The 122,166-nt window shown below is 39.7% G+C and overlaps 4 protein-coding genes across 8 annotated transcripts in view; all 4 read right to left on the bottom strand.

The window, feature by feature from the left end:
* Positions 1–4,179: 4,179 nt before the first annotated feature.
* CUNH5orf24 (chromosome unknown C5orf24 homolog) lies at positions 4,180–14,653 on the bottom strand. 2 transcript variants are annotated; one of them, XM_044454497.1, is made up of 3 exons: positions 14,340–14,653; positions 13,787–13,961; positions 4,180–8,763 (listed from the first exon to the last, which is right to left on the bottom strand). In XM_044454497.1, the coding sequence occupies exon 3, from the start codon at positions 8,758–8,760 to the stop codon at positions 8,194–8,196; it is 567 nt and encodes a 188-aa protein (XP_044310432.1). In that variant the 5' UTR covers positions 8,761–8,763; positions 13,787–13,961; positions 14,340–14,653; the 3' UTR covers positions 4,180–8,193. The 2 variants fall into 2 exon arrangements, with proteins under 2 accessions (XP_044310432.1, XP_044310430.1); XM_044454495.1 differs by lacking the exon at positions 13,787–13,961 and having other exon boundaries at positions 14,340–14,652.
* A 12,304-nt stretch (positions 14,654–26,957) lies between these two features.
* DDX46 (DEAD-box helicase 46) lies at positions 26,958–63,377 on the bottom strand. Its single transcript, XM_044454237.1, has 24 exons — positions 63,233–63,377; positions 61,544–61,576; positions 60,060–60,248; positions 59,483–59,623; positions 53,204–53,300; positions 52,739–52,904; positions 51,783–51,934; positions 51,497–51,610; positions 51,200–51,365; positions 50,239–50,359; positions 49,533–49,708; positions 48,427–48,548; positions 45,843–45,921; positions 43,439–43,521; positions 42,642–42,806; positions 41,539–41,701; positions 41,254–41,447; positions 39,423–39,560; positions 38,585–38,734; positions 37,341–37,541; positions 34,769–34,987; positions 34,043–34,187; positions 30,951–31,024; positions 26,958–28,961 (listed from the first exon to the last, which is right to left on the bottom strand). Exons 1-24 carry the CDS (start codon positions 63,247–63,249, stop codon positions 28,914–28,916), a joined length of 3,153 nt encoding a protein of 1,050 aa, XP_044310172.1. The 5' UTR covers positions 63,250–63,377; the 3' UTR covers positions 26,958–28,913.
* Positions 63,378–66,229: 2,852 nt separating this feature from the next.
* Positions 66,230–79,097, bottom strand: CAMLG (calcium modulating ligand). The gene is made up of 4 exons (XM_044454555.1): positions 78,825–79,097; positions 72,482–72,933; positions 70,671–70,736; positions 66,230–69,339 (listed from the first exon to the last, which is right to left on the bottom strand). The coding sequence occupies exons 1-4, from the start codon at positions 79,012–79,014 to the stop codon at positions 69,148–69,150; spliced, it is 900 nt and encodes a 299-aa protein (XP_044310490.1). The 5' UTR covers positions 79,015–79,097; the 3' UTR covers positions 66,230–69,147.
* Positions 79,098–87,106: 8,009 nt separating this feature from the next.
* Positions 87,107–122,166, bottom strand: part of SEC24A (SEC24 homolog A, COPII coat complex component) — a 50,116-nt gene continuing 15,056 nt past the window's right edge. For 3 of the 4 annotated variants that reach the window (XM_044454227.1, XM_044454229.1, XM_044454226.1), the window contains 22 exons: positions 120,430–120,939; positions 118,553–118,711; positions 116,090–116,170; positions 114,514–114,665; positions 111,100–111,272; positions 110,236–110,338; positions 107,637–107,763; positions 107,256–107,365; positions 106,173–106,285; positions 105,122–105,240; positions 101,583–101,638; positions 100,905–101,111; positions 100,551–100,671; positions 99,252–99,410; positions 97,965–98,138; positions 97,447–97,557; positions 96,960–97,135; positions 95,541–95,678; positions 94,213–94,317; positions 93,992–94,084; positions 92,994–93,097; positions 87,107–90,664 (listed from right to left, as the gene is read on the bottom strand). In XM_044454227.1, coding sequence (XP_044310162.1) covers positions 90,550–90,664; positions 92,994–93,097; positions 93,992–94,084; positions 94,213–94,317; positions 95,541–95,678; positions 96,960–97,135; positions 97,447–97,557; positions 97,965–98,138; positions 99,252–99,410; positions 100,551–100,671; positions 100,905–101,111; positions 101,583–101,638; positions 105,122–105,240; positions 106,173–106,285; positions 107,256–107,365; positions 107,637–107,763; positions 110,236–110,338; positions 111,100–111,272; positions 114,514–114,665; positions 116,090–116,170; positions 118,553–118,711; positions 120,430–120,939 — 3,206 coding nt within the window. In that variant the 3' untranslated portion in view covers positions 87,107–90,549. The remainder of the gene's footprint in view (positions 90,665–92,993; positions 93,098–93,991; positions 94,085–94,212; positions 94,318–95,540; positions 95,679–96,959; positions 97,136–97,446; positions 97,558–97,964; positions 98,139–99,251; positions 99,411–100,550; positions 100,672–100,904; positions 101,112–101,582; positions 101,639–105,121; positions 105,241–106,172; positions 106,286–107,255; positions 107,366–107,636; positions 107,764–110,235; positions 110,339–111,099; positions 111,273–114,513; positions 114,666–116,089; positions 116,171–118,552; positions 118,712–120,429; positions 120,940–122,166) is intronic. The other variant, XM_044454228.1, reaches the window with a different exon arrangement.

The raw sequence follows: 122,166 nt of genomic DNA, 5'->3' as shown, positions 1-122,166 counted from the left end.
ATATAAAATAAGCCGCCCCTTGAGATCAGCGGGAGAGGCCCTTCTCCGGGAACCCTCCGGGAAGGAAATTAGGAGGATGGCTACTCGGAGGAGGGCTTTCTCTGCGGTGGCGCCCAACTTATGGAACACGCTCCCCAGAGAGGTCCGCCTGGCGCCGTCGTTATTTGCTTTTCGGCGCCAGGCGCCAGGCGAAAACCTTTTTATTTAAGCGGTATTTTAACTGTTAGTATTAACTGATTTTATCTGGCCAGGGCGGCTTATTTTATATTGTATTTTTTGGATTTTTAATGTTTATATTAATTTATTGTTGTAAGCCGCCCCGAGGCTTCGGCGAATGGGGCGGCATAAAAATGTTTTAATAAATAAATAAATAAAATAATATGTGACTCTGTATTAAGCAGCAAAGGAGTGCCCTTTTAGTAAAGTCACAAAAATGGTTTTACTATTACAGGTCTCAAAAACATACTGCTTATAAAAATCGTATGTGTTGAGCTAATAACCCAAAGCTTACCATCCATGATCCAACTGATGGAAGATGAGTAAAAAAAGTGTGTAAGAGGGTAAACTGTAAACCATGGGTCCTCAAACTACGGCCCGGGGGCCTGATCCGGCCCACCATGCCCATTTGGACCCACCACACACGTGCTCACGTGCGCGCCCACCGCTGCCCACCTCGACCTGCACGCGGGAGGCAGCGGTTTGCTCGCTTGGAGAAAACGATCTCCAAGTGAGCAAGCCGCTGCCTCGTGCGCCCGCCCTGCAGTGCGTGCCTGCCCCCGCCTCCGCCCACGTGCCCGCACACACCACCCCTGCCCCCGCCCCCTCGCCGACCCGTGCGCACAACCAGGCACCACCTTTCCGGTCCGCGCCCAGCACTGGCAGCTTTCAACTGGCCCCCTGGCCAAAAAGTTTGAGGACCCCTGCTGTAAACCAATACCATTTCTGGCATTTCACAATATCATTGTAAACTGAGGCATCAGCCTTCTACTTCCAATTTCCTTTGTGGAAATCATGGCAACATAATTCCAGCGATATTTTAATAAGTTTTAATATTGTCTTTCCCATGTTTTTAACTGCAGCCAGTGTGGGTAGGGAATTTGTTTATGTTGTATTTTATTTTATGCCGTAAGCCGTCCTGAGGCTTTTTGCGAATAGGACAGCATATAAATATTGTAAATAAATGAATAAACAAACAAACATGAGATAGCCTAAACTCGGCTTTTAAGTTGTCAGGATTTTTAATCATTGAATATTATGTTTTATACTGGTTACATAACTTAAGAAGTACAGGCTGAGTCAGTGCCTTTACTTGCATTTCCATGTGCTTTGTCCAGTTTTCAGTACATGAATAAATCTGGAAGTACCTGGACTTTTCTCCTAAACCAAGGCTGTTTTGATGCTACAATAAAATGTAATGAGGATGACCCATGGGAGCTTGTCCATATTGCAGCAAAATACAAGTAATGCATGGATAATTGTTTGCACTTCTCTAAGGAAGCATATGAAACATACAAATCTGACTGCCCTGGATAATTAGATTGTCTTTTAAAAATGCTTCACATCTAGCCACCAGATATGTAATGGCTCAGTTTCAACGTACTGGTTGCACAATGTATGAAAAGCATGAAATAGAAGTGAGCCACCCACGCACGGTTTGCAGTGCACAAGTGCTGCTCCAAATACACTGAATTATTTTCATCATGGCAAAATGTTTACTAAATAATTCATTAGCCAGCTCTCATGCTATGCTATTGAAGCCAGAATATGGCATAGAAAGAGATCCATTCGCCTAATAGAATACTAATCAGTTGAACTTAATTGATCTTACAGGTTCTATTTTGCTTTTAATCTTGAAACATCTTACAATTAAATAACTTACACATTTAGAAAGTGGATTGTATTTGTGTCATAGAATTCCAGATAAATTACTATAATGCTTAGCATATTGCTAAACAAGGATCTCCTAAATATGGAGAAGAACCTTGAGAAACAAAGCAAAACAATATGACACAGAAAGGGAAAAGACATTTTTAAACACTTAGTGTTTAATCCAAGCAGTTCTGCAAATCATGGCTTTTAGCCAAATTTGTCCAATGGTGTTTTAATATTATAAGTCATCCCTCTGCTATTTAGTTGGGAAAATCACAGAATGGATACAAAACTCCCTGTTGAAAAAATTGTGCGCAAAATATTGTACTGCTTGGGAAAGATTTTTAACACCAAAGAAGCCTATTGAGTCAGCTATTCTATAAATTTAATAAAGTTTGCCTGTCCTACAAGGTGGAAAGGAGAAGGCTGCGGTTGTCTCATCATGTAAGTAGATGTCTCATATATGAGAGAAATAATGACCAAATACCTATCAGTCCCATAGGAATCCCTACATGTTCTTCAACCATCAGACCAATGTTGTCATTAGTACGGGGAAAAAAAGCCGACAATCCTGGAGGTCCTTGCATGAATAAATCATAGGGTGGCTTTACTGCCAGCAATTCTGCACCTGGCAGAGAGCCCTGTCTAGAAATGGAGGGAACACATTTCCTTGCAATTTCTATTGATTCAACATGTGGCACAGGGTAAGAACAACTACGGTAGCAACTCAGCTATTTGTACAGTTGAATTGAACAGAACTGCCTGTTATTTTCTTATTGTGATATTTGTGGGCATTCTGTCGTCATATAGACAAAGCTGTGTCTGTGGGGCCTTTCACAACCCCAATGCTTTAAGGTTGATAAAGAAAAATAAACATCTTGAGGTAACAGAAGTTATTCTGAGTTAAGTATACTGGAAGCTCAGGTGACAGTAGTGGTGAGGAGCGCCTTCCTTCAGCTTCGGCTGATTAATCAGCTGCGCCCCTACCTGGAGAACGACTGCCTGGAGACAGTGACACACGCGTTGGTGACTTCCCGACTTGACTTCTGTAACGCGCTCTACGTGGGGCTGCCCTTGAAGACGGTCCAGATACTTCAGTTGGTTCAAAATAGAGCTGCCAGGCTGCTGACGGGGACTGGGCGTTATGTTCACATGACTCCAGTCCTCCGTCAGCTTCACTGGCTTCCCATTGAAGCCCGGGCCCAATTCAAGGTATTGATTATGACCTATAAAGCCCTGAACGGCTTGGGTCCTGGTTACCTGAACGAGCGCTTACGTCTGTATATGCCTGACCGCCCTTTGAGATCTGCGGGAGAGTCCCTTCTCCGCGAACCCTCCATGAAAGAAATTAGGAGAGTAAGTACTCGGAGGAGGGCTTTCTCTGCGGTGGTGCCCAACCTTTGGAATTCACTCCCCAAAGAGGTCCGCCTGGCACCGTCGTTACTGGTTTTTCGGCCCCAGGTAAAGACCTTTTTATTTAAACATTTTAATTGTTAAAACATATGATCTGGCCAGGGCAACTTCTTCTTCCTTCTCTTTTCTACTCCTATATTATTTACTTATTTTATACTGATAACTTTAATTTTATATTGTTTGTAACTCAGTGTATTTTTTGTATTTTTGTATTTAATGGTAATTAATTATGTTCTATTGTATTTCAATGTATTTATTGTGTTGTAAGCCGCCCCGAGGCTTTGGCAAGGGGCAGCATAGAAATGTAATAATAATAATAATAATAATAATAATAATAATAATAATAATAATAATATGCAAGTATTGCTTCATACAGTGTTGAGTAACCACAAAGCAATGCACACATTCAACAATTAGGGGAAAGTAATGTCAAATTTATGTTAGATCATACTATAAGCCAAGAGTCCCCAACTTGTATGGACCTGTAGTTGCATTTGAGAACATGCTGTAGGCACATGCACAAAATGTCTCCCATGGAGGATGTGGCTGGCTAATCAAGTAACTAGACATGGAAAAGGGAGGATTTCTCCATTACAGCTTTGAGCCTCATTATTTCTGCCCACCACCACCATTTAGTTCACTCTCAACTACCTGTAGCAGTCACTATGTGACAACAACATCCTCCATGGAAGCAATTTTGTGGTGGTGCCAATGACAATTGTTCAACTGTGCCCATCAGCCCAAAAGGTTACAGGATAAAACAATGGAAATATCAGAGAATTAACAGCTGCTTAATTCTGTTTCTTAACAGGCAAACTGAAAGGTTTGGTGGGATCAAGTAACTTATTTCACATGAGAAAAAGAATGATGCTGCAAAAATACAAAACTTGAAACATATTTGGTGTTTAAAGCAATTACTTTATTAATAAATATACATCCATATGATGACGTAAATACAGATCATGAACACTACTCCATTCCCATACAGACAATTGCACACGAGTAGCTGAAGTTCATGGACTTAAGAACATACACAGTATCTAATCAGACTTTTTACAGCAGAAGACAGGGTAATGTTACTTAATGAGTACTTGGTTCCACCAAAAAAAACCTGTCCCATGGAAAAGCAAATTGTGTAATATGAGACTCTTAAAATAGCCCATGTGAGCACAGATTAAATTTTATAACATTATGATAACTTTCAAGATGAAATAGATTACACATTGCAGAACCGAAATTTATTTGAAGAGAAATCAAAAGGAAAGGCCACTCTAGTAATTTCCAATGTGTATATAATGTGTGAACTACATTAAATATATAGTAAAAAGCATAGTGAATATAAGAAGAACCTCAAAACTTTGATTGCAAGCAACAAATTTGTATTAAATAAGCTGCATGGTGCTGCACTGTACATACAGTAATAAAAAGCAGAATGACAACTTAGGAAATAGCAGTAAAGTTATCTCAACTACTTTGCCTTTCAAAGCCCTTCAAAATAAAAATGCTCTGATATTGTCTTTTGCATTTTAGACCGAGGAATATCTCATTCTATATGTATTACTCTGGCCTGGGTGTGTTCCAGGATTTCCAATAAAAACTACGCTGCAAAACAAATGCAAGATGAATCTGATCAATGGTGTTTTATCTTAAAAGTCTGTAAAATATGAAATTCGGAGCATTGAACAAAAAAGTCAGTTTTTTAAAAGAAGGCTATCTTCACAATAATTAGTTTATTTTGTGATTAAACATCTATCAATATGTGTGTCAAGATTTGGAAAATATCCAGTGCAAGACTTCAAAAATAGTAATAAAAGTTATTTGGTTCTACAGTTTAAGTATATTTCATCAGAAAGTGAACAGCAATTTCTATATGTATTTAAAGTAGCAGTGGTAGTACAGATTCCCTATTAATACTTAATTATGCAAAATGCTTTATCAAAAGTTGAGACAAATAAAAATGCTATGTTTAATCAAAAGAAAAGCACAAATTTGACATGTAGTTTTCCAAACAGTGCCAATACACATCAACAATCCTAGCTTATAAAGAGCAGAATTAATGTATATAATATAAAATTATCAATTTGCTTTACAAATCATGTAGTAATACTATGGGGAGAATGGGATATTCTTCCTCCACCTTCCCAATAATATCAAAGTATAGGAATTAACATGCTGTTTCAGTGTTTGTCATGACAAGAGACAGTGTTACAAAAAAAGAACAAAAAAGCACAATGTATTTTGATTATATACAGGAGTAGCAAAAATATTTGAATATACCATTCAAACATCTCAAGTTCTTGACTTCTGTGTATTCCCCCACAGCATGGCACTTGTAAACCGCAGCAGAGGATAAAATGAACTGGAATCAAGGAATGCCCAACAGTGTTTTTCTGGCCTCATTAATTAATCCTGGGCATTAAATTGCCCTTCAGAGCAACTGAAGAGGTGATTTTTATGTTTATTTTTTCACAACTGACAATATTAGTCTTTCAAATGGGTGTGTTTCCCATCTGATATAATAAGCATTATAAACGAGCATGAATTGCTTAAGTTATTTCATTAGTTTTTCAACATGTGAATACAAAATTCATTGTATTGGAGCAATAATGCCTCTGAGTTAACTCCAAGCACACCGTATGGCACCACTGAGTGGATGCACGTGTGAGAAGTAAATGAAGAGTAGCGTGAAAAAAACAGGAGGAGGTAAGAAGTAAAGTTACTCAAAGTACACTGGTGACATGCAACTTGCTCCTTGCCATAAAGGTGTGCCATTCTTGTAGTTATTACATTCAGCTGCTTTCCAAGAGAGTTCAGAAGGTGTCTGAAGCAGCCTTTTGGTTGAAAAATCATCTAACAAAACAGCCCAACACAATATATGTCCTGAGGGTGAATTAGCTCACATTAGCATTATATGTGTCAAAAGTTGCACCACTGTGGGAAAAATTATTAAAAGTTTCATACTTCCAAAGTTTCTTGAGGAAATATATAATGAACTTCATAGCTTCAGCAAAAATTTATTTTACTAGCAGTTTAGCTGCCATTAGTTTACATGACTAAAGAGCCTTCCAGTACTGTTGAGGTTCATGGTTGCCAGTGCATACAAAGTCCCCCCAAAACAAGTCAACACACCTATTATAAAATACAGGATAAAGTCCAGCTCATTATGAGTTAGGCATCACTGGAACACCTGAAGGCTTGCTGCTTTTTTCCTGATAAAAAAGGCATGAAATGACATCCATTTCTTAAGTTGTCATTACTGAAATCAGAGTTGTCATCAAAATGTCAGCAGGCCACAACATTTATCTTACAAAGAAAAGAAGCAATACTGTTCATTTTCATCTTTCTAATTTAACCTGAAAGAGTTCTGTTCCCATAGATTTGCAAATATGTATCTCTAACTTCTGTTTGTGTGTGTGTGTATTGAAGATAAACATTTTGATTTTTAATCTATAACTATATGTAAACTTAGTTTTAGAACAGCTTTAATTCTAAAGCAATATTTGGAATATATTCGATATTGAGAGCTTTGTCAGTTACAATGTCATGTGTGTATTATATATTGTCTCTCTCTCTCTCGCGCGCACACACACATACTTTTAAAAATAACAACACATACCCAATTCAATGTAGAACATTTATTTTAGGTGCACAAAGTGTCAGAAAATGCATTTATAGTTCTGCACCTCCATGCATAGATGTATTCCTATGGTCTGTTATATATTCGGGCTCTATAAACACATCAAATTGCAACTTGCTTGTGCATCAACTGTATTATTTCCAATTATGAACCATGAAATGTCTTCCTTTGGTAGATATACGTTCTCTTAGCTACAGTATGTGTGATAAATAATAAGACTTCTACTGGCAAAATTATTTAAAATGTCAAGATTTTCTATCTGAAAGGTATAATGTTCAGCCAAACCAAATATTTGAAATTGTAAAAAAAAACTGTGGCCACCAATGCAGATATAGCAAAGTCACTTAAAACTCATACATCTATCGACAGATTTTAGAACATAGGCTCAATTCTGTACACGTCTGTGTAAGCTAAGTATCACTAAAATCAGTTGGATTTGTAAGCACACAAATGTGCAGAATCTCGCCATTATCTTCATTATGCCTGTACATTATATCCATATTTGATAGCACTTTTTATAAGTTACTTATAAAACATTTCAGATATTTAATTATTAGTAATTTGGTATGTGTAGTCTTAGGCTTTCATAAACTGTAAATTACTGTCCAATAGTTAACACATCCAGGAGAGCTATCATACTTTAATGGCAAAATAGAACTTTGAATGTGTATCAGGTGCTACATAAGAACTATTTTTTAAATGTTTGAGTTACTTGAAACTGATAGCACTTTAACACGATGACTGCCTGGAATGACCACATTTTTAAAAATATAGTTTTGAAGTTTCGAAATATCTACAAATATCTGAGGTCCGTGTTAAGTTCCAGCAATTGTGGAAAATTTAGTTTCTACTCTCTCCTAGTTAGAAAAGAAAGGAAAAGAAAGGAAAGGAGACATACATTTTAGAGCTATTACTGATAAAACAGTCCTGAATTATTGGCTTCTACTAGTCTATTTGATTTTTCACCCAGTCTTTATTGTGATCTTAAATAACCTAAAAGCCAGAATTCTGCTATTTTGAATTGCTAACTAATCAACTAAGATGGCCAGACAATAACTTTGTCACTTAGAATATTAGAAAATTCTTTCTGCAAATACACAAGAGCATCACTAAGGAGTGCACTTGTAAACAAAACAAACATTGATTATGATATCTCTTTAAAAAAGTAAAATGAAGGAAAGAAAGTTATGGAAAAGTTACAAAACAAGTGAAAAAACATGCCACAACTCAGATAATTTAAAAGAATTACTGAGGATATGTTATCTAATTCCTCTTTATTCAGTGGGTTGCTTGATTTTGCTACTTGTTTCACCAGCAGCATGCACTCCTCTGTTATGCACCACAGAGTAAGGGAAAGCCGCACTGCTACATGTATAACTTAGATTTGCAAGCCGTGATAGAGCTTTAATGCTACCTGGAGGTCTCCCTGGGCTGACTTTGTATCCTGCAGCTTTAGTTGTACCCAAAGGTCTACCTGGACTTGTCTTAAATCCAGCTGCTTTGGTGGTCCCCAGCGGTCTACCTGTGCTTGTTCTGTATCCCGCTGATTTTGTGGTCCCCGAAGGTCTTCCACGTTTACCAGATCTGTTGAGGTTTTTCTTTTTCTTCAGTTCATCTTTTGTCTCTATACTCCTGCCACTTGTGGTCTGCAAATGAGGTTCATTTAATGCATCTTGTCTCTGGCATGGAATTGGCTTGTGGCTGACTGTGTGGCTGTACTTGGTTTGTTGAGAGGAGTATAAATCAAACTGATCAGTGGCCGTCCCGTTGTCATCATTAAGGCAAGAACTCTTTCCAGACCCACAGAAAGGGGAGTTACTACTTGCAACAGGATGCATCATTTTCTATCAAAATAAAAATGAATGATTAAGACAGATGTATAAACCTAGTAGCATTCAACAGTAAATTATTTGATTTATGGCAATGAATGTCCTCCAAAATTAGTGAGATTGGTTCAGGAAACTAATAGCACCTTTGAAGCAAAGGTTACTCTAAATCATTATCAAAGAACACCTGCTATCTGCCTTACTATTAATTTTACATTTTTCACTAATAACTGAATTAACGCAAATAATCTTATACAAAATATGAACATTACAATTATTAGCAGTTAAAATTTATAGTGTATTAAACATTTCTAAATGAACATAAGCTATGCACTTTTCAGGAATTATTAAATGTAAACCAAGAATAAATCATTATGGGGTTATCACAGCCCACTCATCCGGTTTATTATTAAAGGATTCTTCTTATCCCAAGTTATATTAAAAGCAATAGCATCAAGCTATATGGAAGTTTTAAGGAAATTTTGTTTCTAGGTTAAAATAAATAACAACATAGTAATATGGCCCATAAGACTACTACTTTAATGATTGTTCAGCAATTTGTGAATTGCACACAAAGATATTACACTAGTTTAAGCTCTTTTTACAGGAATTACTGGATGCAGTGTATGTGGTTGTTGCTTTCCTTCCCAAAGCTTACATTCGTTTAGTAATTTTCACTACCTGACCTGTCTGACACAGAATACACTGAAAACAGTAACAATTGGGTGTATTAGCCAATACACTTTTCAACAGACCCCAGCTGGTATTCAAGGTGGTGCCGAAAGCTCCCAACACATAGATAGGGTTGTATCCTGTGCTAACCCTCCACTGACAGAAGACTCTTTGATCCAATGGAAACTTCCATCATCGGAATAGGAAAGCAGTCCATTTTTGCCAACTTCTCCTCCCTCCTGCATCACCCCCACCTCCTTTCATGCTGTTCTGAAAGTCCCTTTGCAGCAGATTTTTTGGGGGGTGGGGTGGAGACAGCAGAATAAGAAAAATCACCTCAATCCCTTTATCACTAATGGAAACTTCTGTTGGATCCAAAAGCCTTGATTAGTGCAGGGACATCATTGGATGCAATTATATTATTCTTGGAACAAGTAATCACATTATTGGAGGTGGAGACTACAGTTATCAACCTTCTAAAGGTACAAATCCATTGCTGTAGCCTTCTTAGAGCAGCAGACCAGCTAGGAAAATCTATTCTCAACAGCCTATGCAGCACAATGGAACAATGTCCTCCATCACTGGTCCGCCTGATTCACTGGAAAGCTGAGAGTTATCGTAAAGAACACAGACTAAGAATAACTGGTGCTTGATTCCCACCAAAATTAATGTGCACTACAACACAGAAACAAATTACTTTGTTTCTATTACCACTGTTTCTGTTAAACACCATCCAGCAAAGCTTCTCCTCCAATTAATCAGCCTGGTGAATCCAGGCTGACTCAACCTGGAGATTGTTACATTATTTACCTGCTGAGAAGTGTTAGCCATTTAACTCTGCAGACAAAATAATCTGTATTTATCTTGACTGACAGCACAATTCTATGCCTGTCTACCTAGGTGTAGTTCCCATTGAGTTCCCAGGTGACTGAAGGACTGGAGTCTTAATGATTATCAATTTAGGCATAAAATCGGAGTTCAGATTACTTGAAGGCTCACAGTACAATTCTATACATGCTTATTCAGAAGTAAACACCACTGTGTTGTTGGATTTACTATTTTGTTTAGAACAGCAACCCTAACTTCCCAGTGACTTTTTGCAAGGAAAGGTGATAAATAGTAAAGCCATTTCAAAGAAAGAACATTTTAAAACCTCCCGTTATTTTAAAGTCTTTCACCAAAGCAAAATTAACAATTATGGAATATGCAGCAACCTCTCTTATAAAGCAATAATGCATTAAAGAACATTGAACAATGAGTAAAAATGGGCATTTTTCACAATGGAAGGATGTAAACACTAGAACTATATTGGAACTGGGAGAGTTCATAAATGATCAGCCATTACAGGTAGGCAGCAAGAGCCAAGTTTGTTGGTACAACCAAATTATTTAGGGTATTAAAACCAAAAAGGTCTGCAATGTACTCTGAAAGTATCTGTACAAGCCAGGAGAATAGACATGAAAATAACAAATCCAGTGAAAATAACAAATCCAAATGCAGTTTGATGCCCTGACTCCACTATACTCTGATGAGATCTGAACTGGTAATGACTGATCAGGACAGGAACAGGCCTTAGGTTTGCAGTGGGTGGCTTGATGAAAACACTGACCCAGTGTGCAGCTGCTGTGATGGGCATAATTAGAAAAGATACCAAAAACAAAACTGCCGCTATCATACCAGCCTTATACAAATCATTGGTTCAGCCACACTTGCATTTCTGGTCAACACATCTCAAAAAATATTGCAGAACTGGAAAACATCCAAAATAGGACAACCAGCATAATCAAAGGCTGCAGCAATTCTCCTATGAGAAAAGATTATATTGGAGCCGTTTGTCTTAGGAATAAAAGGGGAGAGAAAAATATGCATAAAATTATGGATAAAGTGGAACAGGATACTGAATCTAAGGCACAGAAGCAACATCTGGCCTGTTGGGGTTCCAAATCTGATCCGCTCCAGCTCCCCAGATCACAGTGCCCCCTTTCCCCTAACCAGACTGACTGGTCTGTTTTTGCAGGTTCCCCTCGCAATCTAAAAGATATACTTTTCATGAGGTTTAAATATATGCAGTATGAGCTTTAAACTAAAACATACTAGTATTATGGCTCAGCCCCTTTGACTTGGCCTGCCTCAACAGTGGAATGCAGCCCCATGAGGGCTCCTGCAAAACTGAATTTGTCAACTCTTGGGCTGAAACAAGGCTCAATATCCCTGATGTGCAGTACATACATGGTGAGAATAGCAGATCCCAGGGTCATCCCCTGAAGATGGATAGTGGGAGATTCAGACGAGAAGAAACTACTTCTCCACAAAACACGCTATGGAATGTGCTACAAGTTATAGCCACCTAACTGAATGGCTTTAAAGGGGGAATTAGACATTCATGAATAATAATGCTTTCAGTGGCTCCTAGCCATACTGGCTATATTTTATCTCTAGCATCACAGGCAATATGCCTCTGTATGGCAATTGCTCGAGACAATGCATGAGAGTGCTGTCAAACTCATGTCCTACTTGTGAGTTTTCTGTGGGCATCTAACAGGACACTTTATGAACAGAATGCTGGACTAGGTATGCTTTGGTTAAATGCAGAATCATGTTTAGCTTTTAATAACCCAACTGAAATAATTAAAGTTATTGAAATCAAGCAAATCCAGAACTTCCCCTCACCGTACCCCAATAAATTCCTATGTTACTCTTTGTGTACTGCAGTTTCTGTGGCACAGAGCAGAGCAAGACTTAAAAAAAACCTTTTATATTCTGTCTTTCTTCCATGATGAAACTAGAGATCAAGTACACAAGGTTTCCAGATGGTTTCCTATTCAGACAATGACCAGACTCCATCAAGGTTGCTGCACAATGTGCCCTCAGGCTATGTTTGCACGTTCACCATCCTCAACTTGGTGCCCTCCGGATCTGTTGGACTATAACATCCATCAACCCTCACAGCAGGCATGCTTGCTGGGAAATGCTGGGAGGTATGGTCCAATACATCCAAAGGGCACCAAGTTGGGCAAAGCAGAAGATGTAGTAGTCTGGTAAGTCTCAAGAAGTAGCCTACAGTGCTTGCTGGTAAGAACTTGCTTGCAAGCAACTATTTTCTGGCCCAGTCAATTTCATTCCTAAGGGAGAAAAAACAGTTGGCATGCTGCAGTTTCTGGATTTTACCATTAAACAAAAGATTGCATCTGCAATTCACATACTTCAGTAATTATAAAAGCAGCTTGATGTATATTCTCTGGAATTCAACAGCTTTTATTGAGATTCTTAGATCAATCAAATGCATAATTATATAACAATAATCTGAAGGTGCAAAATGAAGACAATAGCAAGAGACTATTAAAGCATGCCAAAAACTTTATTATTTTCACAACTATATCCTGAACAGAATTTAGGAGAAAGTTCCCTGCCTTCTATTCCCAGCGTAAGATAAAACATGACCCCAGAATCATACATTATGTCATGGTTGCTGAATGGGCTGAAAAGATTAAGAGTGCAGTATTTGTCAACTTAGAAGCAAGCACCACAAAATTCAATAGGTTTACAAGCATGTGCAGGATTGCAGCATACATTTTTATGAGCATAAACTTAGGCTGCTGCAATAAGCAGTGGGACTGCACATATTTTAATAGCTGTGTAGTCCAATGCAGTAATCCAAACTAGATATACTCAATTAGCAGATTGTCATAAATGTGAATTGCATTTATCAAAATATATAAAGGAAAGGCAAATTATTGGTGTATTAGTACAAGCTTATTGATATATCCAAAATGCAAGAACAGCTAAAGAATATTACATATTAAATATATAGTAGATGGGAAATCAAGGCACAAAATACCCTAACTCTTACCTTCGCCTCCCAAAGAGTGAACAGCTAATATTCAAATCTAATCATCAAATATTCAATATTATTAACATTCAGTACTGGATATTAACTGCACAATCTATACATATCTGCTAAAAAAACAAGCCCTACACTGTTTAGCAGAGCTTATTGTCAGGAAAGTGAGAATAGGACTGTCCCCCAAGCTAATTAAGATGATGGAACAAATTCTAGCTCGGGTTGCAGCTGGGCGGGCAGCAGCAGTTAAGTAACACTGAAGGGACAGAGAATGACAGCAGCTTACCACAGAGCTCTCCACCCACCACTGCCCCACAGAACACTGGAGCATTAGCGACCTTGCCGAAGCTTTTGCAGGGGAAATGGCCTGGTTGTGTATGGGGGGGGGGGGCTTTTCATCACTGGAGAAAATTAAATAGACTGGGCACAGGATTGATGGGTTTTGCCACCACTTCGTTGCAGGTAAACAACTCTCAGGTCCGTGTTTCTACCTTAGTCAAGATAGTTTATCAAACTAATTATCCTTACCCTTCCTTTTGTTTCTATTCATAAGACAATTAGCAACAGAAGGATGGACTTCGCTCAGCGTATTTTTTGTTTGATTGATCCGATAAACCTCTCTGACGGCAGGAACACGGGTGGCTGTTCCAAATCTACTCTTCCAGAGCAACAACAAATTCGTAGCTTGATCCTGCCAGGGATTCTTTGGAGAGCAAATGAAATTAGAGGGGCGGCGAGCCTCCCTTTTGTATTCTCGGGTTCGGTGGCGCAGCTTACCGGATCTCTCTTCCCCGCACCCCGCCGCCCCACGCATCAAGGACGGAGGTCCCAAATCTATTCCAGTCGTGGGCACTGGTGGAGAGAGAGAGATGGAAGAAGGACCCCACCCCACCCCCAAAATGGGGGCATTTCCAGAATTACGCCCGAAGGGACGGGAGGAGGGAACAGCCTCGGCCCTTCTCGCTCTCGCACGTACACACAGAGCCAGCTGGGCGAGGCTCCATCTTGCCCGGCCGCTCGCCTGCCCGACTGCGAAAACAAGGGGGCGGAAAGGCGACGCTAGGCCCGGGGCGGCTCCTACCTGCGGGATTCGGGGTGGGGGCGGCTGGTCCGAGAAGCGCGAGCTCAGCGAGCGTCCGAGCGATGCCTTGCGGGGCGCTGGGGCCCCTCCCCGCGGCCGGCTTCCTTCGCCCCGGGCGAGCGGGCAGAGAGGGCAGGCCGGGAGGGAACGCAGGCGGCGGAGCAAGACGAGCCGAGCCGAGCCGGGACGAGCAGCTGCAGGGAGCCGTGGCGGCAGCGTGCGCGCTCCTGGTCAGGGCCGCTGCGCCGCGGGAGCGAGCGGGAGAGGCCGGGGCCGGTGGCAGGGTGGCGGTTGGTCTGCGACGAGGAAGGGAGCGGCGGCGGCGGCGGGCGGGCGGGCGAGCGAGCGGACGCCTCCGAAAGGGGCCGCTCGAAGGAGAAGCGCAGCCCAGCGGGCCGGGCCGGGCCGGGCCGGGCGTTTTCAGTGGGGATGGGGCGTCACGTGCTCCAGGAGAAGAGAATGACCGAGGGAGAGAGGAAGCAACAAAGAGGCTGGGGCGCAAGTTCTTTTCGTGGACTACCGGCTGCTTCACCAGATGCATGCAGCCTTACCCTCGGTTACTGAAATATAAACGAAGGGCTCAGACTGCAATGCAATGCAAAGCAAAAAGTCTCTGTAGCAATTCAGTGAAGGCCTATGTAAATAAATGCAAGGTGAGACCAGAGCCCGTTCACATCAGCAGTAACCGATGCGAGGAAGTTGCTGAGGTTGCTGCAATCCTAAACCTGGTAACTAAGGAATACGCGCATTAAACTTGATAGGAGTTGCTCACTCTACACATGTTTAGGTAGAAGAACGAAATAATCCAGAAAATACTAAAAAATCCAGTAAATACTAAAACTACAATGTCTTTAGGGCTCACGGAAATGCACAATACAAGCAGAAATAGAATTCAGTACCATATGAATGGAAACAACAACAACAATTAATTAAAGCCACAATCAGTTAAAAGCAGCGGAGGCGAAAACAAACAGGCCTATAACACAAGACCGAAATATCTCAGAGAATAAATCTGCTCAAAATGCAAAAGAAATATGCAGATAGTCAAAAGGCCCTCTGTGGGGTGGGGTTGTTTTGTTCGTTTTTTAATTTTATCCGGCACTGAGATGTGGACAAAGTGCCAGGCGCCTCTCTGAGGAGGGGATTCCGTAAGTGAAACAAACCTGCGGCTGTATCGCCATCCTCCATACCTCATGAGGGCGCTTAGAGCGGATCTCTGATGCTGGTCTCAAGGTTTGTTTGTCTGTTTAATTTCCATAGCGCCCAATAGCTGAAGCCGTCTGAGTTCACAACATTTTAGGGAGAGATACACAGGAAGAAACATTCCCTCAAATACACAGACACAAAGCTATGAATGGCTTTATAGATTAATGTTTTCAACTGGGCCCAAAGTCAAAGTGGGAGCCAGTAAACATGATAAAATGCTCTCATTTTTGATAACACTGTATTCCAGGCAGTAAACCAGCCATTTTCTGGATCATCTTCAAAGGCAGCACAAAATACTGTAGTAATCTAAGTGAAAACTTACCAGGGCATGGATCACTGTAGCCATCCAGTCTCAGGTAGGATTCCAGCTGGTATACTCCCCTAAACTGATAAAAGTTAATCCAGATGGCAGTTATGCCTCTAATAGCAAAGATGGATCTACATCCACTTTACTCAAGCTATGAGCTTAGTCCCCTACACCAGGGGGAGAGAACCTGTGGCCCTCCAGCTGTTTTTGGACAATAGTTCCCATCACCCTTGGCCAGGCTGTCTGTGGATGATGGGACCTGGAGTTGAACCTAATCCAGAGGCCCCCTAGTTCTTCATCTTTGCTTTATAAAGAATGCAACTTCTTCCAGAATATGTTGTGTAACAGTAACCCAGACAGCCACCCATTAATGGTACCCAGGTTTGCCTGGATTGAGTTTCAGTATATGGGTCCTCATCCTGTCTTTTAATAGGGTGATTGAACATTTCCAGTGCCTCACCTGTACCTGATGAAGCTGAGATATACTTTGTTCAGAAATAATGGTAGCAGTTCCTGGGTTGTTTATTCCTAGAATTCCTGTCAGCAAATTAACAGATGCACTGTGCACTGTTCACTTTCATTTTCAGTTACCCATCTAAGAGTGCCCTATTCTTGGGTAGTTTTGTGATGTCTGAACCTGAAAACTGAGGTATTTCTGGATTAAACAACCCATAGTTAACCAACAGATTCTGGGTTTGGGTATCATGAAACAACATAGGAATGGGTGTTCCTGGATTGTTAACTGAACATGGAAGCAATTAGCACCCAGCTTGTCATTTCAGTCACTTGCAACAAGTTCTGGATTAAAAACAAATTGGCATGTCAGCAGTTTGCTGGTAGTATTCGAAGTTTCCACATGACTTCACTTAGAGTTTCATATAGATCAGATCCAGAACCTCCATATGGCAGAACCTCCTTGAGTTCCTTCAGGGGGCAGGTCTTGGCTTCTACCCACTGGAAGAATCTTCACTGTTATCTGAGAAAATGCAGGCAAGTGAAAGGAATTTGGCCAGCACCAGGAGAGAGTGGTGGACAATAGAGACTGGGGAGAAAGTAGATTAGAAAGGGAAATAAGGGGAGGTGATGGGAAAGAAGGAGGGGAGACAGATCAGCAAAACCTAAAAATGCTGAGGAGACAGATGTAAGACAACAAAGTGATTGTGGAGGTAACACATGGATAAAGCAGAGGGGAAACGAGGGAAAAAGCATTAGGGTAGAGAAAATAATATTGGGTAACTGGGAATGTAGGTATGGCTGGAATCTACAACAGAAATACTGGCTGTATGCCTTTATTCTTAATCTTCAATAGAAAGGCAACAATGAGGCCAGCGATGCATTTTTTTTAAACTCAGGGTTGGATCTTAGCATTTTGACTTTTAATCGTTACAATGGCTAAATTGCATCCAATGCAAGGCAAGCAAAATGGAGCTATATCTCTGTCCATTATGTCTTTTAAAGCCCCTCAAATGCTGCTCCTACAGTTCGATGCAATTGCAGACTTGCCCATTGTGTTTAGTTATATTAGTATATTAGTTGCAGTGGAATCAGAGTATGAAAAAAGCATGAGAGGTGGAAGATAAAGGCTTTCTTACCTTGCTATGATCATGATTTTAGAAAGGGAGGTCCCTATACTACAATAGGCAAAATCTCCCATTGGCACCAATAGGCTTTTTCTATCAGCATTTGCAGAGAATTTTTGTATCTCTTTTTATTAGAGATGTATATCTCCGTTTTTTATTGAGAACACACTGAGCACCCAATAAAAATCAGCGGGCCCTCTCTTAGTACAATTTAAACAAACAAAGCCAAAGTCATGATATTGTTGCAAGCGGTATATTTGAAGTACCATGAAATTAGGTCCTAGAGGAGGACTGAAGATGGGTGGTCCTATAACCTTTATGACATGACATTCTGTAAGTTGTCTTGTCTACAATTTACATTCCTCTGAACCTTATTTTTTTTAATGTTTGCAATTGATTTTTATAGTATTACACCCCACCCTGACTTTGAAAATTGGTTTTTGTGCCCAGTTTGCACTTTTCAAATTGTGAGACTTTGTTTCAATCTCTTAAAATGTTTACAGATTTATTTATCTTTCTAGTGTGGTCTCTTCAGGAAAGTAGCAATATTATTTCCACAACAGATTGCATCATATGCCTAACATAGCTTGATTTTTAAGCTCTTGCAGGAAAGCGATAAGAGCCCTTCATTGCAAATGATTTATTATGACATAAGCTTTCATGAACGCTTGATGCTGTGGTCCCTAGCCCACAAAGCTTATGCAACAATAAATGTGTTAGTTTTTAAGGTGCCTACAGGTCTCTCTGATTGTTTTGCATCATGGTGGCTTTTAGTGCAGCAATGGTAGGATTGCAATATCAGTTAACTATTGACAGGTTCTTGACTCTTGAGATGCTATCAGCTACAGACAGGGTTAAAAATTATCTTCTGATGTAGGCATGTGATGGGTTAAAGTCAATGGAAAATCTGCCTTGCAACACCAACAAAAATCTTTTACCGCATTCCCTTCTGAAGGTCCACTTGATTTCCGCCTTGCAATGTAAATAAGCATTAGATTTAATATGAGCTTAAAGGAAGGCATTGCATGGATTTTTTAGAACAAAACAGAGCACCATCTTGCGTTATTTTGAACAAGGAAGACAGCTTCTTCCCTACTACCACACATTCCACATCATGTATCCAGCATCAGGCAGCGGAGTCTTTGCAGCAAATAAACAATTAAATATTAATCTACTGCACTTTTCATGATAAGGCTTGCAAGCAGAATGGAGCCTGACTGCAGTTCCCTCACTGGCTTTCTCCTGAAGAGAAGCTTGTTACAAAATGGACTCCCTGTTTCTGCTCAGCATTTTAAGCTGTCAGAAGGCTGGACTCAGTCAGTATTCTGGAGTCTCAGTCCTGGAAGCAAAATCTTCTTAACAGGTTACAGAAACTTCACACATCTTTGTTTATCGATACATATTTTTCATGGCACCAGCACTAAAATTATTCTCCCTGAAATACAATGCATTCATACTTTCTAAGTTAAAGCAGGAGTGCTTTTTTGTTTTACAAGATCACCAACTCTTCTCCTTACTGCCACCAGTTACTACTGTAAAAAATCATTTTTGTAAATACGTTTTTACATTGATGTAAATTCAAAAGAATTCCATGTGACTTACAAATAAACATGTGTATAATTTTCATATTTGGCTGAAGGCACATTTCATTAAAATCGCAGTAATTTGTTTCTAAATAGGCACACCTAAGACTGGAGTAGAAAACCTCAAAGTAGCTTGCCTAATCACTAGATTCTCTGACCTACCAGATTAGCACAGCAATATTTTTACCTAGAGTCTCAGGAACAGATGAAATACAGCTGCTAGTATGGCTGCTATATTACTTTTCTTAATCTTCCTTGTCACACCTAACAAAAACAAGTTCTGCATGGTGACATCACCTTGCATCTCCTCTCTCTGCCCACCTCCTCCCACACAAGGCAACGATGTGAGGGCAAAGAGAGAGTGTTGCGCACACCAAGCATTGCCAGTGGCTGTCCTCCGCAAGGGAGATGGAATATATATGATGTGGTGGCAGTAACATGTCCCCTAGCAACACCTCCAGTCTTCTCCTTAGTAGCAGCCACAGTGTGAAACTGCATTTGTTGTCCTCATCCTAGAACCGAGAGCCTCAGCTTCAACAATTGGCACAGCAGTCAGTAGTAACATGACTGTAGCGGTGGATGTCACAGTGAAATTGCTATTTTAGCTAAAGCGCACATTGTTCAGTTGTAACTGCCCCAACAAATGCTTAGGATGCAGCTGCCTCCATTTCTGCAGAATTAGATCAGGTTTTGCTGGAATTTCTCGTGCTATTAAGTGTCCCCTCCACCCCCAATTGAGCATATTCTCCCGATTCCCAGCTTTCTTTCCTTCTTCATTAAGCCAAGTCTCTGGCCTTTGAATTTACCTTTCAAGGCCACCCAATAACCAAAACTCCCTCGTGTGTTCACAATTAAACCCTAAAATACACCATGATAAAATATAAACAATAAAGAAAAAAGAAAACCCAAAGATAAGCAAAATAAAATCAACAGAGCCCAACATGTCATTATTCTGTTCATTTGTTTTGTGAGAAACTAGCCTTCTCCTGCTTAGCCTATGGATGATGTCCTTGTGATGCTTAATATACTAATGATTTGGGGGTGTTAAACCCAGGGGGGCAAGAGTCTTACCTCTTAGCTATAGTAATTGCAGCCTCATAGAAAATAGGAATAGAAAATATTAGCATTCTAATTGGCTGTAACTGAATTTGGATGGTAGCATGTCTACCCAAAAACTAAAGGTAGCAGTAAAAGCAAGAGTTAATGATCTTTGTTACTCAAATCTTGTTAATAATCTTTTTCCTGAGTTATAAACATTTAAATATTACCCTGATGATGTGTGCAGATACAGTGCATCATTTATATGCTCCTGTTGCAGGAGACAGAGCTGCGGCTGAGAAACAGTTACAGTAATCCTGAAAAACAGCCCAGTGTTGCTTGATATCACCATTTTGCACGGGAAGTGCTGAGTGATGTCACTTGCCCTGTAGTCCTGCATTATCCCATTTTCGGGTGTGTTTGGCATTTTAGGAAATTAAAATGGAGCTGTGGCGTTGATTCTAGTAGCAGTGAAATGTATTCATGACTAGAGCAGATTCTTTGTGCATATATAGCTTTTATTTATTGCAGTTCTATATTGCCCAATATAAGAAACTTTATGGGAACCTGCAAGCCAGTTTTAGCTCTTGCAGGAGACCTAAGTGGAGCCCCTCCATCTCTGCCTTAGTACAGGCCTTGACACTGAGACAGTGGGCAGGTTCACACGACACAACAAACAATGGTGGGGTTTTGGTTTGTTTGGTTTTTGTGTTGTCCAAACCCCATCATGGTATTTCAGCATGGTACCTTAGGTTTTGAGAAACCACAAACAGAAACAACAGTCTGTGCGATGGTTTCTTCATACCACAATTGCCTGTTGTATCATCCAAATTGGAAAACACAACCCATCATGGTATGGAGGCCAAAACCATGGAGCCTCTTGGCAAGAGCAGCCCATTGTCACTCTTGCCAAGCAGCTAAGCAGAGAGCACAACTGTCAGAAGTGTCCCTGCTCCTCCTGCCTTAAATTGCTTTGGAAGAAGAGAAGGCGGTCATACAATCACAGAACAGTAGAGTGGGAAAGGGCCAGGAAACCCACTGGGTCCAACCCCTTGCTCGGTGCGGGAATCCAGGTTAAGCCATTCCTCTTAGATGGCTGTCCAGTTGCATCTTGAATACCTCTAGTGTTGGAGAGCTCACAATTTCTCTAGCTGATTGTTTCTATTGTCAAATTGCTTTAACGATCAGGATCTTCCTGGTATCTAGCTGGTACCTGGCTTCCTGTAACTTGAGCCTCTTACTCCATGTCCTGCACTCTGGAATGAGCAAACAGAGATCCTGACCTTCCTCTTTGTGACAACCTTTCAAGTACTTGTAGAGTGCATTCATAAATTCCCTTAGTCTTCTGCTGTTAAGGCTAAACATGCCCATTTCTTTCAATCTCTTCCCATGGGGTTTTGCCTCCAATCCCTAGATAATCCTTGTCGCCGTCCTCTGAACCCATTCCAACTTGTCCATGTCCTTCTTGAACTGCAGTGCCCAGAATTGCCTAACTAGTGCCAAGTGAAGGGGAACTAGTACTTCATGTACTTTGGAAGTGATACTTCTGTTAATGCAGGCCAAAATAGCATTTGCCCTTTTTGCAGCCACACCACATTGTTGACTCATATTCTGCTTGTGATCTACAATTCTAAGATCCTTCTCACTTGCAGTATTGTTGAGCCAAGTATCCCCCTCTTGTTAAAAAAATGATTTATTTTCCCTAGGTGCAGAACTTGGCATGTGTCCCTGCTGCTTTTCTGTTGTATCCAGCCCAGCGCTCCCACCTATGAAGAACACTTTGCATGTTGTTTCTGTCTTCCAGGATCAACTGGCCAGTGCTGGGAGCAGAACAGCATTGCTCAGTTGATTCCCCCCACTGCTCTGCATGAGAGGGAGAAGTGAGAATCTGCTGGGTGGCGGGGCTTGACTGGGGGTTGTGTGCTGTGTGTATCCCACTGTGCTGCCCCCTCGCAGGAGCAGCGGGGCGAGAAGCGGCTGGGAGGCGGCAGCAGTGGCGGTGCCCAGTTGGGAACTACGTGCCACAGCAACACCTCATGCTGCCCCATGCTCACTCTGGCTTGCCAGGGAGGTCTCCTCAACCTGCCTTGGGAATACCTCTTTGGCAATCCAGAGTAAGGAAGGGGAGACCAGAGCCATGTGCCCTTCATCACTACCACCCAGCTGCTACAACACACTTCTGCCCTTTCCCTCTGGCTACTTTGCTGTTTAGCATCAGGATTTGACAGAGAGCAGTAGATGATGGTGCTCCTGGCACCTAAACAGTGAGAATGCAGAAGCGTGTTACACTCAAGAAGCATCATGAGCTCCAACAAAGTTTATGTGGGGCAAGGGATTAAATAGAGAAAAAAAACAGCTGCAGCAACAACAACAGATACAACATAGCTGCCTAAAGAATATAATAAATAGTATTTTCTTGTTTCATAACTTATCCTAACATTGGCAACTTCAAATGACTTGCATAGGATGATTTCCTTCACTTTGGCAACACCAGCAATCAATCAAGTTTGGAGTGGGGGGAGTATCTTCAGCAACAGAAGGAAAAGTGAGTATGCTTGATCAGATTTAGGCTTCTTGGTTTAGGGTTTTTGACTTTTTTCTGATTTAGCCTTTTTCACTGGGCAACAGTGGGGTTGCCCATTCACAAAATGGCTGACCTGCTGAGCCTGGCTAGTTACAAAAACCGATAAAGGCAAACAAAATGCGCAGAAAGAAAAGTGATTTTCCCAAGAAGCTACATACAAGACAAGCTTAATCTGCACTCCCAAACACAAAAATTTACTTTTGAACCCAGCTTTCTGTTCCAATGGTCATTTCAGAAGGCAAACAGGTGAGACTTAAGAGTCAGCTGATTTGGCCCTAAAGCTGAGTACAAAGCAGAGGAAGTTTAAGCCCCAAATACCACATATTTGCCCTCCCCCAAAGTACAATAAAATGCCTCTTTGAGAAGAAGCAAAACAGGATACTCAAAGAAACATACCTGTATGGTAGACTAAAAAGCCAGGGCAAAGGACATTATGTAGATTGGGGAGTAGCATTAATGCCTCAAGAGAATCCTTGCTGAATTTGCTCTCTTATTTCCCACTCTTCAGCTGAAGCTGCCTGCAAGTACAGGTTTAATCTTCTCACCACAACAATGCGGTCTAAACTTGTTTGTTTTTCAAACAAAACAAAACTCTCCACATAATTTCCTCAGGAAACCAGATTCTCTAGCAGACCCGAGATGGCTGCAGTCAATCCACCCTGAACAAGAACCTGGCACTTAAGACAACATGGACATGCCTTTCTCCCTCTGCTCTGTGTGGCTTTTGCTCTCTGGGCCAGATAGATCTTTAGTTAAAACACTGCTGCTTGTTGGAATGAAAGTGTCTGTAGAGTGACTCATTTATCTTACAAAAATCTAATCCTCAATTAAATTAGAAAGGGTTGAAGCAAGAGTGGTATGGTTTCCTTGCCAATGTTTGTGATACAGTAAACAGCAGGGAGAAGCAACATAAAAACCTTCTTTTACAATCAAACCTGCTTTCATACACCATAATGATTTTGTTAATTATGTATGAGAATCCTTTCTACCTCGCTGACCTTAATCTCTTTATCTATGCCCTCTCTAGAAGTCTGCAGCAAAAAGGCAGACATTGCACCAAGTCATACTTAAGCAGGACTAGATACAGATATCCCTTTCCTTGAAAGGGTTGCCTCCCTCACTGCCCATAAACAGTATGGTCCTATATAGTAAGAAAGCACCCCCCACACACACCACCACCGGTACTTGGGACAAATGACATAGAATGCAATCCCATATCATGTTTTCTCTTTTTTCCTTCAACAAAATGTAGTGGGTACATCAGTCTGTAAAGACTAATGCAAGGAAGGCTTAAGCCTTTCTCATTCAACAGTAGCCAAAGCAACTGGGTATGTTTTCCTTCTGCAAAGAACAAAGGGTAAATAATCTCTCCACCATCCTGCACATTGTCATTTCTGATACTGCATCTGTAGAAGAGAGGGGTTTTAAAGCTTTATAACTACCCACCTTGAAGACAGTACATGGTTACATAGTTAGTTGAGTGGACTTTTAATCTGGATTTTCCACTTCCGGGAACAATTGCACTCTGATTGCTGTCAATAATATAGCAGTGTACAAAAGGTAATATCATGTTTCCCCGAAAATAAGACCTAGTACTATTTTTGGTACTTGCTAAAATATAAGACCTACCCCAAAAATGACCTAGCTGTGTTTATTCCCAGGGCCAATGGGGAGCATAAAGAGCCTTTTTAAACTTTTATTTTTTAACTTAACTTTAACTTAATGCACTGTGTGGAGGAAACATGCTTATGCAGCTCTGCTCCCTCCGCTCCCTGTGGAGGGAGCAGCGCTGCTTAAGCCGATGCTTCCTCTATAGCACCGGCTCCTGTCACAGGCAGAGTGATAGCAAATGTACCAAATGTACATGTATTCATGCTGTTGTACATGAATAAGTGTGGATTGTTGTACACATAAAAAAAAAGACCTAACCCGAAAATAAGATCTAGTGTGTTTTTGTGAGCCAAAAAAATAAGACAGTGTCTTATTTTTGGGGAAACATGGTAGTGGAAAATGATTGACACTCTTATTCCCAAATGTAAATTGGGCATGGCTGCCAAGGGGATCAGAGTGCCAGTGTAATCAAGAATGTCTTTGGAGGCTTTTAATAATTAAACCATCAATGATTTAGGAGATACCCAAATTTATACAATAGAATTGGCCTCCATGGCATATAAAAGGTTCATACTTGTTAGCCATTACTACCATCATTCTTCTCTGCTTGTTATTTGCATCTTATACTTCTATCAAGGTGTTAAGAGAGAATTTTAAAAAGAATCCTCTACAGCTCCATCAACTACTTCCTGTGATAATATATTTAAAAGCATGCCATTCCCAACAAGTTACCATAACTTCATTTTTATAAAAAGTATTCTAAACCACATTTGATCTACACATTTTACATATTTTAATCAGGAATGCTGAGCAGAAATGCATTCTGTCTGTCCTAACCCAGGGTGAATTAGAAGTCAGAATTTCTTCTGTGAAAATCTAGCCTTTAAGAACATAAACTTGTTTAAGCACAGACCATATTTGGAAGAGAGCTTGGTCAAGAAAAATAAGCATAAGAGCAGCACATTCCTTTTCAGGCATGTGACTAGGAAAAGCAAGCAAGCAAGCTTGCCGTAAAAGGTGGGCAAAAATATATTGAAGTAGTAAGTGTGCATGCATACACCCTGAATATCTATTAGAAGCCAAATACAGTACTACCAACACAGGGCAACAGGCTGCACACTGGTACAAGATTTTCAGAGGATGTCCAGACTAGGTGCTCTGTATAAAATGACAACAGTCCTGCCAGCAGACTTACAATCGCAGACAACACAGAAGAGCATAAAAAGTAAATGAAAGGAAAACATTTATGATCAGTTAGAAATTGCCAGTATAAAAAGGCAAGTTTTTAAAGTTAGGCATTTATTTTGTTTAAAGAAAAACGAACAAAAAATCTCATTCACTCAGAGCAGCTTATAATTAAAACAGCAATGGTGTTACAAAATAAAGCATAGAAATGAAAAGCTCAAGAGAGGCATTCTGAGCAGATCAAGCATTTGAACAGATCATATGAAGGAGCTACCCAGATGTCACAAGATTAAAAGTCTGAATGATAGAAAGCAGGAAGCAATTGATTCAGGCAATAGAGGATGCAGTATTGGGTCTTCAGAGGAAAGGGAATATAGGGGAGGGAAAGATGTGAAAAAACATGGATAGATGAAAAGCAGATAAAGTTTGAATGTCAAGAGTAACTTGCCCATAATGCAACAGATTATGCAAAGAATCCAAACCAGTAGAGAGGCTTGTAAAAATGGGCCTCATAAACCTGTGCCATCAATTAGCAAGGTAATACATAAGATGCATAGATATTGCAATCATGAAAACAAAAAATGTTTAACAGTTGAGTTGGGTACATGGGAAGATAAATGTCTTATACATCAAGTGGTTCATCAATATCTAGAGCCAGAATCCTTAAAGGTGAACAGATTTTATGTACACTTATTACGCAATTTAGCATAAGGTTGTATATAAAATAGTTTAAACAGATGACACCAAAATTATTTAGGTTCATGAAAACAAAGTAAGTTTTGAACTTCTCCACTGGGAAGCAATATACTGGGCCAGATAGATCTTTTCCTTAAACTAGCAGGGCCCTCTTAATGTCCTTAATTTCCAGAGATAGTTTACAAGTGCCAAGCAGGGCTGTCATGGACATTTGCTGGTATTCATTCATAAGGTTGCTGTAAGTCAGAAATGACTTGATGGCACCACCACCACCAATTTCCAGAGTGGTTTTATAGCCATACTGACAAAAGACGATGTATCTTGAGAATTTTCTACCTTACCAATAAACTTGGCTGAGGAAGGAAAGCTTAATATACTTCTTACACTAAACTTGCATGCAGATAAAAAGCTTAGCCTCATGTTTATCTGGGGCTGTATCTTCAACTGTATCCTCTCTGCTGATGGACAGCTCTTTGACTGAGAGAACTGTTTTTATACATTTCTTTCTTTTGCAGCCCCATATCATTTCCCACACTGTTCCCAAGGGTCACTCAACCTTCTGGAACAAATTGGGGGAGGGGGGGGCACAGTGGGCTGCAGAGGGAATGCAAATAAACAAAAATTGCCTTTCTACTTCCAGAAGCCTCCACTGGATCGCAAATAGTTCTAATTAAAGCAGTAGTTCCTGTTACTTAATATGATTATTAAAGGGTTCTTGCATCCCTACTCTCATGAGATGCAGCAGAATTGCTTATTGACAGTGAAAAACTGTCTACAGCCAAGCAAGCAGGACAACATCTTAGTTATTCAATGTTTTCAGGAAAGAAATACACAATGACTTTTTATTTTATTTTGTGAGGGTATAAGAAACCACATATAATGAAAATGCTTTTTACAAAAATCCTTGCATTCACTCTAAAATCCATGATAACGGCTTCTCCAAGTAGTTGCCAATACAAAATGTTTCAAAACAAAATCATGTCCCTGACTCCTGTTCTATCTTTCCTTCTGTGGATCTAGTGAGTGATTTAATTTTTTTAAAATAGAAAAGCAAAACAGTCACAAAGTGTCGAGGGAGCAGTGTTCAAAAGCAAACTATTAGCATAAAATGTGTTGGGTAATCTAGTACATTGTTTTAGAGGGTCCTAACACATTTAAATGCAATTTATGGCTATGGTTTTGAAATTTTGGACTGCTCTCTTATGATCCCTGGAGACTCCCAGGGGCTATAGGATATTATGGATTCCCAGCTGAGGAGAGCTTCCCTTGACTGTGTGCAGAAAAGCTCTGCTGTTGTGGCGCACCATTGGCAGCAAAGGGAAAACCAGAGGTATTCTAGGTATGTGTTAGTGAATCACAGAAGGGCTTGGATATTTATTTCTTATCCTACTGGAACCAATAGGAGGGAAAGAAAATGGGAAAAGAGAGAAACTGGAAAGAAAAAAAAACTGTTACAAGTCTTCTGTTCTGGTCAGCAGTTCCCACACCATGGACTCCCCCCTCCCCCCACTGAGCTCCATAGGATTACTCTGTAAGTTGTATTTACAGCTGTGTTTAATCATGGGCAGTCAACCTGCAGGCTGAAACACCCACCAGACCTAGCTAGCATTGCTAATGATGAGGAATGCTTGGGGGTTGTAGGCCAAAACACTGAGAGGGCTACAAGTTGCCCACCTCTAGATCAACATACATATTACATATCAAACAAGATTTTACCCTATATCACCATTCCTATCATAAGATTACCAAAATTGCGCATTTTTCAGTTTTAATTCTTACTGTCATTGTTTGCATAAAGATACCACCAATGATGGGGCAACATTAAAGCTAAAATTACAAGAAAGTGAGACAAGTTATCCCTTAAATATTCTGCTGGGGATAGGTAGGAAGTAAGACCCAAGCTCAGTTAGGCTGCATTCTGAGATCACGAGACCAACTTCTCAGTCAGTTTACATGCTCCAGGCCGGCAACTGGGCAACCATATTCCAAAGCAGCAGTATCAATGCTAGAAGTGGCCTGCTAACTAATTCTTCTCTTGTATATACACCAAAAGAAAGTCTTGGGAAGAAATAAAAAATATACATATGTTACACACACACGGCTTGACTAAATGTACTTCCCTGATGAAATAACTTTGATGTGGAAGTGCATTCTCTCATAAAATAATGCATTCACATTAGTTGACTAAACCTATTATTCAAACATTTATAGAAAGCGGCTTTAAATTTTCCAAATCTCTCATTTTGCAGAAAAATATACAGACATAACTTTTTTGTATCTATATAATCAAAGTTCAGTTAGAATTTATGTAACCAAGGTTCCAGTCTATCTATATAGTTTTAGGAGATCATAAAGTTCTCAGTGATCTCAAAGGGACTGAAAGAAGGGGAGGGGGAGGGGGAGGAACACTTAGCCTTTATTTTATAGCATTTTTTTTTCAATTACTGCAAAACATGAGCCTTGATATACTATACTTTCCAACCCCTGGATAAGATCTTCAAACTGAGATTATACTACATTCTTTCAGGAAAGTTTCAACTAGTTTAAATTTTATTCAGTACATTTAGCAGAAAAAGCATACAAATTAAAAAGTTTAATCGTGTCCTCCTGAAACGGTTGTCCTATGAGCTGAAAGCAATCTCCTGACAAATGATTTTGATCTTTAAAAAAATTCAGCATGACAATATTAAAAAAGTAATTTACAAATACGCAGTGTAAACAGTAAATATAATCAGAAATGACAAAGTTTCACAAATGAGAAACTGGCAGATTTACTCCAAATATTTATAAAACTTTGTATCTTCCTTTGTTGGTTGGTTGGTATGAATTTTGCTGTAACAAAACAAAAGAGTATGAAGTTAATCAGACATGTAGTCAATCATGAACTACATAAACTAACACAACTCTGAAACAGTTACAGAAGAACCCTGGTTGGATCTGAAGCCACATGAGCCCTTCATAATCTTGAAAATCTATTCTACACAGTTGGAATACCCTCCAAAATCCAGGGGCTGTTTTTTGGATTGTGAGTGCTTTGTTCACAACCACAACAACCCACCCTGTGCCAAGTTCACATGTCATGGTAAGCTACCCTTCGTGGCTTTAATGTTTATAATGCCTGCTGGGATACACTGCAATCCCCCATGGTTTAAATAAGCCACAGTGGGCTGCGGCCATAACATGAGCTGGCCCAGTGTTTGAACTGGTGCTGGGAGACTACAAAACAAATGAGGAATAGATGAAAAGCACCGTCCTGTCCCCCTTTTCAGCAGTGAGGCTCTTTTGGGCCCTGGTTCCCTCCACTAAAATATGAAGTTCTTCTGTTTGAACTCTGAATCCAACCAATTCATATGCAGCTGAAGAGGCGTGTTTTATGGTAAAAGAAATACAATGAAAAGCTGCATATAACATTTGACTCTGTGAACCCAAGTATCAAAAGTCAGTTCATCATGGAATAATTAAGGAACCCAAAAACCAGTACTAGAGAAAAAGAAAATATTGAGTAGAACAACTTGGCTGAAATAGAAAGCCTTATGACACCCAGCAGGGACAGCAAGTTTATTTTCATGGAAAGTAAGCAATACTTTATGCCCTGACCTGGCATTTCTCAGTGTAGATTAATCTTTCTTAATACCCTTTAAAAGGACTCCTAAAACAGAACCTTCTCCATATTCTATCTTTATTTGTTGCTGAAACAGGCCAAACAGAAAGTCTGGATTAAATGCTCCAGTATTTCTGGATCAGCAGTATTAATTAGCTGGGTAGCCTATCCAAGCTGGGGTCCCCCCACACAACTGCTGTGGAAAGATATGAGCTAACTTCATCACTAGAGGCTGGAGTTCCAACTTTGGTAAATGAAGAATAAGCAGTTGTGTGCTAATGTGCAGTAAGGAATGGTTCTGCAGGAGCCCACAGCATAATACCAAATGGCAATCTAGCATGGAATTTCCTGATACTACCTGAAAGGAGGACAGAGTCATGAAAATAGTCTGCCACTCCTCCTGCTTTGCAAACAGTTGTCCAGCAGAGCATGGAATACTTGGAAGGCTCCAGTCTCTAAGGCCTCTACCTCTCCACTTTTTAAAAGGTGGGTCTGTTCTCTTAAGGTAGTATTATGGAATTATCCTTTAATGCAGGCATGGAGAACCTCCAACCTGTAGGCTGATTATGTCAGTAAGGCAGCCTTCCAATCCACAGATACAGTTCCTCCTCGAGAGGCAACTGGGAGTTTGTAAAGGAGGTGAGAAAACTGCTTTGATACCTTACCCTGTGACTGGAAATGCTTAGTATTCTGCCCTTGTCTATGGATAACCAGAAAGTCTTGACTGACTCCAGCAGGGATTCTGCTGCATACCACTCCCCTTCCTAACCGGGAGGATGAACAACACTCAAGGGAACTGCTGCTCTTTTCTCCAATCAGATTGGAGATAAGAGGCCTGCAAGCGTAACACTCACCCTCCCAACTGAGAGGGACAGCACTGCACCAAGAGCTTTGCATATTCCCTATCCTCCCTAATAAGGGAAGGCATGGGGCAGACAATGGCCCTGCCTTTCTCTGCCAAGAGCTTCTCTTGAAGGGAGGGGGTCAGGACCAGTCACTCTTGTCTCTCCCACCTTTCTTGGCATGGAGAAGGGATGATAGCAAGGGGTGAGGCTTCAGGGAGAGTGCTCTGCTTCTGGGATGAAGGGCATTTCCCCTAACATTATGTGACCCCACCCCACCCCAAGGCTGAGCCAAGGTGCAGTCTGGGTCCCAGAGGTTAAACAGTTCTTCATCTTTCCTGTAATACCATTAAATACCTGAAATAGTATTTCACCTACCAATCTGATAAGCTCTTCTTTGATAAGTCTTGTAATTTCTGCTTTTGCTTTTTGCACAGCCAGTTCATTGGCACCTTGGGGCAGGAAGGAAAACACAATATTTAAGTCCAACTACAAAGTACAGTGATGAAGCAAACAATATAAGGGACAACTGCAGTCTACTTGGAGCAATGACAAGATTTCAGAAATTCACAGGACCTATATTTTAAATTCTATAAATAAGAAACATTCTGCATCATGTCACAGAGTTCCAAGCAAATTATTCTGCATGAGGATGAAGTGATGCAAAAATTCAAGGGAATTTAAAGCACAATGTAAAGGGTATAAAGGAATGATTATATTAGGGTTTCTTTTCTTATTGGTATCTTAGATATTATGTCCTAAATGGTTGGTGTAAGCACTAATGTATGCTGATTTGACAATATACTATCCAGGTCAGTAACTGAAACATTTTGCTGTTTGTTGTTTAAAGGTACCAGTAAGGAGATAATGAAATTAATGGTGTAATGAAGTGGAGAATTCCCAGTCCTAGACTAGTCTCAAATGTTCTCAGAGACCTTGGGGACTGGAATAGGAATGAATGCTCCATATCACTGGGAGTTTCCACATGAGAAGGAAATGCTACACAGCTTGGGACAGGAAACTATCACTCATTCTCCTTCAGCTGTAGTACTGCCCTCTTCTCCTTTAACCACACTGATTTCTGTTATCTTAGCAGTCCTTATAACAACCTTTTAAGGTAAATCAGTACGATAGGACCCCTGTATCCCCCAGTAGATATCTAAAACCACAAAAAGTAGCAAATACTATATACTATACATTCCTATAATAAAGTTTAATATATAAATTAGGCACAACAAGATATTAACAATAACTAAAAATAGAACAATTATAATAATAAAAGTTATGTGCATGTGGTGCGTCTCTCTCTCAAATATTTGTTGTACTGTACTCACCCCTCAAACAAGATGGCTGCTAGTGACTAATGGCAGGTAATGTATGCAGCATGGATATGCTGAACAAAGGGATGATTAATGTCCCTGGCAGGACCGCAGAAGATTTCATTTAAGTGAAATGAATGACTGACTGAATTAAGTGAAACTGTGGTAACTCAAACAGTGGATACACACGTTTTACTATATTACCATTTTATTGCAGGTGAGAGACTGAGATAAAGATTTTCTTGTCTACTACCACCTATAGCTTTTCACAGCCTGGTGCCTTCCACATGGTTTGAACTAAAATTCTCAGCATTTCTGACTACTGGCCATGTTGGCAGGTACTGATGGGAGTTGAAGTGGAGGGCACCAGGTGGGGAAAAGCTGACTAAGTAAACTCATGACTGAGGTGAGATTTGAGCCCAGTGACTTCACAAGCCCCATTCTCAGGCTGTAATCCTCTGAAACAACAGGGTAATCAGATCAGGCTGTTACTTGGGTGCAAGTCCTATAGAACATATTTCTAAGGGAAAGCACTTTCTGTTAGCCACCTACATTTTACAGAACTGCAGCAAGGAAAAATAAGGAACACCCCTCTCCCCACAATTTATTCTGAGTCCAGAAGGGTGTATGTCGGGGTGACCAGACTTGCTCAACAGAAGAGCCACATAAGGTAAATGTCAGGTGTTTGAGAGCCACAAGTAGGCGCTTGCAAGCAGTTCCTGTGGGCAGCAAGCCTCAAAATAAACTCAAAGAGTAGCATGTGGCTCCCAAGCCTTGGTTTGACCACCCCTGGGATATGTGAAACAAGGCCGTGACCTTACAAGTCAGGCAACCGGGGAAAAACAATCAAGCCACTGGTTAGCTAAAGGGCTGAGATGGAGTGGCTGCTTGTTGCTGTTGCCTACTAGATAGATGGGCAAGGTGTCTTGTGGTGGACCGACTGGTATATAAATGCTGAAGCTGATTTCATGGGCATAAGACTATGGAATGCGTTCCCTAGAAAGGTCCGCCAGGTGCTGTCATTATATGCTTTTCAGCGCCAGGTTAAGAACTAATTTTAATTGTATATGATTTATTTTATTTATTTTTAACATGTCAGTTTTATGCTCAGTATGTGGAATAGCTAATTTATTTTGTTTAGGATTTAGAATATTCTGTAAACCGATGGGTGACCTATAAATTTCCTAAATAAATAAATTCTTTGAATTCCACGGGACTGCTCAAAAACCACTGTTACTGGACTTTTTCCCTTATCACAATAAGGGGTACAACAGGGAGTTTGGTGTCCGAGTAGCAGCACTTAAACATAGGTAAGAGAGTGACTGCTGCTTCTCTTGCCGAGCTTGTACTTTCTTTCTTCCCGATAGTAATTTTGGAAACTTTGTTTAGCAGTGGGCCTTTGCTGGTGTGGGAGCCCAGGCCCAACACCAACTTTCTCATCACACAAACCAGAAAAGATGTAAACTGGCTCACAATTGCAAGTTTTCCACAGCTTGTTGAAGACATATCCTCCCAAATGTTAGCTTGCCTCAATATTGGAGTTAATCGCAACAAACTGTTTATCCAGGCTTAGTCATTTCTGGTGTAGAACTTCAGAATATGACAAAATCCGGACCCAATTCTACATAGTTAATTCCTACAAGTGATCTGTACATGAAGCGTGTCTCCCAACCCATTGGGGCCTGCAGCACTGTTAGCACTTGTTGCTTCAGCTCCTCTAGAAAAAGGAGGAGCTGTGGAAGCAGCAGCAGATAGGTCTTTACTAATAACCTTTTCTTCCCCACAGGAGTAACATTCATTTAATTTTTGTCACCACAGTATGAAAGTGCCATGCTTACCACTTGTTTTACATGGTTCTAAACAGCTGACATGGGGCAGCATCCAACTTATCAAGCGTGCCACCATAAATGACACTGCACTAGCATAAAGGAACTCTAGCCCAATGCCAATAAGATTAGCCAGCACAGGAAATTTTTCAGGGAATCCCATTGCACCAGCTTGTCTTATTGGTGCTGTGCTAAAGTTCCCTTATACTAGTTGAGGGTAATTTATTTTAACATTTGTATTGACTTAGATGCCTCTCATGGGTTGTTTCCACAGCAAGTCTGTACTCAGGATACTGTTTTAGTGGGAACACTTAGCAATACTCACTCTCAATAGCCAAGTAAATTTTTCGTTCTCCCTCCTTGGGTTCTTTGCCTGGAGGAAAGTATGTTCCTCTGATTGTAATGGCAGCTTCAGAATATTCACTTATTCTGTGTAGTGCCTCCTTTGATGTTACTTTCCACCTAGCAGTCTGCAAAACAAGAGAAGCAGGGGAAAGGAAAATATATTCAGCCCTCTAACTAATGATGCAGGATAAAAAATCAATCAATAAAAATAAATATTAAAAATACTCAATATATATTGCATATTCAATATTACATCTAAAAGGTCAAGAACAATTCTAAGCAAAATGTACATGATTCATTTTTAATTTCTGAAAAGGTTTTTTTTTGTGAATTGTATAAAAATTCTGGTAAGTATAATTTAGATATCCTGATCTTTCTCTCTCCAGAAACACCTTATACGATGCCTTATACTGAGCTGGACCATCAAGGCTAGTAGGGTTGACACAGCCTGGCAGCGGCTCTGCAGGGTTTTTTTCCTAGCCCTACTTGAAGATGCTGGATACTGATCATAGGACTTTCTATAGGCCAAGCAGGTACTCTTCAACTGGATTACATCCTCTCCTCTGAAAAAAAAAACTTGTTACAGAGAAATCCTGTTCTGGGAAGGAAAACTGCATAATGTATATAAAGATTCTGAATTAAGCCCTTTGCTATACAACAGCAATTAATATATGTGAAAACAAACAAACAAAAACCCTATCCTTGCCTGTGGGAAATCATTAATTTCCAGTTCTTCTTCATATCTCTTAAAGGATTCATTTTGTCCTCCTTCCTGTTTCTCCTCTTCTTGTTTCTCTATGGGCACATAATTGAGCTTTGCATTGATCTTCTCAGCCAGTTGTTCTGCAATTGTCTTAGCAGATACTGTCGGAGCCTGAATTGTACCACCTCTCAGGATAGCATTTGTAGCTTGCTGCATAACATCCTGTAGTAAGGTAGTATTTAAAATAAAACAGACTTTAATTTTAGAAACATACCACAGTACAAGACAGTATAAGGATTTGCCTCAGTTTTAGATACTGGTTTATAAAACTATGTACATGCATAAATACATATGCACATTCTACCTACACAAATGAAAAGTGCAAGACTTGATTATTACACATATCAGAATGTAGAGAGGGTTTCTCAAATTTATTTTCAGAAGATGCAAGATGAAAGGGAAAAATCGCAACAATCTCTCCTCCAACATCCCTATTATGCAAATGAGCTATTCCAAAGATCTGCCAAATTTTGGGACTCACCAAAAAAGGGAGCTATGAGGGATCACAGGAGTCTTGATTGGAATATACTCAAAGGCCTGTCTTAGTACAAGGACATCCATTTTCATGCCAAATTCCCAATTTTTAAAGGATCCTGAGGTTTGATAGCTACCTTCAACTTTTGTGTCCCTTTAAAAAAAGGTGGGATCACTTCAACCTTTTCCAATGCCAGTAGAGGCCCTGGTCAAAGGGGAAACTGTGCCCCCTGTTGGGACTATGGGGGCATCCAAAAACACGTGAATCTTACTGAGGTGTAATTGCCTGAAACCATTTCTTATAAGCAAATACTTGTCCCTTTGCTTTCAATGGATGGCTTGCCTTCAGCAAGCTGTCAAGAGGAAAAGGGGGGGGGGGTGCATGGATTGCAGGAATGGATTCATAGCCTCGTGCTTTGCAATGTCCAAGGTTAGCAGCAGACAGCTCCATGCACGTTGCCTCCACTGAGGCTAGAAAACCTGCTAGGGTGAGTCTGTGCATAAGCAAATGGTATGTGCAAAACCATCCCAGAAAAGTCTAAAATTAAAAATAAAAATGTTTGGTGCACATTTGGGTGTACAACATTTTGAAAAATGTTGGGCAGCAACAGAAAGCCCTCCCATGGTTCTGCTAAGACAATCTGAAGGGGCAATTCAAGGCTGTTCACACAAGAATCAGGAAAGATGTCTGTCAAACCAACTTTTGAAATCTTCCCGGAAAAAAAATGAACTGAGCAGCTGTGGTAAACTAAGAAGAGCTCAGCCTCACAATGGGGGGGGGGGGGGAGACTTTCTTCTTTAGTGCTGTCCCCTCAAATAATTCTGAGAGAATGAGAAAGAAGGAGTGAGGGAGGTAGTTAAGTACTCACAATGAGCATGATCATATGTGGGGTTCCTCATGGGTGTTTCAATGAACCCACTGTGACAAATTGTCATAATGGGTTGTCATGTGTGAGCCCACCCAATATATAGATCAATGTGTGGACTAAGCTGTAAGTATCTCTTCTTCAGGTAACAGACATCTCATTTGCTAAGGAATCATCCCTTCTTCAAATCTTAGCAGCGCTTAAAATTTTAACAGTGGACAGTTCACATAACAAGACTCCATTTATCAATTAAATCATCAACCAGGCAGCTGTAACTAAAGGCCAAACTAAATGTGGCTCAGGAAGCCATAGGAAAGAATTATATGAAATTAGATGTATGTCCTATCTTTAATATAAAAAGGGAACCTGAAAGTGAAGGAAGCTAAGCCCCCACTGCATTCCACTGTTTCAAACATATTTAACCTCCCCACTCTTTCCTGATATTGGAGCTAAGATGGGGAGAAAAATGTTAGGAAACCATAAAGCTCATCAAAACAAAGTAATGGAAGGTGCAGCTTCTGCTGTCCATTCACTTCTTTTTATACCCACTCCACTTTAAATGTAGCAGATACATGCATAGACACATATGCTCTCCCACCACATCATTTAGCCTGCACAGAGCTCAAAAAGAACAATCCTTGGACCTTCCCTCTTTGCCATTCCACCAGATCAAATACAGACTGGTATAATACTCTAAACAAGTTAGGTAATTCTGCACAAATTATTCAGAAGAATTACTTTATTCCTGTCATAGTCTCTTGTATAGGACTATATACACTTATTAAGAGGAATAGAAATGTGTAGTCCTTTTCCAAATAGTACATAAATGGGACACCAAAGCCTGGTCTGCATGATGTCAAGCAGCATTTGCCTAATTACCTAGAATTTGCCTAACTCATGTTGCCCCAAATGCAGGCAGCATTGCTTGTTAGAGGGGGAAACAACCCTCAAAATATTCATGAGTTCCTATTTAGCCTGTGATGAACCTGTGAACTAGTTCTATGAATTCATGTCTGTGTGCAAACCAAACTCAGGAGGTATGAAGAGACCTGTATAAATTATGTGTGCATCTCTTGCCTGTTTACATCTCTTGGGGTGTCCAAGATTATATTGCATATTATTAACACGATATTAAATATAAATTTTAAAATGTTTGATTTATAAATGAAACTGACCTTAAATTGAAAAGAGACAGATACTTGTGCCTCAGCTCCAAGATTCTTCTGTGCATTGATTCTCAATGCTAATCTTTTCGCTATTTCTAATTTTTCTGCATTTCCTGCTGTTGGGGCAGGAACATTAGATGTTCCACCAGATGATGCCATGTCCTTCACTCTTTTCTTTGAATTGAACATGCTTTCAATCTGTTCATCAATCTAAAAAAATAAGAAAAACCAGTGTAATTTCAATTAGAGAGACATACACACACACACACACACCCCTTATCTGAACCCCCACTACTTCTTGAAGCTTAGTTCAAAAACCATCCCAACTATCCCAGCCCCCTCTGGTTTAGCATGCCATATGAACCCAGATGACATACTAAGTGACCACCAAGGCAAAAGGCTCAAGAGCCGCTTTGTCAGAGCAGCAAAAAGGGGCTGCTACAGTGGCCAAGGAATTTCAGCTGATGGCAGCCGGCCAAATGCCCAAGTGGCAGTTTGTGACACTATCATCGATATCCCTGTGCTCCTGCTAATGAAGAGGGAAAGTAGGGCACCACCCTGGGCTTAAAGTATCATCTAAACCCAGCCAGTGTATAAAACTATTCTGGTATATATTAGGAATGAATGACTTCCATTTCAAAACTAAATTGTACAGTGACTTGGATAAATGAAATGCCCATCTCATTTGGAACGGTTCTTGAAAAAAATCATCAGAAGTTGAAAAAATACATAGGGTTTCTGTCACTGGAAACAATCGTTTCATTTTCTAGCAGTGTAGTGGTTAACAGTGTGGTTCTGGGACTCAGGATCTAGTCCCCGCTCAACCATGGAGCCAACTGGGTGACTTTAGGCTAGTCACAGACACTCAGCCCAATCTACCTCACAGGGTTACTGCTGTGCGGATAAGACTGAATGAGGGAGAAAGAGGATGATGTAAGCTGCTTTGAGTTCTTTGTAAGAAAAAAGTGGGAAATGAATTGGATAAATAAATTTTCTATGGCCATATCCAACATTAATCTAACTTTAGTCTTTTATTTCAATAGGTCTACTCTATGTAGAACTAACATGGAATACAACCAACCAGAGAACTGTGTAAATGAATGTAAACTGAAAATAACATTTAGCTGACAAGGGATTACATTCATGTCAATAAGAAATTTCTATGAAATTATTCAGATGGGCAAAAACATAAAAGGTCACAGTTCTATATATTATATGAGTACATAACTAAATTATCAATTGTAAGGACTTACATCCACTGCAGTATCTTCATCATCTGAATCCTGCAAACCAAGTGCAGCTTTTTGCAGTTTCTTTCTCTCATTAGCCAAAGCTTCTTCTGTTTCATCAAACTTGAAGCCTTTACCAGAGAACCCACTACTCTTTTTAATTGTCTTCCCTTCCTGAAAAGCAGTTTTTTTCCAAAAATTAGTCTTAATATACCTCTTCTAAAAGCCTTGTTATTACACATCTTATTATGAGATGAGAGTGTAGAATGAACCACACCTGGTTAAGCTACAGTTTAATGCCATTCTGAAGTATTCCCCTATGAACAAAGTATTATCAAAATAAAAAAATAAAACAGCCTATCCTCTAGAAATGTTCTTGCATTTCTACTAGGTTTCTAAAAGTAGGGGATTTGTATTCAAGAAAGTATTAAAAACATGATCCTTCAAACATGCATTCCGAAGAACCAAATTCTGCTGTCTCAGAACTCTTCAACCTCAACTCCATTACTTTCTATTTTCTTTAAAATATCAGGCCTAATTCTAAAGCAAAGCTTCTGACATTTAAAACCATGGCTGGATCTAGAGAAGCAGAACAAAAGGTATAAACCTATAAGTACAAGAGTTCATGCAGCCCTATGACAAAAAAGTTCTACTGCAGTTTTCATGCTTCCATTTGTGTAAATGGATTATTTTCACTTCCCCACCACAAAGCTTTAACATGTTGTATACATGGATCCAACCACATCCAACGAAAATGTGCCCAACTCAAGTTTATTAAATTACTATTTTCTGCTTGCCTAATAGTATCAGAATTTAACTACATATGCTAAAACCAATGACAAAGGAAGGATGGCTTACTTACAGCCTTTTGCTGATCTTTGAAATCAGTCCAAAGCTTTTCTAGCTCAGAAGGAACTGCAGTACCTGATAACTCGAAAGCTTTAATTATATCACCAGCATACCGTGCTTGATCTTCCGTTATAAAAGTATACGCATATCCCTGTTAATAAAGTATTATGCATAGTTTGAATTTAATGTTAATTTTAAGTGTTTCTAATTATTTTCTTGTGTGTGTGTGTTTATAAACTAAACACATAACAGAACATTTTACTTTATACCCCCAAAAAGGATGCATTTATTACATTGCATTTATATCCTGCTTTTCTTCCTCTTGCAAGGAACATTGCAAACTTGCAAGGTTCTTACAAGGTTATTGGTGATTCACTGCATTAATCAAGATTGTATGTTTATGTGACAACAGTCAGCAAGTGAGATTAGTTTTCAGGGAACTTATATTTAAGGACAGCATACTTTGCAAAGCTGTGCAGAACCAGAATCCCTGTTTTGGGACAAGCAAATATATGCCACATGAATATTCTGAGAACTGAAAAAGAGCAGTTCTAAGACATTATCCTGTGTCTTAATCCTGTGTCAAATTCTGGACATGTATCTGAATCAATGGAAACACAACCATAAACTTTCATGACATCACAGTTCTACTTTTGGGACTTCTAAATGAGGTATCAATTATTCCAAGGTGGATGCAAGTCAATTATTTTATTAACCAAAAATGGTATAAAATTGATTTTTATTTCTCTGTTTCTGCTATATTAAGTTGCACTTTGAAAATAAACACCTTGATTTTAAAAGCTTAACTGATCCATATAGGATTGAAACCAGAATTATCATCCAAGCTGACAGCAGGGCTATTTCTATCCACTACTATTTCTCCCAGACAACTACAAAAGTGTTGTAAATTGGCTCTATTTAATTGCAAATTGTAGGGACAAATCATTCTTGCCAGAGATGTTAATGTTAGGTTTAAAGAGGTCTTTTGAAATTAGGCCAAGGACTGCACAAGGCCTGGCCCTTAGCTGGAAACCAGCATATTCCTATTGTTATAGCAATAAGCATGAGGACTTGCTCAGAAAATATACATACTTGAAAGTGGGAAACATTATGTAAACCAATTATTTACATTTTTTCTTGGTGAGCTACATCTGAAGTGCAAAAAATGCACCCATCATGTAGCTCAAAGGTCCTTACAGGCCTGCAGAAAAAACTAGGAAAAATAGAAAAAAACCTCCAGGGATGAGCTATGTGGTTCATGCCCTAGAAGCCTCAGTCCTAGTGCATCCTTAGCAAGCAGCACTTGGGGGCTCCTGTTTGGTTCCTATGACACTCCAGGGATGGAGCTTCTAAAACAGGGAGCATAAATCCTGTACCTGCAACTTTCTTAGGAAAAAGGGAACTGAGAATATTACAGGTACGTGTCATGAACCTTCAGCTCAACATAGATTAGAGGAAGGAGAAGGGCAAGGAGCCAGGATTTCTGGGCAGCTTAAGAACTAATAAGATTTCTAGGAGGAATGTTGATTGTATCAGATCAAAGCAGTGCCAGGCCTCTGAAATGCTCTTGGGCAGGAGCTGGACTTGACTGGGGGTGGGAACAAAGAGAAAGGAAATGTAGAATATCAACCATGTATATGCAAACACCTGCCCAGCCCCCATCACTCCAGCAGACACCCAACACAGCACTCAAGCCCAAAAGGTTATATATTCCTTATTTAAAATCACTTCCATTTAAAAGTCAGTTCACCTGCAGCTTGCAAATATTCCCACCTTTAGCAAGCAATAAACCATCTAAAGCAGAGTAAATTTAACTGTTTTGTTTTTAAAAATCGTTGACATACTTTGTTGCCTGCTCGTCCAGTTCTGCCTGCTCTGTGCACATAATCCTCATAATGATTGGGGCAGCTGTAGTTGATGACAAGCATGAGATGTTTTACATCAAGACCACGGGCTGCTACAGATGTGGCAACAAGTAGTTTACACACTCCACTCTTAAAATCATTGATTATACTATCTCTATCATACTGGTCAATGCCTGCAAATGACAAGATTTAAGAAAGATGTCAGCATTTCATGCTTCATTTTTCTAGTTCAGTATTTAAGGTGGCTCAAAGAGTGTTTACTACCTCCATGAAGTGACAAGCAAGGATAAGAAGCTCTCATTAAGTCTTTCAGCAATCCATCTGCATGTTCTTGTTTATCTACAAATATAATGACAGATCCTTTTTCCTGATAGTGTCCTAGTAATTCAAGTAACTTCAAAAACTTGTTCTCTTCCTCTATGACAACCTGAAAGAACAAGGCAGTTCAGGGAGACAGCATCTCAAACGTTTTTCTTTTAAGTTGTTCAAGTAACAGTAAAAATGCAAACAGTAAATTATATCTGATGCAAGCATTTAACATACATACTTAACATACATAACATACATATGAGTCTTGCTTTAATTTTTACAACACAAACCCCTTTTGTTGGAAAATCTACAGTTGATCTAGCAAATGGTGCAAAGTTCAGCTCTGCTTTTCTTACCCTTGGAAAAAAGTTGTCTTACTACTATGCATGTACAAATCTGTACCACCATTCAAGGACCTGCTCAAACTCAAGAAAGAGTCCAAAGGACTAAGTGGTAGTTCAGTGGACTATTTTAACTTTTTCTCTGAACTGTAAACTCTGGCATATCACCCCACTCTGTTCAAGAAGGCAGGTCTAAAGCCCTGTTCGAGAACTAGTTTCATACTATTTAACCCCTGGTTCTCAATGCCTGACAAGCACTACAGAATGTCATTTAGAAAGTTATTTTCAAGCCCATTCTATCCAATCACAGAGGAATTCTGGTACAAAAATACAGCTTTGGAGATGAGTTTCAATCCCTTTCTCAGTGCAAGGGAATTTTCAGCCAAGGTCTCATACTAGCTTCCTAGCACAAAAGGCTCATAGGCTGGACCCCTATTATTGATGGAAAACTCTCAACAGAAATAACTTCACTGTGGTGTGGGAAAAAGGAAATATTACCAGCTCAAAATGTTTTGATCAGGCTATCCAAAGTCATGCAAGAGAAGGGTAAACATAATTGCTATTTGTTGCTTTGTTATTGTATCTTAGACAGCTATTTCCACAAAATAATCCTGAGGAAAATCTGCCTTGAACAGATTTTGAATCTTGGCTCTAGCATTGTCTTTTGAACACTGCTGCCGCAGCAGCAAATACACAAGGCATAGTTCTGCAACTTACCACATGCTGTTCCACATCAGAACAGACAACACTCCTGCCACCAACTTGGACTTCAATTGGCTTACTTAGTATTCGACGAGCTAAAGCCTCCATGGCTCTAGGGAAGGTAGCAGAGAACATAACTGTCTGCCGGTCAGGTCTCACATTGTCTACAATGCGCATAACCTATTATAAGTGTAAAGTTATAGTGTTAATAGCATGAACTTCCAAGTAAATGTGATTTTTAAAATGAGGCTTTTGTATTCTAAATCTCCAGATGTTTTGAACTTCAATTCAAAGAAGCCCCTGCCAACATGGCCAACAGTCAGAAATGCTGAGAGTTGAAGATCTGAACAACTACCATCTGCCTGCTCATGTTCCATAGGAGAAAACATTTTCTGCAAGTGTCAATGTTTAAACCAGTGCCAGCCAATCTTTCTTGGTAAGTTTGCCATGTATTAGCTAATACCTTTTAGAGCTCCACACAGTACTCTCCACCTGCTTTCTTGCTGGCTATGTGTGATTGTGCATCTAGTCTCTAGATTTGGGAGCAGGTAGCAGCACAAACAGAAGCACATGCTAGTGAGGCTTGTGAACCCACCTAATCCTGGTTCCTTGAAGCTTATGCCACTTTTGGCATCTGTATCACAGATTAACCGCACATGTTCTGTGCTACATACTGGTTACTGGAAAAAAGAGCACCTTCTGCCAAACCAACAACAGCAGTGCCATTGTAAGGCAGAACTGATTCAAAACACCTTTTCAGCCTGAAGGAAAAAAAACCACCTTGCTATATCTTTGTAATTTCCCATTTTTACCTGAGGCTCAAAGCCCATGTCAAACATTCTATCAGCTTCATCAAGGACAACATATGTCACTCTTCGAAGATTTGTCACCCGGCCTATGGAAAGGAGATAGAAAACAAAGGCAAACAAAAATAAATCTAAATGCTATTTTTCCTCAACAGCAAATGTAAATAAAAATGCTACAGATTTTAAAGAAACATTTTAAAATTATGTTTAGATTAGAAAAAACAGTTCACTAAATGCCTTATCTCTTGCTCCAGAGACAAACTTTTTGGCAAATGTGTACTGATGCACAAGGCTCATTATTTTGTCAAACTCTTCTTTTGCATACCAGTACAGGGCCAGAAAACCTGTAAAATTCAGAAAACAGCCCTCACCAAAACACATCATAAAACTAAGACTGAGGTGAAGCAACGAGCCACATCAGCCATTATCTGTGAGCGCCACCTAGAAAAAAACATATTAGAGATTACAGCGCATGTGTGGAAGGCAAAGTTCAAGTGCTAACTGAAGAAGCCTTATAAAAGTCTCCATGTAGATAATTTAAAATAGGTGATCATTTATGATAGGTTTAACCACACTAAAGGCAATGAGAACTTTTATCACCAATTTCATTAGCATAATATCTCACAATGACTGATAGATTCTAGGCAGCAACAAAAGTGGCACAGACATAATTTAGAAGCAGCATGTTCCATATTTACATACATGGCATAAAACTTTTTTTTTAAAAAACCTCTCCATAAAAAACAGCCATCCTAGTCATAGTGCAGCACAAATGGGCAAATTTTCAGGAGCCAGCCTGTTCCCTTTTGAACAGCCCACGGCTTGTCCAACTGTGGGCTGTTATGTCATCCCAACTGGTCCTTTATCTTGGAACAGTAGGTCCCCGTGTGCAAGCAGAAAGCACTTCCCTGCACGCTGGGTTTGTCACTGATCCAGCCCCAAAGCTGTAGCACCACAAGGCCCCTCTGCTATACCTCACGTGGTAAAGGAGCAGTATGCAATGTGGCAGAGGAGTTGACAACTGTGAAGGAATCGGGAATGCAAAGAGAGACAAGTAAGGAAGTGCTTTCTCTTGCAATCTCATTTGGGATAGAAGAAAGCAGTTTGAGAATTTAACCCATGAAGCCCTGAAAGGTCAAATCTATGGATTAATTTTGAAAATATCATACTATCAAACAGGGTTTAAGAGTTCTTTTGAAATGGTAGCATTACTAACATTTCTATCACTGTGGTTCTTAAAGGGACTTGAGGAAATAGTGAAAACTCCCGACTCCAAGGAGAGTAAAACAGGAAGTTCAGAGATACACTCTAGCCTAAGAGAACAGTGGAGTTCCTCTACAACACAGACAAGAAGACGCCTCCCTTCCACATGATGTTCTAATCCTGAATACACTCCCAAAACACAAGTCACTTCCATTCTACTTTGTGTATATACAGGAGATTCTAGTTTCCCCTCAGCTACTGAAAACTATCAGTTGGAAGGTGGATTGGGTTGCACCTGACTGCAACAAAACATTACTGAATTATCTTCAAAGACAGCACTTTTAAAAAAATCTGGAGGAATAATGCGATTTTAATGCAGTTTGTAAATTAACTATTTCAAAGTAAATGTAAGCTTTATTTCCTTCGTCAAACCTAAATTTATATATGCAGCATGTCAATATCTTAATACTCAAATATTTTAAATTGGCCACATTTTAATAATTAAGTCAACTCTCAGAAGTGGGATGTTATGTGGGAACAGCATTGATGCACCTACCTTTGATGGCTTAGTCTTGGAAGCCCAGTTCTATTATTCTTGAAGGGACTTTTTCCACAGAAGTCAAATGTCAACAGTTTAGTAGAGGTTTTGAAGCACAATATTTAAACAAATCATCAAATATTATCTGACAAGCATGCAACACTGCAATAAAAAAATTTAAAGCTGCAATATCTCAAGTTTAGTTCATTCATTTGTTGTAAGTAGGAAACTTGAGTTATTTAAGAAATTTCCTTTTGTTACATAGAAAACAGAGTGTTTACCTCAATTAAAAATGTAGAGCTAAATTTCTTCAGACAAATAATCATTAAGTTGCATCAATTTCAAAAAGCGCCAAACAGGCAGCATGACTTTTAAATAGATAGAATAACAGTTATCTCAAGTAAGCCAATTCTGAAGTGGAGGTTTAAATCCAAAATTCATATATTTATTCTAAGAAACTCTTCAAGGATTACTATCTTTCAAATATCTTTGAGACCTACATCAAGGGATTGAAAAGAACCACTTCTGTAATTATACACCATATTAGATATCACAGCTTCAATATATGCATTCATTCCAGAAGTCAATTTATTTGGGGGTCGGGGGAGAGTAACCCTGTCAAGTTTATTTCATATATAATAATATTATTAATTGAATTAATCTTCTTACCATTATTAGCTGCTAACATATCAATCATACGGCCAGGTGTGCAAACGATAATTTCAGCACCCCTTTTCAGTTCAGCAATCTGGTTATAGAATAAGATGGTACTTAACATTTATGAAATCAATGGCATTAGAAACACTTCATTTAAATCATTAATTAATATCTAGTATGATTATCTAGCATGAAATGACTCAGCTGGGTAGGGAACCCCTAGACTGAAATCCAGCCCACAGGGACTGTTTCTTTTCTTTCCATCCCATCCCCAAGGAATTGCAGAACACCATGTCTTCCCAGACAGCTCACTCCTTTCCATGCTGTGTGCTTAGGAAGCCCCTTCCTAGCACACAACACCGAGAGAGGGACAGAGAGAGACACAGAGAGAGGCATACACGCCTTGGAGAAACTTATCCTGCTGCAAAGGGGCTGATATACTGGCCACCCCCTTTTGCAAGAAAGTATACGTATTTTCATGGCTTTGCTTTTTGCTTCACAGCTTGTCATTTGTCAGCTGTCAATTTGCAGTATTGATTGCTTAATGTCTATGGCTTCTCTCTACTGAACTTTGATAGGAGAAACTTACCACAACATTAAGCAAGCAGCACTTTTAATTTTGTTCACCCTTATGTGTACACCACTGTGCATTATTATTATTACTGCATTACATATATACCCCACTTTTCTTTCTCTTGCAAGGAACCCAAGGCAGCTTACAAGATCTTGCCCCCCACTCCATTAATCACCACTACAAGAATCTTGTGAAGGAGGTTAGGATGGGAGTCTATGACTGGCCCAAAGTCATCCAGTGAGCTTTATAGCTCAGTGGGGACTACAACCAGGATCTCCCGAGTCCCACTCTAGCACACAAAATACACAAAACATACTCTTACCAGTATGCCACCAAAAATTAATTTTCCATTGATTCACATGTCCTTTTAAATTATCTACCTGCTATCTGGAAATGAATGACTCTCTGGTATCTTTTGGAATGTCTCTAGTGTGCTCACTTCCTATGCTCACTTCCTATAATGCACGATAAAGACCTCACAAGGTTTTTGATATTTAAACAACTGACACACACACACACACACACACACACACACATCTTATAGTAGATATGTACTTGATATCTGGTCACCTTTTGTTGAAACTTACATATAATTGCTAGCAAGCTGTATTTTCACATATACACAATTGCTATGTATTCATTGCTATGGATTATACAAATCTATGTATATTAAAAAGATTAATAAAGGACCAATTGTGAAATCAGTTCTGCAGTAAATGTAAATTAAACAACAAAACTGAAGTTTCATTAACATTTAACCAGAAACTTTGGAATGCTCTCCCCAAGAAGATTTTATGATGATGATGATGATGATGATGATAACATTTCTATGCCGCCCCTTGCCGAAGCCTCGGGGCGGCTTACAACACAATAAGATACATTGAAATACAATAGAACATAATAAATTACCAATAAATACAAAAATACAAAAAATACACTGAGATACAATAATATAAAATTAAAATTAACAGTATAAAATAAGTAAATAAAGAATATAGGAGGAGGAAAGAGAAGGGAGAAGAAGTTGCCCTGGTCAGATCATATATTTTAACAATTAAAATGATGTTTAAATAAAAAGGTCTTTACTTGGCACCAAAAAACCAGTAACGACGGTGCCAGGCAGACCTCTTTGGGGAGTGAATTCCATAGGTTGGGCGCCACCGCAGAGAAAGCCCTCCTCCGAGTACTTACTCTCCTAATTTCTTTCATGGAGGGTTCCCGGAGAAGGGACTCTCCCGCAGATCTCAAGGGGCAGTCGGGCATATACAGACGTAAGCGCTCGTTCAGGTAGCCAGGACCCAAGCCATTTAGAGCTTTATAGGTCATAACCAACACCTTGAATTGGGCCCGGGCTTCAATGGGAAGCCAGTGAAGCTGACGGAGGGCTGGAGTCATGTGAGCATAACGCCCCGTCCCCGTCAGCAACCTGGCAGCTCTATTTTGCACCAATTGAAGTGTTCGGACCGTCTTCAGGGGAAGCCCCACGTAAAGCGCATTACAGAAGTCAAGGCGGGACGTCACCAGCGCGTGTGTCACCGTCGCCAGGCAGTCATACTTCAGGTAGGGGCGCAGCTGATTAATCAGCCGAAGCTGAAGGAAGGCGCTCCTCGCCGCCGCTGTCACCTGAGCTTCCAAAGAAAGCTCCGGGTCGAAGAGTATTTGCCCGGCACCTTCCCTACTTTCTTTCTGGCGCCAGGCTAAGGCCTTCCTTTAAAAGTGTGTGTGTGTGTGTGTGTGTGTGTGTGTAATTAATGCCATAAGACCTTTGTTTTGTATTTTTTGCTTGTATTTTATTGTTATTTTAATGTGTTATTGGTTTTTATTGTACTTTTATCTTGTGGTTCTGAACCGCTCAGAGGTGCTGTGGCACAACTGGATGCACAATTTAAAAATTTTCCAAAATTAATAACCATGTTAGAAAGAAACTTCAAATTTGAAACTTAACAAAAAAGAAAGGCCTTCCAAATTTTGTCCTGGCTGCAATGCAGAGACCATGGGCAAGATACACATTTCATTATGTACCTGTTCACTTATTCCTGTTCCTCCATATACACAAACAACTCTAACCCCAAGTGTCTTGGAGAACTTCTTGCACTCCTTTGTAATCTGCAAAGCCAACTCTCGTGTAGGAGTCATAATGACAGCTGAAAAGAATAAAGATTAGAATTATAATCACAAAACTGCTGACCCTAAAATATGTTTACTAATAAGCAAATACCAACAATTTCATTGCAACCTATTCCCAAATAGTTGGGCTTAGGTGTGGCAATATAGTTCAGTGGCAGAGTAGCTTATTGCATGAAAAAGGTCTCGGGTTCAGTCCCTAGCTTCTCCCTGCAGGGTTGGAATGATCCCTGCCTGGAACCTGGGAGAGTCACTCCCAGTCAATGTCAACAATACTGCACTAGAGTGACCACAGATCTGACTCAGTGTAAATCAGCTTCCTATTTTCCTCTCCTGCAGGATCAGTAAGATTTCCTCTACAAATAAACCTAGTATCTATGATGATATGACTCCCCACCTCTTCATACACAAGAATTTTTTGTACAGTATTCAGATAAAATTCTATTCATCTTTAAGTTATTTGCTACAATTTTAAATAGTGTGTAAAAATAAATATACAAATCTGAGACAGTTTCAAGAAAATTGTTCCTTATTAAGTCATATTTAATTTGTAAATATTTTTTTAGATTTTTAATTGAATTAACTTCTTGAAGAAACCACTTAGCTACTGATTACTTTTAGCAGACATAAGCATATATTAGTTTATAATCTAACCGTAAAATGCATGCACACCCCCCCAGATTTCCCCACAATACATCTGATATACTGAAATTGAAGCTGCCCAGCTGCATCATCTGAATTTATTAAAAAGAGAAAACCAGCATGCAGTTCAGAACAGACTACAGCACATATGAGCTGAAATAAAGCTGAAATAAAATACAAGGAATACTAATCTGAATATACCTGCAAATTGGTGAGCCAGAGCTCTAACATTTTTGGAAACAATAATCAGTAACTGATGTACAGTATGAGAAGGCATTTCCTCACACAGTTCCTTTCCACTTTTTCCTACACACTTAAAACACCATTACACCCCAATTTATGTTCCTATGATGTCACTGTACCTATTGGGCCTTCCCCTTCTTCTAATTGTCTCTGATCCATGATGTGTCTGAACATGGGCAACAGAAAAGCAATGGTTTTTCCACTTCCCGTTTTAGCAATGCCAATTAAATCCCGTCCACTCATAATTGCAGGTATAGCTTGGGCTTGGATAGGGGTGGGTTTGTCATAGCCATGCCTTAAATGAAAAAAGAGATTAGGGTTAGGGTTATATTCACATCAAACTGCATCAGTATTTATTTGCATAATCTGAATATTAAATACAAACAAAAACATAGCACAACAGTTGTATGATTAATGAACAAAGGATATAGCATTGTGTGGTGGAGTGTTGGAACAGGGAACTGGGAGATCCAGGTTTTAGTCCCCACTTGGCCATGAAGCTCACTTGGTGAATTTGGGCCAGTTACTCACTCGCACGACCCAACCTACCTCAGAATGTTGCTATTGTGAGGATAAAATGAAGTAAACAAGAGCTGTAAGTTGCCTTGGGTTCTTCAAGAGGAAAAAAAGATGGGATATAAATGCAATGTAATAATAAGAAGAATAAAATCTCTGAAATACAAGGTTTATAAGGTGGTTTCGTATACAAAGACCCACACAGTCACTATATACTGGGAATATGGACTAACCAACAAGGACATTGTCTAGGATACATAATCACATTCCAAGGCATACAACTTGCATTTTCCTATATTGTTCACTTACTTTTTCAGGGAATTCAGAATTTTCATAGAAATACCACACTGCACCCAGGTTTTGATTGGCTTAGGACATCCTTTACCCTTGACTGTAATTCCTTCCATTTCCATCCTAAATGTATTCACCTCTGCAACACACAATCCAAATTAGTATGCAATTAACTTCCACATAAGTTAATGTACCCTTGTAATATGTTTTGTGAAAACTGGATGTTATTGGCTTTTGCAGCAATGTATTCTCAGAACAGCATATTAAGATGTCTGTAAATGTTTCTAGCATATTTTTATATTGCAAGCATGTCCATATAAAACATAATAATGCATTGATATAGATCTAGAGTGGGGAACATGTGTTAGTGAAATCACAAGAGCCAAACAAGGCAAAGGAGGACTTCCAGTATCCAGGAGTTAGGAATTCATTCTTCTGAACAGTTCCTCACCCTTTCCTGTAGGTAACAGCTGAACAATCTAACATTAGGAATACGTATAGACCAAGATCTTAAGCCTGTGCGGGTAACATCTTCACATGGCACTGTGATTTCTAAGACATACCCCATCTTCTGCAGCCCAAAATTCGTATCCTCAAAAATTACTGCTCTCCCAGAGTTAGCAAACTCTTAACCAGCCTCCAAAGCATCATAAAATGTTAAAAAGAAGAAATTGCAAACATTTTAGAAGACACTGGTTTGGATCCACAGTAGACCTTCGCCAAATGAAGTTTCCTTCCATTTGCAGAAGGGTTGACAATCTAGAAAAGGTTGCAGTTTGTGCAAGAGAAAAAGGGGGCAACTGGTGCAGATTGCACAGTCGTGCACACTGTACTGAACCATCCATTAATCCTCCAGAATAGATGTAGGGGGGAAGACAGAACCCCATGCTTCTGACAGGAGGCTCTACAAGCAGAACCCAGCTTATAAAACTCTGTATCCAGGCACTTAATTGAACATGTTGCTTTGTATTTTTGTTACCTTCTTGACTCATTTTAGCCAGCTCTGGAACTTCAACATAGAAATTTTTCCTGTAAGTCTCATATTCAATCTTCCCGTGATCCACTGGTTCTAGTAACTTCCTATGTTTGGTCTGGTAGCCTGTTAATGCAGTCTGGAGATCAACTTCCTCCTCTTCAGAGGAATACTGTTGAGTTACAAAATCACAAAGACAACTGAAAAATGTGAGCTTATTCCCATGATTAAAATGAAATATTTTCTAAAATACATCCTCTTGGAGTGGGAGTTCATCAGCTAACAGTTCAATATGTTAATTACCTCCATTGCATCTTGGTCATTCACCATGAGTTCTCCTTTTTTCTTTTCGGTCTCTGGAGATGCCTTTTTAGTTTTCACCACAGTTACTACTTTAGTAACTGTTGGCCCAGATTTCTTTAGAAAGAAAAGGTCAAAATTTATTAGAAATTTTACAGAATGTAAACATAAACTTATCTAGTCAGTGATAAGAATTACTCCTCCATACAATAGTTTTGATCACATTTCTTTCAGGTGAAAGCTCAAAATCCTTCTTGAAAAGCTGGATATTAATACAAGAGCAGTTTACCTTTTCACTTCCACCACCACCTTTTACGCTCCTCATATTAAATTTCTTGACCTCTTCCTTTACTTCTTCCATATATGCATCTAATGGATCTAGTTCTTCATCTTCAATTTCATTGCCTTCTTTTTCTCCTTCTGCTGTTTCTTCATCATCATCTAATGGAAACAAGAAGTTCTAAGTAGTACATAGAACCATACTGGGGTACAGCTGAGTGTGCATGTACAAAACATTCTTTCATGCACAAGTGAATTCAAATGTTTTGCTAAGAGAACGGTAAAACAAGTTTCTGCATAAGCAGAAAGCTTGTAATTCCTGTATAATTTGGTTAATAAAATTTGAGAATTCTCATAAATAAGGCATTTATACTTGCATGCATCTTCCTTGAAATTGGTTTCTACAGTATTTTGGACAATTTATTTTTAAGTTTATAACTTTATGGTTTAGAATTTTAACAACTTGGTGTTATTCCTCCTTCTCCATATCAACCTCAAAAACAAAAACAAAAACTGCAGTGTGGTTTGCCACACCAAGCTGTATGCCTCTCAAGAAAGCCAACTCCTCGCACTTCCTGGATTTTTTCACATGCCCTGTATTTTTCTATGCCACCTTCTCCAAAACGCTGAATAATGATGATCGTCAACCCAGTGCTGGTACCATTTTGAGTCTCCACTTGCACACAGATGAACCTTTAGCGTCACAGGACAGGCCCTTCTTAACTATCTTCCCGAAATTGTCCCTTGCATTTTAGTCTTTGAAATTCAGAATTTTAATAGATTATAGCCAGAAGATCTCAAAAGTAAAATGTACACACTTCCCAACTTTTCTCCAGAACTTTAATATTGGACAGGCATTGTACATATGAATTAATTTGGCACATGATTTCCCACATCTTCACTGAGCCAGGTACAACAGCAACACAAAGCCTACTTTCCCCAATGAATTTTGTGAGAAATTAATACCATCATCATCTTCTAAGCTCCATTTCTTCCCCTGCTTCATCTCTTCAATTTCTTTTTTCAGTTCTCCTATATTTTCCATAGCTTTCTTGCGCTGTTCTTCTCTCCATTTTTCTACTCTTTCTTTTCGTTTTCTCATTTCTTCTTCTAATTTGTTCTGATCAAAATTCTATGAGAGAAAAAATAATCAAATGAAAAAATGTGGTTCATTGATATGACTTGTCCTTCTATATGCTTACTACTTTTATATCCAACAATGATTAACCCATTTACCCACAAGAGCTGTCTTTAAGTTCTATTCAATTTTCTGAATCCCCCTAATTCCTGTTTTACAAGTTGGTGTTACACTGACCATTCCCCAGTTCTCCTGTTCAGAAATTGATCATAGGAACATGCATTTGTTAGATATTAGTAAAATATTGTGCTTGCTCTTTAACATCTAAGTACAGAGATAATTAGTGTACATACATTTACATCTTTATCCTTTTCTTCTTCTTTGTCCTCTTTCTCCTTTTTCTTTTCTTTGTTAACTTCCACACCTTCTATCTTTTCTTTAGATCGTGATCTGAAAAACAGTATCAAGAGTGTGTCAGCTTCCTTCAAAAGACCACGGATGACATGAACAGAAATGATTATTGTATTATACTTAGGTCTTATTCAAACCCATTAAGTAAGGGAACATTGGACATGACAGCTTCCCCACCACTCCCCTCCTCTAGGACAACTGCAAGATCAGAAACTTCCACTCCCATTTTTAACTAAATAGTGTTTAGTATTATCTCTAAACCCAAATAAACTGTGACATGTTTTAACTATGCTTGAGAAAAACATTGCTCAGTCGCAAAGTCGTGCCCAACCCTTTGCAACATCTATCCTCCACCATCCCCCAGAGTCCACCCAATCCCACACCCACCTCCCTAGTGACCCCATCCAGCCACCTCAACCTCTGCCATCCCTTTCTCCTTTTGTCCTCAATCATTCCCAGCATTAGGGTCTTTTCTAATGAGTCCTTCCTTCTCATTAGGTGGCCAAGTTTTGAGCTTCAGTTTCAGTATCTATCCTTCCAAAGAACAGTCAGGGTTGATTTCCTTTAGGATTGACTGGTTTGATTTTGAGAAAAATGAGACAACATCAAATAGTGGTTTATGAAGGTAGCTTGTTTCTCTAAGCCACAGTTAAGACTAACCATGGTACAGGGTTCAAAAGCAATGTGATTAACTGAAAACAGAAGTGAAGGAGAAGGCAATCAATGGAAGAGGCAGCCATCAGTGACTGCTAGCCACTACATGCTACCATTGTTATTAGAGATAGTATGTCTGCATAGCAGAACTGCTGAGGAGTCTTGGGCAAGTAGAATTCTTGTACCCATCCTGCTTGAGGAATCCTGTGGACAAACGGTTGTCCCATGTAAACAGAGTGCTGGACTAGATGGGCCATTGGTCTGATCCAACATGGTTTTCATATGTTCTTATCACTTCCAATTTCTTCTCTATGGCTGTGCCAAGAAGCTGGAGTTCATGAATCCAGAGGGTCATGTACACAACTCTAAAATATAGCATATAACTATGTTCAAACCAAACCACTTTTTTGTATTCTGGAAGTAATGACCAGTGTAATTCTACATAGTTAGGCATACTTGTCCATTGATTTCAAACAATTTAGGTGCACAGAATTCTACACGGAAAGAGGTTGTAACATATACAGATATCCCTTGTTTTATTTGCAGATATTGTGTTTTTTTATAAATTGAAGGTTTGTGGCAACCCTGTGTTGAGCAAGTGTTTAGGTGCCATTTTCCCAACAGCATTTGCTCACTTTGTGTCACATTTTGGTAATTCTTGCAGTATTTCAAACTTTTTCATTATTAATATATTTCTGATGGTGATCTGTGATCAGTGTTCTTTGATGTTACTATTGTAATTGATTTGGGATGCTATGAACTGCACCCATGTAAGATGGAAAACTTAATACATGTGCCTTGTATTCTGACTACTCCACTGACTGGTAATTCCTCTGTCTCTTCCCTTCTCCTCAGGCCTCCCTATTCCCTGAGACACAACAATACTGAAATTAGGCCAATTAATAACCCTACAATGGCCTCTAAATGTTTGAGTGAAAGGAAGATTCGTATGTCTCTCACCTTAAATTAAAAGCTAGTATTGATTAAGCTTAATAAAGAAGGCATGTCAAAAGCTGAGATAGACCAAAAGCACCAAACAGTTAGCCAAGCTGTGAATGGTTCTTGCAGGAAATTAAAAGTGCTACTCCAGGAAATACACAAATGATAAGAAAGCAAAACAAACTCTTACTGCTGATATGGAGAAAGTTTTAGTGGTTTGGAAAGATCAGACCAGTCATAAAATTCCCTTAAGACAAAGCCTAATCCAGAACAAGGCCCTGATTCGCTTCAATTCTATGAAGGCTGAGAGAGGTGAAGAATCTGTGGAAGAAAAGTTTGAAGCTAGCAGGCATTGGTTCATGAGCTTTAAGGAAAGAAATTGTCTCCTTATTATAAAAGCATAAGGTAAAGCAGCAAGTACTGATGTAGAAGCTGCAGCAATTTATTCAGAAGATCTAGCTAAGGTAGTTAATGAAGGTGGCTGGACTAAACAACAGATTTTCAATGTAAATGAAACAGTATTATACTGGGAGAATATGCCATCTAGGACTTTCATAGCTAGAGAGAAGAAGCCAATGCTTGCCTTCAAAGCTTCAATGACAGGTTAACTCTCGTTAGGAGCTAATGCAGCTACTAACTAAATTGAAGCCAATGCTCATTTACCATTTCAAAAATCCTAGGGCCCTTAAAAATTACGCTAAATCTAATCTGCTTGTGCTCTATAAATGAAAAAAAACAAAGGCTGGATGGCAGCACATCTGTCTACAACACGGTTTACTGAATATTTTAAGCCCACTGCTGAGACCTACTACTCCGAAAAAAATAACCCTTTCAAAATATTACTGCTCATTGACAATGCATTTGGTCCAACTCTCATGGATAACTGTGACAGATTCAAGACTTCAGTGAAAGAACTAACTGCAGATGTGGTGAAAATAGCAATAGAAGTAGAATTAGAAGTGGAGCCTGAAGATGTGAGTGAATTGCTACAATCTCATGATAGAACTTTTGACAGGTGAGGAGTTGCTTCTTATGGATGAGCAAAGAAAGTGGTTTCCTTTGACAGAATCTACCCCTAGTGAAGATGGTTGAAATGACAATGGAGGATATAGAATATTACATAATCTTAGTTAATAAAACAGCAGCTGGGTTTGAGAGGACTGACTCCAATTTTGAAATAAGTTCTACTGTGGTTAAAATGCTATCAAATAGCATCACATGCTACAGAGAAATCTTTCATGAAAGGAAGAGTCAATCAATGTGGCATGTTGCCTTATTTTAAGAAATTGCCACAGCTGCCCCAACCTTCAGCAACTATCATCCTGATCAGTCAGCAGCCATCAACATCAAGGCAAGACTCTCCACAAGCAAAAAGATTATGACTTGTTGAAGGCTCAGGGGATGTTTAGCATTTTTAGCAATCAAGTATTTTCTAATTAAGCTATGTATTCTTTTAGACATAATGCTACTGCACACTTAATAGATTACAGTACAGTGTAAGCAAATTTTATGAGCACTGGAAGACCAAAAATAAATTGTGTATTTATTCTTTGCAATATTCACTTTACTGCAGGAGTCTGGAACTGAGCACACAGGATTGCTGAGGTATGCCTGTACTATCTATCTGTTCGGAAGTATATATCACTAAGTTCAGTGGGACTTTCCTTCAAGTAAGCATGCACAAGATAATTGCTATAAACCAGGATCCAGGGCATACACAAGCACTAGGGTTTTTCAGCCCCCCACAAAGCTGCTCCCAATGCTCAAAAAATATTACAAACTAGTGTTCTGTGGGACCTACAGAGCTTCATAGTAGTAAGAAAAAATGAGCTGCCTCACTCATCAGATGCCTCTTTAGATTCCACACTTAATTTCATGTGTATCTATTTCATAGACATATAATTACATATGTATAGCATCCCTAAGACTCTGTTTTGTGTATGTGTTATCTGAGACAAAGAAACAAATCTGGTTTAAGATCTGGCAAAAATTCCAAGAACAAACCCTGCTACTCTTTGGGGCCTCACTTGTGGCACTGCCAATACTAGTGACACAAGCTAGTGTGGTGTAGTGGCTAAGAGCATGGGTCTGGAACTCAGGTGATTTGGGTTCTAGTCCCCAGCCAACTGGGTGACTTTGGGCCAGTCACAGACTCTCAGCCAAAGTTACCTCACAAGGTTGTTGATGTGGGGATAAGACTGAGAGCAGGAGGAGGAGAATTATGTAAGCCACTTTGAGTTTGTTTTAAGGAGAAAGTAGGGTATAAATTAAATAAATAACAGCTCCTCCACAAGTGACCAAGCACTACTTACAAAGGAAACATTACTGTTTCGCCATCATTTTTTTTTAGCCCCAGAAAATTGCACAAATGTTTTTGTTGATGAACATCTTGATGGGTCTGTGACCAAAGACTGATTGTTGATGAAGATGATGATAATACTGTCTTCTGCAAGTGTGCATTTACGGCTGTCCAATTTGCCTAGTCCTGCCTGCTCAACTTCCTTGTGTGTTTCAGCTAGCAAATGAAACAAGGAGGTAGCATCCGTATCAGAGAAGGAAAATGGCAAGGCAGCACTGCATATAGATAACCCAGCTGCCAACTGAGAAGTACCAGTAAAGGAGGAGAGGCAGCGAAAGTAATTGCATGGTGTGGGAAATATCTCCCCAGAGCAATGTAATCCTCTCCATTTTGAATTGTTGCACGATAGTTCTCAGTGCCCTCCATTTTTACAACAATTCCCCAGATCTTCAACCACTCCAGAAAAAGGAAGTATTCATCCCCCTACCTTTTTGCAGCTGCTTTTCAGAGCATTTATTGCTGCAGTTATTGTGGTTCCCTGGCAGTTCTAAAACAATTCAGAAATATATGCAAATTGAATGGCTGGGAAGTAAATGAAGGGGAGATTTGCACACCTGCAGTAACTACTCTGAAAAGCTAATGCAAAAAATATAGGTGTGACTTATCTCCCCTTTCTGCAGTAACTAGAGACTTAAGCAAGAACTGAAAAGGTACAGGGCACTTAGAACTTGAAACCACAATCTATAATTGAATTGTTATCCCAGGTTCCGACAACACAAGTCGTTACGGTGACTCAAACAACCCCTAGAAAAACCATGTTTGTAACCTGGGAACTGCCTGTAAGTTTTCCATGCTTAATTACCTTGCTACTTAAAAATATGGGAAAAGGAATTGGAAAAACATGCAGAAACAAAAGTGTTTGATTAAATAGATGAACTGCTGAATGAAAACACTGAACGTTTAAAACTAAAGGGCATGGGAGAACTCCCAGAAAAGTGAAGAAACAACACCAAAGCCTGGTAGGAAAGTGATGACCAAACATTTACTATCAATATTAAAATTAATTTAATGAGGTATTACATTCACAGCTTGAGATGTAAACCACCAAAATATTCACGGTTTTTTCTAGCACAACTATGCAAAAAAATCAGATAAAACAAACATAACAGCAGAACTGTGGAATGTTCCATTCTGCAATGTGATAAAGCACTTTCAAAAATAGTGACTCACCATCGATCTTGACAAATTAAAAAAGGATAGGAGCTCCACATTTAATATATCTCAACAGTTAATTTTTTAAAACCTTTCAAACCTCAAAATTCAGTCTTCAACCCCAATGGTGGTAAAGTTACCACCAGAAATGTGGAATGCAAGAGAGAGGTGAGAGGGAAATAGAACATACGGACAATGAACAATACACAACAAAAGGGACATGTTCCCCACAATTTTCCCCAGCTACAACAGCTCTTCTCCTGCTTCTACTCATTCCACTTCTTGTCTTCTAACTCCTCAAACACAAGTCTCTTTACGAAACCTTTCATCACTGCTGTCACTGAGAACAATGTGATGCAGCTGCAAAAAGGGCAAATGCTATTTTGGGATGCATTAATAGAATTATTACTTCCAAACCACAAGCAGTAGTGATCCCCTATATACCTCACTAGTCAGACCTCATCTGGAATACTGTGTCCAGTTCTGGGCACCAAGATTTAGGAAAGAAGCAGAAAAATTAGAAAGGGTCCAGAGAAGGACAAGAAAAATGATTCAGGGTTTGCGAACACTGCCCTATGAGGACAGAGAGTACTGGGTATGTTCAGCTTCGGGAAGACTGAGGGGGGAAATGATACCACTCTATAAGTACCTCAAGGTTATTATTTATTCAAAATATTTATTTAATGTTTTTCTTAGCCAACTTCCAAGACTGCAATCTTCCTGAGCTGGCATAGAATACAAGCTATACAATTCAATATCAAAGTGTTGTTAATTTCAGGTTAAGTTAGGGGTCCTCTGGCTTTTCAGAATTTTATAGACTGCACATTTTGCAAAATTATTTCATTGCTTTGGAATGCATTGGTTGCCCTACTGACCCCAATCAAATTCAAACAAAAAGTCTGTATTTCTGTAACTCTCTCAGACAAACTGTTTACATTGCTACTGCATGACAGCATCAAAGGTCTGGTCACTGCTGACAAGACTAAGTACACATGTACAAAAACATTGCAAAAGCAGAAAAGACTTTGTGTATGTTTAATCCACAATAATCTACCATAACTTTGGCTATTCTCTTAAGGCATTTGTATAAAATGGTGCCTATCAATATTTCAATTACCTGTTTTCTACTTTTTTGTTCTTGCCAGGGCTGGAAGATCGGGACCTTCTCCCTCTGCTTCGGCTTCTGGATCTTCTTCTCTCTCGACTACGGGATCGTCTCCTCTCCCTGCTTCGTTCCCTCTCTCTGCTTCTTGAACGCCTATGCAAAAGAAGATTTGGGGTTATACTATAAATGAAATATTTTGTGGTTTAAAGAAACTTCATCCACCAGAGAAAAAGCAGAAAGTCTTCATTCTAATAGCTGTCTATAAGAGAAAACTGAGCACCACTGTGTCAAAAATCAAAACTAATTACTAGTAGAGCTAAAAGGACTAACTTAACCAACATTCTAACTCATTCTTCCAGTAACAGGCAACATCCATTGCCATCTACTGGAATGGGAAGAAGATTGATTGTTTAATAAATTATTCAGTCTTCCTTTGGATTAATATAGAAATATAGAAACTGAGCAAGTCAGAAGGGGCCTCTCGGGCCATCTAGTTTGACCCCCACCTCCAGTCGGCTCCACTCATGACATGCCTACCATGTGCATGTCTAGCCTATCCTTGAATACCCTCAGATATATTGCTGCTTACCTCACACGTTTCCTATCACGTGATCGAGATCTCCTCTTGTCCCTGCTCCGTGATCTCTCACGTCTGCGATCTCTGTCCCTGCTTCTAGAGCGCCTATCATCTCCACGTTTTGCTCTTTTGTCAGGTGGAGAACGACTTCGAGAACGGCTACCAGAGCGCCCTCGTGATGAGGAGCGCTTCCGATAATGCCTGTGGTGTAGATAATACAATGATCAAGATGTATAACATGAAAAGTACAATGTAAACTACATAATAAGCTTTTTCTAAAGACTGCAACATTTAAAAGAGGTTTTAAAGGATATTTTGTTGTAGAACTAACAGTTAATTTATCTTCAGTGTCATTATATAGCCTCAGGCCTTAAGGTCAATGAAAGTCAATATGGGGTTTTAACTGGAGTGCTGGATTACAACTGAGAAGACCCAGGTTCTGATTAACACTCATAAATCAAATTCACTGAGCCATTTTTTGCAGACTAGTTACCTCACAGGGTTTTAAGAGAGGCAAAAAAGGGCGAAACCATGGATGCTACCCTGAGCTCCTTGCACAAAGGACAGGATAAAAATGTATCTTATTAGAAAGAATGACAATGCCTTTTGATCCCTACCAGACCTCTTTTGTTTTGTGTTTCATTTGAAGTATTTTCTATTCAAGTGGAAGCATGACTCAAGGCAAAGATGTATAACAATAATAGAAGAAAAGCAGCTTAGGAATTAATAGTGGAATGAAGACAGGGCAAAACAAATGATACATAACCTTTAAAGCATTTGTGTTAACTATATATATTGGCAACTGGGGGTGGATAACATCCTACAGATCAATTAGTTCAACAGACAGCGTGATCCAGTTGTTGGCAGCTTCATCAAGCTAACTTGCCTGGCCCACTGCAGTATCTAATAAATTCTGTGCTCACCCCCTATTTATATTGGGATATATACACATATGCACTTCAAAATGAGAAAAATATGCAATACAATCAAGAACAATACTTTCATGCCAAAAATGCTAATGAATGTTTGGTCAAGCAGTGTACTTTAGTTCTACCATACATAACATAATTTAGCATTACTAAGCTAAATATGAAAAGTATGTGCCAATCAATTCCCAAATGAAATGCTGCTGAATCTCAAAAAGGCTGCTAAGCACAACACACTAAGAAAATAGTGTGAAGCAGTACTTTAAAACTCGGTTTCCTATTTAACTAGCTAAAATCATTTGTGGAGCTGAAAATACTGAGAAATTGAGCATTGTGGCTTCATAGGACCATAGAAAAGTGGCAACTCTCTTAGTTACAACAGAAGTTCACCCTGAGCAGGAAACTACCATACAGAAAGATAAAAGCAGCCTAGGGAAAGCCAAAGAACCTCTGTTGTGGTTCACATTATAATGAAAGAAGTAGGAAGTATTTCACTAATGCATTCATTTACATAGTACATTTGCCCTTAGAAATTGTGAGATAAAAACTATTATAAATAGATTAACTCACTGTTTTTGTTTGGACAACTGTTGCTTTGTTGATCTGAGGAAATGAGAGAGATTAGGTAAGCAAGGTAATACCTTCTAGTAGATCAGCTTCTAATGATTTCAGCATGAAAGCTTTAAAAAATTGCCTGACACAATTGGGCCATACTTTTGACGTTCAATACTAGGATTTCCCAGATACCATAAAACCATATCTACTGTGCAAGCTGTTTCAGAAACTGAAACTGACTAAACCATGTACTGTAGCACTCAAGGGTTTTTGTATTCAATTTGATTAAAGAATTGTGAAATTGGCCATCAGTTATTAGTCAATACAGAAATCCATTTGCCTTGAGGCCACACTGCACCTATACAAAACAACCAAGCTGTATCAATTGCAGATAGCAATATATTGTTAAAGCAAGGAAAATCTTATAGAGAGTGTAGAAAATAAAGTTCCAAGCATTAAAAGATTTTTTCTGTGCGTTATGAATTCCCAAGCCAAATTACACACTCCCCTCAAAAAAAGGCAAATGCATATATTTTGTTGCATATATTTGACTTCAACATACATCTAAGTGGAGACACAATTAATTGACTATATGCGCTTAAAAGTGAAACAAGATTAAAAATCACATACATACCTTCTTCATGCTTAACACGTACTGTAATTTCCACCCAGTTATACATGCCTATGTCCATCAGAACTTGCTTAGTATTAAGTATTTTAAAGCCTGACAAAGGAGCAGTGTAAATTGCTCAAATCTTCATAAAGTAAAAATGGAATATAACCAATGCAAATAAAGAGAAAACCTGAGCAATCTACAAAATTGTCACACAGATTTTCTCCAGAGACTAGTCCAGTATGCAAATCACTCCTCCACAATGACTTTCTTTCAAAATAGTCTCTTGGTCATGAAACCACTAGGTGACTTTGAGCCAGTCACAGAATCTAAGTCTAGCCTACCTCACAAGTTTGTTGTTGTAAGGATAAAAATGAAGCTGTGTAAGTGATATGTAACAATACATACATATACCACACACAAGCATCAAGATAGGAAATAATCACAAATGACAAACACACCATAATGAGCTTATGTTACAACTGAAAGCAAGTTGTATGATATGTTAGTGGAATTCCAAACTTGCCTGGGGAAAATATGGTTGCTGCCTTTTCTGGACACAAATAATGTTTACATTATTTTATTGAGTCATTTTAACTACTACTGTCTGACTCATAACATGTGAAAAACATGCATCCAAAAAACGAGTCAACAGAAGTTCTCAGTGGGGAAAATGCGCCCAATCATCACGGGCAACCAGAAAGCAAGAAGGCCTAAAGACCAAGGAGGACCCAAGCCAAGCCTATCCAAACCCCACTCGGCTTAGTGCTGTAAATCGCCCTGGGTGGTTCTTTTCAATTTCCAGACTGCTGTCATAAAAAATGTTTGAAATAATATCCTTAAAATCATTAACAGAGGATAGCCCTCTTTTAATGGAGACACCCATTAACCCCGAGCGAACAGAATGCCCATCAGCCCCCTAAGCCTTCGCGTCTCCCACGCAGGGACTCCCGCCACCCGACGCCGGTACAGCTGCCATTAAAAGGCCTATTTCGGGGACAAGCTCTGTCTCCCGCTCGAATCCGCAGCAAGGTCAGCGGGGCAGGATTCGGACAGCGCCAAGTCCGGTTCCGGGGAGGCCTCCCGCTCACCTGGACTCCCGACCCATGGCGGCACCGACCAGCGGCCTTCTTGTTCTGCGTTTTGTCTCTCAAGGCGAGGCTGCCACAGTTGCCATCTCCGACGGACCAAGCGAGGCGGAAATGAACCGACCTACGCAGTAATAGAGAAGACGGGCTCCCCCTCCTTTCCGGAAGCCGCTCCACAGCGGCCTCTGGCGTGCGGGAGAATGAGGTGCAAGTCGAGCCCCGGCTGTGCCGCCGATGGGGCCGTCCTTTGCCAAGGGGGAGGAGGGGCGTCGCGGAAGGGCTGACTAGCCGCGGGGGCGCTAGTCTACCCGTGCAGCGCTGGCCTGAAAATCCGCGTCCGGTTCGTCTCTCCTTTATAATGTGTTCAGATTGCTCCCACTGGTTGCTGCCTGACTTTTGTATGGGTTTTGGTTCGGCTTGCAAGCCGCTTTGAAATAATTTTGATCCGTCAGGCTTGAAAGGATATTACAATAAAAATGACAAAGGTAATGCTCCTCTGAAACAAAGGATATTTTGATGCCAGAAGTAGAAAAGGGATGTAGCACCCTTACTGGAGTAAAATGTGTAAAAGGCATTATCTGATGCCTTTTAATGCACTGGCCTTGTGTACAAAGTGAGTTTATTTTATTTTGATGGACAATGTACGATCCTGTAATGAAAAGAACTTTGGAGTGAGGAATTCAAATTTCAGTTTACCCATGAAGCTCACTAAGGCCTTGCTTAAATCCCTCTGTTTCGGTTTAACTTGTTGGCCAGAGGTATTGCAAGGATACATGTGAATGCCCTGTAACAGCCTTCCCTAACACGAGGCCCTCCAGATGGGCTAGACTACATGCTACTATGCATATTAGTAAACAACTTCTGCAATTATACTGCACAAGCCTTTGGAAAATATGCCTAGCAGTGCAGGTCATCATACTAGTAAATTTCTATTTGATTGCTATATATACTGAAGAACTAAAAGCAATTCTTAAAAGTGCCTCAGAGAAACTTGCTGCTAGAAAGATCGTAACAGGGACCAAATGATGCCACCACTGAAAAGTTCTTCTCTTGTGCAGCTACCTGCCTTTCATTTGGCACGGCACCTGGTGGAGGGCCTATTGATCTTAATGCTTGGATAGGTTTAATGTTCTCCAAATGCTCCATGAAGCCATCTGCACAACAACATGACCTACCATTTATTAATCCAATATAATTTAGTTGTGATGAGTTGGCAGCTAACAAAGGTGCTAACAAATTTGTGCAATTTCCAAATGTATTAGAGTTCCAATTATGCCCAGCCAGCACAACCACGCAACAACTTACCTTTTCCAAAATGTGTTTTTATCGCCACATCTATATTGCATTTGTTTACATATTCAAGTATATGTATGGCTTTCCTATATGTAAGTTATATCTGTAGTTCAGACACTTACTGCAATTATCTTGCCCCCTTTCTTTATGCTCAGGATAGGCAACTGTATGAGAAAGAAATCCAGTTCAAGTCTCCTTCTGCTTTCTTACCTCAACCCTTACAAACCAATCCAAACAGATTCTACTCTGCTCAGATTTTAACAAACCTTTGGGGAAACAAATTAACTGTATTTAATCTGTTTTTCCTCGTAACTTCATATTGTTTTCAGTGTGCCTGTATGAAGAGGAAAATTCTAATATTCTTGTATTCCTTCTTTGTTTTCTAAAGTATAATAATTGTCAGTACCTTTTATGATCTACACACTGCTGTCAAAATGATGACAATTAACTGTCCACTTCTATGTTGCTGAGCATTTCAGAGAGTTGCTGCAATATTTACAAAGTATATCCTTAACTCTCATTTTCTTCACAGCAGCCCTCTGGCAAAAGATCAAGGACAGCACCATGTGGACACCTTTCTCCACAAACTATCAAGGAAATTTTCTGACAGAGTATAAATCAGAACCGATTGGCAGGAGATTCCAGGCAAAGGTGCTGCCTCATTCAATGCATCAATAAAGTATGGATTTGCTGCCATAAAGTGCAGTTTGTCACTAGTGTGGATGGCTTTATAGGGGATCTATGAGCTGCTATTAGCCATGAAGACTCTATGGGACCTTCAGGTTCATAGTCAGAATGCCACTGAATAGCCATTGCTGGGAGGCAACCGTAGGAGTTACCATTTGCACCCTTGCCCTGCTGACGGGCTTTCCAGAAAGATCTGGTTGAACAGTGCAGGAAACATCATGCTGAACTTGATGGACCTTTGCTCAGATTGGTGAGGCATTCTATATAACCCTGGTAAATTTTGCAATGCTGGTGCTCATCTTGCCAGTCCTTGTAACTTTGTCCACAGGAGGAAATCCAATAATCCAGGCCGATGTATTGATCCATTTCAACAAACCTTTTCTAACAAACCTCCCCAGGAGAAAGTCTTTAGGGTCTTAATTGCCCATTCAGGATCAAGGCAGTCCATTATATTTGGAACGACAAGAGGGATAGCTCACAATAAATATTGCAGGGAAACCTCATCCTTTGCTGCCCTAAGCACTGTGAGAATTGCAGCTCAGCTCAGCAGGAATCCTGAAGGCTATAGACACCATCATCCCTGCTAATCGTCCTTCTGCTTACAGAGCCTTTGGCTAATACAGCGGAATATAAGTTTAATAATAAATAAATAAATAAAACCCCAGTGCTATGACAGGGCTCCAACTGCATTACTGCTTCCATGACTAAGTTCATTTTCCAGGTATCTCTCTCCCGAAATACTGGATGTCATTCATATGCTGTTTGCCGTCTTCATAACAACCAGTGTGTTCTATCTCACAGACCTAGAAAAGGTTTTATCAGGCGAGCCACTTGGCCCAAACCCAGAGATTGAGTTTATTGCCTCAATTTTATGATAACCAATTGCAGGCATCACAATTCACTTCCAAACCCTTCTAAATGCTGAGATACTATAAAATCAGAAAGGTTAGTAAAGTGTTTGACAAGCTGTGCAGTCGTTTTTTATTTTAATGAATATTCAAGTACTGCCAAAGCATAAAAGAATGGCAACAAACATAACTTTAATGGATTTAATAGGATAAATGTAGAAATAATTCCTTTGATGGGCATACATAATCACAGGTTTATTGAATAGAGAAGCCCCAATTTTTGCAAGAAGAAACATATACAGAACACTTTCTGACTATTCACCTGTTGTTTCATCCTATACATAACTTCCCATACCAAGGAAAGTTTTGTTTTAAAAATGTTGCCTTTTGAAATCAAAAAGATTCAATTACCTTAGATACATACTGTTTTGTCACCATTTAAAACCTTCAGTACAGCAAATCTGAATTACAGAAATTCAGAAGTACTGATTGAAAGGTCTTGATTTCAATGGCTAATAAGAGTACCTTTAACTGTAGAAGCTGAAATACGAAAAGAATTCCTCAGGGCATTTTAGGGGTTTCTGTGATGAATCTGCAAAACCCAGTCATTGCACAAAGAACTCAAAAGCAAAACAAATGCGGAATCTTTTCATGTTCATTCATAGTTTCAAATAATGAGCTTTCAGTATGTCAGAGATAGTCAGACCTGGTAGAAGCTACTTTACTTTAGATAACAGAAAATGTAATGCTTAAATTAGGAGATTTTAGTGAAGCGTAAAAATGACTGTACACAGTAGAACAGATCAAACCTAGTATCCCAAGAGGAAGAAAATGTGTGCAGAAAGAATACAGAAACTCATGAAATGTTTGTTTGCTGTTTATGCTGCACCCATAAAGTGGCATTTTAAACTGAACAGAAAGGCAAAAGCCTTTGAGCAGGGGGAAATGGTGTGAGTAAATCCACAAGCAATTCTATTCACCCTTGTCTCCTATGTATCTGTGCCCCTTCATTATAACAGCAAGATTCAGTTTAATAAATACATTGTTAAAATTACAAGGCAGAAAAGTTAAATGCTAATAAAGAAACAAGGTCATAGCTGCTATTAGAAAAAAAACTGATTTTGTTTCCCAACAAAAGCCACAAGCACCTCTAAAAATAGAAATGACTTAGCCTGTGTAATCAACAAAAGTTTAACAGGTGAGATGCAGGAATTCCCAAAGAATACAGCTGCAAGGTAACAGGTTTACAAACTGTTTGAACAGCTTATTTGGACATTAGATCCCCATACATCTAAAGAGCCAAAGTAAAATCCTTCAGAATAATGAGAACTCTTTCATAGTAGTATAATTTCTTGCTGAATCCTTAAGGCAAGTAAAGTCACATGTAAGAATTGTGAATGGGCCACAGGTTCTGTACTGCCACTTCGGGACACCCTTTAACTGGTGACAGCAACAGCCGCACATAGCACTGAATCAAGAGCAGATGAAGAAAGGAAAACAGAGCAGGATGAAAAAGGGAGAAAAGAAAGCCTGAGGAGGCATTCTCTCCGTCTGGACTCCACATTCTATCTACAACGGCGCTTTCACTAGTTATACAATTTTATTCAAATAAAGATCAAGTAATAGCTCCTGCCATCTTTTATGATGTAGCAATTGTGGATTGCTGAATTGCTGAAGGAACCTGAAAAGACAAATTTTCAAATTTATTTTAACAAAAAATAAATAAAGGACCATCCATGAAAGCCAAGCAGAGACTTGACTGACCAATGGACAGGAGCCTTCGACAATGAACATAAATATTAACTTCTCAGAAATCATTTCTATTATGTCTTCTAATATCAGCATTTCCATGAGAAATGAACATTCCGTGCCATCCAAACCAGAATGCACACTAAGCAGCAAATTAAAACTAGAAGTGAAGACTAGTTTGTCTACTCTATCAAACCACAGTACTCCCCTATTACTTGTAAATATAATGATCTCTCGAATGTTCAGGCAAAAGAGGCTGAACTTTACATGTGCGTATTCTTGGGAAGGAACATACAGGAAATATTACAGAGGCCTGCCTTGGTATGTAGTACAAAGATCAAAACAGCACCATAGGGATGAACAGAAACGGTGACACTTCTAGAGTTAAATTACTCAAGACAGCGGGGGGAGGGGGGTTAACCGGCAATGTTTACTTTTAATGCAGCGTATTATATTAGATCATGTAAACACAAATATTAGGATTCCAGCTAAGACAAAAGAATGTTCATGAATGCTCACTGGGGATTTCACAGTTCAGTGTTTTAGCTCTGCCATTCACATTTCATATCAAACCTGCCTAATTATACAAAATACATAATATGCCCATCATTAGGCAGAGAGTAAGATGAGCTAAACCAAGCCTAATTCTGTTGCAGAAACAGAAGCCTTGGGGGTTGGCAGTATTTTGTCAGAATATTCCAACATCTAATTGAGAGTTTTAAGGTAATAATATATTGAAATAGCAGTCCCTAGGAAGTTCCTCTGGGTGGATCCAGAGCATCCCATCTTCAATCAGTCTCAGAAGAGGTTAAGCTCTACAGGAGGTTCCACTAGAAGAAGAACGGAAAGAAGCTATTTCCATCCATTTTCCCTTTCCCCTTGCAGCTCCCCAATCCAACCTCCCATACTGTTCAAAAGGGATCCCCAATCCTGTGGAGCAGCTTTACAGAGGGCACAGGGAGGAAGAACTATTGTAAAACATTGCCTCCACTCCTTTCATTCAGCAGTAGCATCCTGTGGGCGAGTTCCATTCATGGGAATTTGGATTCTAGCCATTCTAATGTTTGGTAATGAAATTCTGCCAAACACATCTCAGATTACAATTTCAAGTGAAGTATGCAACAGGAAGGTCATATGCTAACAGAACAGCCCTGTCCTTGGAATGATATTCTGTGTTCGACATTTGGGATTGCCATGTACCTTTCCCTTCAGAAATGCATTTAAGCAGCACTGAAACAAATAAGAACTGGGTAACGGGTTAACCCTGTTTATATATCCAAAGGCGTATATGAAATCAAGACCAACACAGTCCTGCTAAAGTTATACGGAGTTCCATGACTATCATGGCATTTCTGCACCAAAAAACACAAACAGTTCATGGCAAAAGATGAAGGTAAAGAAATAGACACAGAGGTCTGTAAAGACATCCCCCATTTTGCTGTAAGTGTCCATGGAACGACTAATGACTTCCGCAGGGATCCCAGACAGTAGAAGAGCAGCAGTTAATACTGTAGTCTTCGTCTTCTTTTCACTCTGTTTGAGAAAGAAAGGGTTAACTTCATCTTTCACAGTTTAAGTTCATTATCAGAGTTTTAATATATTACGGGCAGACTGCCTGTACAGGATACCTGCACCCTTATGTTTATGAAATGTGTGTAGCCCCAAACTCTCCAAAAATGTAAAGCAACAAAGCTAATATCCCCCACCGAAATTATTCTAAGTTGTAAAAAGCATAAGAACCCCTCCAAAAAAAAAAAAAAAAAAGCAGAATTGTAAAATAGATATGAGAATGGTCTGCAAACAAACCATGGACTGCATGGGTGGCAAGGTAATGACCAAGACATAATTGTAAAGTCCTAAAACTCCCAACATGCCATGGCTAACTGGGGCATGCTGGGGTTGTAGGACTACTTTCTGTCTAAACATTTTTCGCATTGCATTTTAGGTTACTGAAAGTATTTTATGTTTCATATCCAAGCCAGCAGCATTGCAATGCAATGCAATGCAGAGGCTGCACAGCCTCTTCTTTATGATTTATCAGTGGATAAACTAATGTCGATTCTTCATGAGCAGATTGTTACATGTTTCTAGTCTTCCACTTCTTTAGTCTTCAATGTTTAAGGTCGTAAGAATAAGTAACAACCCAATCTATTATTTCACCATCCTCCTTATGAACACCATATATAGATCAGCCTTCTCCAACCTTGAGCCTTCCAGATATATTGGACTACAACTCCCAACATTCCACACTCAGAATTTTGAAGAAGACTGATAGCTGAATTGCATTCAGCGTTGCAGACAGCAGTATGCATACACATTTCTCTCCACAAGAAGTCCACACTTGTTTCTTCTGTATCAGAGCAGGCACAAAGTAGATGTTTGGACTTCAGTTCCCAGAAGACCCTGCAACCATGTCCATTGATCAGGAATGCTGGAAATTCCAGACATCTGGATTACCAGATGAAATCCCAAACATCTGGAAATCTATCTACTGCCCACCCATATCTAGTGAATAATTATTTCATTTTGCAATGGCTCAGTGCCCACCAGACCTGGGGGTAAATTGTGTTTGGATGGTCATGATACTGTCTTGACATTATCTTGCAATGAAATAAAACGGCTTATGAAGGGTAACTTCTAAGTAAGGGCAAGCATAGCAAGTTGGCTCATTTTTTAATATCAATCCTATATGTATCTACCCAGAAGTAAGGCCAATGTAAATGTGCAAATAGTTTTATATAAAATATAATGCTATCATCTATTACACAGTATACAATATAGGAATATTCTATAACAACAGATTTTTCCTGCAATAGTTTTTTAAAATTAGAAATATTGAAAATGCATTTGTCCTAACACCTTACCTTTGGAAAATATTTGGACAACCCCATGTATGCAAGCTGTAAGGTAAGAAATGGTGCAAATATAGACTGTGGAGGGAAAAAATGCAAAAAAGTTATATGAATTAGAAAGCAGTTATGAGGAACTACCTTGATAAACATATTCAAGAAAAGGTCTATTTTTTGTGATCTGCATCAGGCAACACACTGAAAAATGTATTCAGAAGTTGAACCAAATTTCAAAATGGACAAAACTGTCCAAGGAAAATGTGCTGCTACGGAGGTCATTAACAAGTATGTCATCTACTCCTGCAGAGGTTACAAGGTATTTGTGTGCTATCTATCCTACAAGAACCTTTACATGAAAGCTTCAGTCAAAAGTAATTATTTCACATCATATAAGAAGGCTCAGTGTATTGTAATATTCCAGGATATTTTATATATATTTATTATTGTATTTATTTGTGATTCTTATTTATGGCTGTTATCTTATTGAATGGTATATAAATGTCACACATAAATATTAAAGTCATATTTAACATGAAATATTAAAACAATTACAATAATATAGAGTGGTAAAATGGAGCAGCATAGAAGCATAGAAACGGAGCAAGTCAGAAGGGGTCCCTTGGGCTATCTAGTCTGACCCCTGGCTCCGCTCACAACATGCCCACCATGTGCATGCCTAGCCTATCTTTGAACCCCTCACCGACGGGGCCTCAACCACCTCCAGTCAAGAAATCCTAAATGCAGAAATGTGTTTTCAGAAGGCATTTGAAATGTACCACACTTTCTGCCACCCAAACTTCACATACAATGTGCAGGAACTTGATAATAATGAAGCTAATTACAAATTGCATTTTATATTGTTGGAAAATGATTGTGTATAATTATCCAGGTTCCTTTTAAAAACCTGTGTGTGTCTCAAAATGGACTGGATAATTTTAGATTTTTGACAGTATGGTTCAACCCTCTCCATTTTTGCTTTTCTAGAATTTGGCACCTGTACCTTGTTAATCTGACCTCAATTCTGGAATCAGGTGAGTACAAATTCCCTAATGGTTTTTGAAAATGCTACGGCTTTCTCTGAATTACTTGGAAGAGGCTGCTTTATGTGATCGGCTCACAACTACATTAAGGCAAGGCAGCATAACAAATGCTACCACTGACTGTAATGATCAAGAAAACCAGCTTCTCAAATAACTATCTGCTTCAGAACGAATTGGCAATAGCACTGGATAGACACTTACACAAAGACATGCATAAAGAAGTAGTACCTGAACTGAAATGAAAAAAGAATCCTTATTATAAACTGCTTATACTCAGATTGCAGGCAAGTTTTCTTTTTAAACACATTAACTGCTCAGAAAATAATTTTTCTATCTGCCCAATATGCAGTACAAGAATATGAACCTGGCAATGTGTTTCACCCAGCTATAAATACATGAAGCAGCTTGAATCTCAAGCATCTGTTACTTCACCCTCCACCTGCAGTACAGGGCTAATGGTACTGGGCAACAGTATAGAGTAGTTATAAAAATTACTGAGGCTATATGTGCAAAGAACACACATTACTTCAGTAACATGGGGTTCTCTGAACAGCTGAAATGCACTATATTTTATTTGAAGTGGAGCAGGGCACGGAGTCACAGATTTGGAACTGAATCAATAACCATGTACCTGCTGGGTGGCCCTGAGAAAGTCACCTTTTCTCAGTGTAAGTACTCCATCTGTGAAATGGGATTTTCAAACTTCTTATCCTACAGAGTTGTCAGCAAGGCAACTAAGCAGAAAGAAACAGTACAAGAAATGCAACAGGATTTTTTTTAACTCACCAAGTATCTGCACACAAAAGCTCTAACTCCAATGGCAAGAAGGGCACACCCAACTAATCGAAAAATACGGAATGAATCAAATTCTTCCACAGCATTTCCATTCTCCTGGTTTGGCTTCTCACTCATCAGCTGGTTTCTTAGTTTCATGGCTTCATCAAATCTTGATAAATACTGGTCTAATCCATGGCGAGGTGCCCGTTGTGCAACTTCCATCAGGTCCCCTCTACTGCGCTGCCGGAGTTCACTGGTGCCATCACTACCAACCTCAGGAGTTTTGCTGAACAAGTCTTTTTTCTCTCCCTTGTGCTCTGCCACACTGCTTGCATGGTCGGCTGTCCCTGCCAAACTGCAGACAGTATCACCCAGCACAACCCGCTTGGAAACAGGAGTAGGAAGCGGACCTGGTTTATCTTGCTCCAGCTGAAGCTTAGATTCTGAATGGCCATCATCATCTAAAGAAGGAACCAAAGCAAAAGAATCACAGATGCTAAATATCTTAGGGTAGTCTTCAGGTTCTATGAGACCTCGGTCATGGAGTTAAGCAATTAAGAGTTTATAGAAGGAGATCAAAACATAAGATCGTACACTTAGTACATTGAGCCAACATAGCTCCCTCTACCTATTGTGGCTCTTACCTCCCTTTCAAAAAGATACAAAGAATCATTGGATTGGATCCAGCAAAAGCTACCCACAGATGGAAGGATCCCTTCCACTAGGCCTTAACAACTAAAGGAAGACTTTTGATTTAGTGGAGAATTTCCACTGACTAGATAGTGGAGGAGGAAATCCATTCCCTACAGTGCCCTGAAAATTTGTTGGACAGTGTGCAGGTGACTGTGGAGACTGCAAAAGGATGCCAGCAAAATTCGTTTCCTTGTCTTTTTGCCAGTGGTAGCATTCTCAGAAAAGCTCCATTTGAGGATGCTCCCACTCCTGGAATACCAGCTTTGCAACAAACCCAATGGTTTTTCCTTTCAAAAATGCTTCCTAGAAAAGGACATGAAAGCACTTCCTGCTGACTTTTGGGAGAGACAGAAAGACTTCCAGCTGAGTGATCTTTTCAACAACTGTGATCACACTGCTTGTGTTTTATTGCTGTTTTAATTTTCTTTGTATATAGTTTAGATCAGTTGTTTTAATTGAAGTGTTTATTTTTGTGAACAGCCTAGAGCACAGCAAATTAAACAGGACAATTTGGCAAGCGGTAATTAATGCTGATTACTCTGTTTGGAGGTAAAGATATAAATATCAGTTCCCTCTATCACAGAGTGCTAAGAAAAAAGAATTGTCCTTGATTAACTGAGGAAGCCTGCATTTAGGGCTATTTAGGACTTGTGTTCTGCTTGGAGAATGTAAAAGGTATTACCTGCCATTTTGCTTCAATATTCATTTAAAACAATGGACAATCTATACGAGTTCTACTTTATTTCCAACAGAGTAAGCACTTGCATCTAAATGAATCAAACCAGGGACACCCGTGCCATTTTCTTTTTTCTTGTTCAGAGCTGGGTGCATTCAAGGTATATATTGATATATTGGAATAGACTGATGGGACTGCCCGATGGATTAGGGCATGGTTGACGGACTGCAAGCAGAGGGTCACTATCAGTGGGGAATCATCAGGATGGCAGCCAGTGACGAGCAGAGTCCCCCAGGGCTCAGTTCTAGGGCAGATTTTGTTCAACCTTTTTAATCAATGACCCCAGAGTAGGGGATAACCAGTCTGCTGACTCAGTTCACAGATGATACCAAAGTGGGGGCAGTGGCCACAATTGAGGAGAAGGTGATTCAGATCCAGAAGGATCTGGACAGGCTGTGGAAGTGGGCAGGAGACAACAGGATGGCATTCCATGTGGATAAGTGCTGGAGTACAGCACTTGTGAAAGGGATTTCAGGGTACTTGTCGATAGCAGGCTGGATGTGAACTAGCAATGTGATGCAGTGGTTAAGAAGGAAAACACCACCCTTGGATGTATAGCCAGAAGCATGGCTTCTAGACCTAAGGAGGTGTTGATACTGCTCTACATGACTCTGGTGTGCACACAACTAGTACCATGTCCTATAGGAGAGAGATAGCTAGGTTAGAATCGGTTCAGCGCAGGGTCACAAGGCTGGTAGCCGGGTTAGGAGGGATGACATATGAGAGATTGAGAGAACTGGGTCTTTTCCACCTGGAGAAGAGGAAACTCCGAGGGGATCTTTTAGCAACTTTTCAGGGGATGCCATGTGGAGAAGGGCCATGACCTGTTCTTTCCTGCAGTGGAGGGCAGGACACATTCCAGTGGGGCAAAATTCAAGAATCCATGCTTCAGGTTGGATGTCAGGAAGTACTTCCTGACAGTTAGGACCCCTAGGATATGGAATGGGCTTCCAAGGGAGGTGGCTGAGGCCCTATCAGTAAGGGTGTTCAAGGAAAGACTGGACAACCACATGTTGGGGATTACATGAGCGGAGCTGGCTGGAGCCGGGAATCAGACTAGATGGCCCAGGAGGCCCCTTCTGACTCACTCTGTTTCTAAGTTTCGGTGTTTACATTTTAAAAGGGCAGTTGCATTTCTCATTTGTTGGGTTTGCTGCATAAGGCCATCAATGACTACTAGTGATGGTAGAACCAGAATCAGAAACAAGATGTCTATGTCCTCCAGTTATTGGGGAACAAGAGCAGGAAATGGCTATACCTTGCCTTTGGGCTCCCCATGGGCATCTGGTTGGCCACTGTGAGATATAGCTGATGTCTAATGAGGGCTTCTGTTATCATGGACAGTCCCATTTTCTTACCACTCTGTGATATCAGGCAGTATAATTAATATTAATACTGATTCATTAAGGAAAAGAAGAACATAGGCAGGTAGCATGGAATTGCAGGGATGGCATCAGCTAGGAATAAAATAAGGCTAGTGAGTGATCATAAACCAGCAAAAAGTCTTCTTCAGACATGTCCAAAAGTAAAAGACAGAGGAAAGAAATTGGGGTTCAACTACTCAATGTGGATGGCAAAATTATAAATGATGCCAAAGAAAAGGCAAAAGTGCTCAATTCCTACTTTGGCCCAATCTTCTCTCAAAGCTATGACCTTCCTGATGAAACAGGATGGTAGCTCAAAATTGACAGACAAGGTTCATCTAATTGAGTTGATTGAATTCAAATCCAGGGCCTGGTCAACTCTACCCCAGAGTCATAAAGGAACTCTTTGAGAGGGCAAGGGAAGTGCCAGATGACTAGAAAAGGGCTAATGTTGCCCCTATCTTCAGGAAAGGAAAAAAAGAACCTTAGACCTACAAGACTAGTCAGTCTGAACCCTAGGAAAATTCTGGAGCAGATTATAAAGCAGTCAGTCTGCAAACACCTTGAAAACAATGCAGTAATTAATAGAAGCCAATGTGAATTCCTCAAGAACAAATCCTGCCAAACCAATCTGATTTCATTTTTTGACTGGGTAACCTCTCTAATGGACCATGGGAATGTTGTGGACATATTCTATCTTGACTTCAGCAAAGTTTTTGAGAAAGTGTCCCATGATATCCTGACTAGCAAATTAGTTAAAAGTGGGCTAGATGGAACAACCAACAGGTGGATCCAGTTGGCTACAGAATCAGACTCAAAGTCATCAGTGGCATCTTCTCAAACTAGGGAGAGGTAATGTGTGGTACCACAGGGTTCAGTCCTAGGCCTAGTGCTCTTCAACATTTTTGTCAATGATTTGGATGAGGAAATACATGATTGTCATTGTAGATGACATAACAATGGATGGGACAGCTAATACCCTGGAAGACAGAAACAGCATTCAAAGTGTTCTTCATAGGTGGGAGCGCTGGGGTGAAAACAACAGAATGAAAAGTAACAGGGACACATGCCTAGTTCTGCACCTAGGGAAAAGAAACTTTTTTTTTTACAACATGGGAGATACTTTGCTCAACAATAATGAAAGTGAGAAGGATCTTAGAACTATTCTACATCACAAGCTGAATATGAATATGTGATGTGGTTACAAAAAGGGCAAATGCTATTTTAAGCTTTACTAATACAAGAATCGCTACCAAATCATGTGAAGTACTAATTCCCCTTTACTCAGCACTGGTCAGACCTCATCTGGAGTACTGTGTCCAATTCTGGTTACTGCAGTTCAAGAAAGATGCAGGCAAGCTGGAAAGGATTCAGAGAAGGACAATGCGAATGATCAAGGGAGTGAAAGCAAAGCCCTATAAGGGGGTATTGAAAGAACTGGGCATGTTTAGCCTTGAGAAGAGAGGACTGAGAGCAGGGCCACCTTAACAGCATTATGGGCCCCGGGCAAAGCAGTGTACTGGGGCCCCTATGACAACTACAACTACTATTAATTTTGGAAGTTTTCCAATTTTCCAAGGGTTAACATACACAGATTAGTAAGGGGCCCTGACTGAGAGGAGATGTGATAGTACTGTACAAGCCCTTAAAAGGTTGTCACAAAGAGAAAGGACAGGACCTCTTTTTGGTTATCCTGGAATGCAGGGCATGGACTAAAAGTCTCAAGTTACAGGAAGCCAGGTTCCTGCTAGATAGCAGGAAACATTTCCTGAATGTTAGAGTAATATGACAATGGAACCAATTGCCTAGGGCAGCTGTGGGCTCTAGCACACTTGGAGGCATTCAAGATGCAGCTGAACAGCCATCCGAGAGGGATGTCCTGCAGGGGGTTGGACCTGATGGCACTCTGGCCCCTTCCAACTCTATGGTTCTATGATTAATTATTGTTTACAAAATTGTCCTGCTTAATTAGGTACACTCTAGACTGCCCACAAAAATAAAACCCTCAACACTGGCAACTAATTTAAAATGTGTGCAAAGAAAATTAAACAAGCAGTAATATGCTAGCAACATGATCAGTTTTTGATAATTTCAACTTTTCTTGAAGCCTAAAGACAATGTTATGCCAGAGGCTTCAATAAATTAAACACATCTAAGTGTTAAATAAATGGATTCCATGCTGCACACTGGGGCTAAGATGAGTCTCGGGTATATAAAAGCTGACAACTGTTGGAAAAGATGACTGGGTAAAAATCTAAACACAAAAATCATCACATTTTAATTATTGCAGCAATTATTCTTGGTCAAGTGCCTGTAAATCCAAGGGCAACTGCTCCACTGTGGAGCATTTAGACAGAATTTGACAGAGCATTTAAAAAATGCAATCCATGTTCTTCACTACAAAATGGGAACTGTAGCAGTATGCAGTAATAAAAACAATCTATAACTTTGAATTCTGAATAGAATGGATTTGTTGCAAGTTTTAAGCTAATAATCTCTGACTTGTACATTTAAAAACAGTAATTCACTTCACACAATTACTGCCATGACAGTTACACAATTGAAAATGGTTTGTAATAGTGTAACAGCAAAAAGCTGGAGTTGGACTTGAAGCAGCAAGAATCAGGTTACAAATCCAACCCCTTTACAATGCTCATTGGGCATTCATAGGCAATCACTACTTTCTCATCCTAATCCACTTCACTGGGCTGCTGTGAGCATGAAATACAAAAGATACTTAGGCTGTCTCCGAATTCCTTAGTTTAAGATTGGGATAACAAATTATGTTGATGATTTTGTTTCTGATATAAGATTTATATTTGAGTCACAGATACATTTTGCAATTGTTAGGAAATCCTAGAAAGCAGGATTTGCAGTGGTAACATAAAAAGCGCCGTTTCTTTCTTTCGGCTTTAAAAGAATACGGAGTGTATAGCTTGCCATACACATACATACAAATGGAAGTACACAACCTGAGTCAAACACCCTTCAATTTACAAGCTGTAGTTTCAAAAACCTGTTCTCAAGCATCGTAAGCAAGAATGTTGATATGACCAAAGGATCTCTCTTTTTCTTTTATTATTTACAGAATCCACAGGATTCTGGGAAGTAAGTGCCTAAACCTACATCCAAGTCTCTAAAGCGGCAAATCTACACATAGCTACTTAAGGCAGCCATTTGCAACAGTGTGGACTAAAAATGCGTAGCGCAAATAGAGCAACACTTGAACCCACGGCCCGTGACGGATCAAATCAAGTAGCTTATTGCCGCCCACCATTATACATAACATTGCTGGAACGGGAAAGAGCACGCTAAGGCATGCTATCTTTTTGCACCTACTTCGTGCACTAAAACAATGCACTCTCCATGCAGACTTTTGACCCGGCCCAGGTTTAACTAGGAATGGGACGAGTAGGGAATGCGCCCCCCCCCCCCCCCCCGCCCAAGCCATGCCTTGCTCCGAGTTCACATCGGATCGGAGGCAGGACCGCAGCACCCTGGGGCTGGCTCTCGGCACGGCGGCTGCCAAAGGCGAGCCCAAGCCACGCCCCGTCCTCACCCGCCTTCGGCCGGTGGAAACCCATGATCCGGTTGATCCGCTCTTCAGAGTTCATCAGCAGCTTCCTCCGGCGAATCTCAGCTCGACGTTGGGAGGCCGTGAGGCCGGCAGGCGCTGCTGGAGAGCTGACAGCCCCCTCAGGGCCGCCGCTGCTGCAACCGCCGTCTCCTTCTAGCGGATCCGGCTCCATCCCTGTCTCGAAAGCAGCAATAGCTCAACCTTCTCCGCACGCAGGCAGGCAGGCACACAAACACACAATGGAAGAAGTCAGATCCCGCTCTGACAACTGTCCGCTAAGACGCAGGCGCCGCCGCCATTTTAGGCACCGCCTCCAGACGCTGAAACGGCCGGCGCCATCTTGGATAAGGGTTGGAGCTACCTGCTTAGCACGGAAGCGTCGGCCACAGCCACAGTTTGACGCCGGTGCCCTTAACACAGATGGCGGCAAGGGAAAGGGCGGGAGTTGCCGCAACAGATGACTCGGGAGCAGGCAATGACCTCATACTTTCAGCGGCGTGTGGTTATAATCGTTGCCAGGGTGAGGGTAGGCGCTGGTCTCTTTTTCCTACGCTAATTGAAGGAGAAAGCAGCTTCCTCGTACAATAACAGAATTCGGTTTTGGTATTTCTCATCCTTTGACGATCTTACTCCAAGACATACTTGGGGAAGTGGAGGTAACACCACCCTTGAGATAATAAGCCTGGGCTCCTACGCATGCTCACACATTGGGCAGCTTATTCAAAATTTTCAGAATTCTTGGACAAACTCTGGCCAAAATTCATAGATTTACATTTTATTTCTGGGGCTTTTTACTAAACAAACCTCGCAGTTTTTTTCTTTCTCAAATGCTTTAAAAATGTTCTTGGATCTCTTAAATTCCGTTGTCGTGCTTAGGTACCCCACATGATCCTCTTAAAATTAAATATCGCTTCTAAGAAAAATGATAATTTTTTTAGGTTGTTGCTCAAGCTAACTTGGGCATACCTCTAAAACTTGTCAACAACGAATAGTCCCTGACTTCACGCCAGACTTTGAGACAACCCTGCTATGCTCTCCTCTTAATAAGGTACATTTCCTCCCCAAAATTTCAGCTGCTTCATGGGTTCTGTTATATCAAATATGGCACTTTGTATGCTACTCAGTAGTGGATGACATGTGGCCTAATTTTCCAGGATGAAAATGGCAAGATTTGCAATTCTACTAATTTAGTGACCACCAAGATAGGATGTAAAACAATATGCATATTGTACCCACTATGACCTAATGAATATTTTGCCTACAAAAAGCAGACCATATACTGTATATACCATACACCATCATTGACTCATTTCTTAGAAACCAGACATAATCCCAACCTGACTTGCCAGAAACTGAGACGTGAAATCATGGACATTACAGTGCTTTTAATTATTTAATCATTCTCTGTTATGGTTATGTTATATTTAAACCCATTCTATCATCTTGCTTAGAAAAGAAAAATAAGGCTAGTTTCATAATGTATAAGGGCTTTAAATTTGTCTATATTTTATCAGACCATCAGTTTTTCTAGAGTTGGAATACAAAAAGATGTGTTAGGGACCATAGGATGATTTGGATTTCCTCTTATGATTCTTTTCTCCCTGCCTGCATCCAGAGCGGAAAGAACTGTGTTGCCTGTTTTTCATGGTCAGAAAAGCAACCTCAGAGGAGGAGGAAAGGAGGCATTACAATGGACAGGGAAGTATATCCCAATGTATTATCCTGAGCTGCTTCCAGCCTTCCTATCCTCCCCCTCCAAAGAACCGTCACAAAATGAAATTCACTGGTCAGAAAGGTGATTATTTTTGCTGCTGCTTCCATTCTGCATTGTATGGTTGGTCATCTTCAAGTTTGAGAGCTTCCATTCACCAAAGGTGCAATCAAGGATTATGCCCTAGTAGGAGAATTTAGAATGGTTGTCTTGGCAGCTGTATTAAATTTCTATTGCTAATTTCATTTCTATATCACCCGACAGCCAAAACTCTCTGGACAGTTCAGAAAAATGCCTTCATCTTTATGTGGAACCCTTAATCTCCTTTTCTTTCAGTTACTTACATGTTGACAGATACACAATTTTTTTACAGGAACACCTAATTACAGGACATCCAATTAATGAAGCTGTTTACTAAGAGCATATCACATAGATACAGAATGATTAGCTGTTTCCTGTAGTTCATCTATGAAAAAAATGAGTGAATTTGAATGTGAAATGTCAGTATATGCTTTAAAACCCTAATCTGAGGTGGGGAAATAGTGGTCATCCAGATGATGTTGTACTACAGTTATTACATTATTCCTGACTCTTGGCCATTCTGATTGGAACTGATGGGAATTAATGTAGAGAAGGGGCCCAGCTCTCACACATTACTGTTTGCCCAAATCGATTCACCTAGTTCTGAGGAGGTTGTGGAGGGGCAGAATTGGGCAGATGACTTTGCCATTTCAAGGTTACCTTGTAAAGGTTATCAAACCAAGTGTGAGAGCCAACCCACCTGGAAAAAGGAGGCATTTCAGAACCAGTTGTAGGAGGGAGATTGAGAGATGAAAGAAGCAGCAGGAGAAACCCTGAGGGCAGTCAGAAACTTTTCTGAAAGGGGCCAGAGGAGGGAAAATTTCCATTTGGATTTAATTCTTTGCATGGACAGATGCTTTCCTCACATCTCAAAGAGAATACCACTTTCAGATTTCCTTTTTAAAAAACTTGTTAAACCTTAATAAAAGGACTGTGCCTCTAAAGTTTCATCTGAGTCTTCTGGAGAGGAAAAGAGGGTGGGAAAGACCTGCTTATGACAACTAATACCTTTTGAAACAACGACTTGTGATACCATGTTGCATTATTTACTGGTGCAGTTTATGAAGTCACAGTTACTTTTATTTCTCTTAAATCTTCCATCATTCAACTTCATGGGATAACCCTAGGTTTATTTATTTTTAAATTTATAGGGCACTACATAACCCAACAGGGCTCTCCAAGTGGCAAACAACAATAAAATGCAGACTAATATTACAATTCCTCATTACAGGGGCAGGGGGAAACAACTGCTGGTATTGGAATGAGCTCTTACGGACCATCAGTTGGTAAAAATTGGGTCTCAAAATATCTGCAAAAGAGGACAGTTTTCACCTGGCACTGAAATGAAAGTAGTAGTGGTGCCTGGCAGAGCACTCTAGGAAGCCCATTCTAAAAGTGGAGGACAGGTACCCAGAAGCTGCTTCTTCTAATCACCTTCCCTTTCACTTCCTTTTGGAATGACTCTTTCAAAGGGTTTTGGTGTTACTGTCCATTTTCTCCACACCTTTGAATAATTTTATACACCTTTGAATAAAATTGAATAATTTTATTGTGCTTTAACTCATTTATCTAAGCTAACCAGCCCCAACCTTGTTCTGTTAATTCATAAGGGAATTGCCCCAGACCCTTTATTATTTGTCTATCTTTGTACTTTTTCCAGCTGCCTTACTAAAACTAACCACTCTTTTTCCTCTTTGTTTTTTTAACCATTAATCACTTACCAATCCATAAATGGACCTTTTCTTTTATCCCTTTGGTGAGAGGCTTGACTTGAGTACAGTATCTACAGAGACCAAGGTCATCTCCACCTGTAACAGTGCAAGATGTCACTAGCTATAGCTTAAGTTCTTTAACTCATGTTAGTCATAACTTTCTCTGTTGTTATATGCCATCAAGTAATCTCCAGTTTATGGCAACCCTATGAATGAATCCTTCCAAAACATCCTGGGCTTTACTCAACTCTTGTAAACTCAAGGCTGCGGCTTCCTTTATGGAATTGATCCATCTCATATTTGGTCTTCCTCAGTATTTGTTGTAATTTGATTCAGAAATAGAGCACCATTTTAGAACATAAAAGCATCATACCATTCATAGTGAAATTCATGAGCCAATTTTAGATTCTAAAGCTACATCATGTAATTTGTGAAAGAAGCTATGTCTTTCAGACACAGATACCACCAAGAGATAGGCACAGCAGTTATTCTCAAGTATATACCTGCTAGTCCTTAACATGATCTTTAGATCCCCCCTTTTCTGGGTTCACACCCAAGGATAAGGTAGGCAGGCACTAAGAGGGCAATTTTGCTGATTGTACTATTATGGAATACTGTGCCCCTGAGAGAAATTGCCCAGTGCCTACACCATAATCTTTTTGACATCAGGTAAAGACCTTTTATTTTTCCAGGGCCTTGTTACTTGTTGCTAAAGCATTTCAACACTTTGGTGTTAATGTTATAGTTATTTTCTTTTATACTAATTTTCTATTGTTTTTGCTTTTATGTTTTGCTGGGTTTTAGTTTTACACTGGCTGTATTGCTTTGGTTTTACATCTATTTTGATATTGATTTGATTCTATCCTTTATTGATTTAAGTTTTATAAACCATTCAAAGAACTGATTTGATAGGTGGCATGAAAATGTAATAAAATAGATGTGAATATCAGCAGGATGGATAGAACACCGACATTTTAATGAAAGACATTGCTTGAAATATGATGTTAGTGATTGTGGTGGCAACACCAACCACAACCTGCTTATTAATCGGTCCCACCCCTTTACACTGTGATGCACCTGTTCCTCTCCTGTAGAAATCTTCAGCAACATATTTGTAAAGTGATTTAGCTACCTTAATCTTTCATTTTGTACAGCTCCTTTGTTCAAGCTATGGGTCTGCACATTCAGGCCTGCACCCAGGTCACTATATCCCCCACAAGTATCCTGCTTGTCTTAAGCCCCTGTTTCACACAGATGTTCCTTTTCTCAGGCTCCCTTCCTAAGACCACAGATACATCAGCAGTTGCCAGGGTAGTTCCTTTTCACTGCCGGCCTCCTGTTCAGACAGCCTTGGGCTAAGTAGGGGTAATGATCTGAATTCAATTCCTCAATTCAGGTCAGGGTGTTCACTCCCTTAGTCACTCATTCATGCACTAAGGCTACACAGTGAAAAAACAAGTTTAGTTTAATAGAAAGAAGTGTAAGGTACACTTATTTCTTGGCTGAACTTAGAAGCAGTTATAATAATTACCACCCAAGTAACTGAGGTAACTAATCTGGCTTCCTCTGTTTCTGAGTGGCACTCTAGATGCTTTGCCCTTTCTTCCCCAACCCAGAATGGCTGTTTCACAGCCTGGCCCAGCTCTCCATCCCTTGTCCACACTCTGAGCACTGTGCTTGGCTCTGTCCTTTTGGGGAGCAAAAGACAGAACTTCACCTGTCCATCACTGTCATGCTTGCTTCTGCAGCAGCACATTTAGTAAATTTTTGTGCCTTCTCACAACTCCTGAGGACTTCACATTAAATCCCATGTTTTTTGCATTCTACTTCATCTCTGCTCTAGTTTACCAAGCCTGATTTCTGGCCTTTTTGCTGTCCTCAGTCCTGCCCAGCGATGTCTTTAGGTTACCTGAAGGAGCGCTTATGTCCATATATGCCCAGCCGGCCCTTGAGATCAGCGGGAGAGGCCCTCCTCCGGGAGCCCTCAGTGAAGGAAATTAGGAGGGTGGCTACTCGGAGGAGGGCTTTCTCAGCGGTGGCGCCTAAGTTATGGAATGCGCTCCCCAGAGAGGTCCGCCTGGCGCCGTCGTTATTTGTTTTTCGGCGCCAGGAGAAGACCTTTTTATTTAAGCAGCATTTTAAATGTTAATATTATTGAATTTTATTCGGCCAGGGCGGCTTATTTTATTTTACTGTATATATTTTAATTGTTACTGTTTTAATGTATTTTGTATTTTATTTGATGTTGTAAGCCACCCCGAGGCCTCGGCAAGGGGCGGCATAGAAATGTTTTAATAAATAAATAAATAAATAAATAAAATAAGCTTGCAACTTTGGTAGACTCATCCATAGCTATACAAGTAAGGAATGTTGCATATCCAGCTGCACTACTGTATGTCCTCTGTTGCGTAGATGTAGAAACTTTTATGACCAGAGAAAAAGATCTATGCATCGTATGCTTTAGGTATAAGGCATTCGCAGGTAGCAATTATATTTCTACTACACTTGATCACCCATGGTTTTTTTTTAAATTAACAAGACATGCAGTTATGGGACTGCATCCAACACCTGCCAGCAAACTGGACACCATAGCAGAATATCCCCCTGCCTACATGTGCCTCCGAAATCTACTCCAGAGAGTGCAAGCATCCCCCTATGGCTATTTACTATGGTTTGAAGTCAGAAGTGTTTTACAGCAGATGAAATGCCCTTTCCAGTTATGCAAGGTTACCTGCCTGAACTCTGGCAATTCCCCCACCTTTCCCCATGCTGTTTGAAAAGGTCCTTTGACCTTCATGCCAGGCTTTTGGGAGGGGAGCTAAGGAGGCTGTTACAGGAAGAAGCAAGGAAAGCCCTGTTTTCTACTTGCTCTTCTCCGGATCCTGCCACTGTGTTCCTTACTCTAAAGTGCATATCAGATCATAGGTGTAGCAACACAGCAGCTACAAAATGCTGCACAAACATATACTTGCTCATTTTTCTCCTCTGTTCCTCCCCCTTTAAATAAGGGCTTTGTGTCAAAGCCTATACCATTCCTTGGGTTGCATTCCCTCTTTGTACCTGGTGTAGGCATTTGCTTATTAAGTGCCTTTCTGTGTGCACTTATGCTGCACTAGTAACATTATGTTGGCTATACAATGGAAGTTAACTTTATACAGAGTCAGATGCTTGGTCCATTTGGCCCACTATTGTTAGCACTGACTGTCCGCACTGGCTGTACACTGACTTGGTGGGTTGAATGGGGTGGTAAGCAACAGCTAAGTCCTAATAAATTTGAGAAACTAAAGGACCCCCAAATATATGTGTGATACTGCCATCTCTAGTGCAAAACTGACAGTGCTGGCTGTTGCAATGGGTTTCCTGGAAAATGGGTTTTCTGGAAAACACCAGTTAAGTTACTGGTGTTGCACTAGCACAACTGTCCTAGGAGCTTTTAACCAATCTATCCTGTAGAATCATACCTAGCCTGTGGGAGTTTTCATTCAGCTGCCTTCACTTCCTAGGGAGGGAAAATGCTATCAACAACTGAGTAGAGGCAATGAGCATTTTCAGTCCTCAGTAGAGATTTTCATCCCTCTCACTTTTTATCCTGGAAGGACACACTGGCTATGGAATTCCTCTCCACCCCCACCCCCAAATGAGCAGTATGGATCAGCTCAGGAGGGGGACTGGAAATCTTCCCCAGTCAGGAAATGCTGGAAAAGGTGTGTATGTATGAAAATAAAGCACTGCTTAAGCGTGAACATGGCAGGCACACCTACTTTTGACTCTGGCCTTAACCTCTCTGGGATTGCCAGGAGCAATCCAGCCCTTGTGCTGAAAAAGCTTTCCCACTCCTGCAGTAAGAGATATATTGATAGCAGATAAAGTGCAGTTAACCAGAGCAATGTGCAATACGTAACTGATTCCAGAGGCATGCAACACCTATAGTAATTCCCCTCTAATAATCAGTTATGCATGTTGGACAAACCAGGAGGAAGGGGTTCAAGTTACTGTAATTTATGTGCCTGCAATCTGAAGAGAAATTAAATACTAAAGTTAATGGAGAAGTACAAAGAAAAAAATGCACTGTTACTCAAAGGCTATTCTGTTGACCTTTTACACAGAGTATTCAGGAGATTCCACAAAATACCTGGCATGATTTCATACAATGCTACTCCGTATAGTTCTTGAAGTTTTGCCATTTGAAAAAAAAATGTATTCACCTTATACTGGTTAGAATTCAATACCCATCCAGACATTCTTAGGCAAGTTAATAGACCTTTTAGCTTCATTGTACTGTCCCTCCCAGCAGAGCATGGAAGCGTGATTATTTAACCAGATAATGTCAGCACTTAAATCAAGTACTATAATTTGATTGAACTTCTAGAGTTGTGTAGACCAACAAGCCTTGATGTTTAATTCTCTAAACTTAAATGTCCTTCTGTTTATTTACTCAGGAGTCTTGCTTAATTCTGTGATGTTTTCTCCAAAATATGCATACCACTTGCAGCACTATTCTTAATAGTGCAAGAATAGTTCTTCTTGCACTATTAGAAGAATCAATAGCTGTTAAAGAGTTTGTCCAAGATAAGAATGCAATGTGTTTATCTTTCAGTCCATACAATAGTGGCACAGTATAAAGGTAGCAACAAAGACTTATCATTAGGCCGTGTTTGGTTAAGCATAGAAACACCTCTTAACCTAAGATTATTTCATCCACCAAGTGTCTAGATACTCTCTGCTTTTTTTTTTATAAAAAGGACTGATGAAGTTCTATGTAAGCTCTTTCAATTAATTTTATTGAGTAGCCAAATTTGATAAATTAGCACAGCTAAAATAAGCATTTGCATGTGTTACAAATGACTTTTTACAGGAATAAAACAGTGAAAATTACAAACTGTAAAAAGGGGAACAAGTAAAACCTTGCCTCCAATTCAGAAGAGCATGGTTTACAATTTCACACTGAAGATCAATGTCTGAGTTCAGAAAACAAGGATTAATATTACAATATTTTACACTACTTTACAAAATCAAATTTACTATAGGATTTAATCTGTAACTGGTGAACAGAGCTTTGTCACATTTGATGGTCCCTTAACATTCTGATTATATTCTCTGTTAAATTAACTTTTAATAAAAGAAAATGTCATCCTTATTATTGCAAAACAGTCAAAATTGATTCAAATATGAATTACAGGAAAGTAAATGCTAATTAAAATTCTGATGCATGACTAAATTTAACATACTGATCATACCAAATTGTTTAAGGTCTCAAACTAGAAAGAGAGAGATCATTTGCCGTGGACTGCCATGCTAATATGGAAGCTTCAGGGACACTCTTGCCTGGTTAAATTGTTATGGATCTTAAAAACAGCTGTAACTTAAAGTATAGCACAGGCAGTTTTACATGTGGGTCTGCCTTGCCATTCCTATTATTAAAATCTTGCATAATACAAGTTGAAACAAATACCAGTTTTTCCCATGACAAGGAATAAAATTAGAAAATTCAATATTGCAAAACAGAATATGCACATTCCTAAAACAATTCTATCCAGATGGCATAATGTGCTAACTTTAAATATTTTAAAGGGATGGAGGTTAGGGATGTATTCTTGAAATAAGTATTTCTCGGGCTAATTTAAAGGCTGCTATTATAGCTTACATAAGTTAAGCCATGTCTGCCGCACCCCCATTCCAAATCAAAGATCTTTGTATACAGGAGCATACTTGGCATGGTGCCACACAAAGGAGACCTCTCAAGCTTCATACCAATCAGCTGTTCAGAATTAGGGGCATGCAGCAAGGAGAAACATGTATCCAGTAAAGGCACTGGATGTTTTCCCCATGCACAGTATTTGTTTACACAGCTGCACAAATACCTGGTCCAGAAGGCTTAACTACCCACAGAAGACTGTTTCTGTGTGTGAATCGCTGTTGCGACTGAGAATATTTGTTTATAAGAACCGTATTCAAATATAAATATTTAGGCTTAGGATGCATTGTGAGGCACTCAGTGGATGGTTACCATTACTCCTGAGTGTACATCTCATTATAATCATATGCTTCTCTGTGGATTACTATTGCAACAAATTATCATTAAAAAGCTAAATTAAAACTTTAAAAAGAATCACACCAGCAATAAGGTACTTCAATTTTGCAGATTTCAACAGGCATTTTAATCCCTTTTCAAGAGAGAGTTCATCCCTCTCTCACATGAAAGTAACAATTCTATAAGCAACTTTTCACAAATCACTCTGACAGGTGAATAGATTAGCAGGCAATGAATAAGGTTAGAAGGATATATGAGTTGGTATTCCAGTTCAAAAGGTTAGTTTCTAAACACCACAGTTCCTTACAAAACTTCGTGCTTTTTCAACTGTAGGGGGTTGGATCCAGATTCTGTGTTCACCAGTGGAAGGACACCATTTGCAAAATGGGATTTCTGCCTCCTTCCTTCCCCCTGCAGCCCGCACATGACCTTCAAATCTGATATGATGTCCTTTCACTAATAGAACCAAGGCTCTGGATCTAACCTGCAATGTCTATCCATGCCTGCCAACAAAGAAATTTTAATCACTTACAGCTGAACAAAAGTAATAGAATATGATTGCAAAGGATAATTCTGCACAAGGAATAATGCCAATCTAGAAGTGTACAAGAAAAATATTTCCAATTCACTCTTAGAGGAGCAGAATAAGGTAGGGAAAGTAGAAATCCATGGCAGCCACAAGTTTCAATGCTAAATCATGTTATTAATTCAGGTCATTTTTGTGGTAACTTATACAGACATATCTGTATATAGACATACATACACTAATACTATTTTTGTCATGATTAGATTCACAGTAGTTTCCAGTAATTAATTTTTATTCTAAGTGGCAATAACTATGCAGTATTTGGGCTTCTTGCCTATTAGGGTAGGATATCTGAAAACATTTCCCATTAAAGCCACAAAATATTTGCCTCCACTTTTCTATCTCCCTCTGCCCCCAAAACTTTTAAATAGCAACACTAGTACTATTTAATTAGATGTTCCTCTGGACTTCAAATAGGCTACTCAACACTGCTTCTAACAAGATGAGAATTCTGGTAATGAGTGGGCCATTTCCATAGGCCAGAAATTCATAGGAGTCCCGAGACGCCACTGGGAGGCTGCCCTCTTCACCTTGCTGAAATTGCTGCAGACTCACAGGAGTGTGATTCTGCTTGTAAATCAGGCACAGTCCCTGCACACCTTGGTTCCTTGCAAAATTGCTGTGATATTTGCCACAGTAAGAAACTGCAAAAAGCCACCCTTGGTTTAATTTCACAAGTACACATTTTTATAAAACCATGATCCATTTAAAAAAGTGACTTTAAGCAAACAATCCATAAAAAGATCATGACATTTGGTTGAACTGTCTGTTCCCCTATTTACTTTGAATGAATTAAGACTAAACACATCATATTAACATCAAAAACTGGGATCCATGTTCACCATTTTTGCAGCTGAAATTTTTGCAGGCCATTGATTATAATTCTCATTGGACATAATGCAATTCATTGTTCTTTCAGATACTAGAATACTGAAGCATCCTAATGTTTTTAAAATGAATTATTTCTTACTCATTTTCAATTCAGATAGACCATTTCCAAGTTTACTCTGTCCTGCTCATCATCATCCATTTTAAAAAGCACTGGAAGCTATGTTCACTTAAAAATGCAAATATTTTGTTCACTTCACAATGAATTGTTTCATTGCTCCTTTAAAAAACTATTTTAATTAGTAATATATTGTATAATCAAGACAAAATAGTTTCCCTGCAACTCAGTCTTGGGAGATTTTAATTCTAGCAGCAAAACAAAGCCAAAAAAAAAAAAAAACCCAAAACAAAAACAAACAAAAATAAAATTAAACATATTTTGAACAAAATTCTAGTTTATAAAGATTCATCTCTTCAGTATCACCTTATAATTCATGCCGCAACTACTTACAGTGAAACATTTTGCAGCAAATTAAAGGCATCCAACATGTTCAAATTGATTTTAATTGTTTAATGTACAACTACACAATAGTGTACTTGTGATTCTGTGGTCCTTTATTTGCTTTTTTTTCTTGGAAAATCACAGTGAGATTCTTGTCAACTGCATCAGGCCAAAAAATTAATAGGAGCATTACAAGCACAAGTGTTTTCTCTGCAGGAACGTTCCTTTGAGTAGATAAACCTTCTACCAGAAGGGCTCATTTATTCACTTGCTGCTGAATATGTAAAAGAAACTCATAGTATGATAATGCAGATTCTGTTCTGTCTTCTATCATGTTTTGTAGAAAACTTGGTTTCCATGGACTTTCATCCCTTCAAGATAAAAACAAACAGAATTTTGAGTAAAGGAAATGTTTATATTTAATGCTTTATTCTGAAGCAAAACTACTTGCAATAGGTTGGTCTGTACAATAATGACAGCCCACAATGGTTTAGTTTTCCTGCAAGAACTCCCACGACATGCCAAGCACCGCTTCTGCATGGCATTTCCGGGACCCCAACTTGCCATAGGTTGTTGTCATTCAAACCTAAATGGCAGGAGTTGTTTGGGGATTAGAAAATATGCAACAACCTGGCTGGCTATGTGCTACCTCTACTATTGGAGGTGGCATACCAGCATACAGTACTTACTGAGGAGCTTGGGCAGGTGCAATTTTTGTGCCCATTCTGCCTCAGGGATTTTGGAGACATCTGGTTTGCCCCTACATGAACAGTACTGGACTGGATGGACCATTGGTCTGATCCAGAATGGTTTTTATGTTTTCATAGAAATAAACTATTGCTTGTTTTAGACTTATTTTAGGGTTGTGTGAGGTTTGTCTAACTCTCAAACAACCCCTGTTGCTGAGGTTCACCTGACAACCACTGACAGGCACCCAGCGTAATGCAGTAATTCTTGCAGGTAAACTAACCCATGCTGAACTGTCATGCAGACCAGGTCAGTGTGAAAAATGAAAAAAAAAAGTATGATGCAGCTGCAGGATTTCTAACATGGGCTTCCTTCTGGCAGCATATTTCACTTTTGAAAGAACAGCACTGGTTGCCAAAGCATCACCCAAACGTAAGGTTTTCTGGCTGATGTATAAGGCTCTAAAATACTTGAGACTAGATTACTTTATGCATAACTTCTCCCCTTATTGTTCTTTGAAATCCTTGGAATGTTTGATGGTGCTGCACATTTCTGAGGTTCACCTTAGCAATACCAGAGCATTTAGTGTTGCAGCATCTGCCTTTCAAACATGCTCCCAATTGCCAGACTAGCACATACAGTTTTGACTTCTAGACATCTCCTTAAGACTTCCCTTTATATGCAATTTTTCCCTGTAACCCATCCAATCAGTACTTGTTTTATTGTTTATTGTTCTATCTTACTGTTATATTTTAGTGTTGATGTTCATAGTAATTTTGTTGAGGAATGTGAAATCTGAGACAGTCTAGCTCTTCAGCAGGACAGCATGCAGCAAAGAGTTGAAACAGAATGTGTTGCTTGTGTGGAAATTTCATTGATGCTAAAATAAGCAGTCTTGAAAATCAGTACTGGGCTTGATTACCCCTCACTGTTCACATCTCCTTCCCTCTCTTTTTCTCTCTTGCCATATGAAACCCAGAACTGGTTCACAAACAGCAGCAATACATAGTCATTTAAACTTTGGGTTGCCAGGCATAAGTAGGAATGAATGAGCTGCCTCTAGCACACTCCTCACTTCTGCTCCTAATTCTAAGCCCATGGTTGCCTACTTTTTAAGTTGTTAGTGTGACAACTGAATCCAGTTTAGGGATTAAACAACTCAGAATCAACCTACAATTTGTTGTTTTGTCCCTACACGATACAGAGTGTGCAGGTTCAGATGTCTGCTAACCACCTATGAATACTATGATTGTTAAGCTGTTAGTTAAAGTGAGAGCACACTGAAGGCAGTATGCTTTTTCATTTCCCCTGAGCACCAACAATTTCAATCACAAATTGGTGCTATGTGCTAATCAGGTCCTAATGTCTGGTATTAGTATTTTTCTTTCATCAGGCTTCTGTAGACATAACACTGGCTCAAACTTTCAGCTGCAATTTGTGGGGTAATTATTCAAGACAAATTGTTAACCCACTAATTAGCACATCCTGTGGGGATGTGTGTTGCACATTCTTGCTGGTTTTCAGCAAGAATCTACAAATGTCATATTCATTTGTTGTTTCTTTAACATCTGAACCCAGGAATATATGATTGTTCTTGAGTTAACTTGGGCTTGTTTAATCCACGAATAAAGATAAGTTAATTTAGGGTGGTTTAAGCCAGGGATAACCCCAAATTTCTAACTTTGGGCATCAAATAAACAACCTACAAATAAGGCATTTATCAGCTTTACTGGAAACCAAAAGCAGCTCACAGAGCATGCATTTCTGTAATTTGTTAATTGACCCACAAATTGCCACCAAAAGCCACCATTATATCAGAACAGGGTCAGTGAATGTACCTTGTTCATTCTAGCTCTCTGTGCCAGAAGCAAGCAAAACTTTAATTGGTTGGGACATGAGGTTGGGGTAATCTGCTATTCAAATAGAGACAATTGCTCTTTTTCCAGGTAAGTAGTACCACAACCTTTGGCTTAATCTGCATGCTGAAGTACTTTACTATAAAACACTTCTTACCTTAGTATATACAGTATAGGAAAGAACGGTCTTTGCTCCCTCAGCCAAGAGATAAAAGCACGCAGTCTAGTAGATTCTGCAGTGTCAAGTTCTGGAAGATGTGTCTGTCAAAAAACCATGATTTCTACATTCAAAACCCAGTGCAAAAAACCCTATGGGTTGATTTGGTACACCCCAACTCATTTCAGGGTAAAGGAAAATAATTCTTTTCCCACAACATTACTTCAGAGAATGCACTGCTGCTATCAATAACAACAACTGAGAGGTGTTCTTTTGCATGCCCTTCGAACTCCTTCAACCTCTCTACTCTATTTACTATGAAGGAAAACCAGTCATCCAGGGTCTCAAAAGATCCATCAGGCTGTTGGAGCATTCATATAGTGAGAACATCCAAAAAGATGCACTTTCTGAACTGTCCCTTCTTTTGAATCAATTGCTAGCTCAGTAGTAGTAAGTAATTCACATATCTAAATACAAATACAGTGTGGAAAACCTGCTGGCCTCTGCCTGGTGCCGTCGTTATTTGTTTTTCGGCACCAGGCAAAGACCTTTTTATTCAAATGTCAATTTAACTGTTAATACTATTTATTTTATTCTTCGGCCAGGGCGACTTATTTTATATTGTTAACTTGTTTTATATTTTTATTGTATAATATTTTAATTGATATATTTATGAGCCGCCCCGAGGCTTCGGCGATTGGGGCGGCATAGAAATTTTCTAAATAAATAAAATAAATAAATAAATTAAAAATACAATAAACATTTATTGGAGGCTACAATTTAGCTCCCCTAAATGTGGATATATAAATTCAGGCAATCTCAAGTAAGGTTCCCTAATCTCAAATGCTATCTAAAGGCCCAAAGAAGTGAATGAAGTGAATTCTCTGTAAGACAATCCTGAAAACCACTGTTATTTACACAGCTGATACTGTAACGAAGATGTCTTCATTTTCTGTTTATTTCTGAGAAATCACAGTTCCTTTTAATTGTGTTCTTACCATATTGTGTGGTATTGATACGTAGTTTGGAACTCCAAGGACATGGCTGATAAAGTTTGGTCCACAATTCCTCCCAACCCATAAAAACATGACCTGTAAAGCCAGACAAAAAGCATTAACCTCTGAATTGTGCATCAATTTCTGAAAAATGACAACTATTAAGGTTCAAGGAAAAAATGCTACATTTAACAGATGGTATGAGTTCACAAAAGATAACTTACAGAACCAGCATCCATAAGGTAAGCACCATCCCTGTTTATCCTCTCCATAGACAGCTGGAGAATGGGTGGCTGAGGTATTGTTCTGTCATTGACGTTGAGTCCTCCCTAAAAGAATATACAGATTATGCACAACAGGCAACTGACCAGCAGATTGTCTGACAATGGGAAAAAACGCTTTAAGGAGCGCAAAATCACTCATGCGCATATCCAAAAAGCTGAGGAAAATACCCCCCCCCCCAATAAATGTCAGAGGAAAACTCTATTGATGGGATTAACAATCTACAAGGCTTTGTTGGAGAATGTGTACATCTTTACCACGTTGCCCATTTAATAAATGTTTATTTAAAGCTACCCAGAAAATTGTAAGCTGACAGTGTGGATTTTCCAAGAACTAGTTTGCATGCAGTTTCAGGAATACATATATACAAGTTAATTTACAAATTACTATACAATGCAAAACTCCTGTTCCTTCCAGCTGGCACATGCAGAATTTTGCAGTGGCCCCCATGTAACAAAGCACTGAAAATCCTAGATGCAATCATTTGTATATTGGAAACTATTTTAAGTGCCAAATGCATGACTATCCACAACACAGGCCACACCTGCTTGTTAATGATATTATTGAGGAATTGTATATAAGGATTCCCATCCAGGGTCTTCTAATCCTAAAATCTGTTGCAGTTTGTTCAGCAATCCAAAACTTAATATATATACCCTCCCACTTAATCAATGCAATAGATTATTTAATGTTTAAACTTGACAGTTTTATGAACACAAGCTGAAGTAGTTCATAAAACTTAATATCCAGATCACATGATATAGGCATTACAAATACCTGAGCCCATACATGGAAGGGACCACAGAAACGAACTGAAACCAACATTAGCATCAACATCTTTTTCTCAAGAACTGAGGTACATGAAGCCTCTACGTATCAAGCCAGAGTGCAGTGTAACAACAAATAGTTTCCAGGAATCATATAAACAAGGCCCTGGACAGTCACTGCACACACGGATCATTCCAGATTAGTGTGTCCGGAGCATACAAACCAAACTGGACAGGAGTAGAAAGGGGAAAAGTCCCCCTGGTGGCCTGGGAAGTATGAAATTGCTAAAGACTCTTGTAGAATGCTGTCCTCTGCAATCTGATGCTTCCCCAATAAAGCACACATCTGCATACCTGAATTATCCAACTAATGGAAAAGCAGCCTTGTGCTTTTTATCATGATTAAGGTTTTTGGCAGAGCTTATTAACTGTTCAGGGCAAAAGACCTAGGGACAGAAGGATACATGCAGGGTTTACAGGAGAAATTTAGAATAAAAGCATACCTCATCTGTGAGATTGTCAATTCTATACAGATTGGGATGCATCATAAGCATGAGGTACGCTAAAGGTTGGTTTTTCACTTGACACATGGTAAAAATGCGATCATCTAAACGTGCATTAGTCCCAGTTTGGAATGCTTTCTGTGAATAAAAGTAGTAATATTAAAATTTATTACTCAGAATGTGGAGGGCAGAGGAAGATGAAACATCTCATATGGCATACACATTTCAAGAATCATGAGTGGCAAACAAATATTTTATGACTAAGTCTACAAGATGTATTGGAAGGATGGAATTGTTGCTGTGTCTAACATTTAAATTATACTATATTCTCTATATTGTAGACCAGGGGTCCTCAAACTTTTCTACCAGGGGGCCAGTTGAAAGGTGCTGGAGCTGGGCAAAGGCCGGAAAGGTGGTGCCGGCGGTGTGCGCGGGCTGGCGAGGGGGTAGGGGTGGTGTGCGCAGGCGCTGAGACGGGGCACACGGTGAGGGGAGGCAAGTGCACGAAGCAGCGGCTTGCTCGCTTGGAGGTCATTTTCTCTGAGTGAACAAACCGCTGCCTCCCCATGCATGGGGCGAGGTGGCTGGCGGCAGGTGCATGCGCAGGCGTGGCGGGTCCAAATGGGCATGACGGGCTGGATAAATGGGCATGACAGGCTGGATCTGGCCCCTGGGCCGTAGTTTGAGGACCCATGTTGTAGACACATCTGGCTAGCTAAACTGATACAATTAAAAATGTGACAACAAATGCCAGTTACATCAATGACTAGGATGCAAGGGACTACGAGCTGCACAATTTCTGCTCACACTTTAGAGCTTCCTAACAAAACTTGCCAGAAAGCTTTACCAGAGCGTGAAAATTTGTAGGAAAGGTAAATGAAGAGACACCCAAGGCAGTGCACGGATCTACTGTGAACAGAGAAAGCTGCAGAAGCTGGCTTACACTTAAACATATTTGGATGCACACAAATTATGTTTGTATTCTAGCCATTAAGCTGTCAACTTAATTTCAAACATGGTAATCCAGAGGTAGACATAAGTTGCTTGTTTCATTTATTTTCATAGTAAGAATAGCCTTGTGCCTTATTTTAACTCTAATGCAGTATCTGCCATGACTATGAAGATACTGGAGGAGCAACTGAAAAAACTCTATTAATATTTTAAATACCAATCTAAAAGTGTTTATGGTATGGTTACCTTCCTCTTTAAAGACTGCAATGATAAATATGTACCAGCAGGTTTTACTGGAAGATAAACTGGAAAAGAACTGGACCAACCCTGTCTACTTCATCAGATTTCTTCAGATTATACCTACCCAAAATGTTAACAATATGAAATTTAACATGATCACAAATTTTATGAGTTTGTCTACATAATCTCTTTAGCCTAATTTTTAAGTAAGTTTCACTTTGTTCTTACCTGTTTTAAGAGAGCCAATACGTATAATGGGAAAAGACGTAAAGAGACAGGAGCCATGAGACCCGGCTGCTGAATGGTTAAGACAGAGGACCGGTATGCAGACAGGGAATCTATTACGGCATTCACTAATGCATCTCGAGCATCACTCAGACTAGCAGAAATTGACCGGTCAACAGCTGGGGGAAAAAACAGTATGTCCTAATCATAATTATCAAGAAAACTGATCCTGATTTTTAAAAAATCACTCTACAGCTGCTTAAGTTTTCTTTCTCCCCTCTCACACATACACTTCTACCTATAATAAGAATGTGCCACATTGATTCATTCTTCTAACCTCTTAAATGTACTGTGCCAGAACAGAGTATTATGCATTCTATGTCAATCTCAATTCACTGTTACTTCCAATCTTTCAAGTATAATATGATAATAAAATATTAACTGTTCACAGATACTTTGTAACCCAAGCCAACAAATCTTAAGCACCTACCCATATTGGCCAAAAGTCCTGTAATAGCTTGCACATCAGCTCCCAGATATACATCACTTAACTGGCTCACAACAGGTAAACATAATGTGTGGACACGAATCCTCCTTTCACCTGTATAAAGAACAAAGGAACCCATAGTTTCTGAACAGGATTTCATGGAATATATCTGGCTTATAGGTCAAGTACTATCACAAATGTAACAAGTTATATTTATATTTTTTGCTTCAAAATATCTTTTCACATTGTAAGTGAAATACAGGCTGTAGCTTTCCCAACAAACTCGGGAAGATGGCACTCTATTGCCTATATTCTTTTCAAAGCAGTTATCCTGTTTTAAAGTGTGGATACTGAACTGGAGCTCATGAACTACTGATTAAACTACTGCCAACAACATGCATGCTAGCTGGTTAGAGCTGTGCACCTGTGAAGAGTTAAGACCAACTCATTTTTGTCACCAGACAACACAGATCAGACATGTTGACTTGAAGTGTTCGATGTTCTGACACATTTATATTTACCTTTACTAGATGTGTACAAGAGAGCAGACTGAAAACAGACCACCTGCATGTCTGTCAGGCTTTCCTCCACTGACATTTGTACAGCATATCCTGCATCAGGATTCACATTGGGTAAAGACAGCAGATCTGTTGACCGTACAAAGAAGTTGCCATGGAAGGTGTGAATAGAAAGGCCTACGAGAGAAGAAAATACTATTTTAGTAATGCTGTTGCAAAACTACTGATCACATAGCTGCAATGCATTTTGGACTGCAGTCACATTTTTATTCTGATGAAGTTCTTTCGTATTAAGTATCTGCAGCAATATTACCTTGATCTTGGACACACACAGTGATTTTAGACCCTGCTAGCATTCATTTACTTATCCAGAGCTCCAAAATGCATTGTGCACTCCCACAGAACAGCTTACGTTGGGTGACAACTTTGATTCCCAGAACCAGTGCAATTTAATTGTTGGGATGTAAAGAGCCATTATGCAGTATTCTCTGGACATTCTTGGCTTTGTCAGGCATCCCATTGCTGCTGCAATTCCTTGCATTCCAGAAAAGCTTTTGAAGCAATACTGAATGTGCTATAGTGACAACCATCCTTCTGTGCACATTCAAAAGCACTTTTGACATACCTAAAGTAATGGCTTTAGACAATGTCTCTCAAAATGTCTAAATGGATAAAATATAATGACACACAGGAAATAATTGCACAGTTATGCCACTGGCAGTATCACTTGAGTGTCAGATAAGCAGCACAGGCAACAACTGAAATGAACGAGGCTCAGTAATCTTGTATAATGAACACAGAAGCAGCCCCTTTATTATGACACCTGATGTCTTCCTTTGGCAAACTGAACTCTCCAAAGGCTAATTAGTGCTATTTAACCTCAAAAGACCATACAACATCATCCACTGTGAAGCACTTATACTGAACCATTCTTTGCCTTTCTTAGAATTAGCAGGCTGTTTCATCATTTACTTTAAGAAATAACATTAATACAGTGTACAGGTTCATGTTCACTTGATAACAATAATGCCAAGTGATGACTTGTACATGTGCAATAGCCACCACAGATCACACACTTTCATCCTACATCATAGAACCTGAGACATAATGTTCTTTCATGAAAGCAGTTCATATATTCAGCTGCATATCAAGTGATAAAAATGTGTGGATCTATGAGCACATTACATCTATGTGTAACATCTAGCTTTCAAATCTGGACAGACACACATGCTCAGTAAGGCATTTATAGAAACACTTTCTTTGATGCTGGCATGTTAAATTTTCTCTGACCTTTGGTACATCTTATCCGCATGACAGCCTCAAAACCAATCTTTCTAGTCAGGTATCGTTTAAGCTCCTTCTGCAGTTTCTCCACCAGAAGAGGATTGTGTTGATGATGATAAGATTGGTAGTAATAAACGCTGCCTGCTGAATACCTTGATATACATCCTAGAAGAGAGGGGGGGAAAACAACCATTTTTAACTTGCTGGAATTAGACCAATTTAACATGTAGATGTTAACAATTTGTCAATAAGAAAAACATTTTATGAGTAAAAAAGATGGCTAAGGGAGCAATCGTATGGTTCTTGAGAAAGTGTCTTAGAGACTATAGGCCATTTCAGACTTTTCCCCTTGGAGGCTGTAGACACTGCTATAAATTTGGAAGGGGAAATCTGAATGGGAGTTTTCCCCTTTGTAGTGCCATGGAAAGGTCTAAAGAAAAGAGGGAGGCAGCAGGGATCTACAAGCCTCTCAGCTCTTGTCCCTGTCCTCACAACTCCACTAGTAGCACTACTGGAGCATCAAGAAGCATAGGGTTGGTGTCCTCAGTGTTCAAGTGTCTCCCTAAAAGTGCAGTTAAGTAATAACATGGAGCATTCTACAGAGTGATATGAAAAAATGATCCATCAGTGGAAGATGGCAATGTATTATAAACAAACTAAGATTATCTTTATACAATAATCAATCAGGAGTACTCTGTTAACTCAATATATTAGAATTTTGTTCTAGGCTGGTTACAGCATTGGCCCTACTCCTTTTTAAATAAAATTTCAAAAACAAGTTAGGAGAGAGAAGATGGATAGTCATCACACTAACTCAATACTGATGGTACCAAGACTACAAAGAAACATATCCCAGTGGTACTGGCAGAAAGTACATACTAGAATATTTAAGTGTTGAGAAAACATATTTAGCAATGTTCCCCCACCCCTGGAATTATCCCCAGCACAACCGCCACATTTATGCCCCACATTTCTTCTTGCAAGAAAGCTAAAACAGCTTACAAGGCTCTGTTCCTCCCACATGTTGTTATAACAATAATAACTTGTGATAACAAACTTGTTAGGATAGGTTAGGCTGAGATGCCATGACTGGTCCAAAGTTACCCAGCCTCACAGCCAAGTGGGAACTAGAGCCTGGATCTCCTGAGTTCCACTCTAGCACTCTTAACTACTGTACAACACTGTTTCCCAACATCTGTTGAGCTTACGTTTTTAGCATTTACACTTAATACTGTAAGAACAATATGATGTTTCTCTCTTTACCAAAAGACATCAGAAAACACATACAATATGAGAATAGCTTACCTAATGAAGCCAAGTCAGAGTACTGCCCACTAAGAAGAAACAAGTCAACTGCAACCTGTTGTCCTGAGCAATCTAAGGCCAACTTTTTATAGAAGTCAGTAGATGGTGTAAGATGTATATCCTAAGTAAAAAATTCAAAGTGAGAAACTCCAAAATATATACACCGAAGGCCAGCATTCCTGAAATGCAGGTCACTGTCACTCTCATGAACAGAAGCAGTAATGCTGTTTATTCTTAAGACTCTGCACTTCCTAATAGCCAAAATAGTTTTTAGAAGAAAATTACTGAAACCAATAAAGCACATTTTATTGTAAGGGTAACAGATGATATATGTAGGGTGATTCTTGTGCTAACCTTTGCAGATGCTTTTTGGTTAGGCTCTTCACGGGGCTTAAGTGCACCCACTCCAACAGATGGAAGCTGTGTCTGGAAGACAGAAATCCGCCCACCCGTGGGAGACATCAGCTTAAAGGCAGCCTGTAGCGCAGGTCCCAGAGCACTCTGAGTTTCGAGGGAGTTGGTAAACATCTGAGGCAAGGCCCTCAATAAATCTTGAATTAGCTGAAGGAAAATAGAAGGGTTTTTGTTGTTCAAAACGTTAGAACATTCAAAAGACATATCTTCCATATTGAATATATGAGGCAAAATCCCAAGTGTGCTATTGTTAAGTTAAACAACTTGCTATTGTTTAACACCCAACTATCAAAACTCTGAGTGGTTCACAAAATAGAATTAAAGCCAAAACTAAGAATGTGGTTAAAAAAAACTTTAAAAAGTTAAAACAGCAACAAAATAAAACCAAATAAAGTAGAATCTAGAGATGGTCTCAAAAGTCTTAGTCATGTATCTAACACTTTTTTCTTAAAAGTATAGACACTGAGTAATCAACAGAAAAACTAGTTTTACCTTTACATTGGAAACAATTGCAAAACAAATCAGTGGAGTGGGAAAGATTTGTAAGTTATGTTACGAAGTTAATAAAATGTAAATCATATTTTAGCAAAGATTTGTACTGCATAATATCACTCTTACCTCTTTGCTTTCATTTAAGCTCACTAGTAGGTTCTCTGGCATTGGTATAAATACATCTGCAAGATAGATAATGCTGCTATGAAAGTTGTCTGAATCAGTTTGGGTATTATAGAAACAGTAGTTTCTAACTACTGAATAGCCCTAATAAATGAACACTCATACAGTATTCTATGCATACTGCTGGGATTCAAAGGAGTATATTGAAAGCATGCATGGAAATCAATGTTTTATTGAGAATGCCTTTTTGTCAGAGGAGAAGGAAATGTAGACACTTTTACAACCATAGTCACAGGCTAAATAAAATGTTCTAGCTTAGCATGTAGTCTGGAACTTGGCACTCTCAGATGTATCTATTAAGGAAACAAACACCAGAAAATCCTGATGGCTTAGAAATGCTCCTATATTAAGTTCCAGAAAGGAGATGGTTAATGTATCTTTCAGGGCAGGAGCCACAGAGTCTGACATACCCCGAGGAAACCAGACATGGCTTTTAGAACTTGTATTTAAAAAAGACCCACAGACACAGGGATTCCTAAGAGTCCTCAGCTAAGCTGCATTAGGAGGAGGAAGGGCTGTTTTGAAACCAAATACCATGTTTTGCCCAACCTATCTTTGTGATCCAAACAGTGGTTTGTCTGCCTGTACTCCTACTCGCATCAGAAAATGAAACCTCACATTAAGTCCAACTTCTCATTCTCAGTCAAAGGGCAGGAAAAAGCAGAATCCATCTCCCATGGGGTGGCAGGATGAGAATAAAGGATAGCAGCATCCTTAAATGACCTACTCAAGTATCCTCCCAACTGTGGCACTGTCTATCAAGGCAAAAACACTAATATAATGCTTAGAGGCAGAAGGCATGGACCAGGTAGCAGGCCTAAATAGTCTGCTCAGGGAGCATTAGAAAATCAAGGGCAGGGTGCCATATACCCACCATGAGAGCCCAGTGTGGTGTAGTGGTTAAGAGCATGGGACTGGGACTCAGGTGATCTGGGTTCTAGTCCCCGCTCAGCCATGGAGCCAACTGGGTGACTTTGAGCCAGTCACAGACTCTCAGTCCAGCCTACCTCACAGGGTTGTTGTTGGGATAAGATGGAGATGTAAGCTGCCTTGAGCTCTTTGTAGGAACAGGGCAGGGTATCAATCAATCAATCAATCAATCAAAACCTCTCAGGAAGAATGGGAACACCAATCTGGTCCAACACTGGCCAGAATGTATTTGTTGTCTTCCTCTAGCCTCCCAATCCCTTCTTCTGTGCACTGTGCCTTTTAGACTGTACGCCAAGGGCAGTAACTGCAAAAATCATTCCCTCCACTTGGGTACTTTGCAGGTCAGCCAGCCTTTCTGTACTTGGAGGGAGCTTTGAATCTACTCTACAGTGTGTGACAAGGGGAAAGTCTTTCGCCCAGGAGGATAACAGTGTTGTTTCTGCATGCTGCCAACTCAATCCAGTCCTCTCTTGCTGGCTGATGTTGATTTGTATAGTTCAAAGTACCACATGTTCGATATTCAGGTTGTAGGCGACATTTGTGGGGGGGGGGGGAGAGTGCTGATTCCAGCAGGGCCTTCAATTCACCAAGTAAAAAGCTGCTGCAAAAAATGGGTCAGACTGGATAGTACATGGATAAAGGGAAGTATCCTATATTGTCAGCCAGCATAAAAGGTGGTTCTATCCTGATCCAGCATTACAGAATTGAAGCAGCGTGAGAGTAGAGGTCCCTGGGAGGTGCTACAGTTGTGAGAGGCTTAGGCACCTACAGTCTGCATTGAGAGAGTATGCCCAGGAGGATACAGGAGATATCCATCGTATTATCCATGTTTGTGTTTATGTTCACTCTTGCACCAGGTACAAGGATCTGAATGAAATGTTAAGGCAGGGGCAAGAAACATGTAGGCCAGGATGATCCAACACTCAGTGCCCAAGGCCTTGTTCTGCAGCCCTCCTGCTGCTAGGTCCCCCCCAACCCCATTCCTCTCCCAGTCCAGACCCCAGTGATGGCACAAGCAGGATTCCAGCAAGCTCTCCCGAGGCTGCTGACCCTCCAGTTCTCTTCTGAGCACCTTTGCACCTGTCAGCAAGAGTGGGTGGGCCATGCTGGGGAGAGTTCATCAGTTCAAGTACAAGAGGGTCAGTGTGCCAATACTAGGAAGGAAGGAGGGGCTGGAGGGGCTCATATGGAGGGGTTTCTGGGTGGGGCAAACAGGGAAGAAAGGGATGGACCACCTCAGAGGAGTGGTCACTGTGCTTGGGCTGTGTTTGAAGAAGGAGCTGCCGGTGATCTCTAACTATGTACATTAAATTAATATATTGCACACACTTAATTTGCAATATGGAAATGTAATTCATTGTGCAGCCTCTGGGTTATGTGTCATAACTTTCATACAGCCCTTGAGGTATGGAAAATTGGACCACCCTGTTGGAGACCAAAACACTGGGAGGGCAACAGCTCCCATTAGTCTCAGCCAATATGGCCGATGGTCAGGAATGTTACAAATTGTCCAAAGCAGGTTGGGGAATGCTGATCTAAGGAGGTAGAAGTTGCCCACCCTTAAGCTAGACGGTCTCCAAGACACCCTCCATTATTTGCCAGATCAACAGTCAAAACCTTCTCCACCTCTCAAACATGTTCCTAATTTGCCAGACAAGCATGTACAGTTCTGACTTCTTGGTTAATCATTCAAACTCAAGCTTAATCTTGTCTCCCTCTGAACAGAAATAGGCAATAAAAGAGTGAGAGTGAAGTCCCCATGAACCATCTCTAAAGGTTGGCATGACAGAGAACTCCTTTCCTATCCTAAAAGGTGGGAAAGGCTCCAGAGCCTCTCACATGCAGATTTTTAATCACTACAACAGCTTGATCTCCTCTCTTTCATGGGCTTCTACCAGACAAGTGCAGAGAAACATGAATCAATTATGTCAGAAGGCTTTAGAGATCTTCTGGAAGCCACAGTGTCTTAACACTGGGGCTGCGGTCAGAAAGGTGCAGGAAGAGATGAAATGAAGCTGCAGAATCCTTGGGAGCACTGTGTGATGTGCTTCATTCCTTCCTGGCCCTTTTTGCTGAATATGGGAGCAGAAAGTCTGGGAGACATCTAAGCAAGTGGGCCTTGCTGAACCTCTGCAATTATGAGCCCATTAGTCTAGGTCCCAGCACAAAAATCTCCCTTCCAGTTAGGTAGGAGCGTAGAAAAGAATGGGGAGAGGAAAGGAAACATCCTATGAGCACAAACCCCCCTTAAATTGCTGGCTTTATCCCTGAGCACAGCTCCAGCGTGACCAAAGGGCCCTATTCTTCTTCAAAAGGCAGAGACAGAAAAACTGTCTTTTTTTCAGAAAGACATCAAATTTGCTACCTTGCTTTCAATTGGAGGATATCAGCTCTCCTGCACTGTGACCAAGAAATAATTTTGCACAGCCATCCAATGCTATATACACATATTCTTCTTTGAAGCAGTAGAATTCAGTCACTGATGGATTAACATTCTAATCTTGAACTATGTGTGCTTCCTTCATAAATCTAATAGTGCAATTTCTACTCACCTTCAATATCTGAAACTATTAACATCTGAGGCTGTGAGAGACCTTCCTGAAGGCTATAAAAATGGATTGTGCTGTCAAAAGTTATGAAGCCTATTTTCGTTCTCGTGTTTCCTGGCAATCTGAAAGTTAAATACAGAAACCATGTTTAATAAGGCTCTAAGACCACATTCATGTCAAATAGATATATTTTATATGGGATCAAACTTTTGTAAAATGTTACATTCCAGATAAAGATGTAATTTTTCAGCACACAGCTATTAAACTGACATTCAGATTTGTTAATGTCAGTGCCTTTGGAGCGACAAGATATGTTGATATTATAGTAACAAAGCAGACAACCTGACAATATTCCAGTTTATAAAAACAAAAAATCAGCAAGGTGATAAATTCTGGGATAGAGGCTACATTAGCTACATCACAAGCATACCTGGGATGCAAAAAAGGGGCTACAGATTTTTCAATTTGTTCCTTACACTAACAATACAAAAATAAAGTGTTTGTTAATGGGACTGTATCCCCAAAGTACTTGCATTGATTCCCCAAATTCATAGCCATCCTGAATTTATGTTTTGGAATTCAGTACAAAAGCACAAGATGTCAAGGTTCTTCAGTTTTAAAAATAAATATTTGAAACAAATTGGTATTATTAGAAGATCTAAAGTAGCACAATTTTCAGAGATAGCTGTGTTAGTCCATTGCAGCAAAAATGAGTCTTGTGGCACCTTGCTGTCTCACAAATATAGTCTGACGTATGCTTACATAGACACTATCCTGATGAAACAGACCCTGTCCAAAAAAGCTTATACCACAATAAACTTGCTAGCCTTTAAGGTGTCACAGGACTCTTGATCATTCAAGAAGTAGAATGTCCATTTGAGAATTTATCCAAATTTTGTACCTATGCCTTCATGGTAAGTGTGTAAAAAATACATTAATGCACTTCTGAACATTCAGCACATGAAAAGAGATGGTAGTAAATAGCCCAAACACAGCTTAACTATAAGAAGCATGTTTAAAATATAGACAGACTGAAAAGATGCACAGAACTTACAAATCTAGATTTTCCAACAGAGTCTGACATACAGTTTTCAAGTATCCTGTTTCTAATGCATTATGAGACACGTCAAACACAAAGAGGTACACAGGCGGCTGAGGTGGACGTAACTGAAAAAAGAAACAATGATTTTCAGGTTTCAGTTTCTAAATCTGGTCAAACACTGCTCCTAAGCTAACCCAAAACTGCTAAACAAAATGGAATGTTTGCCAGAGCTGGTGCAGAGAGAAACTGACTGATAATGAACAGTCATCATACAATCTCTTTCATCCTTGATTATAACATGCCAGAAACCTTCATTTCTGATAGGACTGCTGAACTCATTTCTTAAGGGTCTAAACCAGGGGTCTCAAACTCGCGGCCTGCGGGCCAATTGCCGGGCCAGGAGGGGCACGGGGAAGGGGCCCTGCGGCCTTCAAAGCGCCGGTGGCACCCGGGCCGGCCACTGGATGAGCGGCCCACCCCCACCGTGGGGGTGGAATACTTGATGCGGCCCAGCTTCACCCAGACTCTACTTCCAGTGGCCCCCAGCTAAGTTGAGTTTGAGACCCCTGGTCTAAACTATGATGTAGTAGAAACTTAAGATGCACTGCTTAAAACAAAAAACAGCATCATAATGAGATATGGGAGCTTGGAGAGCTAGAGGGACCACATAGGAGAGAGAGGCAAATTTCACACTGAGCTGGAATAACCAGTTGTAACCAGTGGTAACTTTGGATATTGGTGTACAATATTTCCTCAAGTTCCAAATATGTCTAAGGTTTTTTTAAAGCATTTGGAGACTTGACACTAAGGGTTAAGAAGAAGCAGGGTCTAAACAGGGTCTAAACTAAGAACAGATACTTCCAATTCTGCAAATTATCTTTGCCTTAACAAGCAAGACATATATTGGCACTTTAGGAAGTTTGGACAAAGTAAGCAGTACTATGAGACACCTCCAAGATCATGCTGTCACCCATAAATGTAACTGATTGAGAAAGGACAGTAGCTCAGTGGCTGAGTGCAGGATTACACGCCAAAAGACCCAGGTTCAAACTATAGCAACTCCAGGTAGGGGTAGAAAAATACTTGCCATCTCACCATGTATTCAGAAGGAGCCATAAATTCAATTGTGGCATTTTGAACTTCAGGTCTTTTATGAGGTTCTCCATAAACTCTTGTCACAGGATTGTACATAAATTCTTCAGGAACTGCAAGAGGGGAAAAACTCTTTACTCTAAGAAACAAGCCTCAGGGAATGACAATATTCTTGATATACTGTCTATACCTAGAATTCCCTAAAGAAATTCTAGTCTCATTACAAAACATTTATCTCAATAGTATGTTGTATTTGCTAATGCTTGAACCTAGAAAACAACTGGTAATAGATGTCACAGTTAATAAAAAGCAGATCTTTGAATACTAATTCAATTGATTTTCTTCTCAGCGGGGTCACATTCATTTTATAAAACAAAAACTCACCATCATTCACTCTGTAACATAAGTTGCATTTCCATCTCCTTTGATCAAGAAAACTGACAAAAGGATTTATATATGTCCTACAGCTACGACATCTCACAATTGTACTGGAAGTTACCACAGGCAATTGCTGAAAAAGAGGAATGCCTTTGTAAGTCATTTATGGAAATACATTACCTACCGTGGGTAACCTGGGTGCCTGTCTTTCGCTCAGGTCTAAATATATAGTGGCTGGGTTAAGACAACATGGTAGTCCACACTAAAAGTCCAAATATGGATTGAATGTGGGCAGGTTCACCCAAAATAGTAAGTACCCTAACTGCAATGCACCCCACAGATGACTGAGCACATGTTGCGCAGGGCACCCCCATACACTATTTGGCAGTGTGAAAAGGAACTCTGTAACCCCATCTGAATCTACTTTTAAAATGGAGATTAGAATATGGGGTGGACACTTGCTGATGAGTTAGAGGATCTGTCAAAATTTTGGGAACCTTCAAAAATGGGAGTGGGTGTGGGATTTTGACTGGAACATAGTCAAAGGTACACCCTAGTCTAAAATCTACCCATTTCCCTCCAAAATATCCTTTTTTAAAGGGCCAGGAGGTCTGATACCTGCCTGTCATCTTGGGTCACTTTAAAAAGGTGATGGTTGGGAGCTGTTTCTTCCTTCCTCAAGTTGATAGGGGCTTTGGAGAAAGGGCCTTCTCAGGGAAAAAGCCCTTGCTTCAACCCATCCTGAGAGCTTGCTTCAATGGAAATGTGGGATGGGGGTGTGGATTCCTTTAACAGCAGGCACCCACCTGGACATTGTCCAGCAGAGGCTGGGAACCTGATGCAGCCACGCTATTGCTCATGACTGCAATAGAAGAACTGGAGGGAAATATAATTTGGGGAGAGAATAATTTCAGCATGCACACAAAAACTCAGGAAAAAGTATTTTTCTTTTGCACATTCTGCATGCATGCGTTTTTAAGAAGGCTGGCAGCCATGGACAAGTTGCCCCAAATTCCAGTGAAGCACTTTTCCGGGACAGTTCTTGACAGCCTAAGCAGGGATTGCTGAAGTTGGCTGGATGGCCAGTTTTCACAATCTCAAAGTGGAGAAAAAAGGAAAAGGAAGCCATGCAAGTCCAAGGGGACTGATAGCAAAGGGAGACTTGGGCAACCTTCCCCCAAGCCACACCAAACCTGAAAGGGCTCACAGAAGCATGAAAGCTCAGACAAGCTTTTCCTAAGTGCCACTCAGGCACTTATAAGGGACAGTTCTTGGCTTCCCATGCAGGGATCACTGAAGCTGGCTTCACAACCAACTTCAATTACCTAAAGGAAAACTTTTTAAAGGGTCAGTCAAGTTTCAAGGAGAGTGACAGGGCTCACAATGGCAGTACAGAAGGGGAGACAAGTTGGCTCTCCCCAAGGTGTCCCATGAGATACCTGGCGGGGAAAGGGGTCCATTACCCATGATGTGCTGAATCATCTGTCAGGCAGTTTGTAAGGCTTCAAGCAACTGGCCCACATTGCTTGGCTTTTGCCATAATGTGGATTATCATGCTCATCCATGCTCTTGGGTAGCTCTGAAAGTCTGGCTACCTTCCAAGCAATGTATATGAATCAGCTCATTCTCTGCGATGAATAATGCATTCAGCTCTTACTCTTAGAAGCATAATGGGAACATGGTATATTCATATCAACAGACCCAAAGAACTTTAGCAGATAGTGCTAATTAGACATGGAGGCTAACCCATTTGGCAACTTACCCAATAGATAAAGACAAGTCACATTCAAGTACACATTTATGTAAAAAGGGAATTTTATATAGGAAGATAGGCAAGAGTAGCTGTCTTCATTTATAACAACTGATGCCACAAGTGCTTCCCCACAAGGATCAGTTATTCCCAAGCCTAGAAACCCTCTATTTGCAAACAGCAACCACCATAGCAGATTAAAATCAGAGCATGGCAGATTTTGAAAGCAAGCTTAGCCACTCAAATTCCTAATGAGATAAACCTAGTATCATACAGGTTTTGAAGGCTCCAGTACACCTTGACCAATGCATGAAGTTTATAAAGATATAGACAAAATGTTGAGGGGGGGGGGGAATCCCTCCATTAATAAAGGTCTTAATTAATGCAAGTGGACCTCTGAAATGTTATCTCATAGTAAATTGTATGTCTCCAGGGTGATGCTAACAAAAACATCCAGTATAACTACATTCCCTAAATAATGGTTTGAAGAATAATGAGGGGATGAGTTCCTCCCCTTGTGCACAGGGTTCGATTTCTTACTCACCATTTGAATCAAACTAGAATTTATCATAACATCCATACTGGCAAACTGTAAATTAAGTGTTTGCTCCCAAAAAGAATCAAACCTGACATGCAATTTGGACAAATTGCTCAAACTACTATTTGCCATTTGAGCAATACAGCAACCTATGGTTTGATTCAAACAGCAAGTTCTGTGAGGGAGGATCTGTGCACAGTGTTTCTTCATAATCTTCTAGACACAGTTTTAACAATCATATGAATGCAGCTACTTACAGAGCTGTTCCAATTCAAAAAGCAATGTGCTAGCAATGAGTACTACATAAAGTAACATACCGATAGGTCTTTGAAAGGATGAAGCAGAAGACCCAAAGGAAGTTTGGCTTTGTTGAGTAAGGCCTGAGTTTGAGGAATGTTAGTCAATGTACATCGGAACAACCTGCACAATGGACAAAGGGTTAAAGTCACTATTGAATTGTGCAGCATCCATCCTTGACCTAGAACGGTAAAGCAGCTACAGAGCACTTTATGGCTCAGGCTTGCTTTTCTCTGGACATATTATACACACTACCAGTTGAAGAGCATCGGTTAGGACCCTCCATTCAGAGGGGGCGGTATCCTCAGGATAAATCTCTGGATCGGTCCTCTGTTAAGTCAAACAAGGACTATGTAATTGGGCTGTTTCTGTTCATTGATGCTTTGCTGGTCCTGGAAACTGAGAGCATTCTGTCTTGCTACCTCTTATTGTAGCCTGCTTGACCTTACATTTGGGTGGAAAATGTCAAAAAGGCAGCTGTTCACTCCTTTTCTTCCTATTAACCATCTATAAACCACACATTCCACCCCATATACAGTCCAAGTTAGACTATGATAATGGTTTAGGAGAAAGATTTGAACAAATGACAGAAGAAATCTTACTTTGATCCTCCCCTCTAAAATACTCATACCAACAATTGCTACAGATGTCATGGTATTGACATGATACAAACATGATCCAAAAGAGTTCATGCAAAGTTCGTTCAATGATCCAGGATTATTTGTACAATCCAATGCTTTAAGCCAGGACTTTTTCACCATATTTGCTTTACTTACAGAGACCAGAAACCCAGAGCAATGCAAGGTTTTACATGCAGCCATTGTATCTTCAAGACACATGAAACTAAGGAAATCTATTTTTCAATAAATCTTAGTTAACCTTACTCTGGATTACAGTTGAGCTTCAGTATATCTTCATGCAAGTTTGGAACAGGTGCCTGCAAGGGGGTTGCAGGAAGAATATTTCTCTCTTGAAGAAGGTTGATAGGTCTTAATCCTTCTGGCTGAAGACTTAGTCCACCCATTGATGCAGATAAGGTGTTTGTTCCTAAGCCAGGCTAACAGAAAACAAATTATAAAGTCAGGTCATTTGAATGACATCCAAAATCCATTCACAGATGCAGAGAGTGCTGGTTTCACACTTACTAATGATATAAATGGAACCATTTATGCTTCACAGTCCACTTATACTACAGAAGATGGATCACTATGAAAGTGGAATGTGAGTGAGTCCGGCATAATGTTCACATCAAACATTATGATTCTGTCATAAAAAGATCATAAAACTTCTACTCATAAAACTAGAAGCAACTTTTTAAAGTACGTGTCAATCAAAACATTCCTTGTACTGATTGTTAGATTATTAACATGGACTAATAGTTTTTAGAAAAGAACTTGGAAAAGAAATGTGCAAGTACAGTGTATAGATGAATTAGGGGTTTTTTCCAATATGATAAATATTTTAATTATACAACAAGAAAGAAATTGCAAGTGGGTAGAGGATCATTTTGAAAGCTCTTTTAAAAAGCCTAGTTAACAAAGGAATCTGATAGGCTATACATACACCTGAACATTTGTTCCATAATGATTAGTTAAGGTAAATGTCACCCTATGTTTCATGTCCTGCCACCCTTTAATTGGCTGGGGTAGAACTAGCCCATAGTATATGTTGCTGAATTCTGGGTTGTCATGCTGTGAAAACCAGTCACAGTAACGAACCATGTTTTTTAAACACAAACCAACACAGACAGTTACCTCATTATGTCTGGTTTGAGAACTCTAGGTTGCTTAAACTATGGGCAATTGTTATGTGTGGACTCAGAAGTATATGGGTTGTTTTGGTAGGTTACAGATCAGAGGACAAGAATGATTTTTTAAAAGCTGTTCTGCATGCCAGTAATGCAGTGCAAAAGTGTTTTGCTATTGGGATACAGGGCAGAAAGAAGGAACAGGATGGGACACATACAATCAAGTAACTTAGACTACAATGTATGGTTGTTTGATAATTTGGGGAGGAAACCCTGGCTAAGGCGACAAACGATGGATTAACAGCTATCATTTTGCCAATATGCTCTTGAAACTAATCTGATATTTAAATCAGCTTGTGCCATCATGGACAGCTTTGTGTTACAACAGCAACTTCCACCAAGGTGTACATAATGTAAGGAGAGAACTTGTGCCCTGCAAGTTGAATGCAGCTACCTGCTCCCTCCAAGCCCTGCCCATCCTCCTTCACCCCTTTTTCCATGCTTATCAGTTATTCCTTGGGGATCTACTGATGAGGAAGGAGAGGAGACACATCCAATTTCTGACACCTGCTGAGCTGATCCTTGAGAAACAGCCGAAAACAGGGTTTTAGAACATCAGAGGAAGATTCATTTGAAAATAGTTTTGAGGGGGACTGAAACAAAGCAGAGACTTGAAATAAGAGATGCAAGAAGGATCTAGGGGAAAAACCTAAAAAGCCCTCTGCAAAAACTGATAAGACGCACTTTGCTCTTCATTTAAGTTAGCACTGTAGAACTTACTTTCTGACCTATAAACAAGGCTGCTATAACCACACTTTTACTATGGCCACAAGGAAAAGGATTCAAAGATCTCAGACTTCTCATAATTTCAGCACATGACAGCAGGCAAACTGAACTGGTCACCCATCAACAACCCACAGGAGAAATTCTGAAGGGGATGCGCATATGGATATGTGGCTGAGTGTAAATGGGGTGGGAAGGCGTTAAGCAATGGGACGGCCTATAAAAACTCAAAATAAATAAATAAAGGGTTCAGAGGGGTCTTTGACTCTACTACTTCTTAGCATACAAGGCCCAGAAAATGAAGGAATGCAGCCCTGCTGCTGAAGAATGTTCCCCACTTTTAGTATTTAGTAAGTCAAAAGCTAAATCAAGATCAACAGGGTTCAAATACAGCTAAAAATGGGGAGGGGGGAATATGACAAGAAAAAATATCTTATTGTGAGGGACAGAATTCCAGAGAAACCAGAATTTTAGCAACAGACAGGCACAAATAATTTCACTTTTCTTTTTTCATTCGTGCTGTTCTGATGTAATCTTGTCCCTTCATGCTGTGTTTCAGTTGTCAGAGTGATCTTTCGTTCAAATGGGCAAACATACCAGTGGTAAGATATCCCCAGCTGCCTTGAAGAGTTTGTACTTCAAAGTTTATGACAGTTTGGAAAAAGCACCAAAGGCTTCAGAAAGTTATAATGTACGCATGTAAAATCTAATTTGCCAAATCACTCAGTAAAAAACTTGCCCAAGGTGACTTTGAAAGTTTCATAACTCAGCTGCGCTGAGCAGCAATTTGAACTCTGCCTTCCACAGCCAAAACCAACTCTCTTCATCACGCTCAGAAGTTTCATAGAGCAAATAAGGCACTAGTCATCCTCACCGAAGTATCACCTTCCCCATTTCACAACCTTGGCAACATCCAGTTCCTTAAGCATCCAAGCAACTATCAACAGTCACTGTCAACGGCTTCAGTTTCAGTTTCAGTGCTAACAGTTTCCATTGCTAATATCTTTTTTCTTCAGTCTATCATTTAGGCAGACTACTATAACCTTGTCCTTGTTGTGTTTCCCCTTTTGCACCTAACCAGAAGGCCTTGGCTTAGGTCCTCTGTCACTATGGCCACAATCCTCTCCCTCCTGACCTCCTGTCATTCTTTGCCTGATGCTAATCTCCCCATTCCATTGCATTTCTTGCTGTACTTATTTATACTGCTCACTAAAATCAGGTACCAAATAAATTATATTTAGACTATAGCCTATACTGTGCTACAGCCAACTCTGTGTCCTTCTGCTTTTGTGGCTTATACCATGCTGTCCATCTGAAGTCTAACACAGCCTCCTATCCTTCTCCTCTAGATCCCCCCAATAGCCACTTACTAAAGGTTTTTTCCTAGAGTTCTCTACCCTCCTCATGTGTACTTCTGCTGTCATCTGATATGCTCCCACTCCATGCCCACTTTGTCCACTCCCCTACCATCTCATCAGATTCCAACTGCAAGCCCACTAAGCAAGAAATTTTATAGTGGCTAACACATTACTGATATCTATGCTGAAGTAGCACCAGCAGCCCAAATGGTAGTTCTTAAGCGGAGCAGAGAGCAGAGAGCAAAGCAAGAACGGAGGTTTGCCACCTCAACTACTAAAGGCCTTTGAAAGTTAGTAAAAATTCTGAAGCCTTTTGGACCATGAAGCCTGTATGGAAATTTATGGACTCACATTTCAAATTGGATTACATGGTCAAGACAAAGTATTTGTAACAGTAAAGAGAGTTTTACCTGTGGGAACTGTTGTGGTGCAACTGGGTACTGCATTCTTGGTAGTCCAGGTGGAGCTGCATTTTGGTAGCCAGGTGGCAGGCTGGGATATGCGCTCCCAACATGTCTATTCGTTTTAAGATTCTGAGGGGGAGAAGAGGTATGTGCAGTTGCTAAAAGAAGAATGGAAGAATGCATTCATTAAAAGACAAGGAAGAATGCTAGCACTCCAGTATTAAGAAATTTCTAATTAGCAATTTCAATGTAGTTCATGTCTTTTCTCATTATTTACTATCAGTACGTGTGTTTTACACATAATTAGAAATTCTACCTATTACCAATATAATCTATACATTGAAATTCAAGTCACTTTTTTAAAACAAACAACTCTAAGACATTTAGTTTCACAGTTCGATGTATGCTATCACAGTACGGTACACTTAGCATAGTCATGCAGCAGTTTTATTACAAAAGAACACTATGCAGAATTTTAATTATTTCCATATATAGTCTGACAATGTTTGATTAGGCAGTCAATTTAAAAAAAGACTTTTCAGTTCCTACAACCTTGATAGAACTGTTTTATTGACAGCAGACTAGTGGTTGCTAGTTGCATTTGTGTTTTAAGAAATGGCTAACAGTGTCCCTAACCATTAATCCCTAGCCATAATCAAGCATTATGTGATTTTTACTATAGTATTTTAACTTGTGTAACAAAAATGAAGACCTTATAGCCCTGTTCCATTTAAGCATAGTCCTGGCCTAAACTTTCAGGAATATTGCTAAGTATCCACTAAATGATAATGATTAAAAATCATACAACTTCTGAAGTGTCTAGAATTATATAACATATATGGTAAATCTACATTCTAGTCCTGGAAAATAAAATTTCCAACTTCCACTAAGGCAGTATCTTCTTTTTTTAACCTAAAGGCCATTTGTCCCAAAGACACTGCAGGGCTGCTGAACAAGTGCAGTGGTACCTTGGCTCACGAACTTAATCCATTCCAGGACTCTGGTTGTGACCCAAATTGGTCATGAGCCAAGTTAAATTTCCCCATAAGGTTCAATGAAAATAAGGTTAATCTGTTCTGTAACTATTTTTTTTAATCAGCAAAATGTGAAGCAAAGTGACAAAGAACAACAAAGATTGCAGCCATCTCACCCCCCGCATGACCACGAGCATGCCTGTCATCCCTGCACATGCCTGTCGCCCCTGTGTGTGGGAGGGGGGGAGAGAGACGGGCGCGAATGCAGACACGCTGGGGGCGGGGAGACAGGCGTGATCATGCTTGCGGGGGATATGGCTGAGATTGCAGTTGAGACAGGCACGATCTTGGCCATCTCACCCCCCCCCCCGCATGATTGCAGCCATCTCCCCTCTCCCAATGTGGGGTTCACGACCTGAGTCAACATTTTAATGAAATTTTTGTTTGCAACCCGATTTGGTCATGAACTGAGGCATTCATGAGCCAAGGTACCACTGTATATGGGTTCAGGATATCTGAAACAGTTAATTTTATTTTACTGGAACAGGGAATTTGCAAAAGCCATCATAAAGAGGCAGTAAGATAATAAGTTAAAGAAAATGTCTTACCCAGGAAACCACCTCCTTCTATTGTATCATAGTTGTTCTGGACCAATGATCCATCACTGGCAGTGGATGCAGTATCACCTGCTAAGAAAGTCATATGTTAGAAGCAAACACTTAAATCCATTCAATTAGTAGTTATTGGATGGTTTTCTATTAAAAGTCAAGTTTGTCTGACAGTAGCAACATTTTACAAACTTACATTTGTAGAATATAAAACACCACAGAAATAATCTCCACTGTAGATTTTCTTAGACCGGAAATAATTCTTCAATAACCTTACGTGACAATTTTTCCAACACAAGTATTACCAATAATTTATCATACTTGTTTTCTGTAGCATCCTTGAATGTGTGATAAGATATGTGGTGGGGAAAGTTGCCTTTAACAGAAACTAGTCAAAAACCTTATCTATACTGAAAATTGTGGCTTAGTAAAATTTGTGGTTACCTCTTGGCCTCCGTCTGAAAAAGAGGGAAGAAGTAACTCTGATCTATTAATAATAATTGTATAAATAAAATGCATTATTTTGGTGCTTTTAAATAAGCTGAACAGTATTTTCACTGACATGAGATGCACTTTCTGTGCAGTACTAGATGCAGATTCACTCTCTCACACACACTATTCTGCAAAGTGCCCAAATCCCCAAGAGTAGATGTTCAGGGAGTGCAAGGAAGGGGCACAGGTAGAAAACAGAAGACCCTTTGTACATATGGAACTCCACATTCACATCTCTGGATTCAACCCATGTCGGTCTCTCCTTTACCTGCTGAGTAATTCTCTTCTATCTAAGCAGTAAACAAATAGCACAAATAAAATATTCTTCCTTTGTTGCAAGCTATAACACTTTGTTTCAGAGTCACAGATACTGCTAATTAGAAAGCAATTGATGTTTAATCCTGCAATACACATAAGATCACTGTTCCACTAAAAATGAAACATGTGAAATGCTTCTATATGAAGAACTGTTTGGCAAGCTACAATACTGACACAATCACTTTTATGACCATAAGGAAAATGCTCAAATGAAATTATCAACAAGTTCAATGGCTTGTGTTAGGCAGAATGTGGTATGTATAGAAAGGACAAAACTGCAATTTTCTAAATCCATATGAACACCAAGGGTGTGTAAAAAGTCTCATACAAGACACATAAAGTTACTTGTGTAAAAAACAGTCCAAGGAGAAGCAATTTAGTCTTGAAGCTTCAGAACTACTTTGAAAATCAGAATGCCTTGGTCCATTCTCCTTCAGTTTTTGATTGGACTTTTTCTTATCAGTTTGATATATTTAAATCCATAACCATCTCTAGGCAATATGCAACACTAGCAGACAGCTGGGGATAGCTCTGTACATGCCTACTGTACCTTCCAACCATGGAATAACTCTAGCAGAGCTCTCCTTTTACTACCAATTACACTGCTGTGGAAACAAATGTAGGAAAGTCATCAGGAGCTGTTCCGGTGCATTTCAAGTTCACTCACACTGTATGCATCTCCCACTGCTCTTAAAGTAAACTGCAGTGATGAGCTGGGGTGCTCTGCTCTCCAAGAATATGTTGCTGGTGCTTTGGGGACTTCAAAAGCACCAACCACTATTCTTAATACCATGCATGTGTGTGCGCACAAATGTGCATACACTCCGGAAACCATAACGTGGGAGAAGACTTTTTTTTTTAATCGTGCAAATTTTTAGGACTCTCCTTCCACAAAATACCCTGCACCTATTGTTCTGAGGTGTTGCAATATTGTAGGGGCACCTCTAACCTGTATGTCATCCTAATAACAATTGCCCGCAAGACTATAGACAAGAATCTGCAGGCAACACTCTCTGCAGACTGTAAGCTTAACTTATAGGAAAAACAAAAAACCCACCCTCAAACTTTAGAGGCATCTACTACAAAATCTCCAAAACTAGAGAGGGAGGGGGAGAGGGAGAACCCACCAAAAACACAAGCAGAAAAGTATAAGCATTCGATGCTAACGAAAGCAGTGGGGATAGGTAAGGCTCTGCTTTGGATCCAAAGTAAAGCATGATGCAGTATGGATGCCCGTCTAAGCCAATGATGCAAGAGTGTGCATTTGTACATGCAAATTATTAGTAAATACTGCTGATATTATAACTGAGTACACTGGGAAACCAAAGAACTTCAGCTATTGGGCAATGCAGAAATGAACTGAAGTGCTTTATTCTTGATGGAGCATTTCAGTTCATAATTCTTCCAAATCCAACACGCACCCCTAATATGTACACCTACCAGTTGAACGTAACACTTCATGGAGCAGTTCTAATCTATAAAAGCTTATGTCTTAACCAAAAGTCTTAAGTTCAAACAACTAACACTGCTATCTCCCTGAATGCTTTTATAAAAACTTTTAAGTCAAACAGTTTCATCATTCCAGTTATTCAGATACCTGTTTCTATGTTTAACTTGTCCCAAATGTATTTTCTTAATAAACCAATTGTTTACCTTCTTGCATACTTGCTGAGTTTTGGGGTGTAGTGCTTGCTGGTGGAGCTGCTGGGCGAACGGGTGGCTGTGTATAGGCAGGACTTCCAACTGTGGGAGGCCCTAAAGGAGGCCGGACTGGAGAGTATGTTAACTGATTGACCAGTTGTGGAACAGGACCTGCAAGAACAGGACATAGCTTAAATTCAATACAGTCACTAAACTGTTTTATTTTGCAACAGCTTCAATGAAAACTAACTGAATTCTGGATGAGGGTTGGCTTTGGTATTTATTTATTTATTTATTTGACTTATTAAGCTATCAGGATTGAAAAATAACCTGTCCTGCCTCCTTTCAATGAATGAATACTATCCAACAGTCCTGGCACCTGTTTGCATGTCATATTGGATAGAAATAAATTTTAAAATGGGTAACTACCCAATCTCAATTATTCTATATCAATATATACATGAGATTAAAAATTGGTGAGATGTTTTTAATGAAATTGCTTAAATTGTTCTAGGAATGTGCAAATGTTAAGGTTCCACAAAAGTCTTCATCAAACAGGACAGAAAGAGTCACAATACAATCACACTATATTAAGTTGCTGGATCAAAGTTGCAAATCCAGCTGACACTCCAGTATGTTACCAAATGTTTGTGCCTCTTTATCACCAGACACAGTTCTGCTCAATTTTGTTACATAAAAGTACACCACATTGTTTTGTAAGCAAAGCAGCAGATGTTTTGACAAAAACATTTTCACCCCTATGCCACAAGACATAAATATACAGCATGCTGTACAGGGATAAGTTATTCTTCTCATCTATACTTTTATTCACACTAGCAACAATTGAGTGTCTCACTACTTATCCACAGCAGGATGCACATGATCCCCAATGCAGTGACATATTATTACCTTAGCAATGAATGGCTAGTAGCCAAATTGTGTTCCTATTTAAGGAAAAGAAGAATTAGTAATATTTTGAAGGCTGAATTGTATTAAGTTTATCCCCTTCTGCACAAAGCAAGTTAACTATAAGAAATATTGACTTCTCTACCAAATATTGGGGCAGTCCTCAATTTTGTTACTTGATTTGATGGAATAAACCAACATGTCTGAGATACGCCATTCTACATGCTACATAGGTGGATTGTATACTGTTGGTGGCTAACCAACTTGGTCAGCCAGTTGAAAATTACTAAACTGCAAGTCAGTCTTCAGCCAGTATATTTGCTAGAGATTAAATCTTTCAGTTTTGCCAGTGAAGATGTATAGGCAGCACTCAACAGGAAACTACTAACTATAATAAAACACTTAACTATGTAGAACACCAAACAGAACATACATTTGAATGTTGCCAAGTGATTAAGACCTTTGGGACATACTAGGCAGGTTGTCCCAAAAAGCTATGCCACAGGTTAGTACTATGTGCATAAGCAGAACAGAGACTGAGGAAAGGTTTGATCTCACACATTCCTCTCCAAACTTCTCCCAAATAATCAGAATAAACCAGTATTCACTGTTACTCACCTATGTTACGTGAGAAACGTGAATCAGTATTTCAAGTTTCTATGTACTTTGCGAGCTCTCTGTACAACTGTATGCAATACACCATTAAACATATTTTTATGATGTTATAGACAATTTTATAGCAGCTTGGCTGCTGAGAGTACTACAAGACACTAAATTGATGTCCCTCTCTTTTTCTTTTGTCAATGTTTTCCATTCTTCTGGTAACATCTCAAGTACGTACAAGAACCTTTACACTTTCAAAATTTTGTTGAGATTTTAAAGGGCTGGATTCAAAACAGTTGAGATGAGTAATATTCAGGATTCCTTGCTGCTCTTCGTACTCTCACATATTAAATATATATTTGCAGAGTTACGTTTCTTACCTGGTTTTGTATAGCTGTTTTGAACTGGGAGACCCCCAGCAGAAGGAACATGATAGCTTGTTGGTAGATTTGTATTCCCTGATGATGACAATGGTTGGGTTGCTGTTGTGTGAGCAAAATGGTTTGCTTGAGGGACCATTGCTGGTTGCTTTAAAGGAGTCTGGTCATACTGCCAGTTTGAATGTGTTGGATTAGCTCCAGAATGAAAGCTACCAGCTGAAGTTGATGTAGCTGCTGAGTTCTGCAATGGAGGATATATTAGGGCCCCAGGTCCCAGTTGTGCTGTTGGCAGAGACGTAGATCCCACAGGTGTTGCATTAAGAGTCTGCCCAGGGCCCTGATTACCAAAAGGTGGGACATTTTGAGATGCACCGTAGTTATATAGTCCAGGGGATGTAAGCAGAGGATTCTTTGTTGCCATTTGCTGCGTATACATGCCTGGGGCCAAAGAACTATACCTCTGTCCATCTTGTAAGTGTGATGAATTCATCAATGCGCTTTGCACAGGACCTAGGAGGTGAAAAAAAAAAACCCTTCTGTGAATAAATACTGAATTGTAACTGAGCAGTCTTAACATTTCAGGAATATAAATGAAACAAAATGTACCTGAAAAGCCAAGATTGGCTAGAAAAAGCAGTAAGTATCTTGAAAGGTCCATAAGATAATACACTGTCAGATATAATTCCATAATAAGAACTGAAGATGTCTTAGCATTTATACGTCCTGATACAGTAAAAAAACTTCACAATAGTCAAACACACAGAGGATGCACCCCATGCTGTGTATGTGCATCCTGCATATAATCTGAAGCCAACTTACTGGCATATCCTCTGCTCCAGGTTGGAGGCTGCCCTTTCATTTTCTCTTTCTCTCTTTCTCTCTACTTGTCCCTTTTTGGAGGGCCCCAAATTTATAAAAGTAATAGCATGTGTACATTTAAACTTCAAGGCAGTATGTTTATTAAGAAATAAACCTCATAATATCTGAGATTTAGGATTGCAATTCTGTCATCTGGTAGGTCAGATTCATAATCCATTTTTGAAAAATTCTTCCTAGTCAGTGCATATGGCTCAGTATTCCTGAGAACTGTAGAGGCAGGAGTCTCTTCTCTTCTTTGCCATAGTCAAAATGAAAATCCCCACCTCACAGCAGCCAGGGTGGGGTGGATTTGATGGGAAAGGGAAGAGTTATACCCCTAAAACTATGCTTCTCATATATTTATTATTCAAGGATAATAGTGAAATTCTGCAACTGCTGCTCTGCTAACATTCTGTAAGAAGATGTCTGCAAGAGAAAGTGCTGTTTCAAAGGAACAAAATATTGCAGATGAGCACCATGTCTTTAATGACAAATGGATTACTGAGTACTTCTTTGTTTTAAACAAGGATAAAGCAGTTTGCCTGATAAGTCTTGAAACTGTCTCAGTGTTAAAGGAGTACAATGCACTTTGAATCCTGCTACAAAACTACTCAATATATCAAGGAAAGATGTGAGTGAACAAGATAAATTCTCTTTTTTAAAAATCAATGTTTTGCAGCAAAATAGTTTTAGAAAGGACATTGAGGAGAACCTGGTAACTATGACGGTAGCTATCAGGTTGTGCACCCTGCAGAGACTGAAAGGCACTAAACTGAAGAAAATGTATTCTTGAAGGTGTGTGAATCAGTAGAAAATCTTGTTCTGAGTTAGGAGAAATTGAAAAGCTTCACAACTGATGGTGCAAGGAATGTGGTGGGA

This window comes from Varanus komodoensis, unplaced genomic scaffold (genome assembly GCF_004798865.1).
Source record: "Varanus komodoensis strain SLA01 unplaced genomic scaffold, ASM479886v1 scaffold7_3, whole genome shotgun sequence".
NCBI lineage: Eukaryota > Metazoa > Chordata > Lepidosauria > Squamata > Varanidae > Varanus > Varanus komodoensis.
This window is presented reverse-complemented; position numbering and strand designations above follow the sequence as displayed.

Excerpts from the sequence above, each read along its gene's own strand:
- CUNH5orf24 (XM_044454497.1), bottom strand. The coding sequence starts at position 8,760 with ATGATGCATCCTGTTGCAAGTAGTAACTCCCCTTTCTGTGGGTCTGGA.
- DDX46 (XM_044454237.1), bottom strand. Across the intron at positions 39,561-41,253 it reads CTGGACGAGCAGGCAACAAA|GGATATGCGTATACTTTTAT; the intron begins GTATGTCAACGA and ends CTTTATTAACAG. Across the intron at positions 38,735-39,422 it reads TCAAAGATCAGCAAAAGGCT|GAAGGGAAGACAATTAAAAA; the intron begins GTAAGTAAGCCA and ends ACTGCTTTTCAG.
- CAMLG (XM_044454555.1), bottom strand. The coding sequence starts at position 79,014 with ATGGAGCCGGATCCGCTAGAAGGAGACGGCGGTTGCAGCAGCGGCGGC. Across the intron at positions 70,737-72,481 it reads CTTTTGTGTGCAGATACTTG|TCTATATTTGCACCATTTCT; the intron begins GTGAGTTAAAAA and ends TTCCCTCCACAG. Across the intron at positions 69,340-70,670 it reads TGTCCAAATATTTTCCAAAG|AGTGAAAAGAAGACGAAGAC; the intron begins GTAAGGTGTTAG and ends TTTCTCAAACAG.